Here is a 143303-nt window from a genome sequence, read left to right on the forward strand (position 1 = left end):
CTTCCTATTTAGTCATGTGACCTAAAAGTTTCCAGAACGTTCCTAAAATGGTCTTCTTAAAGACACAGGGGTAATATTAGAGACATTAAGTGGTACCTCTTAGAGATTATAGACTTGAAATCTCTGTTGCCTTCACTTATCTAAACTTCATGGTAAGGAATAAATATTGTTATAAGACTAATTGTTGTACAGTCATTTCTTCTGGATACGTGATATTTTTTTTTTCCCTTCAGTGGAGCTAAATTGCCAGAGCTTCAGACCGAGACAAAACCGTTTTTCGTCCCTTTGAGAATTCATCCACTGATCTTTACTTTAGCATAATGTGGTGAGGTATATTGAAGATTATAATACAAAATGGACCAATGAAACTCGTTTTTCATGTACTGTAGAAAATTCTTGATGGCATTTATATCAAAAATAATAATAACTCAAAGGAAAATTTCTATTCTCAGTAACTGAAATACCCGAGTAATTGTGTGTTTTGAATCATTGGACAATGTGAATTATGTAATTAACTTTCCTTTTGATGGCTGCTAGGAAGCTCAGAACCAATTTTGCAACCCACCTCTAACAACTGTGAACCTCACTGGCATATGTTGATCTCTTGTTTTGAATCATCACATTGTCTCCCAATCCCTAATTATTTTTATCTGGTGTGGTAAATAACCCTGAAAACTGCTTCAAAAGTTTTTGTGAAGAGAATCAGATATAAATAATAGATAAATAAAAATAGTGCTCTGACAGAAGTGTCACAGGGAGTATCCCTATGGGTGAAGGAGGGGAGCATAGTAAGTAACTGCTTACTTAAAAATTAAATCATCCAACAAATGTTAATTGATAATCTAATATGCCAGACTTGATTTGAAATATTTATTAAATGCTTAAAATATGGTAAGAATTTCATGAAAGGAGGCAAAAATTAAGGCACAAACATACATATATGTAATTTTTTCCTTTACTGCCAGATTTCCAGCCCCTTCTTGAGGAAGAATGGAATGAAAAGTGAAAAAAAGGAAAAGGCACGAATTATGGTTTCTCTTGGTAGGGGAGAGCAGATCCAAGAAGTAGCTCTGATGTACAGGTAAAAACCTGTCATATACATACTGTCATATTGTCAGAATATTTTTCTGGGTTTCGTCCTGTCATGTTGCTGTCTTTCTGATTTGTTCTTCTGAACCCCCATCCCCTCCAAAGCCTTCCTCCCTCTCCCTTAACTATGGCTTCAGTCAATTTCATCATTATAGCAAATATGCAGTTGCATGTATTCCTTCAAAAGAAGTTTGAGTTATGTGCCAGGAACTGTTCTAAGGTTAATAATCATTAAGCACTTATTAGGTGCTAAGCTCTATACTACGTGTTTTTCATGCATTATCTCATTTAATGCTCACAACTGCTTTGTGAGTTTGATGTTACTATGATCCTGCTCTTGTTTTTGTTTTTGCTTTTTTCAGATGAGTAAGCTGAGATTTTAAAAGGTTATCTTGACTCATGTCACACATCTAGTAAATGGCAGAGCCAATATTTAATTTAAGCTCAGTTCTATTTGACTCTGTGTCTATGTCTACATATTCAGACTTCCCCAAAACAGTTGTACAGTTATTCTCCATTCCCCCACGCCCCCCAGCTCCTGGTAACTTCAACTTTCTGTGTCTATGAATTTGCCTATTCCAGGTACCTCATATAAGTGAAATTGTGCAATATTTGTCTTTCTGTATCTGGCTTCTTTCACTTAGCATAATATTCTCAAGGTGCATCCCTGTTGTAGCATGCATCAGAGCTCATTCCTTTTAAAGGCTGAATAATATTTCATTGTACGGATATACCACATTTTCTTTATCCATTTATCTGCCAATGGACATTTCGGATGTTACTACCTTTGGCTACTGTGAATAATGCTGCTATGAACATTGGTGTACAAGTATCTGAGCCCCTGCTTGCAATTGTTCAGGTTGTATACCTAGAAGTTGAATTGCTGGATCATATGGTAAATCTATGTTTAAAATTTTGAGGAACCACCAAGCTGTTTTCCATAGTGGCTGCACCATTTCACAACCCACTAACAATGCACAAGGTTCCAATTTCTCCACATCCTCACCTACTCACCAACACTTATTATTTTCCATATTTTAAAAACAACAGCTATCCTAATGGGTATGTAGTGGTATCTCACTGTGGGTTTTTTTTTTTAGCACTCGTATTCATCTTTATTAGATGTATTGTTGAACAAATCCCTAGAACATTACAAAAGAGCAATCACATCCATTCCTTGAAGAAACACTCTTGTCAAAGTAGCTTGCACAGAACACATATAGCCATCATTTTCATTGTGTTTTTTTTTAATTTTTAAATTTTATTTTAATTACTTTTTTATACAGCAGGTTCTTATTAGTTATCAATTTTATACACATCAGTTTATACATGTCAATCCCAATCGCCCAATTCATCACACCACCACCACCACCCCCCCCACGGCTTTCCCCCCTTGGTGTCCATACGTTTGTTCTCTACATCTGTGTCTCAATTTCTGCCCTGCAAACCGGTTCATCTGTACCATTTTTCTAGGTTCCACATATATGCATTAATATACGATATTTGTTTTTCTTTTTCTGACTTACTTCACTCTGTATGACAGTCTCTAGATCCATCCACGTCTCAACAAATGACCCAATTTCATTCCTTTTTATGGCTGAGTAATATTCCATTGTATATATGTACCACATGTTCTTTATCCATTCGTCTGTCGATGGGCATTTAGGTTGCTTCCATGACCTGGCTATTGTAAATAGTGCTGCAATGAACATTGGGGTGCATGTGTCTTTTTTTTTTAATTAATTAATTTATTTATTTATCTATGGCTGTGTTGGGTCTTCGTTTCTGTGCGAGGGCCTTCTCCAGTTGTGGCGAGCGGGGGCCACTCTTCACCGCAGTGTGCGGGCCTCTCACTATCGCGGCCTCTCCCGCTGCGGAGCACAGGCTCCAGACACGCAGGCTCAGCAGTTGTGGCTCACGGGCCCAGCCGCCCCGCGGCATGTGGGATCCTCCCAGACCAGGGCTCGAACCCGTGTCCCCTGCATTGGCAGGCAGACTCTCAACCACTGCGTCACCAGGGAAGCCCGCATGTGTCTTTTTGAATTATGGTTTTCTCAGGGTATATGCCCAGTAGTGAGATTGCTGGATCATATGGTAATTCTAGTTCTAGTTTTTTAAGGAACCTCCATACTGTTCTCCATAGTGGCTGTATAAATTTACATTCCCACCAAAAGGGCAAGAGGGTTCCGTTTTCTCCACACCCTCTCCAGCATTTGCTGTTTGTAGATTTTCTAATGATGCCCATTCTAACTGGTGTGAGGTGATACCTCATTGTAGTTTTGATTTGCATTTCTCTAATAATTAGTGATGTTGAGCAGCTTTTCATGTGCTTCTTGGCCATCTGTATGTCTTCTTTGGAGAAATGTCTATTTAGGCCTTCTACCCAGTTTTGGATTGGGTTGTTTGTTTTTTTAATATTGAGCTGCATGAGCTGTTTATATATTTTAGAGATTAATCCTTTGTCCGTTGATTCGTTTGCAAATATTTTCTCCCATTCTGAGGGTTGTCTTTTCGTCTTGTTTATGGTTTCCTTTGCTGTGCAAAAGCTTTGAAGTTTCATTAGGTCCCATTTCTTTATTTTTGTTTTTATTTCCATTACTCTAGGAGGTGGATCAAAAAAGATCTTGCGAGAAAAACAGCGCACGGGGAGCAAAAGCGCAGCGCCTACGCCAGTCTCAATTAGGGTTAGACAAAAGACGGCAGCCACCACTCCCCTTGGCACTGGTGTGATTGTAATCTTCCTAAAACATGTGCTTGAAATACTTTAGAGGTTCACCATCACCTTCAAAATAAAATCTAAACTCCTTAACATGGCATAACTAAATAGTACATGCCTACCTTGTGATCCTTATTTCCAGAGATTCTCCAATATCCACCTTGCATTATTTATTTATTTATTTTTATAAATTTATTTTATTTATTTAAAAAAATTTTTTGGCTGCATTGGGTCTTCGTTGCTGCGTGCGGGTTTTCTCTAGTTGCGGCAAGCAGGGTCTACTCTTTGTTGCTGTGCGCGGGCTTCTCATTGAGGTGGCTTCTCTTGTTGCAGAGCACGGGCTCTAGGCACACGGGCTTCAGTAGCTGTGGCACACGGGCTCAGCAGTTGTGGCTCGCGGGCTCCAGAGCGCAGGCTCAGCAGCTGTGGCTCACGGGCCCAGTTGCTCCATGGCACGTGGGATCTTCCCCGACCAGGGCTCGAACCCGTGTCCCCTGAACTGGCAGGCGGATTCCCAACCACTGTGCCAGGGAAGCCCCTACATTGCATTTAAATCCCACTAGATTACTAGCACTTCCCCCAAATTCTATATATTCTTATTAGGCCTAAGAAAATATTTAATGAGACTATTATTGGTTTTAATGAAAATATTATTGATGAATTTGCTTCCATTAAAGGCAGGAAAGTAAAATTTAACTCTGCTTTTAGTGTTGATAAAATATTTATACTTAATGCTGTGACTTGTAATGTATCTACTTTTCAATTTTTCCAACATTTTTTCAACTGCTTTAATGTTCTGGAAAAAATTAACCATTCAAGAATACACAAAAACACGTATATGGAGCCCACATTTTTCCTTTTTCCTCACACTCCAGTATGGCTCAGTACGGCATTGTCTTTATTTAAAATTTTGATGTTTTGTTCATCATGAATTTTTGCACTAATTTTGATTTTTAAAATATTGCATTAAAGTATTTATCTTGATCACTGAGTTTTTTGGCATCCCGTTAAATTTTGCACACAAGGTGAATGCCTTACTCACCGCCCCCCCCTTATCCCATCCCTACTTGAGGTCCTTAGATATATAAATAATCTATTTGCAACTAGTGGGCATCTGAAATTACTGTAGCTGAGATATAGGATTTTTATTCCTGGAAGTGGTTTCCATCACCTCTCGGCTTCTTAGTACAGAGCTCAGAGTTCTGAAGTGGGGAGAAATTTTATTTTTAACATAACATTAATTTTTTAGAAGAGCAAATAGAAGAGTCAGGAAGATGACAGGATGCTAACCAGCACTGCTTCTACTCACTATTGTACTGGAAGCCCGTGAATAAAGCAAAACAAACCAAAAAGTGTAAGGCTTAGAAAGAAACAAAAGCAATGTTGTTACAGATGATATGTTTTTTTAATTTTCTACTAGAAAAATCCAAGAGGATCTACAAACTACTGGGTACAAGGATATATAAAAATGAGAGTTTGATTTTTCTTCCAAAAAAATAATATTAATTTTTGAATAAGTAATATAGTCACATGATTCAAAATTCAAAAGGCATAGAGAAAAGATATATAGTAAAAAGCCTCCCTCTCACTCCTACTCTCTAACCACCCAGTTCCTCTCCCTGCAAGCAATCAATGTTAACAATATCCTTCACGAGATAATTTATGCTTATTCAAGCAAATGTGTACATGTATTTTAATCCCCCCTTTTGTACAAATGGTAGCATATTGTGTCTTAAATACTGCTGTTTTAATTTAACAATATGTATTGGAGCTCATTCCATATCGGTATATAAAGAGGTTCCTCATTTTGTACATGTGAGTATATCTGCAGGATGAGTTCCTAGAAGTCAGATTTCTGGAATAGGTTTATACATCTATCAATTTGGTAGATATTGCTAAACTGCTGTCCATGGAGGTGGTACCAATTTACATTCTGACCAGTAAAGAGTACCTGCTTCCTTGCACCCACAAAGATGATATCTCAGTGCAGGTTTTAAAAATTTCTCTTAAATATAAACATCTTTTCACATGTTCAAGAGCCATTTGCATTTCTATTTCTTTGTGCTGTCTCTTTATATCCTTTGCCCATCTATCGAGTGATTGTTCTTTTATTATTGACTTGTAGGAGCCCTTTATATAAGAAGTAAATTAGGTCCTTTGTAGAAAAGTTTCAAATATTTGTTCCCCATTTGTTTTTCTTTTAACTTTGCTTATGGAAGTTTTTGCTGTTCGTAATTTTTTATGTAGACAAAATTAATAACCCTTTCTTTTTTCGCTTCTGAGTTTTGTGTGAAGTGGGGAAGCTGAAAGCCCACTAAAGAATAAAGACCGAAGGAGATCTTGGTAATCACTATATCAGTAAGGAAGGGAATATGAATCAGAGTTGACTGTTAGAAATTTGTAAAATTCTGTAACCTTTGTAACTTCCCTGTATTTATTCTGCATGTTGTCCCATGTCTATTCTCCCATGGTGATTCAAAGCAAAACCCTTACTATGCTAAGAGCCTATATGCTTGTTTTGTGGAGAATGGAGTGATTAGGAATTATAGTTAATCTGATGGGAAGAAACTCAAAGTGTTGGCAGCTTCAAGAAAAAAAGAAGAAAATGAAGCATCCCTGGGACCTGCCTAAGGGAAAGAAAAAAAAGAAAGTGCTTGAAAAATGGGGATCAGCTCTTTCAACCTGGTGGTGTATGCTGCCACATAATGATGGAGAGCTGTTGAGAAAAACAAAGCCGTGTTGATGTTTCCTTTGTAGTGACAAGGTACATCTAGCAATATCATGACCACCTGAGATTTTTAATTTGAACAATATTGGTTTAGTACACAGGTCAGTCATGTTATGTAGCAAATGGTTTAAGCTTTAAGGAAATAACTATAGGTCTGAAGGACAGTTTAACAAATACAGTAGGCCCTCTGTATCCACAGGTTCCACATCTGTGGATTTAACCAACCGCAGATTGAAAATATTCGGAAAAAAATCCAGAAAGTGCCAAAGAGCAAAACTTTTAATTTCCTGAACTTTGGCAACTATTTACATGGCACTTACATTGTATTTTATTGGGCATTATACGTAATCTAGAGGTGATTTAAAATATACATACAGCAGGATGTGTGTAAGTTATATGCAAATACTACATTTTATACAAGGGACTCGAGCACCTGCATATTTGGGTATCTGCAGAGGTGGGGGGGTGTCCTGGAACCAATCCCCCTGTAGGGATGACTGTACTGCTGATTCCCTGCCTCCCCACTTTTCCTTTTTCCTTTTTGTCTTTCTACTCATTCCTCCTTACCTTATCAGAATACAGTTTAAAACTCAAATGATATTTTATCTTTTTTTTCCTCTTGGCTTGTTTCTAACTTTTCCCGTGAAAAGTTTATAGAACATTGTGTGTAATCTTGTGACTTTGGCGATATGCTTATGTTCCTCAAATCGGAGGGCAGCAATAAATTCCAGGGGTTACCCATGGGGATGGCCATTTGTGTAACTTCCTCTCTGAAGCCTGTTCAACGTGATCAGTTGTGTTATCTCCCTCTCTTCCCGGTCACTTTTGCTGCCCTTTGAATCCCAAGGCATGGTCTCACTGGCACATTATTCTATCCCCTACCTCTTTCCCTATAATCTGTTTTACTCCCTCTCCACTTTACTCCAGATTTCTCTCACAGCTCCCTCATATTCCTAACGTGTCCCCTCCTGTCCATCCCCACTTCCACTATCTGAATTCAATCCTCCACAGTCTCTTGCCTGAACTAACGAAATACCCTTACTATTCTCCTAGTCTTAATCCAACTACCATATAGCTGTGAAAATGATCTTTCTAAATGCATATATGAGGGTAAGGGGAGGACTTTCATTTATCGTAAGCAATTCTATATTGTTTGAAAGTTTTAAAACATGCAGGTAGTACTTTTGTCATGAAACAAGTACAAATATTATATTATTCCACTTTAAAATTCTCCAACAGCTATCCATTGATTGCAACATAAAACTCAAACTTCTTAACATTACATGCTCCTTTAGCTCTGCCACTTTATCAACTAGTTAGCTTCATGAAGTGACTTCTTGCTTTTTTCTTGTTCTCCCAGACAACAACTCTGCCAGGATGATCAAAGTTGCTCAGTTCTGAATAATAATAATAAATAATAGCTACATTAAAGTACTTACAGTGTGCCAAGCACTTTACATGCAATCTCATTTTTCAACCCTGTGAGGTAGGCATTACCATCTATGTTTTTTATAAAGAAACTGAGGATCAGAGGTTAATTGACTTCCCTAATGTCACGCAGGTACTGGCCGAGTCAAGATTTGAACCCAGTTCTGCCTAACTCTAAAACTTCGGCTCTTTCCACTCTATGATGGCATCTCTAGGATGAAATGTTCCCGTCATTCTGGCCCCACCTTCTAGAGAAACATTACTTTCTATCTTTAAACACTTTAGGAGGAAGTTTAGTATAGTATTTCGGTCCATGAGCTCTGGAGTCAAACTGCCTGGGCTCAAATCCTATTCCTAACCTTGAATAATTTCTCCGAGCTTCAGCTTCTCCATCTGTAAAATGAATATGATAATAGCTCCTCTCACACAGAATTGTTAATTTTTAAAAAGATGATCCAATGTAAAATACTTAGTACATTGTGTGGCAAGCAGTATGCATACCCTCAATAAAGCATAGCTATTATTATTATATTGCAGATACATCTCAAAATTCTGTTGGCCCTTTTGCTCATCTGGAGTTCCTGGTCAGTGCCTCTGAATCCTGGTTTGCCATATCCTAATTATCCCTTCTATGTATTTCTGTGTAGCATAATTATATTGTATAGGCTTTGCCTTTTTGAGGGATTTTTCCAAGACAGCTTTAGATATACAACTTTTAATTCATAGATTAAACAGCTAATTGCTCAATTGCTGCTCACTTGTTCAGGTGTTAAGAATGTAATGATTTAATTGTCAAATAGCTTTAGCATTTCTTATATAAGTGCTAAAAATAGTAATTCAATTCTTTTATTGCAGGATTCATCTTTTTTGCCCTGTGTATTGTGATCAGTTCCACTTACTTGTCTTCATAGTGGGACCTCGGGATGACCAGAGTAACCTCGGGTGTATAGTCTCATCTGCTCTTCTGTTGGCTCACTTTCTGTGTCAGGTATCAAGTTTGGACGTTGCCTTGAGCAGCTGTTTTAGGGAAGCCAATCACAAAACCAGCCCTGGGCTGGATACTCTTGATTTGCCTTGTGATCTGTGTAAGCATTCAGATAAACTATCTGAACAGGGCCTTGGATATTTTCAGTACTTATGCAGTCATTCCCATGTAGTATTTCCTTTTCCCTACTGCTGTCATGACCTGCTCTGCCATTCTTTTCAAGAAATGGCAGCATATGGCCCTCAACAATTTTAGTGGCACCTCCTGTGGTTTCCTTTCCATAGCTCTCAGCCATTTTTCCTCTATAGCTTTTGAGATATCCCTTTTGGTCCATACCTACTGTCATTTAACTTAAGATCAATAAATGTAAACAATACCCTTACTCCTCCATGGAGTGAAAATGAAGGTTACCAGACTTTTCTCTATCAACCTCTTTTGAGTCCAGAAGATGCCAACAACAAAAAAATGAGGCTGAGAGGGAGCATGAGGAGTCTTACAAGAAGCCCTATTGGGAGGACTCTGGGCTAAAATCTCCCTAGGCCAAAATTTTGCACTAAGGTACTGATACAAGGAAAAATTGGTTTAAAAAGGACCATCAATTGTTTTCCATGTAAAGGCTATTTTACATGGGGTTTATTGACTTATGTTTTTAAATTCACACTCCTCTTGGAGATTTGTTAGCATAAATAAATATCAAGTTCTTGCTTGATTTCCTTGTATCCGTTATCCCTAATGTTCATTCATGGGCGGGGGCCTTAGGGGTAGTCTGGTTCCAGTTTTCACAGTATGCTTGCATAAACCCTAGAGGTCCTGAGACAGTGCCTTAGGAACCAGGGGGAGGTGGTGCATAGGGATGGGGAGGCGGTGCATAGGGATGGGCAGGAGAGAAGAGCAAGCAGGCCTCCAGACACCTCCACCACCACAGCAGCTTTGTATTTATATTTTATATCTTAGGCTTCTTTTCATTTCAGGAAGAGTCTGCTAATCCAATCCTTTTGTTTTATATTGAGTCTTGAATTTTCTACCCTGAATATTTGAAATGAGGACTTTGAATGTCATTAGGGCTGACAGTACCCTTTCTATCAAGGTTCTGAAAATAAATTTCTTAGGCTGACAAGACAAACAAGAGCTCAAATTGTTGCTCTGGTACGTAACCTCCATGAGGATGCAGGCAAATGGTCTACCTTTTCGTTCCCCTTGTCCTGTGTCTAGTAGCATCGAAAATATACTTGGTGCTCAAGCGTATTGCATGAATCTGACAGACCCTCTTTCTCATTATGTATGTTAGCTAAGCAAGCAATAATACTTTGTAAAACAGACATATCAGTTTGTGTCTAAAGGTAATGAGAATACTTTAACAGGTAATGAAGAGTAAGAAATAATGATACAGTAAAAAAATATAATAAGTAATATATAATAAAAAGGAAGAAGTAAGAATATGGAAAAGACTAAAGGATCCTTCCTTTATGACTTGAGGTGTTACATGAACACTTAAATTTTATAGGGGGGGGAAATCAACACGGGCATATAGATACAAGGTATACACCAGATACCCATCCTAAAAGCCTGATTTCTCCTGGACTTCAAATGCCATTATTCCTACTACTCTGCTGCTGCTACTACTACTTCTTTACCATGTACATGTTATCCAAACAGCAGCCAGGCACTGTTAAAACTTAAGTTATATCACGTCATATCACATCACTGTCTGCTAAAAACCCTCAAATGGCTCCCCATCTTGCTTGGTAAAAGCCAAGTCCTCACAATGGCCTATAACGCCCTACATGATCAGCACATCCCCACCCGCCGTCCCCCCATCTGTCTCTGACCATATTTCTTACTATTCTCCTACTCATTTTACTCCAGCCACACTGACCTTCGACTTCTCTTCTACACTGGTGTCACAGCATGCAGTTCCACCTTAGGGCCTTTGGACTTGGCGTCACCCCTAACTGAAACGTTCTTCTTTCAGATACCTACATGGCTTGGTCACTTAGTTCTTTCAGGTCTCTGCTGAAATGCCACCTCCCCAAAGAGACCTTCTCCAATCGTCTTTAGCTAAAATAACAATGCCCCACAAACATACCCTGACACCCTTACTCTGCTGCTTCTCCTCGGCACTCATTATATTGACATATGGATGTGTTTGTTGCCTGTCTCCCAGTACTAAAACAGAAGCTCCACACAGGCAGGGACTGTTTCTGTGTACTGCTGAAATCCTGGCATCAAAAACAGTGTCCAGGGGCTTCCCTGGTGGCGCAGTGGTTGAGAATCTGCCTGCCAATGCAGGGGACGCGGGTTCGAGCCCTGGTCTGGGAAGATCCCACATGCCGCGGAGCAACTAGGCCCGTGAGCCACAATTACTGAGCCTGCGCGTCTGGAGCCTGTGCTCCGCAACAAGAGAGGCCACGATGGTGAGAGGCCCGCGCACCGCGACGAAGAGTGGCCCCCGCTTGCCACAACTAGAGAAAGCCCTCGCGCAGAAACGAAGACCCAACACAGCCATAAATAAATAAATAAACAAATACTTAAAAAAAAAAAACAACAACAACAGTGTCCGGCATAGTAGGTACTTAAAATGCTTGGTGAATTGTGTTTTCATCAGGAGTTTTAAAAATTTCCTTGTAGTGCCTATATGGTGGGAAGTTAAACAGGGACTTGAGGCTTCTAGAAATGTGTATTTCTCAACTTTCATGGATTTGCACTAGAGGCTCCCAACAAGTAGTTCCACTTTAGGTCTATACTCCAGTCCACTAGGATTTGAAGTAAGAGGAGGGGAATCCAGTCACTATAATCTCTTCTACTACACTCAGGGAACTAACCATCAGCACTGAATTCCTTCCCTCTCCATCTCATCTCTAGGTTCTTTTTTCTAACAAAAAGGTCAGGGGTCCCTGGAATACTGTGCCATAATGTGCACAGGACAGGTGCCCAGGCTGACTACATTTCAGCCTTGGAACCAGCCCACACCAAATCTCTCCTGGGTGTAGGTGATAACCAGAATAGAAAGCCTTCTCAATCAGACTTGAATCTTGTAGAAGCTTTTATTTCAGTGATTAAAAGAATGCAGTAAATGGAAACTATGCTGGTTTACATTAGGCATGCACCTCTACCTGAAACTGCTGTTAGTTTTTGACTGGCCTAAATCTTTATAACTTATTTTTTCAATTAGGCACATCTTTAAATTTTTTTGGACCCTGAAATACAGGGTAAGTTAACTTCTTCCTTGTGGCAGTTTAGTATGAGAATTATGTTCGCTGCCTAGATTCCTTTAACTAAAGGCCTCTAGACTCTCAGGCTACCTGTACTAGCTCAAGACTGTACTTTATATATAGATATTTAATTGAATCACAGTATAAGGGAGGGAGACAATCTAGAAAGGTGAAATGTACTGTATGAATACTCCATACATTTTTTTTCCAGCACTGATAATCAAACACTAGATAAGGAGGCCTACAGTCAAGTACCAAATTACTCTTTCCCCCACTGCTGCCCTTTCTGAGAGACACAAAGATGTATATCGATCTCTCCAGAAATCTGAAAGGAATCCACACAAATAACAGATTATTACCTATGTGGTCCCACTGTCAAATTATAGAGCAGCTCCACTATTAAAATTATAGGAAGCAGTTAATGGGACTATGAGGAAAGCATCGTCCCACATACAGTAACATACATCTAGCAGAGTTTTCCATTCATCTGTCAATTGTTTCCCCAAGATTAGCATTAAAAAACACAACCCCAAACACATTTGACCCTCAAACCACCCCCCCACACAAAAATTGGTCTTTGTTCATTCTCAGATGACAGGATGTCCCAAGAGTGACAAAGGTGAGAGCCGATCCCCCCACAGCCTTTTCTTCAACCATCCCATCAACTGCTCTTCATTTCTTGAACTACCTTCCTTTTCCAGAGAGGTAATACTCAGGTCAGTCAGAAAGGCTTTCTGAGAAGACTGGCTTGGATTTCTGGGTCTGTTCCAGTCGATTCAAGATGAATTGGCTTGTATCAATGAAGCGCTCAACGCAGTTCACAAAACAGGCCTCAGCCCGACTGTCCAACTTTGGCCCAGGCTTGTCCATGCACTTTTCCTGCTCAGGACAAGATACAGAATCACAAAGGGAACTTGGAAAAAAAAGGAAGGGGAGCTTCTTGTTGCTTAGAGGAAAAACTTCACCTAAAAACTGTATCTGATATGTTAATGATAGTTCACATTTGGCAGCTTACTTTGTGGCAATTTTCTACAGGCTTACATTAAATTCTCACAACAACCCTATGGAATAGATACTATTATTAATCTTCATTTTACAAAGACAGAAGTTGTGGCACAGAGATACTTTGTCCTAAGTCATGGGGCCAGAAAATGGTGGAGCTGAGATATTACAAAGCAAGATAGGTAGCAAAATACAAGGGAAGTTAACCCTTCGCTGAATTTGGTTCGAACTCTACAATGCTGCTTGCATTAAATGCCTTTAAGACACACTAAAACCTACCAAAGGAAAAAAAGAATATCTATGACTGGAGATTCTGTAACGTCTACGTAAGCCAGAGGCTCTTGAATCCTCTCTCAAGACGAATGGAAAATTGTATGAATTTTCCTAAAGGGCCCACAGCTTTCAGATTCTTAAAGGAGTCCTTAACCACACCACCTGCTGGTCCAAATGTAATGAATCAGATTTTTAAAAAGAATCAAAGCACTCTGGTTCAAGGAAGACAGGAGTTGAGTAAGCATTTTTTAAGGGTCAGAGTCCAGCAATACCATAAGTTTATGGTTCAAATGAATTTCGTTCATTATTCTCTGTTGTGTACACAAGCATCAGACTCTCCACTTCCAAGGAAAATTATCCTTGGCCTCTGAATTCTGTGAATTTTGTATGTCAAGGCAGGGCAGTTATGCTTTCTTTGGCTGCCAGAGAACACTTTGATCCCAAGCTGCAAATAAATGCCTTCTACCCTTTTGCCAAAGTCCCCTCACAGGGCATACTCAATTCCTCAACCTTCAGACCTGAAACGGCTTAGTATTACACAACAATCCAACAAGAAGGCAAAAAAGTGTGTATGTTGGTAGAGATTACCCCACTTTTATAGTTAGTGGGCTAGAGCCACTCACTTCTCACGAGGGACGCTTAGAGCAACTGAGTAATCAAGGCAAACTCTGAAGAGTGCAGGGACAGGAGATTCACTGATTCTCTGGGACTCAGGGTGCCAAAAATGAAATCCCAGTACTGGGGGCTCTCCTCAGTCTTGGTGACCAGCACTGGCAGCTTCAACCTTAGGTGCCTAAAGTGCTGGTTGGGACAATGGCATAAGTCTTCTACGATCTCCAATCCTCTGCACTAACAAAGCCGAGGTCCGGCGTGACAGCCCTCTGAGAAGCGGAGTCACTCTTTTTCCCTTCCGGCTCGACCTGAGGAACCTAAGGAAACCAAGGGGTGCTGCTGGGTCCTCTCCCTTCCCCGAATCCCAGGCGTCGTGGCGAGTTGCGCGAGGCAAGGGCAGGAAAGTAGGTACAGTGGCCAGGTCCCAGCCCCAGGCTCCTCACCCAACAAAGTTCCGTCATCTGGTGCACCAGCTGCTGGAAGCGCTGCTTCTGAGTCTCTACCTCGATGAAATGCTGCAGCTGCGGGTCGACCGAGCCCAAACCCGCTGCGGAGGAAGACGAGGAGGACTCCATCCCAGCGCGGCCACGCGTGCCGAGACAAACTCCGAACCAACTCGCCGACCTTCACGTGTCTCCGCGGCGGAACCGGAACCACAATCCACTGCCTCCGGGACTGCCCGGGGAGCGCACTGCGCCGGCGCACGGCCCTACGCGCGGGCCCGCCCCCCGCTCTGGGCGCTCCTCCCAGCCGCCCGCGCGCCTGGCACTTGCCCGCGCGCGGCCCCGCGGCGGCGCCGCACCTGCGCCCTGAGGTTTCAGGACTCGTCGCCCAGCGCCGTGGCGCTGTTGAGACCTTACTTCAAAAAGACAAGAAAGAAGGTAAAAAAAGGAAGTTACTTCAGACCATGTGGCCCATTCCTGGCCGGCCCAATAGCCCCGCCCCTGCCGGCTTCCAAATTGACCCGCGCTTTCCCCACTGCCAAGCTAGTGCTCGGTCCGGACTGCTGGGCCCGTCACTTAGCTGTCCTGGGCCCCTAGCTCTAGTTCTTTAATGGAGTTTACCCCGCCTGAGGTAGGGAAAAGAGGATCTGGCAGTATTTGTCTCCAACTGTCAGATTCATTCCAATAGCATCTAATGCCTACTGCGTGTCAGGCAGTGTGCTTTGGTTTGTGATCACTGTGTCTGATTCAGAAGCAGAATTTTCCAAGAGCCAGAGGGGTTAAATGCGGAGAATCCTGTGGAGTTCTCCAAGTAGGAATATGACAAACCAGTGCCACACAGCAGTTTTATAGGGCGCTTCAGAGAGGCTGCATGATTAATCGAAATAGCAAGAAACTTTCATGCTTTCCAGTAATTTTATTTTATCAAAACACCCTCCCCTCCCGTTTTTATGACACCATTTTATTCCTGCCAAATTCTGCCTCCCTCCCCGCAAGCTCTATTGCCTACCCAAAGAGCAGTTGGACCCATTGTGAGGCTATTTACATTCCCTCCCTCCCCAAAAATGTTTCCATCCCAAATTCAGTCTGTTTTAATACTCTTGGGAAATTTCCTCTCTGGGGGAAAATACCAGGTACAATAATTCCTTGGCCTTTGCTCAGAAGGTACTATCCAAGGGAAGAGATAGAAAGGCATTCCTAGATGTGGAGAGGGGCCTTTGTGTATTCAGCAAGAGCACAAAGGCTCCAGGGCCAGTAAGCCTGGGATTTCCTCAAAGAAAGTGAAATTGGGGCTTGTGGAGTAGAGGAGTAGAACCAAGAAGCTTATTGGTGAGCTCAGGATTCTTCATCCATGACATCTAGAATGTTGCTCAGAAGAATTTTGAAGGTGGGACGTTCATCTGCTTTCTAAAACCAAAGAAAAAATAGTGTTATAGTGGACTAGAGTCCAAAATTCAAGGGAAACACAGTGAGTAAACAGCAAATGTTTACGAAGTTTATGCTGTGTGCCCAGTAGCATACCCTGTGGATTACCAAAAGAAAAAAAGGGGTGGGGGGAGAAATAGAAGTACTCCATAAAGTCCTTGTGCGCTTTAAATCTTTAGTAACTCGGCTTATTAATGTGGTGAGGACACTGTGAAAATTCCACTGACAAACACTGATTAAAACTAAGGGCAAAATTCATTACATAATTGTGCACCAATGCATTCTTATTTTGGAACCTCAAGTGGCTACCAAAGAAGTTTAAGTGGTTGACAGAGCTGAAATCCTATAAGCTGTGATAATTTTTAGTTTGGTTTCAAACACTTGTTTCTACCATCCTGTAGCCAAAGTTAACAAAGGAATTAACATTTCAAGACCATGGGCTGCATCACTGGGTAGGGATCCTAAGCATCTGGGACCTCTTATTACCACCGTCTGGCCTCCAGACTAAGGCCCTTTGTGATAGCCATTGGTCCATAAGCCCCTGAGGTATTTAGTGATTCAGGGCATATTCATGCAAGAAAGGTCTCAATCCATCAGAGCTAAAAAGTCATCAATTTCTTGTTCCTTTGAATCAGTGATTCTCAAACCTAGCTGAGTATCAGAATTTCCTGGGAAGTTTAAAAAGACATACCCGAGTCCCACTCTAGACATACCTAATCAGAATCTCTGGAGATAAGGCCCAGTCATTTGCAGTTTTAAGAGCTTCCCAGGGATTCTGATGTGAATCCAGTTTCATGACTACTGCTTTAAACAGGCTGTGGAGAAAGTGCCTGTCTGAAATACTTAACTAGCAGAGTGAGCATGTCCTAGTTGGGAGGGAGCATAGTCAATCACCCTTAATCCTGCTTGGCACGGGAGAGAGAAGGGAAATGGCTCCTAGGGGTTCTCCCTTTCTCCACACTTTCTTTGTGACCTCAGTGATTTGCTGAAGGGAAAGGAGCCGTGTTCTGATCCAAATGCCCACTTTTCACCCCACAGAGATGGCTCCAGGTTCACATATATGCTTGTTGGACACTGTCTCTTTCCCTGTTTCTAGTGGGGCAGAACTAAGAGCTGAGCACTCATTTCCTACTAGACATTTAGGTTGCCAAATTAAGGTTGCCAGGGATCTACTGAAAGTGGAGAAGGCACCCCTGGAAGAACCCAAGGTGAGAGCAGCAAAGCATTTTAATAGTGGGACAGGCTCTTTATTTTCAAAATACCATATCTACCCACATATCCCGTAATGCACTGTATTTAAAACAAAAAAAACATGAGCACTACCTATTTTAGTTTCCTTTCAGGCCTTAGGGTTTTAAAAGAAATCTCATTTAGGACCACAGCCAGAAAAGGTGTGCAGTTAGTAAAGTAGAAGAAAGGGCCAATGACTCCCAAAGGAATGAACACAGATTTTAATGACTTTTTTAATGTCCATACGCTTGTCTGAGTGCCTTTGGCTGCCCGCTTATGCTAGGTGACATGGCCCCACAACAACTCTCTCCCTAAAGCCGAGTTGGTATTGGGGTCTGCTAATGATACTCTAGTGAGAATTGGAACGGGCCTGGAAAAACTTCTGGCCGTGAAAGGATTGGGATGTAGGCCAGGATCCAAGAATGTGCACAGCTATCTGTCTGTGCCCAGCTGCTATGTGGCCCGGGAGAGTGGGGCCGGGGTGCTTGGCCAGCTAAATGGGAAAGCAGGTTCAAGGAAATAATTTGAGGTCCCAATAAAATACTTACCTCATGCCAGCAGCTATACATGATGGTATATACCCTCTCTGAAGCGAGATGAGGCCGGTAGAGACGTAGGCCTTGGGCAATGTGTTCAGCTGTTTCACTGTTAGTAAATCTTTCATATGGCATCTTCCCCAGAGAGTAAATTTCCCACATCAGCACCCCTAGAAAATGAAAAAAAATGTGTTGTTTCTGGGTAGTAGGGATCCTAGTCTCCCTAAATCAACCTCAAACATTACATTCATCTGGTTCTCCTCTCTGTGCTTTTTTTCATTTTGTTCAGACTTCTGCTATAGTACTGAGTACACTGGAGCGTAATCAGGGTTGCCCTTGACTATTAGTCCTTTAGGAGAGAGACAGCATCTTATTTGTCTTTATAGTTATAGGGTCTGGCAGAGTCCCTGGTACATAATCAGTATTCAGAAGCTGTGGCATACTGAATGAATTGTGTGTTTCCCTCAATATATTCTAAGTTCTAAGAAGGCACGGATCGTGTCTAGTTTACTGTTTTTAATCCCCAGAAACCTCTGTGGTGCCTGACTCCCTAAGAATTAGATGAATGAAAGCAAGAACAAATAACAGTGTCTCTGTGCAGGTTGCAGAGTGTGAATTTCCCCCACTGCGTTCCTTTTCCTTTGAGCTGTATAATCCATGTGATCTTATTCACTCACCAAAAGCCCAAATGTCAGATTTGCTGCTGAACTTGCTATACATAAGAACTTCTGGTGGAGACCACCGGACTGGAAATTTGGAGCCTACTGAGCTTGTGTATTCATCATCCAGAACATACCTGCAAAGGATTCAGGACTTGTTACTGTTAGAATTTGGAGAGCTTGATATTTGCTTAAATTTTCTTGGCACAGCCACAAGAGTTGCACAAATATACGCCTACAGGCCAACCAGTGTCTTTTACAAATGTTATTTCTAACAGATTCCTGTTTTCATATCCGATTTAGCTTTCCTGGTTGACAATATGGTTACAGCAAGGATGAAGTGAAATAAGATCTAATAGGGGGCTTCCCTGGTGGCGCAGTGGTTGAGAATCTGCCTGCTAATGCAGGGGACACGGGTTCGAGCCCTGGCCTGGGAAGATCCCACATGCCGCAGAGCGGCTGGGCCCGTGAGCCACAACTGCTGAGCCTGCGCGTCTGGAGCCTGTGCTCCGCAACGAGAGAGGCCCGCGCATCGCGATGAAGAGTGGCCCCCGCTTGCCACAACTGGAGAAAGCCCTCGCACAGAAACGAAGACCCAACACAGCCAAAATCAATCAATCAATCAATCAATCAAACATACGCATCTGATTCAAGATCCTCATTAAAAAAAAAAAAAAAAAAAAGATCTAATAGGTACTCCCTTCCTCTTCTCTAGCCTTCTTTCCTTTCTCTTTTCGCGTCCTTCCCTTCCTTCTATTCTGCAGTTGTCAGTGGGAGTTAGACTGCTTAGGAAAGAATGAGACATGGAGTAAAGTCAACAGGATTAACAGATCAACATAAAGTATTGGAGAAATTAGCTTTTAAAAAAAGAGCAAAGGAGAAAGGAGAAGAGAGGGATATAACAATAAAACAAGAGGTGAAAAGTGACTTAAACCATTCAGAGAAAGAAAAGGTATAGAAAGATGGTGGAAAAGACTAGAATTAGGGGGAAAAGGGAGAGGATTAAAAATTACAGTGTCGGGCTTCCCTGGTGGCGCAGTGGTTGAGAGTCTGCCTGCTAGTGCGGGGGACATGGGTTCGGGCCCTGGTCTGGGAGGATCCCACATGCCGCGGAGCACCTGGGTCCGTGAGCCACAACTGCTGAGCCTGCGCGTCTGGAGCCTCTGCTCCGCAACAAGAGAGGCCATGATAGTGAGAGGCCCGCACACCGCGATGAGGGGTGGCCCCCGCTTGCCGCAACTAGAGAAAGCCCTCACACAGAAACGAAGACCCAACACAGCCAAAAATAAATTAAAAAGAAAATTACAGTGTCACCTCATGTTTGTACCGTGCCATTTTTACTTTGAGAGGGAAAGATGAAAAAGGCACACTCACCTGGACAGGCCGAAGTCAGATACTTTAACAACTCCTTGATTGTTTACCAAACAGTTTCGAGCCGCCTGTAGTGCAACACATACCAGTGAGACTCTGTCCCTGGCACACAGGTTAAAGGCACAAAACTTCTGCCCACCAGGGGAATGAGGCCAGGGAAGCCTCATCTTCACATAGAGACACCTTCCCACCTAACAGGAGTCAGTTGATGCCACTGAGAAATTTTGATGCACTTCCACCACATATAGAGCAACCCCCGTAGTCGTAAGTAAAGCACTGAGGACTTGCAGAATGACTTCACTCATATTGGCAATTCCACGACAACCCTTCCTGCATTGAAATGCCGAGAGAATTAAGGGAGAGCAGAAGGCAAGTGTGTTTTGTTTTCTGCTTTTCTACCAGTGGGACTAGGGCGATTTGAGCCTTGGCCTGGCTGAAATAAACAGGGGCCCAAACTCGGATGCCTCCAGAGGCCAGGCAGGTGAAGTGACAGAGTGAAGTGGGTGGGTGGAGGTGTCAGGAAAGTGTGTGGTCTAAAGAAGGCCAGCCACTTTCCTGTAATCAGCTAGACCATATTGTAACACCAGGCCCACATTTTCCTAGGTGTCAGCTCCAGCCAACTGTTAGCATGGCCTATGAGAATGTGGGCCTGGTGTTACAAGATGGTCTAGATTTTCAAGAGAAGCTGGAAATTCAGTTCTTTAATGTGAAATGTTTTTAAGTGTTTGCTAACTAATATATAACATTTAAAAAAAAGAACCCAAATGCTCCAACAGACCCCCAGTTTGTGACTCTGATATAACCAAAATGATGGTTCTGTGCTAAGAGCAGTCCCATCAGGAAGCAGGGCTTCCCTTCTGCCACTGAAGGACCCCACCATTTCCTTGTCATGGTAGGGCGCTGGGAGTGAGTGCTCTAGCTCCCACCATGGCAGAACTTGTGGTGTTGAGGCTGGAGATCTTTGACTGGCTGACCACTGGGGCAGAGGCTCACCAAACTTATAGTGTTTTCTAGATAAAACTGAAATGATGGCTCCTGCCACCCTCCTCAGCCATGTATTATAGGTCTTCCTTTGCTACTTCCACCCCCTCAGCCCTCGGACCCAGGCCAATCCTGAGGTCCTACCAGGTCTCGGTGGAGGAACTGCTTTGACTCCAGGTATTCCATGGCTTCACAGACATCCTTGCACATCTCCAGCAGCTGCTGAGTCTGGAAGCGGTGGCGCATCTCCCTCAGGTAGTTCAGGAGGCAGCCATTGGCCATGTACTCAGTGATGATGAAGATAGGGCGCTGTTTAGTGCAGACGCCGTACAACTGCACCAGTTTCTCATGGGACAGATTCCTACAGGAAAGGCAGTGAACCAGTCCTCCCTTTCTGGCTCTGAATACTATTCAGAAAGGAGCTGAGGAGGAAAGGAGTTGGCCTGGGAGTAGAGTGTCAGATGAGGGACCAAATAACAAGTTGACGCTCCTCCTTCCTACCCTAAACTCCAAAGTGCCTAATATATGAGGGTGAGCCAGGATTTGGAGTCCATCAGTAGAACAGGAAACAAGCCCAGGGCTGAATGAACACTAAGGCTACATCAGAATGTCTTACTTTTGAAAGTCTCATTTTCTACATTTACCCCCAAATGCTACTGAGATGGTACACGCCCATGATCAATACTACTCTCCACCAATATCTAAGAGAAATGACTACCTTAGCAGTTACTCCCACTAATCAAAGTTTGAGCTCAGACCGTGGTCCCAAATCTCTCTTATTATAAATCACCTTAAACCCCAGTGGGAACCATCCTGGTAATTCCTAGACTGGATGGAGAGTTGAGTTTGGACTGTAACTCACATCATGACTTTGGCTTCTTCAATGAACTCATCCTCAGACATGGAGCCTTCTTTGATCATCTTGACGGCCACGTCATACTGGCCCCTCCATTTCCCATACTTCACTACTCCAAATTGTCCAGTCCCCAGCTCCTTCAAGAAGGTCAGGTCCTTTGGATCGATTTCCCATGATCCTATAACAACAAAGCCTTGATGTGATTATTTGGGAGTCATGTATGTATAATTTCTACAATAGATAAGAATCCCTACTAGGGGTAGAAATAGACAAGCAGTAAAAGGGAAATTCTCAGGGGTACTAATCCATCTTTGCTCAGGTAAATCTCAGGGACAGGGGATTACTGATTGGAGGAGTCTGGGAATTTAGGTACAAGTCAGGCATAAAGCAAGAAGATAAACTAGACATCCTCTTGAAATCCCTTTATGATTTTTTTCCCCACAATTAAAAAAAAATCCCTTTATGAATCTATGTTTTTGCAGTCCCAGTAGGAGCCACCAGAGGGAGAAAAATCATTAGATAACTTTGGTTTGGCTCCTTCTTAACCTTCCTTGGCAGCAGCTGGGATAGAACAGTGTGCTGCAAGGATGACTGAGAGGCAAGGTCTGGTTGGGTCTGCCAGACGTAGTCCTTCCAACTGGCCGGTCCACCCTACCCTAGAGAAATAATCAGTTACCATAGCCCAGGCCTGCAGTGGAAGGCGCATTCTTGTTTTGTTGAGACACTGGATATTTGAGCCTAGATATGAGTCCTGAAACATACAAAGAGAGTCATGCTGCTGGTGCGGAGCAGGGGTGAGATGCCTCACACACCCTCACTTAAAGCCTCACGCTTCCAGTGGTCATCTTTCTAGTACATTTTGAATCCCAGAAGATCTCCATGAACCCGAATTTTTCTGGAAGTTTCTCCTCTTACAGATGTTTTTCAGGGACAAGAAAGAGAGAATGCTAACTGAAATATACACCCCAGCTAAATATATCCCCACCTCCCAGCCTAGCCTTAACTCACATCCTACTTCTGCTTTTGATACTGAAAAGTGTAATTGGGACCACATAAAATGACAGCCTTGATACTGCCTTGCCTGGACATGGTGGATAGCAGCAAGCCTTCTTGATGAAGTTTTTCCCATGTATTCGTGCTCTCACCCATCTCCCAGTTTTTAGAATGTCTACACTGCTTAGAAACTCTCTTCTGATGTTTTTGAGCCTGTATGTCCTTTGGGGGCAAGGACTTCAACTAATAGTTTTCGTGTGTTCTCTAGTAACAAGAAAATTGCTGAGTATACACCAGGAACACAATGAATATTGCTGATTGATTAATTACCAGTCTCCTTTATGTCTTTCCTTAGCACTGAGCATCAATCACCAAATAAGAAGTCAGTCCCTACTGGGCATAAGGTCTGCCTTTGACCACCTCTTCACTTGACCTCGACCCAGCATCACAGGGGTTTATTTTCACAGCTAATTCCCACTACCCTGTGAGGCTTATTCTTCCCCTAACCACCTTGTCCCAAATTGCTTCTCCTGGTACTTGTCACACGCTTCTTCTCTGGTTCCCCTGGTACTTACCTGCAGAGTTATGCTGATGGTAGTTAATGAGCTCAGGGATGGTGCTGAAAAGGTGCTTCTCAGCCAGGTAATACTGGCTCTGAGGTGTGGAACACACAACATAATGGCGTATCACCCCTTGAGGTTCCCTGAAGAAGTGGACGCTGAGTCAGCAACTTGGGAACAAGGGTCCAAAGGACCCAAGAAGTGGAGTGAGATGAGTTTTGAGTTTAAGTGACAGAGGATGTGAGAGGAGCACTTCATTAAGGAACTGTTGGTTGGGCACCCCTGTCCTTTGTCCCCAGGGCCTTGAAACAGTAACACTTACCCTGTAGATTTGGCAAACACAGACACAGTATATTTTCCAGCTTTGCTGGAGTCTCTAACAATGAAGCCTCCTTCTTTCCCCTGAAACGATGAAAAAGCAGCTGACCGTCAGGAGGAAGTGGTGCTCACACCTGGATCCCACCTGCCCAAACCCGAGAGAAAATATTATAGAAGCCTTGATTTCACTGCCAAGTTCCATGTTTGAGCTGCAGCCTCATTGCTTTTGACAGTGAAAAGTATAATTGGGACCCCATAAAATGACAGCGTTGACACTGCTTTGCCTGGAGATGGCGGACAGCAGCAAGCCCGCAATTCAGGATCCTTGCTTGCTGTGCAAGGAGAATGCCATTTGCTTGTGGTCACATACTTACCTCTTGCTTTAGCAGTTGCTCAGCTTGACTCCGAGTCATGTGTTTGGAATACCACCTGTAAAGGGAGAGTGCTTGTGTGGCTCCCAGGCCACGGTGTAAGTGGCTCAGAGATTAGAGTGCTATCTGTGGCTCCTCCATGCCAGTGAGTCAGTCAATTCACTCAACCTCTATTTACTGAGTGTCTTACCACGTGCATAGCATACTACATCCCTTTCCCAAAGCTTGCTTGGCACTGAAGAATCATGGAAATGGAGAGTAGAGGGCAAAGGCAGGTGGCAGAAGGTTGCAGGGAAGGGATCAGGGACAGGGCCTTCAAGGACAACCCACTTCCATGATTAGGGAGAAAGCACATCCACAGAAGTTTGCCATTTTCACCTTTTCAAATGTTTCCTATCAGGTTGTCGTAGTGTGGTTCTTCTGGATTTGGGGGGAGGAGGGGGTGTGGTGACCTCTCCAGCTCTCATCAACAGGGTGTTTGGGATGAGGGTAAGACAGAGGCACTAACTTGAGTGGCATCATTTGACCCAGTTGACACTGATTTTAATAGGTATCTTGAAATCAAAATTTTGTTGAAAGTATAAAAAAAGTTTATACTATAGTTAGTTCCTCTGGGAAGATTGTGCGCTAGGAACATAAGCATACTCACTCATACATTTCTATGGAGTCCTCTGCTTCGGTTACATAGTTACTAGGGATGTAGCCTTCCTGCCTGTAGAGGAGACAACGTGATCGATCATCCAGCACTTCCCATCCTGGGTGACAGACAGATTTGGATGCCCTGTATCCTTGGGCTCATAACCAATCTCGAATGGAGGTATATAAAATGCCCCTCCTTCAAAGAGAATCATGTTGCCAATGCATGGCTAGGCCAGTGAAGTGTGTAGCTTCTGCACATGCGGCATTGATTACATGTGCTCGACAACATGTGGGCCAGACTGTACAGGCTCAGAGAGGTGGCGACGTGTAGAGCTGCCCTCTGAGAAGTACTTGGAGGGAGAGCATATTCCTTTTGGTGTGGGAAGAACAATTTCTGATCAGGATACTGAGTAGGGGAATTATGCTGCAGGACTTTGCGTGTGTATAGAGTAGGTGGGCACAAGGCTCAGGAAGGGCAGGCGTGGACTCACCCATTTTTATCCTGGGCTCGCCACCAGGGTAAGTTGCTCTCCTCCAGGATAAAATACTCGTTGCCCTTCCGCAGCTGTAGGTCATTTGCATTCATTGGCATGTAGTCATAAAGGGCTACAACTTTTTTCAGCTCACTTGTCGAGACAGGTGCTGCTGTTGGCTCAGGGGGCAGTGGCTTTTTTAAGATCTGTGTTGTTAAGAGGAAAAAGTAGGAGTGGGGTTGGCTAGATGTTGGCTAGATATGAAGCACTCTCCTGTTCTTCCCCAGCTCTCTGGCTTACTGGAGACACTGTTCTAACCCAAATCAGGCAAAATAAAAGGTTTATTCAGCATTCATTCAACAACCAGTTTTAAGCATCCATGCAGGGGCTCTCAGCCTGGAATGCACATCAGAACCATCTAGCAGGCGGTTAACAATCCTGATACCTAAGCAGTTTCAAAGACCAATTATGTCAAAATCTCTGAGGGCTGGACCCAGGTATCAGTATTTTTAAACTTCCTGGACAAAAACCATGTACAGCCGTAATCGGGAAAGCTTCTTGGCACTACTAAGGAGCCAAGAAGTACATGGACTTCTACTAAGTACATGGACCTACTAAGTGGCTCTGAATCTTCTTTTCTTAGTTTGTAAAATGAGTATAATAATTCCTGCCTTGCTTACTTACAATATATGAGAAAGGGCTTTCTAGACCTCAAAAAGTAACCCCCAAAATCAAGTTTTAAAGTAATATAATAGTGATAAAATCAAGATATTGGGTATATGGATATTCACTGTTAAAAATTTTCAACTTTATGTTTGAAAATATTTTTCATTTAAAAAAATCAGGCTTTGTTTTGTTTTAAACAGGTGATTGGATTAAATGGTTGCCAAGAGCTTCCTACTAGCCCTCTGTCTCTCCACTGAAGAGGAAGTCCTAATTAGAAGGACAAAGCCCCTGTCTCAGCAAGAATACCAATTTACACTGCCAAATCCCAGGGAGAATTCTAAGACTTTGGTCTGTTTTCAGGGTGTGATTGTAAGTTTCAATTTAAACAGTAGCAGCACCCAATTTCCCTGTATACCTGGTCCTCCTCAGGCGTGGGAGGAAGAGGCTTTTTCGTCTTTCGGTGCGAACTCCCAGGTTTTAAGCCTGCAAAGTGAGAAACCAGTGACGATAGATACAGAGTGCATCTTCAGAAAGGGCCCAGGGACAGGTTTGGTCAGGAAATTTACTCTTGTACTCATTGACTTTACATAAGTTAGGAAAAGTCTGGAATGATACAGCCCAATGCTAGGCCGCCCAGCTGGAAGAGCAGAGCACCAGCTGAATTTTGGCCCCCACTGATCCCCTCTCCCACCCTCCTTTGTGCACTGGCCAAAATGTACAAACCTGGGTTTGATAGAGCCCTGAGAAAGTGATGGATAGTCAAAGGAGGGAGAAATTATATTGATCACATCTCTTACTTCCATTCCTGTTCTCCAAAATTTGGCAGCCCATAGCATTTTTGGCTGTCTGAGAGCAGCAGAGATACTGCCCATCGATCCAGAAGCAAGGGTGGTATTTCTGTACCAGATCACTGTTGTACCGGATTACTGTAACAGGAGAGAAGAGAGAGAGAGAGAAAGAGGTCACATCTGACATGTGGGAGAAGCCACCATAGGCATGTTTTCCTCCTTGAGTTTAGTAGTGAGCTTCAAACAACTGCCCCTTCCTCAGCCACCCTGAAGGGAAGCAGACACAGGACCAGTTGGCTCACATGCTTGGCCCCAGAGAGTTCCTGTGCAGTTCTGTTCAGTGGTCTGTTATGATGACTATCTCCCAACTGGTGACCAAAGTGATAAGAATATCTGATTCTCCAGAGCCCCAGAACAAAAATATGTTATCTATGTTTTTCCGGTAGCCATTACAATCTTCCTGTAAGGCAGGTGTTGACTATGGTGGTCTTTTCCAGATAAGGGAAACAACGTGACAAGCCAGACTCTCACTCCGTCTCTCAATATACCAATGTCCCAGCTCCTGGAGTGATCTTTTAGAGATATTTGTCTTTGTGAGAACTTCTGCCTCACGCTTTCTGTGTTCATAAAACAGTCAACAGAGCAGAGCTCAGGATCAAATGAAGGTGATTCTGCCTCTAGAATAAACATAGTTCAGTCTTCCTAGGGCCACTGAGGTAGGTTGAGCTCATTTTGGGAGACAAACACAGCAGTTCCATTTCCCTCACAGGGTTGTGAGGCCCCAAAGATCTCTCAGGATGAGAGATTTGCAGATAAGAGGAATTAGTTTTACAGTTTTTAATACTGTGGCACTGCAAGAATCTTAACCGGAAGTCAATTAGACAAGTCATCCTGGGATCATGTTGCCAGATAACAGAAAAGCAAAGACAAATGAAATAATTGACAATAGCTAGCACTGGGGCAAAGACCTAGGCTGGTCTAAGAATATGCATATTTGAGGACATACACATTTCAGCATTGATGCTAAAAAGAAGCTCTGCATAACTTTTTTTTAAAGATTAAAAACAAGAACAAAATAAAACCTTCCTCTGTAGAGACCAACTTAAGTCCTTAAGAGCTTGCTAGTCACACTCCACTCACTTAAGACCTTGGGGGAGGCCTAGAAGCTACTGGTGGCCAGATGCATTTTATAGGCAAATGAACAAAAAGTGCCATCTTTTTTTTAAAGTGCTATCTTGATGCTTTTCTAAACATGGATTTGAAGGCTTCTAACCAGTCTACCCTGCCCACCCTCACCCCTCGCTTTTTCAGCATACCCCTTCACCATTGCACCAAATGCAGGGTGGTGGGAGCTGTTCAGATGGGGTGCAGGCTATAGGGGGCTACGTCGTCTGTAGAGAACTTTAAAATAATAAAACCAAGCAAAAGTCTGTCTGACTTTTATTATTACCAGGCACTGGCAGTTCTGAACAATGTTCCAGGTACTCCTCCCGGCCAGGACTGATTGCTCCCACCCTCTGCCCTTCCCCCGCATGCCACTACCATCACCCAGGGATTTGAAGATTCTTGGGTGCAGGCTTGGGCACCAGTAGACATTTCAAAAATTCTTAATCAACAACTAGCTGTTCTGATAAATTAAGCTATGCTAATATGCTAATGAGAGGCTATAGGGCTTCCTGCCCCCCTACCTCCAGCACACTCATTATGAACCCACCCTACATTCCCAAATAATTAAGAGGCCCCTCGAAGATGGCACCCCTTCTTTTGTTGGTTAACGCAGCGCTGGTATTTCCAGCTACTTAGGAGAGAATTGCAAAAGCAGAGTGTTACAAACTGAATGTTTGTGTCCCCCCAAATTCATATAATGAAGCCCCCCCAGTGCAATGATATTAGGAGGTGGGGCCTTAGGGAGGTAATTAGGTCATGAGAGTGGAGCCCTCATGATGGGATTAGTGCCCTTAGAAGAAGAGACTGGAGAGAAATTCTTTCTCTGCCATGTGAGAACACAGTGAGAAAGTGACCGGTCTGCAAGCCAGGTAGAGAGTTCTCACCAGGAACTAAATTGGCCAACACCTTGATCTTGGACTCCCCAGCTTCCAGAACTGTGAGAAATAAATGTTTGTTGTTTAAGTCACCTGGTCTATGATGTTTTGTTATGGTAGCCCAAGCTGACTATGACAGCGTCCTAGTGGGAGGACTAGGAGAAAACTGCTTACTTCACCAATGCATGGGGCCAGCCCTATCTGGGAAGCACTAATGGTTAATGCACATTCCAAGTACTTGATGGGTTGATCTCTCATATTCATTTTTTTCAGGATAATGGCTAAAATTCTGTTTGGGGAATGAATGAATGATTACTCCCCATATATGTCATTGGAGTTTCACTAATGCCACTCTTTCATTCATTTTGGTGAGGTCAGGTCATTTGCTTATTTTTGAAGCTGCAGTTAGGATAGGCTCTATTGAGCTTGACCAAATGAAGAGTCTAGGGTGAATGTAGACAAATATCTGTGGTGCTGTAACATTAAAGTGCCCACTGCCATGTTCAACGAAGTGGAAGGAGAGAGCCCAGGGCTAAGTCCTCAGGAATATAAACTTTGCATGGAAAGTACCACTGAAAAAAGATGGCAGCTCAATATGAGGTACCTGAGGCCCTACTTTTTAAATTGAAGTATAACTTACATATAATAAAATGTACATTCTAAGATATCCAGCTAACCACATTTGTGTACAACCATTTAACCACCTCAGATCCAGCACCTCAAAGGCTCCCTCATGCCTCTTCACAGCCAATACCACTACAGAGGTAGCCAGTATACCATGAGGTCCCCTTTTCATGTTAGTGATTACCAATTGGTTCATTTTACCTCAGAGTGGGATAACTTATCACTAGAGTGGGCACTCAATAAATATTTGTTGGGCTAACCTACAACTGGTTTCTCCCTCAGCTAGTATGTCCCACCTTCCCCTATTTCCAAACTAAATCCTAGCTGTCCATCAATGTGGATCCCAAGTTGGTGGTAGTTGTTTACTCTTGGAGAAAAACCAATTAACACACCTATTTGTTGGTCCCTTTCTCTGTGCAAGGCAATTTATGAGGCACTGTGGAGAGAACCAAAGAAGTACAAATATATATGCCCTCTGGAGCTCTGTGTGTACTTCTCTGCCTTGGAGGTAGCATCTTGGTTTAGAGCACAGACTCTAGAGCCTGAGTTCAAAGCCTGACCCTGCCAGTTACTAACTGAGTGCCTTTGGGCCAGTTATTTAACCTCTCTATACCTCTGTTTTCTCATCTCTAAAATGGGGATGGTGAAAATAACTGCCTCATATGGTTGATATGAAGAAGAAATGAGTTAATATATGTAAAGAATTTAGAGAAGATCCTGGATCATAATAAGCATTACTGAAGTGCTCATTTTGTACCCCCAGGGCTAAAGCCGACCTCTTACTTCAAAACATGTCAAGAACTGAACTGTGTGGTGCAAGATAGGACCTATTTGTAATCTTCACATGGCCTTACTCTAAAATATCTTGCAGCCAACTACAGGTGCAATTTCTGGGCTTGAGAACCAAGCAGCACAAAAATATGCAATGAGCTTAGGCTTTGGAGTCAAACAGACCTAGGGGTGTAGTAAGAACCCAGGCTCCACCACTCACTAGCTATGTGCCCTTGAGCAACTTACTTAACCTCTTTGAGCTTCAGTTCCCTCATCTGTAAATAGGGGAGTAATACATACTTAATAAGCTTATTGTAAGGATTAAATGTGCTAGTCCTGTTTGAAGCACTTGGCACAGAGCCTGGTACAGAGTTAGTGCTCATTAAGTGTTAGTTGCTGTTTTTAGCCCAAGGTTGCTGTGAGAATTAAATGAGATAATAAATACAAGGTGTCTAGCTTGGTGTCTGGCACATAGAAAGAACTAAGTAAATGACACTTCTCTTTCTTTCTCCTCTCCTCTTTCAGCTTGAAAGATTTGATGATTTTTATGTTAGCCAGACTTACATTCAAGGGAGTGAACAAAGCTGGTGTAGTCAGCCACTGCATATCAGAGTCTAAGTGTTTATTAAGACAAAGGGCTGTCACGCAATAACCCAACCATGCCGTTATCAGTCTGCCATCCTTCCTGTTTCTCTAGGCAGCCTTTCCTGATGTCAACTCAACCAGTTAATCTCTCAGTCACTTGACATGTGGCTATATATACACACAAATATGTGTGCATGCATCCTGTGCTGTAAGCATTTACAGTCAAGTTTATCTGAGCACACTGTATGGTCTATGTGAAATACTGAACTATATTCAAGTTGAGGTCCTCACAAAGCAAGGAACATGAAATAGTTCCTTGGAAAATATTTATCCACAATGAAAAGATGTACAGTGCTTTCTTGTACAGTGCTTTACAGTTTTCCATGTGCTTTCACATACATTACCTCATTTGATCCTTAGGACAACCCTGGAGGTAGGTACTGTAGGCATCATTATTATTCCTCTTTCAGAAGAAAAACCTGAGCCTCAAAGAAGCTTGTTGGCCTACTTGCCAGAGGTCACCCAGCTTATTAGTGGTAGAAGAGGACTTGGAACCAGGTTCTTTACTCTGACCCCAAGCACTCTCATAATCATGTATTTAATTTTTTTGGAACTAGATATTTCATACCTAGGATTCAAAATATTGAAATAACCATTGAATGCCACACCATACCACCCTTGTAATTGGTGTAAAGAACAAGACCTCTTTTATAAATAGGGAAATGGAAGGGCCTACAATTACAAAATTGCATTAGAGAGACAGTGGTAGAACAGAGTTGAAACTCTTAGTCTATCATGTGATCTTTTATTCATATGATGGAATATTAAACTCAATTGTATCACTAATATGGAAGAAAATGCAATATTTCTCCCCCCATTCTCTCTCTCTCCTCCCTTCTCTCTCTCCCTCCTTCCCTTCTCCCTCTCTTTCTTCTTTCTTTCACCTCCCTTCTTCCATCCATTCTTTTTTCCCCTCTCCCTTTCTTCTTCTCTCCTTCCCTCCCTGTTCCCTTTTTCTTTCCTTCTTTCTTTCCTTTTTCTTTCTTTCTTTCTTTCTCTTTTCTTTCTCTCTCCTTTCTCTTTTTCTCCCTCTCTCCCAACTTTTCTCTTTCCTTCCTCCCTTCCTTCCTTTCCTTCTTTCTTTGGAAACTAGTTTATTTTCCAAATAATTCTCACCATTTTTGAGCTGGTGAATCCATCGCTTCCTCAGTTCTTCAGTTGGGGAGAAGACATAGAGAGGCCCTTCATCATATACAACCTGGGGCAATGGACACACAGACTTCAGCAGTTAGGAGTCAGAAAAAAAAAAAGACCTTGAAGGAACTAATCTTAAGCTACAACTTTGTATAATGATACTGGAAAACAAAAAAAAGGCAGGATCTTCAGTGAGCCATGGAGCTGGGGTCATGTGAACCATCTGAAGAATTCCTGAACAATTCATATCCAGGGATGTAGGACTTAGAAACTCTTTGCTTTGTGAATACTCCTGGGTCCTCTTGACTTGTATTTCAATTTGTGTGTAAACTTAGTTCATAATCTTCAGCCCTTGGTGGAGTCAAGATTTTTGTTTATCCAATGAAGGATATTTTATGATCTTATTAAACCTTGAGTTTGTATAGAAGATAATTGAAGTAATGATTTATGTAACAAATCTTGATTAGTACAAGTGGATTATACACTTCATCAATATGGAGCAAATTTTTAACTCTTGGCTGATTTTCCCCCCACTGCCTAGTGGCCTCCCCTTGCCAATATTAGCCAAAATAAACCACGTTTGGAACTACATACCTACTTCAAAAAGAGTGAAGTATATATTAAGCATTGTCATCAAATCAGTCAGTAGTTTTTGAACACCACACATGTACAGGGCATTGTGCTAGGTGTTATGGAGATGTACAAAACATATAAGATGTGGTTCCAACCCTCACAGACTTGATAGACATCACAGTGGATTCTAAAGTCAAATGTAAATTAATTTTGAATTATCTGCTATTTACCAGTATCCACTAGCCCAGTCAAACATCAACTTATTGAAAGACAATGGTAGTAAAAACTGTGTCTAAAACACCCCTCCTTCACAGGTTTTGTAAACTTTGTTACAGTCAGGGACATGAGCAAGATCCTTTTACATTTTTCTTTTTGCTTGTTAGTCTTGCTGTGCTCATAAATCCATGACAGAAAGCCCCCTCCCCTGAGACTTTCCACTTCCTTTTCTGGCTTTCACTGTTGCAGAGGCTGCTATATTCATGACATGTGGCCTCAGGGTTCTCAGGACATCATAAGCAAACCAAATCAGAGATTGAATCTGAAGCTCTTGCTCTCTTTTATGGCTTACATTGCATCTGCCAAACAGATGTCTATGTGGCTCTTCAGTTATTCCAGACTAGAATTAAGTTTATACGTAAGTCTAATAAGCCTTCCCTACACCGAACTTCCTAATACTACTCCTTCCCTCCCCTCTTCTGTCTTTTCAACCCACATGACCACCATTAGACAGATAGGCAGAACCAGAAGGAAGTGAAATGCTCACTTAACAAACAGAGCATCTTTCTCAATGCCATTGCCATAGACAAGACACACCATAATAGAGTTAGTGCCATTATGGATTCTCTTTGAGGTGTAGAGACTAAAAGAAACTATGTTTGATTGGAAAAATAGAAAAGCAAACACTCACAGCCCATGCCATCCCTAACGATTATATTACAGGTCCCTTTGTGAGCTAGTGAGAGAAAATACCTTACCTGGAAGGGGTAAGGGAACCTTTCAATAATTGAAATCTGCTCCATTTCACTGCACTCTTCTCCCCTTCTCTGCAGTGACAGAAGAAATCATAGTTATTGGTTGATGCATTGCTCTTTTCTGGATTTCCCTAGGTACTGGGAGTCTTTTGCAGTGGTTCCAGAAGGCTCTCCTGCATGGACAATGCTAATCCTTAGTGATTGCTTCCTATATCCCAGTAGGGAAACATATCCATAGGATCCAGCACATACTCATTCAAAAAAAATCTCAGGTATCTCAAACTATTGAGGAAAGGGAGGTTAATCACTAAATGATGCTGGGACAAACATTTAACCACTAATATTGTCAGAGGTGGGGGGCGGGTGGTTAAGGTAGCTATTTCACACCATACACCAACGTAAATTCTGGATGGATTCAAGAGCTTTATATAAAAAAATGAAACTATGACTAACAGAAAAAAACATAACTGACTATTTACATAATTTTGTGAGAGGCAAGGCCTTTCTAATATAATGCTAAAAGTTAGAACCATTAAGAGAAAGATGAGCTAATTTGATGACATAGACTTTAAAACCCACTATGGTTAAAAAAAACAAGTATAAACAAAATACAAAGATAAATGAAAAACTGGAAAATATTTTCAACATATACTTAAAGTTAACATATCTAGATCTCTTAAAAAGTACTAGGAATAAGGTAAACATTTCAATAGAAAAACTGGCCAAAAAATTAACAGGAATTCACAAATGGAAAAATATAAATGAGCTGTAGATGTATAATTGTCCAACCTTATGAGTAACAAAAAAATTGCAAAATAAGTCAGCAATGAAGTATCATTTTTCTTGGCTTTCAAATTAACAAATATTTAAAATATCTGGCGTTGGAAAGAATGTAGAGGAATAGATACTGCCATACAGAGCTTGTAGGTGTATATGATATTCAAATTCTACTTCTACAAAATGAAATAGAATAAAACTATAAAAATAACCAAAGCATACAGATTTCATAAAGAACAAAATATTACTCCTAGGAAGTTATTATAAAGAAAAGAATAACAAAAGTACATAAAGATGTATGCAAGAATGTTCCTTTCAACATGATTTATGATATCAAATAAATTGGAAACAACTTAAATGTCTAGTAATAGGAGATTGGTTAAACAAATTACAATATATCCATGATAGGGTATACTATACAGTCATTAAAATCATTTTATTAAAGAGTATCTATTGTTATGGGGAAAAGTTTATATTGTTAAATTGAAAATGTAGGTGGCAAAGTAAGATGTGTAGTATAATATGATTCTATGTTTTAAATGTATAACATATATATTAGTGTGAGTGTATGTGTTGTTAATGGAGAAAAACATCTGTAAGTCCATACACGAACATGTTAGTAGTTGTTTTAGCTGAATAATGAGATTATGCATGATTTTATCTTCTTTTTTGTGCTTTTTTTGTATCTTGCAAAGTTTCTATAATAAATACGCATTACTCTTGACGTCAGGAAAAAAATGATATTTAAAACAATCAACTAGGAAATCAGTAGACGTTATGTCCTCGAGAGGCTCTGGGAAATGAGAGAAGAAACAGTGAGCTACTAAAGAATCTCATGACTCAGAGCCCTAGAGTTCTGGCTTTCAGACTAACTCAAGCTTGTAAATCTGATCCTGGTGACCGAGGGAGTAAAACCAATCATCTCTGATCAGTTTGAAAACTTGATGTGATATCATCTTAAGATTGGCGTTACAAGTTTTCCAGATTAAGTGAGTTGTTCTGCATCTGGGGAAAAGACGCTGAGACCCAGCATAACCAATATGTGGCAGAGTGAAGAACATATAAGGGAGCTTTATGTATCCCACACTGCACAGCATCACAGGTTTATTTACAGAGAATTGAAGTGTTCCAAGTTTCTTAACTGCAACCCTCCTGCCCACCCCCCCCCCACCCCATGCCCAGTTCTAACCATGGCCTCTTCTCACCGGAATCTGTCTTTCAGGGGGAGGATTTTTCTCAGGAACCACTGTTTCAACACAGGTGATCTTCTCAACATCTATTGAACCCTTCTTACTGCCTCTTCTCTGAGAAAGAGAATGAGGAAGAAAATGGAGAAAGATTAAGAGCAATTAAGCAACCAGATGATTAGATTTTGCTATCTCATCATTCAACACAGTGAGGTGACACCCACACTCTATATCAGGACCTGTCATTTTGAAAAAACGAACAAACAAACAAAACCCAAACAACTTCCAGATCCATTAACCTAACCTTTTTTGACTACCAGATGGAGGGCAAACACTATAGAAGAGTGGATGACTTTGTGTGCCTTTAACATAAAAAATAAGGAAGCAATTTCCAAGTCTTGGATTTCATTCTCAACAATCATTTAATGAGTGCTCACCAACTGCAAGAATCCATGGTGAGATTTTCCCCATAGCTTCTTAGCACCTTTGAATTTTTGCTCCAGTATGTCTGTAGCTAGTTCTGGGCTAGGAAACATTTTGCTGAGTTTGAAATGTACTTGGGTCCCTTCCACCTACCCCCTCCAACCAAAAAGGATCTACCTCCCCGCAAGGCAGATCTAAGGCCAAGTCCTTAAAACTCAGGTTTCACAGCAGAGAAACTCACCCCACGTTCAAAGTCATACTCATAGTAGGAAAGCTTTTGCACGGTCAAGAGAAAGAGGCGCTTCTTGAAGTTTAAAGGTGATGTTTTCTTTTTCTGCTGGGATCGCTTCAGAAAGATGCTCTCCAATATCACTGCAGCCATAGCTTCTTCTTTCTGGAGCTCACTGGGTGCTGTTGATAATGAAAGTTCTTGAGGACCCAGCACATTGAACCTCATCCCTCCTGGTTCCCCCTCAGCCTAGCCACCTAGTTTCAAATGGAACAGAAACATTCGAAGCTAACAAAGAACCTTCTTACTTTGACGTCCTCCTTCCATAGCCCCCATTTCTGCCAGTTTTCAGGTATAATGGATGCACATCGAAGTGGGGTGATTGATTCTACATCACGAGTTCATATAAACTGGGTTCTTGTATAAGGCAATGGAATGCTCTGGATATCAAGTGGCATGTACCCATGTGCTTGGTAATGTCTAGAGGCAGATCTACACTAACCACCCTTTTATGATACGTGCAGAATCTGTGAACAGTAAAAGTCTCTGTGCAGCTGTTGACCCTTATATCCCCAGAAGGGATAATGCAGGTGCCAGAACTCCACTGAGGCAGATATTGGACTTTCAGTTCCCAGTTTCCTAGACAGTGAGTGTAATTTTTCATACATTTTCCCACTGGGGTCTGTAACCAAGGGGTCTAATAAGGATACGGAGGCTGCACCTGCAGTTATGGACATATACTAACTGCCACCCAACTGATTTTGCCCATCACCCTCTGGCTGAGCTACAAAGGATAGAAGCTTTGTTCTAAAATTGAAAAACAATTTTTGAGAGGTAGTTGTTTTGTTTTGTTTTTGATTTTCCCTTCCTTTTTGCTTAGATTAGTTCTTTCAGACAGCTGATGCAACTGTCTTAATCTTATAGATGCTCTCTCTGATCATTTATGAAAAGTAACTTGTTTAGCCTCTCCAAACTTACAGTACTTCAGAAAGATTCAGTTTAGGTAACTGAAATACAGAAAGGCAAAGAAAGTTACAAAAAGTCACCGTTGGTTTTTTTATTCACACAAAACACGCAGTTATTCACTTAAATGCACTATCTTTTATTACCAACCCAAACCTTCGTTAGAAAGATAAAGTGAAAATATAAATACTGCCACAAAAATAGAGCACTAAAAAAAATACTGAAAAATATCACCAAATCACCAGCCCCTTCTCCCTCAAGTTTTGTTGGAGGTAAGTTTTTTCCTGAAGGGTGTAGGTTGTTTTTTTTTTTTCAAACTAAACTCCTTATGATTTTGGTGGCACCATGGAAGCAGAATAAAGTCAGTAGTTTTTTGTACTTGTCAAGCATAGGTTACTTCTCACACCAGGAAAGCAAGGGAATGGTTTCTTATCGAAGCCTGAGGCTATCCACACCATTATTTTGCTCTTTCCTGTGGTGTAAAATGTTCTATTATTGTACTGAGGAGACAAAAATAGGTTACAGGAACACCAGGGATATTCAGAATGATCACTTTGTTATTTATTCATCATGTGGATGCCACTGTTTTCTGGTGGTAGACTTGTTCAATTTTTTATAAATGATCTTTTGAGAAAATTGGGCAAAGGAGCAAACCTTTCCCTACATCCTCCACACAGCTCTCTTCCCTGACTCCTCGGTTTAAATCGTCTCTCCCAGGAGTGACAAACTGATAAGAGTTTGCAACCAACTAGAGTTCTATGTAGCATTCAGATTCAGCTCAAACCCCAAAAAGATTTCTTTTAACATTAAGGTTTTTCATTTACTCAGAAGTAGTGGTAACCAAGTAATAATAGTCTATTCTCAGGAACTGCCAACTCATCGAGATCCCTGTACTAATATCACATTTGTTCCCATGGTGAATTCCAATTAAGTACCTATTCACAACCAAAGACTCAACTTAGAGAAGACAAAATAATACCCTAAAGAAATTGAGTAGCATGACCAGTAAATTGGATCAGAAGCATCCGAACAAACCACGTCCAGTTGTTCCTCTTTTAGCTGAGTAAAGCACACCCATCATTTTACCTTTAGTTTTGTTGCAAGCTCTTGGTGGATACACTCCCTGTTCAGACCCAGCATCTGCTTCAGTCTTGGCCTCTGCTCTTGTTTCCTATAAGACAGGTCCTTCTGGAAGCTGCCTCTGTTCTTTTTCTTTTTTAGAACAAATCCAGTTTGTACAGGAGGAAGCCTTCCTCTCTTTTAAGTGTCTGTGTTGGGGTAGGGTTTAGTGCTGGTCTAAGTATGAGGAAGTAAGTAAGCCTCTCACTAGCCATCGCCCCTCTGAGCATGGGGTGAAATGGCCTCTACTTCTAGATCATTGAGCTGGAGGACTGCTGGGATTTCCATGGCCTGGTTGCTCCCTCTTTGATTGCTTTCCCCCACTCCTTGTGATCCACTCCAGGCACACACAGCCTGAAAATGTGGTAGTTCTTCCTGAGTCACCATTAGTCCATCCACCACTAATGTGAAAGGAGAGGCATCTGCTTTTATGTCTTCCTGAAGGTTGGTGTGTAATGGACACTCTGCTTTAGAGGATAGTTGCAGCTTCTTTGGGTACTTATTGTGAAAGGTCCTAATTTTTTTCTAACAATTTCAGCAGCCCACAGAGTCAATTTGACCACAAAAGATGCACAGTGAGGGCTGACCCTGCACCTCACTCAAGTGGTGGGGTTGGGGGTGGAAACGGAAGTGACATGAATATTACACACACACACACACACACACACTTCACATAGAGAAAGAAAGAGGAGGAGAAAAAAGAATAGAAAGACACACACAGAGCTCTTCATTTAAAATATAAAGTTCCAGTGTTATAATGTTCTCTTTATTAAACTACAAATGCAAAGATTTTCACACGGCCACCTTTTGCCTCGCAGCTCTTTATGGAGCAGTAGAATTCCAAAAGAGAATGCTTAGTAGTAAGAGTTCAGCCACTTTACAAACTGTGCTATGCCAAGGAATTAATGTAAATAGCACTTGTAGAATCGGTAAACTAAACCACCTTTGGTTCCTATCTTTGCTCATGCTAAGATAAAACACTATTAGGGGGACTTCCCTGGTGGTGCAGTGGTTAAGAATCTGCCTGCCAATGCAGGGGACACAGGTTCGAGCCCTGGTCTGGGAAGATCCCACATGCCGTGGAGCAACTAAGCCCGTGCGCCACAACTACAGAGCCTGCGAGCCACAACTACTGAGCCCGCATGCCACAACTACTGAAGCCTGTGCGCCTAGAGCCCATGCTTTACAACAAGGGAAGCCACCACAATGAGAAGCCCATGTACCGCAACAAAGAGTAGCCCCCGCTCACCACAACTAAAGAAAGCCCGCGTGCATCAACAAAGACCGAACACAGCCATAAATAAATAAATTTATTTTTTTTAAATTGGCTATTATTAAAAAAACAAAACTAAACTAAACACTATTAGGGACAACACCAGAGAAAAAGACACAGCCTGTCTATGACTGGGAAGGGTCCAGGAGAAGCTAGTTAGAAATAGTCAGTCATGGTTCAAATAACTATTAAGCCAAAATATCCAATAAGCTGCGTTTTGTGTTTATTTCTCCTTTAAAGCATTACTTAATTGTCCAGCAAGATTCTAGCCATTCCCTTTTCTCCCCAGGGGAATTGAAGGGAACTCATGCTTCTCCCAGTGCAGTCCATCCATCAGACATTTTACACACATTCTTTCATTTATTCCTCAAGGCAAACAGATGAGGAAAATGAGACTCATGTAGGTTATGTGACTGGCCCAACCTTATCCATTTGTGACTCCACACCCTTGTTGTTTCTGTTGTACCTCATTGCCTCCCAGAGGGATTTTTTTTTTTGCCTTCAAGGAAGTGTGATGCCATCCACCTCAGCACCCTGTTATTCCCCATGGCTATCAGCAAAGAGCACTGGGGACAGACCCCTCTCCATCTTCTAAGAACATTTGGCAAAGGAGGAAATGGTGGTTAAGTACAGGGGATAAGTAAGAGAGAATTCAGGATCCAGGGGCACTTTCCTCTGCAATATTCCTCTAGGCTAGAAAGGATGATATGTCCCTCTTAACTGACAACAGTACTTTTTCCCACAAAGGATTCTTCTCAGTTCCGCCAAGGTTTTCTTACATTTTCCTTTAAATCCTCTATAAGGAGATCTTGTTTAACTGGTCGATTTCTAGAGTTGCCAGCTGTTTTTTCCTTCAGGATTTTTCGTTGTTAATGGGATGAAAGCACAGGGTTTAGGCAGAACACCAACTCTTTATTCTAGGGTTGTTATTGCTTACTGTGAATATAAAAGTTTGCTTGAATGTACTGTCTTTTATATTGTGAAATATTGCAAATAGGCAGAAAGTAAAGAGAATAACATTACACTCATGTGCTCACCACTTAGCTCTATAGAATCCTAACATTGTGCCATTTTGTTTCTGGTGTTTTGTTAGAAATGAAATACTATCCATACAGTGAAAACACCCTTGTGTACTCTTCCACAATCTTAGTTCCCTGCCTCCATAGAGGTTACCAATATCTGGAATTTGGCATTTATCATTCCTAGGCATGTTTTTATATAATTACTGCATATGTAAGTATCCAAAAAAGACATTTAGTATTGGTTTACATGTTTCACATTTTAATATAAGTGTTACATAGTCTTCAGCAACTTACTTTTTTTCTCGATGTAATGTTTTATGATTTATATATCTTGGCACCTCTAGTTCATACATTTTAATTCATTTTGATATGTATCAGTATTCTATATGATGAATACATCACAATTTATTTATCCATTCTCCTACTGATGGTTATTTAGGTTGTTTGTTTTCAATTATAAATAATGCTACCATGAACAATCTTGTACATGTGGTCATAGTTTTCCACTCTCAGAATGAATTCTCAGTTACTTAGACAACGTGGCAAACCCAGGTCCTGCTTATGTGTTGGACTATGCACTTCATGTAATCCCTTGTTCCTTTTTTAGTCCCATCTTCCTGAGGCTTTACTATGAAATCTGGTAGACTTATCAATGGTCTCTCATTAGAGTAGAGTATAACTGATAGGCCTACTAAAAATCTCTTCTCAAGCCCAAGAAGCATCTCTCAGGTTTTGATTGAGATTTTGATTGAGAATTCCCCAGTCTTGGAACCAGAAGAGAAGTCGTCATTAAAATATCGTACCCATAGCAACAAAGAGCCATAATTACTCTTGCTAAGTTCCCAAGAAGCTCTGTTCAAGCCCTAGTGAAAGCTAATTATTTCATGATATGTTTCAGGGTCAGTGCTACAGGTGACCAAATTTGTGGTGAAGACTTCCAGCAAAATCAGTTTTCTGGCTGCTGGCTAACCAGGGAAATTCTCATCTACTGTAATCATTTCTAAGAGGTCTCGGTGCTCTGGTCTTCTTCGGCATTTCATGTTGTTAACATTTTACAGTTTTCTTCTGTGGCTTTGGAAACTTCTGGGTCTGTCATCTCTTCTGCCCTGCACTAGAGACAATAGATTCTGGCCAAGTAATGATGAAAGGAGAGCCAGATAGCGAATCTGCAAGTTTACACTGAGCATCAGGTTGGTGGTAATACTTTCAGCATTGCTCCTCTGCTCTGAGGGTGACTGCTGGGTTGTTCGTCTTTCACTCTGGACTTGTGTGACCCTTTGGCCTTCTTTTTCAATTTAGTTTTTGTTTTCCCTGGTTTAAACATTTTATTTTTTCTGTCAATATCACAATAACACATGTTCATTATAGAAAATGTTTTAAGTACAGGGATATTAAAAAGAAAACATCAATTATAAGCTCATTATCCAGAGACATTAATATTTAGGCATATTTCCTTCCATTCTTTTTCTCTGCATTTTTCTGACTATATTTGAGATCATATTGCACATACTATTTGTAGTTTGCTTATTTTTCTTAACATTATCTGTCTAAGTATCCATCTATCTATCCATCCATCCATCCACCCAACACATATTGTCCTCAAAATATCTAAAGTTCTTGTTTAACGTTACTCCTGATTATTTTCCCATGATATTAGGATCTCTATATAAGCATCATTTACCAAGTCAAAAAGTCTGTACATTTTGCATTTTGAAATATATTGACAAAATAGTTTCCAGAAACACTGTAACCAATTTCCATTCCAAATAGCAGTTTTGGAGAGCCTGCTTTTCCCACACTTTTGTCTCTTTTCTGCTCCACTTCTAATCAGTTTTTTTTTTTTTTACTGTTTCTATTACAGACAGATATGTAAGGATGAGTTAATAGACTATAGTTCATTTTCATGTCTGGGAGTCAAGGCAGTGAAGTAGAGCTTGTCCTTGAAGTTCAGCTAACTGATGCTAACCCTAAGGCATGTGGCGATGGCTCTCCGAGAGGGAGGTGGAAAGCCTGGGATCAAGGCTTTTGTGTTTCGAATGCTCTCCCAACACCCTCAGTCAGTGCACATGAACCTCCAGAGAAACTGAAAGTCACACGTGGCCCATTTGTTTCAGGGTCCTCAGAGGAGTTCTCTCTCCCCCTCCCCTGATGGCTTCATTTGCATAACCCAGCAGCTTTGGAGTGAATTAGGTCAAGGTCTGTCTCTAGCTTCTTGCTGAGCACTGCCTCACTGAAAATTCTAGCTCTCCCTTATTCCCAGGAGCTGGAAATCGGATATCGGCATGGCATCCATGGGCAAAAAGCAGCAGGCATCTGATGACTCTTTGGAGAACACCCAAACTGGTTTTCAAAAGCCATATCTTCCCCTTATACCTAAGTCACTTCCTGGTATGGGTCTAGTCCACTGAAAGGAAACTCTCTATAGGAAATTTGCTCGAATGGAAATAGTAAATCATACTGATGATAATTTTAAATTGCACCAAGACCCTAGAAGTGGATGGAAAGTTGCACTAGTTCTCAACATGAGGAGTTTACAAAAGATTCTAAACAAACACATCACTAGCCATAAGCCACAGGAATTTGGACTTTAATGAAAGCAGATAGTTTAAATATTCTGAATATAAAAGGGGTCAGAATAGACCAGATAGGGCTAACACTAAGGGATCCTGTTTCAGTAGAATGCATTAGATTATTTAGGGTATTTGCATTTTGTGGCTTATTTGGTAGGTGACATTGTTTTATCAAATAACTGAGGCTCCAAGCGGCTGTAGCACCCTTGGTCAGGGGCTTGGCATGCAAAATGAGGGAAGGAGCAGAACCAGCACACAGCTAACAGCACACAAGATAACCCCTGAGCTGTATAGACCCCTGCCTCTGGGCTTTGCTGCTGCCCTGCCTCTGGAAACAAGCAGCATGAGATAGAGACTTTGAGCTTGGAGAGCTGGGTGGCCAGGAAACTGGACAAGGATTCCATTTGTAGGTCCAGCAGCTCACCCAAGGATGTCTTGGTCAGGCCCAGCAATCCCTTTTATTTTAAATGCCACACTATTTGTTCTAGGCAGGTCCTCTGGGGACCTTGGCAGGTCTCAGGCAGAATAAAAATAATAGCAAACAGTGAGATAGGCGCACTGACTATTGCTGGACCCTATTTTAACTACTTTACAGAGATTAACACACTTACTGCTCACAACAATACTATGGGGAAGGCACTAGGCAAACAGGGGGAAAGGGAAAAGGGAAAACAGGAGGGGAAGAGAGGGGAAAGAATAATTCAATGCAATCCCACAATTATTTATTAAGCACTGACTCTGTTTCAGGGATGGTAATGAACAAAATAAAGGAGGGGATAAAGAAGAGGGGATACAGGTAGAGGAAGGAGAAGGAGGAAGAGGAGGAGAAGGAGGAGGACGATGGAGAGGAGGAGAGGAGAGCAAAGGAGAGAAGAAAATGATGAAGCCTAGAGAAAAGAGAGCTGTGCACATGGCAGGCAATGGTAATAGGAAAAAGCTTCCCCGCGACCTCAGGGGTTGGCCACACTGTCTGGGCTGAGGCTGAGGCTGCTTTTTTCTGGCCCAGCCTCTTACCCACTGTTACCACGAGGTTGGCGTACACAGTCCTTCCAACAAGCCAGCTCTGATCCCAGCAATGTTGGCTCGATGCAGCCTGAGGCTTCACACCCTGGTTTCGCCTTTCCTTAGCTTACAGAGCTCAAAAGCCTATTGTGGCATGTGAGCTTTGACCATTTTCTCAGACAATCTGCCTCTTAAAAATTCCTTCTTCTAAGGGTCTCATTGACACACATATCCATTTTGGGTCTTCCGGCAATATTTGACCAAAGGGCTTATTTTTATCCTGGCTTATTTTGCCACCGGCAATAAATCTTACTTTTCTGCCAAATTGTGCAGAGGTGCCTCTTTCCAACATCTGCTACCTGTTCAGATGGTCACCTCATATCGCTTTTTTCTCTTCTTGTTCCCCCCACAACCTCCTCAGAAAGGACCCTTCCAGCCCCTTCTGATCATCTGAAGAGACTGTCAGGGCCTTGTGCTGATGACACTCCCACCCTCTGTCAGCCAGCTTTCTATCTGGCCTTCAAGGGACCCGAGGTCCCATGAAAGGTACTTGCTGCTGCTGCCCAGCCCTTGCCATGCCCCAGACCCACCTCAGTCCTGACTTTAATGCAGGTAGCTTCCCGGATGCATTGAGATGCCAGGACTTTGAAGGTGGGACTCGATCTCAGAAGACACTGGCCCTGGAGACATATTCTTACAGTCCAGAGAGGAAGGACAGTCTGAGCAAACCCCACCCTTTCACAGCCACTCAGTTCCCTTTTTTTGTTTCCTGACTTAAACCAATGTCTTTTTTTTTCTTCTTCTCAGCAGCATGGTATCTGGTTCCCTGCTGCTGTCCCTATTCCACTCCCCACCCCAGCTGTCTCCGCCCTTCATTTGCTTGGGACCTCTTGAGTCTGCTCTGAAAGAACCCTTCTCAACATTACTGGGGCCACTGAGACTCTAGACTGGGCTGGGTTGAGCAGACACGTCCTCAGGCCAACCTCCCCGAGGTAAAGGACCATGGGGGTGGTCAGCACAGGGAGTGGAGACTTACAGAAAAGAGGAGAAATGCAGACATGTGGAGACAAAACAAAGGGACTGGCGAGGAAGGGCGTCTTTAGCTTCTCATATCCTCTAAGGCAGAGACTCAAGGCCACATGGTTAAACTCGCTAGTGAAGGATGGAGAGTGTTCACGAAGGGACCCCAAAGTACAGATCCTGACAGAGGTAGAGACAAGACTTCCCCCTGCTGAGTCATTTTCTAAGAAAGCATTTTTTTTCTACAGATAAAAATGTCCGAATGTAAGCCCACATACTGACTTGTGTCCTTCCCATTTTCTGTGGATGTTGATTTTCTCCATTTTAGATTCGGCCTCAAGGATTAACTCTTAATTTACAACTTTCTCTTTAATCTTGTAAAATAATAAACCAGACTAGTTGTGTTACCTGAAACCTGAATGTTTCATTAGCCACCTCCTAGCCTATGTTCTAGCAGCGATCTTCTCCTGGAGGACTCTCCTAGGAAATGCAGACAGTACTGGCTGTAGACCAGGATGGCCACAGAGCCCCTGGTGACTGATCTGCTTGCCCATCTTGACACATCAGCCACTGCCATATTTACTTGCTCCAGGCACTGTATGTAGGAACAGATCATAAATCCCACTAGAAGAAGTCCGTCAGAATTTTTAAGGGAACAGGATATATTTTTTTAAAGTATTTGTAGGATAGTAGACTAGTTAATCCTCACGTCCACACAAGATAAAGGGGCAGCAAGTGTTGTATGATCTCTCTATTTTATTGACGATTTATAGCCTTTCACTAGTCACCTCTGAATAGCTGCTCCAGTGGCCTGCCTGAGAGTTGGTCACAGACATTCGCCTTCCCTCCCCTTTTCTTCAGTCAGATGCTACTTGTTGTCACATGCCCTGTCCCTTCTCAAGGTCCTTCTGGGGGTGGAGACTGGGCGTTGATGGGGGATCTAGACAAGGGAGAGCAGGACAAGGGAGAGGGGAAAGTAAAACTAGGCGAGTCTTCACCCTCTGCCCATGTGCACTCTCCTCACAGACTTGTCTACGTGATGGAAGGACTGCACCCAAATAGTGCCAATATCTAGACATAGGAAAGTGAACAACCACCTACTCTGCGAGGCCAGGCCACATCTAGAGTCCTGTGTTCAATTCTGAGTTCCTCACCTTAGGGGAAATCAATAAGCAGGAGCATGTCCAAACCAGAGACCAGGATTGGTGAAGGAATCTAAACCAAAGCCATGCCACATAAAGGTGTGATAGAAAGAACTAAGGTTGATTAGACTAAGAGGGGCCATGTTCACTGTCTTCATATTTCCATGTTACTAACATCAAAAACCTCTAGAAACTCCTCAAAGCCCAGTAAGACGGTGTAACAGCCTGGAGAGAAGGAAATGCTTTGAGCCGACAGGCTGGCTGTTTGGCAAAGAAACTTTTAGGAAATGTAGCAGACAGTGGTAATGTTTTTATTATCTCATTCCCAGAGAACGTCCAACAAAATAGAGCTGATCAGAGAGCCAGTTCTGAACCTATGGGTGTTTCTGGAGGGTTATGCAAGCAGGAGAACCCAAGCTCTCATGGTTCCTTAGCCCTAATCCACTGACACCTCCTCCTGCGTCCCTGCCCAATTCGGACTCCTTATCATCCTCTACCCTGCAGATGCTCCTGCTTCCCCTGTGTGATTTGTGGTTAAGTGCAAGGCTGTGGTGTTAAACTACCTGGGATCAAATTCCAGCTCCATAAAATAACCACTGGTGTGACTTTGGGTAAGCAAATTTAAGGCCTCTCGTGCCTCAGTTTTCTTGCCTATTAAACACTAATAAATGTACATACCACCTGGGTTGTTAGGATTAAAAGAGGTAGCATGTAAGGTAGTTAGGAAAATGCCTGGCATATAATAACTGTTCAATAATTGTCAGCTATTATAATTACCAGGCCCCACAATCATATCATATAATGGTAAAGGAACCCAAGCTCTGGAGTCAGATCACCCGTGTTTGTATCCTGACTCCACTAAATACTATCAGCATTGGGCAAATCGTTTAACACCCTATGGCCTCAATTTCCTCATCTGTAAAATGGGAATAATAGTATCACCTTCCTCTTAGAATTACTGTGAGAATTTTATGGGACAATTCATTTTAAATGCTCAATACCCTGCAGTCTTTCTCTGCTGGACTCTCTTGAAACCTAGCACATGCCTTCTGCCAGGTATGCTGGGAAGTGAAGAAATGCTGGATACTTTCTATCTTTTGGCCTGGTTATTGCTATTGTTGGAGCTGAACAATTTCATCCTCACTTTTCAGAACCTAGGTCAGCCAACTTGCTCCCTCAACAAAAGGGGGCTGTTTAATGCCGAGCATTGTTCCATTCTTACAAAGTATTTAGTCTGTAATTATACATTTATGACATTGATTATTCGATTACTGTGTCCCTCCCCTAGAACAGTGCCCAACACAGAATAGGCATTCAGTAAACATCTGATGAACTAGAGCACTGGTTCCCTCCAAGCCTTCAGTGAACCAGCAGTTCACTGTGAAAGATGTTGTTCCCAGTGTCCTTGAAGTGGAACGAGAATGGAACATGGAGGTGGAGGGCTCCTCCACTTGACCGGCCCTAGTCCTGGCTTCCCTCGGGGATAGGCACACGGAGGCCAGATGGTCTGGGAAGAGCACTGCTTCCTTCACTTAACGGTGCTACGCAGCAGTATCCACCAAAAGTGATGAAGTGAGGAAAAGTTGCAAAGCTGGAGGGAGGCGGGTGGAAGTTGAAGAGAGTGGATCAGCCTCAGCCGGAGCCCTTCCTTAAGCTCGCGCCCGCGACGCTGAATCGAGTCCTCTTAGCCGCCAGAGGGCGCGACGCACAGAGCCTTAAACTCTATGGTCTTTCCCCACCGACTCCCATGAGGAAGCGCGACCAGAAACCTCCTATATACTTCCGTTTCCGGCCAGCCCTCTCTCTTTCCGTGCCGATAGCGCTCTCGCAAACATGGTAGGACCTTTGGGTGGGGGCCAGGCAACATCCAGTTTAATCTTTCCTTCCCGGTTGATGGTGCTTTCCCGGGATGCGTCCAGGCTCCTACGTGGACTCGTTGTACCAAAGAAACCCAATGTTGCCGCGATCGAGCCCAAAGGGACCGGGCTTCGGGGCCAGGAACTGAAGTGATGGGGTCAAAGCGGTAGACTTAGCCAGCGGTAGAGTGAATATGTTCTCGTTTTAGTTTGGGCTCGGCGGAGGCCGCTGTATTTGAAGCACATGGGGCCGGACCGCCTTCAACTCAGCGTTGTGTGTTAGCGAGTTTGAGAGTTTAGTCCTCGTGGGATGCCTTAGCTTTAGCTGGGTCGGGTCGGGCGTTTTGTGCGGCTGGTCTGATAACACTGCGCGTTCTGAACGGTTTGTTTACTAGGTGAACGTTCCTAAAACCCGCCGGACTTTCTGTAAGAAGTGTGGCAAGCACCAACCCCACAAAGTGACTCAGTACAAGAAGGGCAAGGATTCGCTGTATGCCCAGGGTAAGACGGGCATACGTGATTTGGTTTTAATGCGGCATTTGTTTTGTTATAGAATACACGAGCCCAGTCCCCCCTCCCTTCCCCACTTGGGCATTGATATTTCTGCTGGAAAGCCCAAGATAAAACCGCTGAGAGGACTTTTCCACTTGTCTGTTGTGATTTGTTATGTTTGATAAACCCTGACAAATAACTTTCATTCTCCCAGGAAAGCGGCGGTATGACAGGAAGCAGAGTGGCTATGGTGGGCAGACTAAGCCGATTTTCCGGAAAAAGGTTTGTAGTGGTCACTGTGTGATATGCTTCCCACTTACTGTGGCAGAGACTTTCCATTTGTTTTTAGCCCACCCATCTCTACAATATAGGTATGTGTTTTCATAGTTTCAGTGAAGTTATCTCAATTACCTGCAGAGACATACATCTAGTAGGCAGTGGAGCTGGAAGTGCAATCCAGGTCTCACTCCAGTCTACAAATACTGCACTGCCTCAGTGTTTTATATTTTTTGTCCTTTTTGAAGAGGCAAACATCAAGGAATGTGCCCTGCCTTCCTCAGGACTGAAGTTTGAGGACACCCGTAAATCCTTTTCTTCGCCCTCTTCCTTATCCGTTGCCATGTCCTAATGAATCCTTAGCTCATGCTTGCAGTAAGAATTGTTCTCTTATTTTGCTTCTCAGTTCAGAAGCCTGCAGTCAGTCCGCTACCTAACTCATGAAGTCTTGAAGCTCTTTAAAATAGCTATTTAGGGGGGCTTCCCTGGTGGTGCAGTGGTTGAGAATCCACCTGCCAATGCAGGGGACACGGGTTCGAGCCCTGGTCTGGAAAGATCCCACATGCCGCGGAGCAACTAAGTCTGTGAGCCATGGCTACTGAGCCTGTGTGCTGCAACTACTGAAGCCCACGTGCCTAGAGCCCGTGCTCCACAACAAGAGGAGCCACCACAGTGAGAAGCCCGCTTATCACAACAAAGAGTAGCCCCCGCTTGCCGCAATTAGAGAAAGTCCGTGCGCAGCAACAACGAAGACCCGACACAGCCAAAATTAAAATTAAAAAAAATAGCTATTTAGGTCTTCCACTGGCTTCCTGAATTCCCTGTTGGTCTCAGGCTGAATTTCGGAGTTTCTGTTCTACCTCAGGTGATTTGTCTACCCCCTAAAGTATACAGTGCTTGGAGCATAGCCTTCCCAGGAACATAGCATTTCTTTTGGCACTTAGGTCCTCATTCAGCCTGGTTCCAGAAAGTATTCAGGAATGATTTTAGTGTTCGTTTAGGTGCAATAAATGGTTTGATCTCTAGGTGGTGATATGCCTTTTCACATTTGGGTAACTTGTTTAGGAGATAGGGACATTGTACTCAGTTTTCTGCTCTTTTGAGAACTTTTAAGAATAGAATTCTAACTACAGGAGCAGGCTTTAGAAGTTGAGTATTTGTGGGGAGTTAAATAATACAGTTGAATGCACATAAAACCTAGATGTAATTGTTGGTAGTCTCCAGAGAATAGATATTAAGTAGTACTTACTCTTACTTAAATGGGTTGCGAAAGTTGTGTTTATTTCATGGTTGCATGGACTCAGTTGACCCATTTTTGGCTGTGTGGATACTTAACTACCTAGAGCTGAAAGGCCAGGGTGGTGTGATGAATGCCTATTTAAGAAGCCCTCTAGGATGTTTGGTATGAGTGGAGAACTTGATGTCAACTAGATAATCTGCCACCATTTTCTCTTAAATACACTGATTTTCACATTTCTGTTTTCTCCCTATAGCTGAAAACAAATTGTCACAACTCTTAAACTTTGCAAAGCTTTGCTTTAAGTAGTACTTGACCCAACAGAGTCATACTTTTGAAGAAAGATTTTCTGTAGTGATTTATGAAGGCTTTGACTTAATTTTATTTTCCAGGCTAAAACTACAAAGAAGATTGTGCTGAGGCTTGAATGTGTTGAGCCGAACTGCAGATCTAAGAGAATGCTGGCTATTAAGAGATGCAAGCATTTTGAGCTGGGAGGAGATAAGAAGAGAAAGGTAGATAATTATGGGGTAGAAGGTGCAATCTTTTCTCTATGGCTTTATTATATTGAGAGAGGTGAACATTTCTGCCTACTCATTTTTGTGGCATCAAGATCAGGGGCAATCCTCTCAAAATAACTAAACTAGATCCATAGCTCAAAGTATTTTGGTGTTGGTTTTGACATGAGTAGGAAGGGGAGAATGAGAAGACTGGCCTTAATAAAGGATGGTGATCCCTTTAGGAATAGACACTGTTCTTGATGGAGTAAAGGTTCTTTGCAAAATACAAAAACTCACCTTTTTTCTTCCTGTTCTTTTACAGGGCCAAGTGATCCAGTTCTGAGCTTCATATTTTGTTTTGTTATGAAGACAATAAACATTTGAGATTGTTTACTTCGTTTAGTTTCAATTGTTTATTTATTTTTTTGGAAGGGAAATAAACTAGTGCCATCAATAAAATTCTCCTTGGGAAATTTATACTTGATGGTTCTGGATACTTATTAGGGGTTGAATCTGACTGGTTGAACTCACATCAGATGCTATGATGGGACTTCATGGGATTCCTTTTGTTATAACCAAAAAAGCAAAGGCTGTTATTGGTTATAATGGGACATAAGTAGAGACCTGAACTCAGGGCAAACAGAATGAGATCAGTAACAATTACATCCATAGTGAATATGAGGTTCACCAGGAGTGAAATAATTTGTCTCAAATAATGTTTACTACTAAAGTCACTGAATGAGGAATTTCAACCCGGTTCTCTAGGCACAGCATACTATATTATATATGTCATTAGACTTATTTTCATGCCCCCTAAACATTTTTATATACTTCCTCACATTTTAAAGTAGATATAAATTATTTTCATCATGTTGAAATAATTGCAAAGGATAGAATTTCTGGTGAAACTCCCCAATGGAACCTATGGGGGATAACTGTCCATTTTGTGAAATGCCTAATAGTTGGAATCCTCTTTGTATGCTATTGTGTGCTTCATTCTTGTGCTGCAAAACTCTGGATGTGAAGCAAATAAGCTACACATTTTGGTGACTGGAAGCACATCTCAAAATGAGAGCAGTTTTCTTCCAAGTTAGTTTCTGTGATTGAATTGTCTGGATTTACCAATTCTATTCCAATTTTTATAACTGACAATGCTTAGTCCTCCAATTTTATTGAAAATAATTGGTAATCACCTGACAGGCAAAGGGATTGTTACAACAACATGCACTTTGTATTTTGAGTGGGCCTTTTGTGCCCTGTTAGCTTTTGTACTGTCCTGCATTCTGGATGGGTGAGATGAATACACCTTTGTTTGCTTATGTGGGAGAAGGGTGATAGTAAAAGGGGAGGTGGGGAAGGAGCAGGCCTGAAGCATTGACTGCAGGTTGGTCCTCAGGTAAACCAATTGGAGGAAAAGCAAGGAATTAGAGTATCTGGAAATTGCCTCAATGACTCATTCCTCCATATGCCAGTCTGAAGTTCACTGCCTCATCACGGAACCTCAAGAGATAAGGCAATTCATCTTAAAGTGGAAGGGGTCTCCTGGCCAGAGGTTTAGTATTTTAGGTCATAATGTATCAACTATTGTTGGTGAAAGTAAGCCAATTGCATTTGTTGGATCTAGACTGCAAACAACTTGGACTTGGAAACCTAGGTGGTGCCTTTCTTGGCAAGATTCTTCCATAAAAATTTAGTAATGTCGTCTGTTGGGTTGCCTCTAAATTGTCCATTTATGAAGGTTATTCCTGTTGGGGTATTTTTTTGCCCTTCAACTGAGGAAGTAGTTTTTAATCTTCCCTTTAGGCCAAGGTTATAATCAGTGCCATCCAAGTATTAGTACCTCAGTAGGTGGCAGTGTAAGGGTTAAAAGCCTGGGTTTAAATCCTGGCTGTAATTTACAGTGATTAAGTACCTACATCAAGGTTGTTGGGAGGATAAAAATGAGTCACTACACCTTATGCATCTAGAATAGTGCCTGGCACATAGTTCCAATACAGGCAACAGATATTGCGGGTCTGGTTCCAATAAAGGTAGTCACCAATTTTTTGGTTTTCCAGTACATATAAAACTTACGTTCAAACTATATTGTAATCTATTAAAGTTTGCAATAGCATTATGTCTTAAAAAAACAATGTATACACCTTAATTTAAAAATACTTTATTGCTAGCCATCATCTAAGCCTTCAGAGAAACAATTTTTTTTGCAGTAGTAACATCGCGATCACCATGATAAATATAATAATGAAAAATTTGAGATATTGCAGGAATTACCAAAATGTGACACAGAGACGAAATGAACAAATGCTGTTGGAAAAATAGGGCCAGTAGACTTGAGATACACGCAGGGTTGCCACAAACCTTCAATTTGTAAAAAAAACCCCAAAACCAAAAAAAACCCCACGGTATTTGTGAAGTGCAATGACATGAGGTATGTCTGTAAATTATTATTTTACTTATTATATTATTAAGCTATTATTTCTCAGCAGTTTACATTAGGTTCAGAGGCTTTTCCCCAAAATGTTCTCCAGATAGCTTTAGAAGTAGTAATCAAAAAGCTCAAGTGTAGAAACTTACTCAAGGAAATAAGAACAGCTGAAGGTGGACAAAAGTGGCTAGTCACTTTGGCAACAAAATAATACATTTTAAAGGAAGCTTTTTAATGCAGTCTAGCTTGCTCTTTCTAGCCTAAGCAAAACAGTGCCTGTGGGATTTATTTGAGTTTTTAAACTTGAAGTCCATTCATAAAACCCAAGCTTCCTCTTCACAGGGAGGAGCTGCGTGATCAGGCAGTCAGGATTACAGGCCAGTCCTTGACCCAGGGAAGTAAGAGAGATGGTGTAAGAACGAGGTCCACCAATCTCCTGCAGGTTTACCATAGCCACAGCCCAGGCTAAGTTAGAGAGAGGGCGTTCCCACACCTCAAAATTGTCCTCCTGAAAAGTAAGCCAAGAAAATAGGTGTGATAGCTTGATAAACTAGCAATAAGCTGCCTTGTTAGTTGTGGCATTAAGTCTTATAATCAGAACTATCGAGCACTTCTAGGAAAAATTAGCACAAGGGAGCCTCATTACTGATTATGATATCAAGATTAAAAAATACATTCTCAAAATATCAGTGCAGATCCTCCAATGTAACAGATTTAGGTGCAAGACAAACTTGGTACTTGGATGTTAAACCATCTTAAAATACACACCCCAAATAAACATTTGGATGAACTGTAAACTAGAAGGCAGGAGAAGATGTTCCTGGCCAATTCCTAGTTTTTCCCATAGAACATTATTTATTGTACCTTTCTAAGCCGGTACCCCTGCTTGCCCAAGGGGTCCTGGTTGATGGCAATTACATCCTTATCCTGAAGAAGGGCTTTGGCTTCAAGGCTGATGTGTCGGAGATCATTCGACATGAGTAATGGAGCTGCCATGATAGCCCAGAGGGCCATCTGAGTTATTTGCTGATCCCGGCTGAGGCCAAAGTTGCCAATCACCAACTGGGACAAAGAATGAAGAATTCAAGTGAGGGACTTCCCTGGTGGCGCAGTGGTTAAGACTCCACACTCCCAACGCAGGGGGCCTGGGTTCGATCCCTGGTCAGGGAACTAGATCCCACATGCATGCCACAACTAAGGAGCCATCCTGCCACAACTAAGGAGCCTGCAAGCTGCAACTAAGGAGCCCACCTGCTGCAACTAAGACCTGGCACAACCAAATAAATAATAAATAAATAAATAGATTTTTAAAAAAAGAATTCAAGTGAGATAAGACAAAACATTCTTAAAGTTGCCTAGACATACAGACAAGTCACCTTCCAGGGCACCCTGCTCTGAGTACTCTCACATAAAGCCTGCTCCCAGGAACTTCTCCCTTCTGATTTATCTTGAGTGTCAAGTAGGAAACAGGTCCACTGCAGGGGCTTGAACAGGAGGGCTCAGGTTCTTACCATATCTGGATCATTCCAACCTCCTGGTCCTGCGACAGGAACAATCCTCTCCTGGTTAGAAGTTGTCCAGTCCAAGATACTCCTTATACTTTGCCAAGAATCATAAACATCAGCAAAGTTTCTCCAGTGATTGCAGTACTCTCGGATTTCTGTGTAATTGGGCTGTGAAAACAGAGATAACTCTTCTGTTTACTTTCTACTAATATTCTTGTGATATGAAAACAATCATGTTTAAAAAAGGCTCTCGTAGCCTCTTTAGTTTACAGATTAAAGGTCTCCATGAGGAGAGCTAAATCCTTATTATAATGGAATTTCGTTGTAAGAAGTTTGCTTCAGAAGTAGGCTATATAACTTAAAATCTTACTTAAAATGGCTTTAACATTGTTCTTGCTGGAAATTTACCAAACGGTAACTAGGTACAGTAGTCCCCCCTTATCTGCAGGAGATACATTCCAAGACCCCCAGTGGATGCCTGGAACCACAGATAGTACCAAACTGTATATATACTACGTTTTTTCCTATACAGGTACTAACGGGTGGGTAGTGTACACAGCATGCATACGCTGGACAAAAGGATGATTCATGTCCCAGGCGGGATGGAGTGGGATGGTGCGAGATTTTATCACGCTACTCAGAATGGTGTGCAATTTAAAACTTATGGATTGTTTATTTATGGAATTTTCCATTTAATATTTTCATATTGCACTTGACAGTGGGTAACTGAAACTGCAGAAAGCAAAACCATGGATGGGGGGACCACTGTACTGGGATTATGGAAGATTTTAATTTTTTCACACTTCACTGTATTTTCAAACTTTTCCAAAATGAACATGTATTACTTTTATAATCAGAAATAAATACAACGATCTCCTAATATAATATTGTAAATCAACTATACTTCAATAAAAAATAACTAAAATGATTTTAATAAGTAAAAGCTGCAAATTACACAGGACTCGGCAAGCATATGATAAGGCAATTTGAATCCTAGGCATATAATTTGTTGAAGGAATGAATAAAAGTTTGTAGATAGGCAGGTGGGATATCTGAGGTTTAAGATGTTGAGAAAGAGGTGAGAGAATTTTGCAGAGATTAGAAGGAGACAACAGGGATTCATTCCATAAATAATTATTCAACACTTACCATATGGTAGGGATACAGTGATAAAGTCAGACAAGGTCCCTGCCCTCCTGGAGCTTACATTCTAATGGAGGAGACAGACAATAGGCAAATCAACAAATAATTCCATATAGTGCTAAGCCCTTAGAAGGAAACTGAATAGGTTAACATGATAAAGAATGAAGTGGGCTGATTCAGGATATAGTTTGTAGATAGTACTAAGAGGATTGCTGGTGGATAGGTTGGGAACCGTGAGACAAAAGGAAGAATCAAAGATGACTGGCTTCCCAATTGATGGTAGCTTAGTCTCCAATTATAGCAGTGGGGATGGTGAGAAGTGGGTGGATCCTGGGAGAGATGGTAGGATGAGAGTGTTAAGTAAGGTTGGACTTTGACAGGGACCTTCATCTCATTTGTTCTTGAGTTCTGAATATCTATCAGCAAGGCTCTGTTGGATTCTGCGCTCACTAGCTCACCTTAAAAATGGGCCACATATAAAGGGGCCACTCACAGGAGTACACAATGCTTCTGCCAGTCCTGTTCAGGGCCAAGGACATGTGCTTATAACCTGTATGAGAAAACAATGTGTAAAATAAGGGAAAGAAGGGAATTTCCAGCTGGGGCTGTATATTTTTAAAAGAGGCTGCCTGGAAGGGCCATGTTCATATTTTAAACCAGCAGCAGAGACAGGTGACTGCTCTGTGCTTACACTGTGTGTAGTACTGCACAGACTGCTGGGATTGTTCCAAGGAGACAGTGTGGGATGGTGCATATATTGAGGAGAGGCAGGAATGAAGATGCTCCTCTCTCTGTGACTGTTTGACATTCTGGATGCTCTTCCAAGTGATGGATGGAGAGTTACAATTACTATTTGTAATTAACTCAGAGCCCTCTTGAATTAAAAGTGCACGGTATTAGCTGTGGTTAGGCACACATGGATTTTACATGCGTGAATGAACAAATGCATGGACAAACTGCAAGAAGAGAAGAGGCAGGAGCTCTGGCACATTGAGAATAATTATTTCCAGTATTGTGACTGGGATTTCCAACGCGAGGATTAGTTCTTTGGATGCTCAGCTACCTTGGCCTCAAAGTTCTGCCCTTTGCTCATGGCTAAATCTTTTGAATGAAACATACCATCTGCCAAATGTTTTATACTGTCACAGTAACAACCGTCAAATTTTAGCAGATCTACTCCCCAGTCAGCAAAGGTCTCGGCATCAATGTCATAGTATCCAAAACTCCCAGGGAAGCCTGCGCAGGTTTTATTTCCAACATCTGCATAAATCCCTAGCTTCAGTCCTTTGCTATGGACCTGAAATGAGAGAAAAGAGTCACCTCAGTAGAAGGGCAATCATGAAGTAGAGAGAACCACTCCAGGCTGGAGGCAGAGACCAGTACACTTCACCAGGTACTGGGGGGCTTTGCCCCCATCGCAAAACCCCCAAAATTATCCAGATGAGTTTGTTGGAAGATAAAGAGCAAAGTCTCCAATTCTGCTGAGTTCAAACTATACATGTAACTATAGCATAGAACTGAAGGGAAAGTTGTCAGTTGCTCTAATCTTCCTCTGATGGGATCTTTTTTTTTTATAAATTTATTTATTTATTTTTGGCTGTGTTGGGTCTTTGTTGCTGCGCATGGGCTTTCCCTAGTTGTGGCGAGCAGGGGCTACTCTTTGTTGCGCTGCGTGGGCTCTGATGGGATCTTAAAAGTTACCTTTTCAGGTCAATGATAGATTTATCTGGACAAAGACTCTCTCCTTGACCAAACCTTAGGCCCCTCTGAAACCTCTTCTCACGTAGGCCTCTACCTTGGTCTTCCGTGTCCAGTTTTAGCAAGAATCCTGCGAAGTCATCTCCCCACCTTTTGATATCTGATCAAATTCCTTATGCCCCACCCTTGATGTCTAAGTCCTCAGCCTGCCTTTAGCAAGAATTCCCCTCCTCCTGATGTCTCATCTTAGTAATTTTCCATCCACTGACCCCCACAATCTGCTCGTTGGCTATAAAACCCCACTCCTCTTTGGTGGATTTGGGACTGAGCTTGGCTCTTCCCCCCATTGCAGTAGTACTGAATTGTACTCAGTATCTCTCTTCACTGCCTTTAACTAGTGTCCAGCTCTATTACTCTTTAACAATCTCCAGAATATATCCCTTCTATCTTCTAAAACTCTAGTTTATAGTACAACTGTGATAGCTGCTCAAAGCTTATATGGAAATACATGCACACACGTCAAGAACCAAGTTCCTTTTTCCTCCTAGAGAATTCACCGGTTTCTGCAAAAGGAGAACTTCTTCAAGATGGGCCTCAAGAACTATTGCAAAACACAGATCTGCTGATGGGATGAAAGTTCCACCTGATAAGCCTTAGAATTCATTGTTTGGATAACAGCAGCTATTTTACTTTCTAAGTGTTTCTGAGCAAGCTTAGGTACAGAAGTGCTTATAGTCTCCTGAATGAAAAAGAGAAATATCTATAAACTCACATAATTAGCGAGGCGGCGGATCCCACCAGGAAAGCGTTTAGAGTCTGCCTGAAGTCTGCCTTCTGAATCTCTTTCGGGAGCCATCCAACAGTCATCAATGCAGAGGTACTCATAGCCTACGTCCTTCCAGCCATCTGAGGCCATGATCTCAGCTATCTGCAGAAAGAGCTTCTCACTGAAAGAGAAATTCCAAGAATCATTACAATTCATTAAACAAATGCTTGGGTACTCCTATTTGTTAAGCATCTTGGGGTTTTGCAATTTATTTTTCAACCCAGTAATAATTTGGTAGTAATCACAACCAATGCAAGGTAAAATGGACTAGGCCCTTTTTCTTCTCACTCCTTTCCCCTCTACCCTAAGAACGCCAAACAATTAAAAGAGGAATGAGAAATACATGAAATTGAAAAGGCTATTAGAATTAAGAAGACAGTTCACTAAAGTAAAACTACAAAGTTAACATAATCAACAGCTTCTTTAGATATCAGCAATGACCTATTCAGAGAAAAAGACACCATTCACAAGAGAAACCAAAAAAGCAACAGATAAAACCTAAAATACCTAGAGGTAATTTTAAAATTATGTGCAGGGCTCATCTGAATAAAACTGTGATGTTCCCAAATTATTTGAATAAATGGAGAGACATTATTTTGCTCTTGAATAGGAAAACTCAATACTAAAAAAAAGGTAATTCTCCCTATACACTTCTAGACATTTAATAAAACCCTGGACAAATCCCCAAAGGACTTTTTAAGGAACTTCGCAACATGACTCAAAAAGTTCACCTCAAAGATTAAACAGGTGAACAGTCTACAAAAGATAAATGAAGCTAGTGTAGTACCATTAGCATTAGAATACACAGATCAATGTAATCAAAGAGAAAGTTCAGAAAGAGATCCTTCCAGCCATTTGATACCATGAAATTTAGTATATATTAAATGTAGTATTGCTTACAGGAGAATAAAGTCCAGATGGATTAAAGATTTAGATACTTTAAAAACACATAAAAATACTAGTACAAAATATACATGACTATGTTATCTTCAGGTAGGAAAGAACTTTCTCTGCATGATGCCGGAGCCAGAAATAATAAAGGGAAAACCTGATGTTTGATACATAAATATCAAAACCAAAATACAGCAAGAACCACTGTATTGGGAATTCCCTGGTGGTCCAGTGGTTAGGACTCCGCGCTTTCACTGTTGAGGGCCCAGGTTCGATCCCTGGTCAGGGAACTAAGATCCCACAAGCCGTGCAGCGTGGCTTTAAAAAAAAAAAAAAAGAAAAGAAAAAAAGAACCACTGTATTCACAACATATGATAGACCAAAAACAAAGAAAAACCAAAACGTAAACAAACAAAAAGAACCCCAAACATACCAGATGGAAAATAGGGAACTAACAAAGTGCAGAAAAGAAACCACGCAAAGAGCCAATTTAACTTTTAAAGCTCTTATTCTGTGCCAGGCACTCACTCTTTAATTTAGAAAGGGTAATTAGTTTGCCCAAGATCACCTGGCTAAGTAATAATAAGCTAGAATTTGAACCCAGGCAGGCAGACTTCAGAGTCTTGCGGTTAACTGCTCACAACATAAACGTGATCTCGTTTTTATTGAAAATCACTTTAAAAAGAAATCTGTTTTTATTTACATAGAAAAAAATTGAAAGGTCGTATATTAACATTTTAACCATGATTATTTCTGGGTGGTGGAATGAGGGGAATCTTTATTTTTATTATACTCTTCTTTACCATCTACAATTTTTGCCATGATCATGCATTAATTTTACAATCAAATACAAAAATAAGACAACCACCACTTAGGAAACAAGGAAGAGACAAAGAAAGAAATATGTGATGGCCATAATTTACCCCAGGGTCACGATGGATGGATTTAGTCTGAAACTTAGCAAGCCAATTAATTCTGTCATGTTTGACCAACATCCTGACTTCATCTGTAAAGACATTCATAGGAATAACTTATGGCCACTGGGATGTTACCATGACCGCTGCTTACAGAGGGGTCTTTGCACCAAGGGTGTCTTTATTATGTTTTAAACAATATCTATCAGTGATTCTTAACTGTTTCTAGGTCACGGATCCCTTTGAGAATGTGAACAAAGCTCAAGGTCCTCTCTTCAGAAAAACATACATACTCATATTTGCAGATTTGCATTAATTTTCCCATGGATTCCAGGTTAAGAACATTTCTTCTATATGCCTAATTGAGGAGTCTGGTACTGCATTGTACTTTCTCCTTTAAATGGGTTATCTAATTGAAAGTCAACCTGTGTGAGATAAGAACTATTTTACCTATCCTCAGAGTCGTTCCCTGAGATGAGCTGTTTTCCCAATTTACAGACGAGGGATGTGTGGGTCAGAAAGGATCAATACCTGTCTTATCCACCTTCCACAGATAAAGATCCTCCACTTCAACCTTCCAAGCACACGCCATACCCAAGGGCTACGGGGTGGGGAGATCTCAGAGACTCCATGGTCACTCTAAATTCCCTCCAGTTACAGCCAAGGAACCCGTGACCCCAAAAGGAGAAGAAACGGCACGCGTCTTAGTCCTCTGTCTCTCCTATTCACCACAGCTGTCCTCACTGCTAGTACCCAGCAGAGACTGAGCAGCAGCTCTCAATAAGGGTCTGAACGGAACTGGATGGTAAATGGAGAAAGTCCTTAGTTGGATGATCAATCAGAGAGAGGCGGAGAAGCAGAGGTCGCTGGCCGGACTCTCACGCCAAGAGGGGTCACATGGAGAGAATTTAGGACTAGTCCCCATCCAGGGCAGTCTGCTGGGGATAAAAAAGCAGCAGCAACAGGGGAGCTCTCCCTCGGGCTCAAATTTTCTCGCTGAGACCCCCCACCCCTCCAAACACAGCCAGACAAATACACGTTAAGGCGAAGGGAAGCGGGTATCCAATATCCCTGATACCTGACACAGGAATCCGGCTCTTCTTGGCAGTTCACGTTGCACATGAAGCGCTCCCAGTGCAGCCAGCCCATGGTAGGGGTCATCGCCAAGCCATTGTCGAGGGCCCGGGCCACACGGAGCCCCCAGAGAAACAAGGCCAGGAAGCAAAAGGCCAGCACGCAGCCCAGCCGCCGGACTCTGCTCACCAGCTTCATTGTCGCTGTCATCACGCAGCACAGATTTCCACGAGTCACCTGGGCTTTTAAATTTAACCTTAAGAGCTAAAAAGGCAGAGGCGGCCCGGGGAACCCGCTTTCGTCCTCATCACCAATCACCGGTGAGTTATTAAGCCCTGACCCGATTGTTTCTCCGGCAACTGGGACGGTTATTCCCAGAGGCGGACCAATGACCAATCATAGAAGACGCGCCGCCACCAACCACTCTCTCTCTTTCTGGATATCGACCCGCCCTATTTTCGTACCAGAAGGAAGTGCGGCACTTTAATAATCCCGAGTTAGAGCAGAGCGGTGCTCACGTGACCCAGATCTCACATGACGTAGCTCCTCACGTGACCAAACGCTTACGTGAGCAGAAGTAGTTCTGGTCGTCGTCTACCGTCTCGCTATAAGCCGTTTGAGGGAAGAAAGAGGAAAATTATCCGGTATCGTTAGAGGTTGGTGTGTGGGTGGGAAACGGGGACCCGGGGGTGGTGATGATGCAGACCAAAGCGGGGTCCGCGGGCCGCCTCCGCCTTTTTCGTTCCCTGCTTTCCCCTCCCCCGCACCCCCCTCCCCCCATCTCAGTGCCGGGAAGCCGCCTTTGCTGCGCCTGGTGGGGAAATGGTGGACGCTCGTGACTGTGTCTGTGTTTTTTGTATATCTATCTGTCTGGGCGGGTCTCAAAGGACCCTTAAGAGAAACCGTAAGCTGGAAAGCATTTGAAAACCACGTCCCTGGATTAGGAAAAACAGATCTTGAGTCCAGTGGCCTGAATGCTGGTCCGTCCATTCAGGCACCCAGTCTCCAGTGCCTGATTGTCTGTCTGTCTGTCTGTCTGTAGGGGGAGGCACATCTAGGCAAATGCTGCGTGCCTGACCGAGGCGCCCAATGAATTTTTTTACTGAATTAAATATTTAAATAACGTTTATTTTTCGGCTTATAACAATCTACGTGTTCAGTTTTTGACTTTGGAAAAATAATAGTATGCTATAAATTTTAAAAAAGACACGTAATTCATCACTCGGAGATAACTACTCAGCATTTTGGTCTGTAAAACGTCTGTGTATAACACACACATAAATGCACAAATTCTTAACTCACAAGTGGAATCCTGGTTCCTACTTCAGGCAACAGAGTCCTCGTGGCCTTCCCAGGAGACACAGTGATGAAGCAGAACCTCCCTGCCACCACAGAGGGGATGTTAAGGCCTAGAGGGCTGCAGGGACATTAAATGGGATGGGTCGTCCAAGAGATAAGGCAAGCAAAAACCAGGGCGTTAATCTGTCACTCAGACCTAGAGATGGTCTACAGGAAGACTGTTATCACTGCACGTGCAGTGTTCCAGGCACATAATAGGCAATTCGTGAATGTTGACTTGAATCCTCAGTGTAGTTTTAGGGCAGTTAGTACACTTTGTACTTACTTTCCAAGAGGCCCAGTGTTCCCAGACCATGTCAGATAAGCCATGCACATACAAAATTAGAAAATTTTATCAAATTTGCTATACTAAATCCCAGAAAAGTAAACATTTAAACTTGTTTTCTGTTATTTTTTTGCTGAAATAAAAGTGATTGCTCTCTATAGAAAATTAAGAATGCACAAAAAATTGAAAGAGAAAGTTGAGAAAGCTATAAACCTACCACCTAGAGTAGCCACTATTAACATGTGACATATTCCCCATGCATGTACTTTTGTAACATTGTTTTTTAAATTCCAATTACAGTGATTTTTAAAAATTAAAACTATTTAGAAGTATATAGGGTAAAAAGTGAAATTCCACTACACTCTTCCTACCCGCCAGTGCTCATTTTCTCAGAAAACAACTTAAATGCTTCCAGAACTTCTGTGAATTTGCATATATATGTGCCTGCTTATATTTTAAAATAAGCAGGATCATACTCTACATGTTCCTTCATTTAATATATTTTGGAAATCTTCCTAGGTCAGGGCAGATTTTTTTTTAAACAGCTGCACAGCATTCTGTTTTAAGGATAAAATATAATTCACTCAGCCACCCCCCTATTAATGGATAATTAGGTTTCTAATTTTCTGCCATTACTAACAGTGTGGCAGTGAACATTTGTGAGTATTTCTGTTGACCAGATTCCTGGAAGGAATTCTAGCATGATCGAAGGATATGTGAACATATATCTTTTTCATAGTTGAGATTATAAAACAGTTATGATCTTGGGTCACTTAAGATTATAGCATAAGTAATTTCTCATGTTATTAGATATTTTTTATAATTTTTAAAGTGTGTAATATCTTATCTTTCTTAGTAAAATACCTTTCAGAGAATATATAGCTCCATAAATCTTTGTCTGAATTTCAGATCCTCTCCTTAGGGCACATAACTGGAAGTGGGTTTACTGTATCAAAAGGCGTGATACATATTTCCAAATTGCTTTCCAGAGATACTGTATGAACTTTCACTCCTCTGGGAGTATATTAGTTTGTGAACCCTGAATATCAGTATTGACTTATCCTCCCTGCTTAACTTCACTATGTTGATGGGTGAAAAATGGCAGTTAATTCTGGTTTTAACTTGTATTTCTGATGACTGATGAGGTTTGAACATTTCCCAGACTCTTCTCCTGTATCTTCACATCTGTATTGCCGGTATATTTAATCTGTTACCAAGTCCCACAGAGTCCACTGCTTTGAATGTGTAGATCATATCTTTCCTCCCCCCTTTTTTTAAACTGCTGTTGCCTTAGGTGGATCCCTTAACATATCTCTAAGAGACAGAGTTCTAACTGCTCTTGCTAGTGTCACCCCAGTCCCCTCTGTGACTGCCGCACTGTTGCCATGGTGACCTTTCTGAAAGGTTCTGATTACTTCACTCTCCTCCCCTCACTTTCCTTCTTCTCTTTCCTCCCCTCTCTCCCCTCCCCTCAGTCCGCTGTTTAAAACCCTTAAAACGTCCTTAGCCTTTGTCTGTCTCAAAAGACCTCCTGGATCGATCTCTACCTAGCTAGCCTTATCTCTTGCCTTGCCTCCTTCTATTTTATGCTCCATCATAATTTTAAGAATTTGTGGATCCCTGAGCCGGTTAGTCCTTTCATTTAACTATTCTACACTGATAGAATTGACCAACCAGTCCCTGCTTTATAACACCCTTTCACCCTGCACAGAATTATGTCATAGCAGGGATAATGTTTATTTGCCCTTTTTGTCTTTAGTAAAGATGTACAGTGCCTCTGTAGGACCATAAGCCCTTTCTGGGCTTATTGAGCCTTGTATGCCAGAGCCAAGTACTGGACCTGGCAACTGAAAAATGTAAAGTGAAGGTGTGAATGCTCTATAATGTCTTTTTTCCACTTATCTCTTTGGCCTTAATATTTCCGTGATTTTATTAATTTGTATGAGTTTTTTTATATAATAAGGATAGTATTTGTTGTAGGTATCTTCTGAAGTGTATTGTTTGTCTTTTATGTTTAATCTTACTTTTGATGTAACGAAGTTTTTCATTTTTATGTAATCAGATATAACCATATTTTATTTGTTGACCTCTTCCACTGTTTTTGTTGCCATTCACTTTGTATATCTTTTCATCTTTTGTATATCTTTTCTGACTATGTGTTTATATATGATCAATGTGGAAAACTTAGAACATACAGAAATGGCCAAAGAAAACATTCTCTGAAACAGAAAGCTCCCATAATCTTACCACCCAGAAATAGCCACCATTAATGGTATCCAGCACATAATAGGTATCAAATAAATAGTTGTTGAATGAATGACTTAGAAATTTGGTGAAGTCTTTTTGTTTATACAAATGCCTTTACAAAAAAGCTATCAGCGTAAATGAGTTTTCTATTAATAGTTTGCTTTTTTCCCTTACTGTATTGTGAACGTTTTTCCATGACAATTAGTCTTAATTTTTTTCAGCTACACCGAAATTACACTGAACCGAGCCTGCCAGCGAGAGCCCAACAGTCACCATGATGCTGAGCACAGAAGGCAGGGAGGGGTTCGTGGTGAAGGTCAGGGGCCTGCCCTGGTCCTGCTCAGCTGATGAAGTGATGCGCTTCTTCTCCGATTGCAAAATCCAAAATGGCACATCAGGTATTCGTTTCATCTACACCAGAGAAGGCAGACCAAGTGGTGAAGCGTTTGTCGAACTTGAGTCCGAAGATGAAGTGAAATTGGCTCTGAAGAAGGACAGAGAAACCATGGGACACAGATACGTTGAAGTGTTCAAGTCCAACAGTGTTGAAATGGATTGGGTGTTGAAGCATACAGGTCCAAATAGTCCTGATACTGCCAATGATGGCTTCGTCCGGCTTAGAGGACTCCCATTTGGCTGTAGCAAGGAAGAGATTGTTCAGTTCTTTTCTGGGTTGGAAATTGTGCCAAATGGGATGACACTGCCGGTGGACTTTCAGGGGCGGAGCACAGGGGAGGCCTTTGTGCAATTTGCTTCACAGGAGATAGCTGAAAAGGCCTTAAAGAAACACAAGGAAAGAATAGGGCACAGGTACATTGAAATCTTCAAGAGTAGCCGAGCTGAAGTGCGAACCCACTACGATCCCCCTCGAAAGCTCATGGCTATGCAGCGGCCGGGTCCCTATGATAGGCCAGGGGCTGGCAGGGGGTATAATAGCATTGGCAGAGGGGCTGGGTTTGAAAGGATGAGGCGGGGTGCCTATGGTGGAGGGTATGGAGGTTATGATGACTATGGTGGCTATAATGATGGGTATGGCTTTGGGTCTGATAGATTTGGAAGAGACCTCAATTACTGTTTTTCAGGAATGTCTGATCATAGATATGGAGATGGTGGGTCCAGTTTTCAGAGCACCACAGGGCACTGTGTACACATGAGGGGATTACCTTACAGAGCCACTGAGAATGATATTTACAATTTTTTCTCACCTCTTAACCCCATGAGAGTACACATTGAAATTGGACCCGATGGCAGAGTTACTGGTGAGGCAGATGTTGAATTTGCTACTCATGAAGATGCTGTGGCAGCTATGGCAAAAGACAAAGCTAACATGCAACACAGATACGTGGAGCTCTTCTTGAATTCTACCGCAGGCACAAGTGGGGGTGCTTATGATCACAGCTACGTAGAGCTCTTTTTGAATTCTACAGCAGGGGCAAGTGGTGGTGCTTATGGTAGCCAAATGATGGGAGGGATGGGCATATCCAACCAGTCTAGTTACGGAGGTCCTGCTAGCCAGCAGCTGAGTGGTGGTTACGGAGGTGGTTATGGTGGTCAGAGCAGTATGAGTGGATATGACCAAGTTCTGCAGGAAAACTCCAGTGACTATCAATCAAACCTCGCTTAGAGAAGGAGTACTAAACAACAGCAACAAATAACAGCCGTGCATTTATGGGAGTTGACTAGAATGGGAATGATGTTAGGCATATCCAGTATGATTGGTAAATGGGAAATACTGATTCTGATCACTCTTGGTCAGCTAGCTTCCTTTTCTTTTTCCTCCCTCCCTCCCTCTCTCCCTCTCTCTCCCTCCCTCCCTTTCTTTTTCTTTTTCTTTCTTTCTTTCTTTCTTTCTCTTTCTTTCTTTCTTCCTTTTGCTTTCTCCTTTTTTTTTAAGAAAACAAAAATTAAGTTTAACGGTTTCGCATTACAGGCTTGTGATTCATGCTTACTGTAAAGTGGAAGTCAAGATTGTTTTAAAACTTCAAGCTCAGTAATTTTGAACACTGAAACATTCACCTAGGATGTAATAACAAAGTTCAGTATTGACCATAACTGTTAAAACAACTTTCAGCTTTCCTCAAGTTAGTTATGTTGTAGGAGTGTACCTAAGCAGTAAGCGTATTTAGGTTAAAGCAATTTCACTTATGTTAAATGTTGCTCTTATACCACAGTACATTGAAAACTTTGGATGCATGTTGAGAAACATGCTTTTCTGTAAAACTCAAATATAGGAGCTGTGTCTACGATTTAAAGTGAAAACATTTGGCATGTTTGTTAATTCTAGCTTTTCGGTTTAATATCCTATAAGGCACGTGAGTGTACACTTTTACTTTTTTTTTAAAAAAACGCTCTGGGACAATTTTGAGATGTAATACCAATACTTTAGGAGTTTGGTCATGTCGTTTGTATGAAGTTCTGAGGCTTTGGTTTAAATCTTTCCTTGTATTGTGATTTCCATTAGATGTATTGTACTAAGTGAAACTTGTTAAATAAATCTTCCTTTTGAAAACTGGAAAAATCTTGTATAGCTTGATTTTTATTATGTTCTATCATATGAGCCACTTCTTTTATACACTCCTGTGCTAATGAAATTTAAATTGTTTTTAATTTTTTAATTATTATAAATGTACCTTAGCATCTTTATAATACATTATTGCACATATCATTAATTATTTCTAAGATATATTCCTAGAGGTGGAATTGCTTAGTCAAAGGTCCACACATTTTTAAGGCTTCTGATTTGTATTGCCAGAAAGATTATGGTACTTTGTGTTTCCACTAGGAGTGTATTTTTTTTTTTTCTTTTTACCTTTTTTAATGAGACTACTAGGAGATTAAAAATTGCATCTGTGTATAAATGAACTTATTTATAAAACAGAAATAGACCCACAGACAGAGAAAACAAACTTACGGTTACCAAAGGGGACAGGGGTGGGGGAGGGATAAATTAGGAGGTTGGGATTAACATATACACACTACTATATATAAAATGGATAACCAACAAGGAACTACTGTATAGCACAGGGAACTATACTCAGTATTTTGTAATAACCTATAAGAGAAAAGAATCTGAAAAAGAAGAACTGAATCACTGTGCTGTGCACGTGAAACTAACACAGCATTGTAAATCAACTATGCGTCAATAAAAATATGTAAAATAAAAAAATAAATAAAAAGAAGTAGATCCAAATATTTTTTTTAAAAATGCATCTGTGGCTTGTGTTATGTTTCTGGTGGACAGCACTGGTGTAGATGAATTAGCCAGTGCTTTGGACTCAGACTGATGGGGGTTTGAGTATTTAAGGATTTTGTTGTAGTTTCTGTGTTTGTTTTACTATGGACAATTTATTTGATTCTAGGAGTGTATTTTTAAAAAAAATTTTCCCCCATAGCCTGCTCAATGAAACACATTATTCTGCTTGATCTTGGCCAGTTTGTTAGTTGAAAAGTGGTATCCCGTTATTATTTTAATTTGTGTTCCTTAGCTTAATATTAAGATGGAGCATTTTTCTGTTTTTTTCTACGTTTATCCTCACCACATCCACAGGACTATTGAGCTACTCTGGAGACATTGTACTTTATCAAGACAGCACGCTCCAAAATTCAAAGAACTAAAGGCAAATAAATAATCCTCTTCCTTTCATTTAACCATAAATTAGAAGATCTAAGACACCTTTATATGTTTAAAAGAAGTAGGCCTATGTTATCATAGAAATAATTCAGTTCCCTTCATGAATTCGTTAATAGTCTCAACACTATTCAAGGTTTTTCAGGGGGCATTTAAAGCTTGTTTTAAACCAATGGTTCTCAGACTTTAGTGTGCACCAGAATCATCTATGGGGCTTGTTAAAACATTGATTACTGGGGCCCACTCCTAGAGTTTCTGAAATTCAGTAGTTTGGGGGTGGTGCTTGAGAATCTGATGATCCTGCAGGTCTCAAGACCATGTTTTTTGATCCATCATAGTTCTCTAATGGCTACAGGCCTATAAACCCTGAAATGGCAACTCTAAGAAACCGCTTCCTTCATGATTCCCGATTGCCTCTTACTTTCCTGTAACAAGTAGTTTAAGCTTTCTATGAAAGTATAAATTGCATTTGACTATTTATAATACCTTGCACCTCCCATGAGAACTTAGAAAACATGTGACATCTGAGATTATCTTACACTTCTGCCCATATCATAGTGGCCATTAACAACACCTCTCAATGACCTTCAGGTCTGGACGCCCTCAGGTCAGTACCAGATGCACCTGAACTTCAATAGATCTTTTTGTAGATCTCGTGACTAGCCTGGAAATCCTTGGTCTGTTCAGAGCTTGAGGCCCAGAGAAACGCTCTGAGAAGGGAAGCAAATACCAAATTGGTAGTACCTGACTCCATTTTATTCAAGGACACTTTTTATTGAAAACCATTCATGCTGAGGATACAGTGGGTGGTGATTTGAGATTCTTTGATGACTTCTAATTTCTGTCACAGCTGCCAATAGAGCAAGATACCCATTTCAACTCATGTCATACTGAGCCAGTCATTTACCTTGCCCTCCTAAGGCCTTCAGGAGGGCTTTTGCAGAGGGTTCACAAGTAGGTGATTTTGCTTTCCAGGCTGCTCAGTTAATTTTCCAGAACATTCTCTTACTGTAAGCAAAGATTCTCCAGTTAGCCACTAGATGTCACCAAACCCCGGGAAAGGATTGGCTGAGCCTGGCCATCAATGGTGTTTGCTTCCTCTGTGCTGGAGAACAAAACTCAGAAAGGCTCAGGGAAGCAGTTAAAAGAGAGAGACCCTGGGGAAGGCCAGCAGGCAGCACTAGAGGTGTGAAAAGGGATAGCAGTACCTGTGGGGACAGCAGCACAGATGCTCGTGTACACACACACACATACACACACACACATGCACAAAACACCTCTAACTCTCTTAAATCTAACACTAACACTACCCGGGAGAGTTTGCTGGGAGGTAAAGTGGGCAACCCACCCATACCCTGCAACCAAGTCAGGATTCATTTTAGACTGCCCCCTTGGGCTACTTGGCAGAATCAGGCCGAAAGTTTGCAGTGACAACAATCATGGCCTAAGGGAGTCTCCACTGATAGCTTATGCCAGTGGTTCTCCGAGTGCCGCTCCTGGACCAGCAATCAGCAGACCTGGGAACGTGTTAGAAATGCAAGTTCTCTGGCCCCATCCCAGACGGAATCAGAAACTCCGGGGGTGGGTCCCAAAATCTGTGTTTTAACAAGCCCTACGGGTGATTCTGATGCTCAGAACCACTGGTTTATGTATGGATTTCCTTATTCACCCATTCATTTATTTCTACATTTATTCATCCAACCATAAAGGAGGTCAGTAAGCCAGAGACAATCCTATCTGTAAACACAGCACATCTTTTGTACCTTGACAGCCCTGTACCCTCCACCCCGCGAATTGATATGAAAATGCATTGCAAGTTCACTTACAAATCAAGGTCCTTTTCCTTCAGTGAAAATGCCTAATCTGTCAGCAAAAATGAAGATTTCTCCAAGCTGGGCCTTGAGCACTGTTGCAAAACAGCTGCTGATGGAATGAAATTCCACTTGCTGTGCCTGATACAGGCTGGGACTGTCACAAGGGCCATTTCACAACCTGCTCCCACACTGACCAAAATTCAGTCTTGTGAATACAAAACACGCACGTCTATGGGGTCACCAGCTTAGCGTGGTGCAAGACCCCATTTGGGAGGTGAGGGGGTTAGGTTGTGCCTGGAGCCTGTCTGTGGAAGGACTTTTTCCAAGAGTCCTTTTTCTCCCTCCCTCTCTGCCTCCCTCCCTCCTTCGCACAGGGCTCGTTTCTCATGCACGCATGTCATTACTTCAGAGATGAGGAAACTGAGTCTCAGGAAGGGTAGGAATCAACCTTGCCTTTGGGAAAGAAGCAGGATGCTGGAGAGTGGAGGAAATGACGTCTGGCCAGGGAAAGAGAAGGAAATGTCTCAGATCCTCAGGGGATAGTGGAAGGGTACCCGTGCCCTGATACATGAGGGAGGAGGGTGGCGCAGACCAGCGCTGGGTCGAGCTCTTCTATCGCTCCCCAGACCGAAGTTCCCTTTCCCCACTGCTAGCCCGCGAGTGGCGGGGAGAGGGTCAGGTAGGGGCGCCTCAGGAGGACGGAGAAAGAATTTGATAAGAATTCATTATTCCCTCTCCCCTCCCGCTTTCCAGCGACCCTCGATCCCCCCAATCTCCGCCCCCAGTATATTTCCTTTCCCAGGCAGGATGGGGAAGAAGCCTGGCAATGGCCAACCTGGGACAGGCCGCGGCTGAGGGGGCGTGGTTAGCGTGGTGACTGATGCCCGTGGCTTCCGGGAGGAAGGGGCTTCCGGAGTCCCTGCCCAGCTCGGAGAGGGGAGATACCTACTTTGGTAACCACCCAGGGCGTGCTAAGTCTGGCCCCTGTAGGTGAAAAAAAATTAATCAATAGTCAGTAAGAAAGAAATGGAAATTTTTATTCAAGCCAACCTGAGGATTATAACCTGGGCGACCCGCCTCTCAGAGTTTTGAGCACTGTTCCAAAGAGGTGAAGGGGGAGATTTTAGAGAAATGAAAAGTGAGAGCTGTGAGTTTCAGGTTTATTTGGGGACTAACTGAGGACTATAGCTCTGGAAACAGCTTCTCAGAGAGCTCTGAAGAACTGCTCCCAAGAGGTCAGGGGAGAGGTCAGCACGTACGATTTTGGCAGAGGGGGTACCTGCAACCAAGCACACATCTTGGTAGAAGGTTGCAGCTAGTCCCAAGGAATGGACATCTTGGTTAATGGTTACAGCGCTTTTCTAAGTAGGGCAAGATGAAAGAATTCAGGTTCATAAAACATTTCTCCTGAAAATATCTAACTATGTGAAGCTCTGTTCTGCTAGTTTTCCCAGAGCACAGAGTTCCTCATTCCTGATCTCTACCCTGACCTCCTTTTAGAGTGTGTTAAAGGTCGGTGACTTCAGTGGCTAATGACTCAATCCTTGTAGAAGTGGATGGTGAGTGACCTTCTTCAGTTGGCAGTGCCCCCTTTTTGTCATAAATGTGACCAAAGTTTGGGAGGCGTTTTATGACCATTTTGTCCCACAGTGTTAGGAATGCTAATTCCCAGGTCAGGCCAGGATTTCATTGATAGGCCATTCAATGTGCTATTACTAGACTAGGCCCTTTTAACAGTAGCCAAAAGTCTCTGGACCACCTGTATTACTAGTCTGTTATGGTCCAGGAAATGATTCCCTCTTGTTGCTTCTTCCCATATCTAGAGTTACACTATTATAATCATTGATCTTATAGAACTATATTTGGTCAGATGTTTCAAGTCGCCTAGTCGTCATCATTTTATCAGAGGCTCAGCCATACTTTGGTAATGCAAAAAACAATTATCTTGTAAAATAGGCAGAATACAAGTAATATAGCTAATAACTTTTTTTTTTTGGCCACGCCGTGCAGCCTGTGGGATCTTAGTTCCCTGACCAGGGATTGAACCTGCAACCTCGGCAGTGAAAGCATGGAGTCCTAACCACTGGACCACCAGGGAATTCCCAGCTAGTAACATAAATAGGGTTATAAGTAAATACTTATGCTAAGAACTTCCATTAGGTTCGGCCCAGTATATCCCCAGGGCATCTGACCTGGTCTGTTCCATACCAATCTCTATCTTTAAGGTAATGATATATTGTCATTATTCATAAGGCACCCAGCTTAATTACCTACTGTTGTTAGGCTGATTATCCTTAGTATGTTATTAGGCTGATTATCCTTAGTTATTAGGCTGATTTTTAGGCTGATTATCCTTAGTATGATTCAATTGTTCCCAACATTAGGGGGCTTTAAACTTAGATGACTGTAGCCTGATGTTAGTCATATTAATCTATCCCATAACTGAGGAAGGTTATATTCTTTGACTGAAATTTAGCTCATTGCTCTGACTGAGCTTGTGTAACTTTAAAAGAAAAGTCATATTTATGGTCATGGTCAGAGCAAGTATGACTGATTGGCCAAGTGAGGGGGTCCCAGCTAGTACTATCAATAGTGGCCCAAACAGAGCTATAACTTCTTTCTTCTAGAATAAATTTCCTAAGGGCCATCCAATTAGAGCCTTGGAGAGGAGAAATCCACCAAGGTAACCCAGAAGTACTGGATGTAGGTAACTGACCATAAACCCAAAAATTGGATTAATTTTTAAACTCTGCATAGGATTTGTGCCCATGATAGGAAAACATTGATTTATGCAAAAGTCCAAGAAATTAAGAAAGCACTGTAAATAATAATACGGCTCAGGTCCAGTACCTTGGGATAGCTTTCTGCTTCTGATGTCATCTTCTTCTCATCCTGGTATGGGTGTAGTTTCTCCTCGGTTTGAGCATTGTTTTAAGGTGATTTTGAGGTCAGCAGTCCTCTCTATAGACCAGTCCAATGCAGGAGCACTTTCTAAGTGAGAAATATGAATCCAAGAGTCAATTCCCTTCAGTTTTTCTGTGTATGAGCTAGTTAAGAGAACCTGATAAGGGTTCTTCCATCTAGGTTGGAGATAGCCCTTTAAATGATGTCTTTTCCAGTATGCATAATCTCCTAGTTGCAGGTCATGGGACATCTGATCTTCATCCAAAGATAGATTACTGTGATAAGCTTCAGAAACAAGCTTAGAATGTCCTTTTAATAATTTGTAGTGAGGTGGATGGGCCTAGAGACTGTCATACAGAGTGAAGTAAGTCAGAAAGAGAAACACAAATACCGTACGCTAACACATATATATGGAATCTAAAAAAAAAAAATGGTCAGAAGAACCTAGGGGCAAGACGGGAATTAAGATGCAGACCTACTAGAGAATGGACTTGAGGATACGGGGAGGGGGAAGGGTAAGCTGGGACAAAGTGAGAGAGTGGCACGGACATATATACACTACCAAATGTAAAATAATTTTGACCAAGGTTTGGGAAGCATTTCATGACCATTTTGTCCAACGGTGCTAGGAATGCTCATTCCTAGGTCAGCAAGATTTCATTGATAGGCCACTCAATGTGCTACTATTGAACTAGGCCCTGTTAACAGTAGCCAAAAGTCTCTGGACCACCTGTCTTACTAGACAGCTATGGTCCAGGAAAAGATTCCTTCTTGTTGCTTCTTCACATATCTAGAGTTACATATTACAATCATTGATCTTACAGGACTATATTTGGTCAATTGTTTCAAGTAGCCTAGTCATCATTATTTTTTATCGGAGGCTCAGTCATACATTTGGTAACGCAAGAAACATTAGTTTTGTAAAATAGGCAGAATACAAGTAATATAGCTAGTAACATTAATAAGGTAATAAGTAAGCATTTAAGTTAATTTCCACTGGGTGTGGCCCAGTAGCGCTCCAGCTCATATGACCAGTCTGTTCTGTACTATCTTTCAGGGAAATGATATACTGGCATATATGTTGTACATAAAGTTCAGCAAAGATGTCTACACATACAAGGTGAGTGGTGGATCATTGTGACCCCTTACAGGATTGATAAAGGAATGTTACCTTCTAAGGAGCTACGTGGCTGGCGCCAGAAGTAGAAAAATTGATCTTTATGATTGAGCAGGTATTTCTGCCATTGGGGAGGTCTGGTTAATGCATAAAGCAGATACACACTAGAGGGGAGGAAGGAGGCCAAAGGGCAGAGAAAAGGTTTTATGTGTAAATTTTTCTTGTCTTAACTTAAAATGTGAATTTTTATTTTGTTACCTGGGAACCTCGCTTGCCCTCCCAAGCCCCTCTGGCTCCCTTCAGTCCAGCTGGGCACTAGGAGTAGGAGGCCCAAGGCCAAACCAGGCTACAGGCCAGGGAAGGAATGGCCCTATAACCTCCCTGGGTGCCCCCTCTGTGGGTCATCTTGGGCTGGCCCCCCAGGGAGTTGTGCTTCTCGTGCCCAGCGCTCCCCCACCCCAGGGAAGCCCAGAGAGCAGGTGGGATGGGGCCTCTTGTGAGCTGTGGTGATCAGTTTTTCTCTATGCAGAGCCCCTTGCCTGGGACACAGTGAGTGCTCAATATATGTTTATTTTCAGTTGAGTGTTGATTCAACTTTTATGGCTTGTGATTAATCCTTTTTCTTCTGTTATAGAAGCTCCCATTGTTGACTAGCCAACTGTCACAACACCATATTGGAACTTAAAAAGTTCTGAAAACATCTTGGATCTTTTGTTTGCTTGAGTATTTATAAACTCATATTATTATCCTTTTTTTTTGCATTTTTTTCCTTGTAGCAAAGCCTTAAAATATTCTACATCTTCCTTGAAACTTTCTCTCGTTCCTCAGTTCACACTGATTTGTCCTCTCCTAAATCTTTTTAAGCAAATAATCAGACTGTACAGTTCTTACTTGGTGGTTCTCAAATTATTCACATGTGGTAGTTTTGATTTTTGTTTGATGGTTAGGCTGTATCTTTTATCCTTAAGCAAATATAAGGGTCTTCAAAAGTGCCTATGGGGTGGGGATGGGGGAGTGACTGCAAATGGGCATGAAAGATCTTTTAGAGGTAAATGTCCTAAACTTAGATTATGGTGATGGTTTGTACAACTCTGTAAATTTACTAAAAACCATTGAATTGTAGACTTAAAATGGGTGAACTTTATGAATATAAATTATACCTCAAAGAAATACTTTAAATGCCTATGGAGTAATAAGTAAAGAATAGTGGAGATATGATATATTTTGTGGGAAGACTAAAAGGAAAGGTAGGTCATAATGATAAAAATACAACAGCCTGAGGAATTGACAAAGACTCTCTCCTTGACCAAACTTTAGACAGGCTCTTCTAAGCCCCCTTTACAATTAGGCCTTGTTCTGGGACCCTGTCCTGTGATCGTGTCCTTGGCATGCCTAGCCAAGTTTTAGCAAGGCTCCTGCGAAGTCATCCCCCACCCTTGATATCTGATCACCTTGGCCTGCCTCTAGCAAAAATTCTGTTGTCAGTTTAGCAAGAATCTCCCTCCCCTTGATGTCTCCTCTTAGTAATTTTTCCATCTGCTGACTCTCTCACTCTGTTCTTTGGCTATAAATCCCCACTTGTCCTTGTTGTATTCATAATTGAGCCCAGTTCTGTACTGAAGTCTCTCTTCCCGTATTGCAAAAAATCTGTCTTTACTGCTTTTATCTGGTGTCTGGCTCTGTTTCTCTTTGACAGAAGGCATTCTCAGACAGTGCTTCTAGTAGTATATATCAGTCTGGCCTGCTGGGGGGAGGGCAATTTTTTTAAAGACCACCTAAAAATGCCTACTCATTCATTCACGAAATACATATTGAGGGCCTACTTTTTGCCAGGCACTGTGCTAGATGCTGAGGAAACAGATGTGAGCAAAAATCATCTACAAGGTCTCTGTCTTCATGGAGCTCACAATCTAGTAGGGGAGCCAAATAGCATGCAGATATCTATACAAGAGTGCACTTGCCAGTGAGGACAAGTACCAGGAAGAAGGGGTCCATTATGCTATGAGGGCCTATAAAATAGGGAGATTTGACTAGTCAAGGTGGTCAGGAATGTTGCTCTGAGAACGGATTATTGAGCTGAGAGGTAACAGAAGAAGAGACTAATTAGGTTGGAGCTGGGGGTTGGGGAGAAGGCTTAAGGCTATGTGTTCAGAGAGAGCATGGTGAGTAAAAGGGACTGAAAGAATGCCAGTATGGCTGGAGGTAAGAGGCAGCGGGAGAGCAGTGTGGCCAAATTTCCATTTACCTATCCATCCATTGTTCATTCATTCAAAAAATATCTATTGAGCACTGATCATGTGCTAAGTCTCATGTGAGGTGTGACTGTTAACCCCCAAATGGAACCATTTATTTTCCACAAATAAAGCATGACCCCCCATAGGGGCCTGTGTCAGGAGTGAACAGCTTTAGGGTTAGGGTAACGAGTGGGGATAGAGTCTCAGAAGGAAAGAAAGTCATATTTACTGAGCACAGGTGGTGTCAGTTCCGTGGGACCCTGGGAAGCTCATTAAACCCCAAGAGGATTCCTGAAGCTGGTTGTGATCTCATTACCCAGACACTCTCAGAGGCGTCCCACTGCCTATCAATAGAAGGACATACTGCTTACCCTGGCTGTCACTTCCCTCCATCTCCCAAGGTCTTGGAATAACATTGTTGTCAGAAAGTTGTGAGTAAAATACAAATGTTATATATGTATACAGCTTCATTTGAGATGAAATTTAGGAGTTAAGATTCTAGAAAATAAGACATGTTGCATATTAACCACAATAAATAAGATCTTGAAATACGTGGAAAGAGATAAAAGATAACATTCGTATGCCATTATCACTTGAAATAATATTATTATTCTTATGCCAAAGTATTCTCACCCCTGCCCCAACCAACACATTATCCAGGCTGGATTTTCTGACATTATTTGTAGAGTCCTGAGCTGGCGTTCAATGCTCCCCACTCCATGGATCCAAACTACATTTCTAGTCCTCTCTTCCAACCCATCTGTGCTCTTGGCAAACTACACCATTGTTTGTTCCCTCAAGAGACTCCTGCATTCTCCACACCCCTTTAACATGCTAGAGTTCAATTTTCACAGGGTTTGGCTCTCACACACACATGATGTCATTACATCCTCAGATCAACCCCATGAGGGAGCATAGTTACTCTCATTTCAGAGGAGAATAAACCAAGTCTCAAGGAGCGGGGAGGACCAGCCTTATTTTGGTAAAAAAGCAGATTGCTGGAAATTAGAGAGGAGTGGAGAAAATGCAGTAGTTTTTAGATTAAATGGCAAAATGAATATAATCTTTAGTTTATACTCATGTTACATGTTTATTATGAAGTCTCATTAGTGGCAGTGACAGGAATTTGCCCCTCCCCTTCTAGCTCTATTGCTAGATTCCTTGCCCCTACTCTTATCTATTTTGTGGAGGAAGAGTATCAAGGAGGGCGAAAAGGAGGGGTGCCAACCCTGGGGAGAAGAGTCTGTACTTGGGCTGCAGCTACCAAGTAGGGGTGGTTAAGGCGAGCCACCTTTCCCCACGCAGAGTCCCTTGCCTGGCACACAGTAGGTGCTCAATATATGTTTATTTCCAGTTGACAGTTGGCTTTATTGTTTATGGACTGTGATGACGCACTTTCCTTCTGTTCTAGAAGGTCTCACTTCTGACTAGATCAAGGACAAATAGTTCCCAAACTGTTACAGCATTATCTTCAAATTTACAGAAGTGTATGTGAGCTGGATAGGAAAATTTGCTATACATAATGTTGGTTCTTCGACTTGTTCCCAATTCAGTATTTCTCAATTGATATTAGTTTACTTTTTTGGTTAGAAAAACAATTTTATTCTCTGCAGAATATACTGAAAATGTTTTACCTCTTCTTTGAAACCACTTTTTACTTCTCCAGCCACCCCGATTTCTTATCTCTTGGTTCTTTTTGAGCAGATTTTAAATCCCCCTTGGTTGGTCTCTTATAGTTTCAGGTGTACTCACCTTGTTCATTCAGTGTTACCCCTAAACAAATACTATGGCTTCCACAAAAGCTGATTGAGTAATACAAGAAGAAGAGCAGACATGTGATGTCTCTTATGGGGAGAATTGTTAAACAAAACCAGGGGACAGAGAATGGCAACTTTATACATTGTTTCCAGTAGTATATATAAGTCTGCCTTTTGAGGGGAGCAAATTATTTGAAGTCTCTTATTAGCTATCTATGGCTGCATAACTACTTACCCCCAAATGTAGCAGCTTAAAACAACAAACATTTATTATCTCACATATTTCTGAGGGTCAGGAATCCGGGAGTGGCTAAGTTGGCTCCGGTCTCTCATGAGGTTGCAGTCAAGATGTCAGCCAGGGGGGGCTTCCCTGGTGGTGCAGTGGTTAAGAATCCGCCTGCCAATGCAGGGGACACGGGTTCGAGCCCTGGTCTGGGAAGATCCCACATGCCGCGGAGCAACTAAGCCCATACTCCACAACTACTGAGCCTGCACTCTAGAGCCCATGAGCCACAACCACTGAGCACGCGTGCCACAACTGCTGAAGCCCGTGCACCTAGAGCCCATGCTCTGCAACAGGAGAAACCACCGTAATGAGAAGCCCATGCACCGCAAGGAAGAGTAGCCCCCACTCGCTGCAACTAGAGAAAGCCCACACGCAGCAATGAAGAACCAATGCAGCCAAAAATAAATAAATAAAATAGATAAATTTATATTAAAAAAAGAATATACCTATGAAAAAAAAGATGTCAGCCAGGACTGCAGCCATTTGAAGGTTTGACTGGAGTTGAAGTAGCCACTTTCAAGATGGGCTCATGGGGCTCACAAGATGTCTCAGTTCCTCACCATGTAGATCTCTTCATAGGGTTGGTTGAGAGTCCTTATGACACAATTACTGACCTCCTCCAGAGTGAATGACCTGAGAGAGATCGAGCAGGAAGCTGTGAGACCTGTGACCTAGACACACACCCTTGCTTATGCCATATTCTTTCGGTTGGAAGTGAGTCCAGCCCACACTTAAGGGGAGGGGAAGCTGCTGCTGTCACCATCGTGTTGTTTACTTACAGCAGAAGCAACAACAAAACCCTGAAAAGCTTGCTTCTGGTATTCATAGAGCATGATGGGAGGGGGGAACAGGGATATCAGAGAACAATCAGATGACGAAACAGATGTAAAGAGAAGAAGCTTTAATGGTGGTGGCCCTGGATTGGGAAAGACTGTGTGGGACCTGGGCTGCCCACCCAGTACTCAGTATTTACTCTCTCCTGTCTGTCTAGGCTTGTGTCTCTGTTTTGATAGGTAAAGACACCAGGCCAAAATATGCTTCCCAGAGAGCATGGAAGAATACAACATGCATCTCTGATAGTAACCTAGGAAATCCAAAAGCTAAAAGGAAATCCCACCAATTGATTTGAAAAGAATGTAACGGTCTTTCTTTCAACCCAGGTTCTATCAAACCAATTCATTGCACCACACAGAAATGGTATTGAATTTACCACATCATGTACAAAATAGAACTTATTTTCCTTTTGGCTGTTAAATTTCCAAAGGCTCTCCATGGCATGATTGGGCTGTTTGTTTTATTCTAAATTTAATTTCTTTTCAGAAAGGAGGTTGCAGGGAGGGAGGGAACTTACATTTAATGAGTAACTACCATATGCCAGACATTTTATATATATTTTTGCATTTAATTCTCACCACCACTCTGAAAATAAAATACTATTACTATCTCCATTTTACAGATGAAGAAATGGATATTTAGAAAAGTTAAGTAGTTCTTTCAAGATCATTCTACAAGTGAATGAAATAAGCAGGACTCAAATCCAGGCTTTGTTTAACTCCGAAGCCTGTGGTGTTTATTAGGGTGCTTCTTTTTCAGATGGTGAGCTTTCAAGCTTCAGCGTCATGTTGATTTTAATTGACTAAGTAGTAGAGTTATTTTTTCATTCAATGACAGACGAATGTAAATACCTTCATGGTACATAAATAGTATTTATTGTTATGAAGTGTCATTAGCATTAACACCCTAAACTCCATGGCTCTAACTGCTTGGTTACAGAAAATTCGATGTTCTATAGATCAGTGCCTTTCAAACTTAAATATGCATTCAGATCATCTGGAGGAATCTGCTGAAAATGCAGACTCTAATCCAATAGGTCCAGAGTGGAGCCTAAGATTCTACTTTTCTTTCTTTTATAAATTTATTTATTTATTTATTTAATTTATTGGCTGTGTTGGGTCCTTGTTGCTGCGCACGGGCTTTCTCTAGTTGCGGCGAGCGGGAGCTACTCCTCCTTGCGGTGCACGGGCTTCTCATTGCAGTGGCTTCTCTTGCTGCAGAGCACGGGCTCTAGGCACGCGGGCTTCAGTAGTTGCAGCACGCGCACTCAGTAGTTGTGGCCCACGGGCTTAGCGGCACGTGATATCTTCCCGGACCAGGGATTGAACCTGTGTCCCCTGCATTGGCAGGCGGATTCTTAACCACTGCGCCACCAAGGAAGTCCCAGATTCTGCTTTTCTAACAATCTCTCAGGTGGTGCTGATGCTGTTTGATCTCAGATCATACTTTGAGTAGCAGGACTATGGAGTATTCCGCCATAACTATTTTTGGAATCCCCAGGGGTGCTTCTAGCTATCCAGGAATTTGTAGTCACAGATCAAGGATGTCTAGCTGAGTTACAACTCTCAAGCTTCTGGCCGTAGCTATTTTAGAGAGGTTCTCCTCTACACCAGAGCTCTGCTTATGGTACCATTTCTATCTCCTTATATGAGTGGATTTGGAAATCTGCTATGCCAGATATTACTGGATCTGCATGCTATTGTAGTCCCTTGATGTTAACCGTAAATGCTGGCTGATGAACAATAGCAGCCAAAAAGAGGGTGAATCAGACAGGCAAACACTAGTCTTTTCTGCTGCTTGAGAGGGAAGAGAGAGAGGGAGCCCTGGACCATGGTTAGCATGGTTCATTCTGTAGGACAAACATATACCTCTGGTGTAATGAAATATCTGCATCAAATCACAGCTTGATGGCACAGGCCATGGAAAGTATCCAGCTCAGTCCCCTTGCTCTGATGCCATGCTTTTCAGGCAAGTAAGTGATCACTGAAGATGGTAGTCAAGAACCATCATCTCTGCTAATGGTTCTCCCAGGGTTGGCAAGTGTTTAACAAGCATGCATTCTAGTCATTCATTCAGATAAACAATCTGTCAAAGACTACTAACACTAATTAGTAACTTACGTGAACCAAGTACCAGCTAAGATTCTAGAAATATAGTATCTCTACTCTCAAGAAAATTTCAGTATGGAGGGAGACACAGACAAGTAACCTACAGTACATAGTGATGGGTGTTAGGGTTATTATCAGAGCCCATAGCAGAGCCATCTAACCCAAATTTGGGATGGGTGGGGAGGAGGCAGGGCAGTGGTGTGTTGGTTAATGTTTAGCAATCAGTTCTCTGAGAAAAATAAAAGCCCTGATTTGTTAGCGTTTGCTGATTTTCATGGTGGAAATGCTCCCATCATGGCCAGTTTCAAGCCACCAAATTGATGTCACTGAACATGGAATTGTGCATAATAGGCTCTTGAAAGTCAGGATAAGTTAATTCTAGCACACCACTGGGGTAGAGAAGACTTCCCAAAGTGAATTATGTCTAAGAAGAGATTTGAAGTAAAGCTAAAGTTAGTCCGTCAAATGTGGAGGACAGACAAAGTGATTCCAGTTAGAAGAAACAGCAAATACAAATAACTCAGCATGGTCATAGGAAACATGTTGCTTTGGCAGTAAGTGTTGACAGTCTGAATTAAATTGTAGGAGGGAATAGTGTTAAATTTCCCAGTAGGCAGACTAAGCATATATTGATATTTAGGGCACCAGAAGTGTGGAGGAACCAAGGAAAAGAAAAAATTAGTTCTGATGAAATTATTAAGTGTATAATCAATAAATTTGGAAGAAATGTCAAAGAAAAATTATTATAACACTTGTTAAAATGGTAAGGAAGACTCCATTCAAGATTATTGCAACAGGGGAGAGACTATTGCAGCAAGGGAGAGAGACTGAACTCAACTCCAAATACCACAATGACGGCTGGGGATTTATAGTCTATGAGAAGAGGGGCTTCCCTGGTGGCGCAGTGGTTGAGAATCTGCCTGCTAATGCAGGGGACACGGGTTCGAGCCCTGGTCTGGGAAGATCCCACATGCCACGGAGCAGCTGGGCCCGTGAGCCACAACTACTGAGCCTGCGCGTCTGGAGCCTGTGCCCCGCAACGGGAGGGGCCGCAATAGTGAAAGGCCCGCGCACCGCGATGAAGAGCGGTCCCCGCACCGCGATGAAGAGTGGCCCCCACTTGCCGCAACTAGAGAAAGCCCTCGCACGAACCGAAGACCCAACACAGCCAAAAATAAATAAATAAAATAAATAAAGTAGCTATAAAAAAAAATTAAAAAAAAAATAAAAATAAAAATATAGTCTATGAGAAGAGTGAGGGGGTCAGTGTATAGAAAATTACTAAGAGGAGACATCAAGGGTAGGGATATTCTTGCCAAACTGTCTTAAAACAGGATTCTTTGCTAAAGGTAGGCCAAGGTTGAGTCTTAGTCAAGAAGAGGGCTCAGAGAAGCCTAATTAAAGTTTGGTCAAGGAGGGAGTCTTTGTCAGAAGCTATTTTAATTTTAACATACATGTGAGTTTAGTACTATTGAATTAGAGCAGAAATGAGAGTACCACAATATTTTTAATTCATAGGGCTTCTGGTTCTGGGGATGGGGAAAAGATACTTGGAAAGAGTCAAAAGATATTAATGCTGTAGAAATAGTAGAATTTCATGGCTGATTAGGGATAGAGGGGAAGAATAAATCAAGAATTACTCTGGTTTTCTAGCTTCTGCAAGTGATTGGATGGTAGTGCCCATGAGATAGGTAACATTGGAAGAGGAGCACATTTAAAATGAAGATGATGACTCTGCTATCAGACATGTTCAAATTTGAAGTACTCGAAGAACATCAAGTAGAGATGTCCAGTAGGCAGTCAGGTATATGAATTTGAAGCTCAGCAGAGAGGATTGGGCTGGAGTTATAGTTTTGGGAGTCACCAGTACATAGGCTGTAATTGTAATCATGAGAATGCCTCTTAAGGAAAGGTTATAGAGTGGGAAATGAGAAGAGGGTCAAGAAAAGATCCCTGAGGAACCCCAGCATATGGAAAACTCCAGCAAAGGAAACTGAGAAGGAGTGATTAGTGGAGTAAGAAGAAAATTAGTAGACAGTGGTACCCCAGGATTCAAGAGAGGAAACTGTTTCAAAAAAGGAATTCAACTGTTAAGGCATCAAACAAGAAGACAACAGAGATGTGTCCACTGAATTTGGCACATGGAGGTCTTCAGTGCCCTTGACAAGAGTAGTTTCAGTGGTGTGATAGAGATTCCATTTCAGATAGAGAAGCCATTTCAGAGTACACTGAAGAGTGAATGGGAGATTAAGAAGAGGAGTCGGGCTTCCCTGGTGGCGCAGTGGTTGAGAATCTGCCTGCTAATGCAGGGGACACGGGTTCGAGCCCTGGTCTGGGAAGATCCCACATGCCACGGAGCAGCTGGGCCCGTGAGCCACAATTGCTGAGCCTGCGCGTCTGGAGCCTGTGCCCCGCAACGGGAGGGGCCGCGATGGAGAAAGGCCCGCGCACCGCGATGAAGAGCGGTCCCCGCACCGCGATGAAGAGTGGCCCCCGCTTGCCGCAACTGGAGAAAGCCCTCGCACGAACCGAAGACCCAATACAGACAAAAATAAATAAATTAATTAATTAAAAAGAAAATCCTTAAAAAAAAAAAAAAAAAAAAAAAAAAAAAAAAAAAAAAGAAGAGGAGTCAATGAGAATAGATAATTCTTTAGAAAAATTTTACTCTCAAGAGCTGTTGAGAACTTGAGTGGTAGGTGGAGAGGAATATGGATCAAGTGAGGGCTTTTCAAAGATGAGTGATACTAGAGCAGGCTTAGATGCTACTATGATCTATTAGAATGATCTATAAAGAGAGATAAGGATGTAAGCAAAGTATCTGAAGATACTGGACAGGAATGGATGCAGAGTACAGGTGGAGAATTGACCTTAAACAGCAGGCACTCATAATGTATAAACTCATTCTTAGGCACAGGCCTTATTGATAGAATGTTTCACCGTCTGTGGATAGGCAAGACATCAGGACATGAAAATATTGTAACATTTAGACTCTTCTGATGTTTTTTAAACCAGTATTCATTAATAAACATTAATAAAACAGTTGTGTCACCTTCAGAACAGGGAAATCCTCAAAACAACAAGGGACTTATTTGTCTTTCATTTAACAACGATTTTTTGAGTAAATTGTGCCATGCAATGATCTAAATGCTGGAAATAAAATAGTGAACAAGTCATACCTGATTATTTCTCTTATAGAGCTTAGAGTCTACTGGGAGAGAAGTATATTAAACAAATAATTGTAATACAGTGTGATAAGGGCTATGATGGGAGAAGTACTCTGTCAACACTTTACCTTATCTGGGAGTGGAGGAGTTAGGGTCAGAGGACTTCTAGAAAGAGATATTAAGTTGGTATCTGAAAGATAAATAGGAGTTATCCAGAAGAATGGGGTCAAGAAGTAGGGTGTGAGGAAGAGTTCCAGGCAGAGGTAACCATATACATGAAGACCTTGACACCGAGGGAGTGTGATGCAGTTGAAGAACATAAGGTCAGTGTGACTGGACTGCAGAGAGTGGGAGGCAAAATGGTGGAAGATGAAGCTGGAGAGGTAGCAGGGACCAGATTATGCAGGGCCTTATATACTATGTTTAGGATTCTGATATTTATCTCAAGACCCAGGGGAAGACACAGCAGGGATTTAGGCAGGGAAATGAGCCTGACAGGATTTACATTTTGAAAACATTCTAGCTGCACTTCTGAGAATTGATTGGAGGGGGCAAGAGTGGAGGGATGACTGAAAGAGTTGAGAGGCTATTGCAGTTGTTTGGGTGAGAAATTATGGTGACATTTGCTAGGATGGTAGAGGTAGAGATGGAGAGAAGTAGAAGTATTTTAGAATTATTTGCAAATTAACAGCTCTTGGTAAAGAATTGGATGTGGAGAATGAGGGAGAGGAACGTGTCAATGATTCCTAGGTTTTTGGCTTGAACAACTGGTTGGATGAGGCGATGGCAGCTTTTACTGAGACAGAGAAGAAAGGCAGAAGAGGAGGCTGCAGATGATCAAAGTTTGGTTTTTTAGAAGAACTAACTCACTATCATCATTCTCTTACCAGATGCATCTGGTAAGACTCCAATCAAATACAATTCCAAGAATATCTGAAAAGCTCTAGTATTACTTTTATCTTCTTAATATCTTGAGTACCTATGGATGGCTAAAGGGTTTAGCTTATGTTTTTTTGACTTACTGTGTTTGACCTTCATAATTCATTTAATTATACTTCTTTTTCTGACCTCATTATTGCTTTTTCTGAACCATTTCTACCAAACTAGACCAATGGTGCATTTATGTTCATGATGAGTTCAACTCTTAGTAGGGACATGAATTTATAGTAGGGACACTGTAGATGTATGCTTCTTATATTTTTAATATGGATTTTTTCAAACATATATACCTAAAAGTGGATAGTAATAGATTAACATATTCTCACCAACTAACTTCAATAATTATCAATTTATAGTCAATTGCATTTAATCCATCCAAACAGGATGGACTTTAAAGAAATCACTATTATTCATAAAACAATTAACAATATTTCTTAACATTATATTTCCATTTAGTGTTCTAATTTTCCTGAATACCTAATTTTCCTTTTACAGTTTCTTTGAAACGGGATTCAAATAAGTCCATACATTGTATTTTGTGGATGTCTCTTAAGTCTCTCAATTCATTGGTTCCCTGTCTCTGTTTTTATTTTAAAATTATTATTTCAATTTATTTGTTGAAGAAAACAGGTTGTTTATCCTGTAAAGTTTCTCACATTTTGGATTTTGCTGATCACATCTCTGAAGTGTTGATTAACATATTCTTTTGTTCCTTATACTTCCTGTAAACTGGTAGATCTAGAGCCTTGATCTGATTCAAGATTGATTTTTTTGGGCAGGAATATTTCATAAAAGTTGTGTGTATTTCCATCAAGAGGTACAGAATATCTGGCTGAATCTCTTCTTTGTGATATTAGTGGTCATTGATAATCATTACCTAGATTCATTATTTCATTGGGGGTTTATAAGATGGTGATATTCCAATTCTATAATTCTTCCTTCATTTACTAGTTGCAATATGTCTATAAAGGAAAAATTCCTCTCAAAAGCTATTTCATCACTCTGAGGGGCAGCTTGGATTCCCTTAGCACTATCCTCCAAAGGTGACCAATATATTGGTCTGAATATAATAATGAATATATTTTTCAGAATCATTATTACTCATGGGTTTTTAACATTTTTGATGTGTTTCAATTCATGAGTTCATTGCAGTTATTATTCTTAATGATATTCAAATTGGCATTGTAGCTCTTTTCAAGTTGGTTCCTGAGTGCTTTTGACACTACCCCAATCGTCTTTGCAAGAAAGATAGCTTTCTTGCTTTCTGATATGATAATTAATAAAACAATATGAATAAATAATTTTAAATACTTATGATATGTTAAGTGCATGATTGTGGCTCTAAATTACCATTTAGTTATGCTTTGTATAACAGGATATAAACACTACCCTCGTCTGCAGTCTACGGAATGCTAAGTTGACACACAAGGCAGTCAAAGCTTCCTTTCATTCAATATCTGACTGATTTATGGCTTTACAGAAAAATAAACAGCCAGCACATGATTTCACCTCCTAAAGAAAGCATTTACACTTATCTAAATATGTTTTTTAAATGAGGTGGAATTTCTTCCTTCTTAAAAATATGTTTCTGGAACTACTAAAAAATTTGCATTTTCTAAATAGCTGATAAAAAACATTCCTCCATATTGTTGAAGAAGGGAGGCGCTGGGACCACCAGTAAGACTTGGTTTAAGTATGCCAGTCAGACTTGACTTCTTTCCGTCCTGCTGTATCAGAGGCCATGCTCTCCTTTTTTGTTTCTTCTTTTTTGCAGCCTTTAGTGCCTTGGTTAGTCACCCCAGTCCCAGTGGATTTCCCTTTTGCTCCTCCTTTCCCTCTTGTTTGCACATTTTTCCTGAAGGTTTATTCTTTCTTGTTGCCTTTTATTTTTGGCTTAGTCTCAACTTTGGAAGGAACAGGTTTGGCTACAACCTGTGAATCTCCTCTTGGGGTCTTTCTTTACTGCCTCTTTAGCTGAATTGACCTTCTTCTTAGAAATCTTGGTGGTGGCTTCAGTGAGGAAGATGCGTGCCTGGGTGCCTAGGAGTCTTCACAAAGCTGGGCTACTTTGCTGCTGCCAATCCCATAGCCTGAACTCCTGGGGCCCAAGATGGGAGTGGATCAGATGTCTGCCCATTATTTTGATTTAATATCAGGAATCTATCTCTCTCTCTATCTATCTATCATCATCCTCTATCACTATCATCTATGTACTCATCCCTCTCTCTCCCTTTTTAGGTAAATGGTAGCATACTATACATGCTTTTCTCCATCTTGTCTTTTTCACCTTAACAATATACCAGGAGATCATTCCAAAGTAGTATACAGAGTATATATTCCTCATTCTTTTTACAGCTACATAATACTCCTTCATGTGGATGTATTGCAATTGATTCAAACAGTCCTTTATTGATGGACATTTGTTTTTTTTAACCTTCTGCTATTACATATAAAACTGCAGTGAATAATCTACTGCATATGCTTTACTGTATTTTTGCCAGTGTATCCTTGGGATACATTCCTAGAAGTGGGATTACAGGGTCAAAGGGAAAAAGCTTTATGTAATTTTGCAAGATTCGACAACTTCCCCTCCATTGGGGTGGTACTATTTTACATTCCCACCATCAAAGCATGAGAATGTCTGTTCAGAGCCTCACCAAAGACTATGTGGTCAAACCTTTTACTTTTTGCCAATCTGATAAGTGAGAAATTATATCTTATTTTAGTTTTAATTTATACTTCTCTTATGAGTAAGGTTGAATATTATTTCATATATTTAAGAGTCATTTATATATCTTTTTCTGAGAACTGTCTTGACAGTTTAAAAAACATGTTCAATGTGTTTCAATCTGTTATAGTCTTTTTTTTTGTTATAGCCTTTTTTTATGCTCAAGTTCTATCTTAGGCCAGTGGAAGACTCTTCAGGTTATCTCCTGTGTCCTTTGGACATGACCTCAGCATTCCTTTATTTTTTTACCCTAGTAATCTTTGACCGCTTCTTTGCTAAATGATATGACAAGATATTCTAGACTTATCTTGTACATTATATGCCTCAGAATTGGCATCAGCCATTTCTCTAAGCTGCTGGCAGAATAATAATTCTATTGCTAAGCCTCACATTCACATGCACATTCATAGCACTTATCATTACCTGACATTACAGTGTATATTGTCTGATTCTTCCTCTATAGTCTAAGAATTTAGAATGTAAGCTGCATGGAGGGCGAACACTTTGTTTTGTTCACTAATGTATCTCGAACACCTAGAACAAAACCCGATACACAGAGGTTCTCAAAACCTGCTTCTTTCCATTTATCAGAGGTCATGATTGCAGCCCTCTACATGAGGAGATGGGTGATCATCTGGAGACTGAGCCCAGGAGTCACTATCATTCATTCATTCATTCCCATGCACTGAGTGGCTGGTATGTTACAGACAGTGTTCTAGGCAAGTTGGTAATGTTTGCATTAGGCCTGAGGCTCAGGCAAAACCTCTAGCCACACTGATCAGGCAGAAATGATTCCTCTCCAATGTCAAACTTAAGCTAAACTAATAGGGTCCAGTAACCACCTGGAATAAAAGGAAATGGTGGATGGGACTTCCCTGATGGTGCAGTGGTTAAGAATCTGCCTGCTAATGCAGGGGACATGGGTTCGATCCCTGGTCCGGGAAGATCCCACATGCCGTGGAGCAACTAAGCCCATGTGCCACAATTACTGAGCCTGTGCTCTAGAGCCCACGAGCCACAACTACTGAGCCCACATGCCACAACTACAGAAGCCTGCAACAAGAGAAGCCACCGCAATGAAGAGTAGCCCCTGCTCACCGCTACTAAAGAAAGCCCACGTACAGCAACGGAGACCCAACGCAGCCAAAAATTAAATAAATAAATAAATAAATCTTAAAAAAAGGACATGGTGGGAGTATTTTCTTCCGTCAGGACTCCTCCTTCATGCAATGAAGACATGGCACCAAAGCTTCATACATTACGCAAATATATGTGTATTTTACTTATTGCTTACATTTCCAGATGCTGTCTATGATAGCTGTATTCTATGTAGTTTACATCAAACTCATCTCTTTTATGTGAGAGGGAAATCAGGGTAGGCCAGGACTAACATTTGTTGAAGTCTTATTGTGTGCCAGACATTTAAAAATAGATTTTCTCACTATATTTTGTATTATAGTCTCCTGGAAGGTAAAGTAAGGAGGAAAAGAAAGTACATTTTTAAAAGACTTTATTTTTTTTTTAGATCAGTTATAGCACTTTTTTTTTAAAAAAGGAAATAGTATAGGGATTTTCCATTCTTTTCCTAGCTCCAGGAGGTAATTCATCTGACAACACAGAAGTGTCAACAGATACCATTTGCAAAGGATTTCCCATTTATTCCTCACACCACTGTGGTAAAGTGAGGGATTTTGTCACATCCACTGAGAAGACTGAGGCTCGGAAAGGTGATAACATATAAAACTCTATCAGTCATTTCTAGATTAGAGCAGTGGTTCTCAAACTACCTTGTGTCATCTGTATGACGTGTAAACACTAATTGCTGGGCCCCATCTGGGGGAGGCCCAAGAATGTGCACTTCTAACAGCTTCCCAGGTGATGCTGATGATGCTGGTTCAGGGACCACAGCTGGAGAACTACTGATGTGAATAACATACAAAAATGACATTTACCTTTTATGAGCACCTAGAGAATCACTCTGAGCTGAGAGGGCTGGTGGAGGTACATGGCCTGGGGTCAAAGCAAAGGGGATACAGAGTGCAGTGTGCCCAGGCCCATGCTTTGCGCCATTGACTCAGACAGTGGCTGACACTATGTCACTCTCCTAAAGTGTGAGGGGACCAGCCACTGGTCCACAGAACTGTTCATGTGACATTGTGATTTCATCGTGTCTCCCGCCCTGGGGAGCCCTGTGGGTGAGGGATTAAGCACCAGGCTCCCCAAATCTCCCTTGATCTTAAGAGTTATTCAGGTTACTTCTTATTAAATCCCTAATTCAGACCAGGCTATGGGAAGTTAGGAGAGGTGAAGTAAATCAGGGACACTGTCTTGTAAATGCCTGCTCAGTAGTGAAATCTGGAATTACCATAAAGCTTTCTCACTGTGTCCCGAAACTACCAGAGCTCTGAACGCTCTAATCTCCCTGTGCAGTCGATGGTGGCCAGGATATTACTTTTCGATCATTTTTTATAGTGAGCTGTATTACTTGTAAATGATTCTATTACTGAAAAATTTAAAACGCCCTATGGCAAATAACAAAAACAATAACATCCCAGCAAAGCTTGTCTGAAATGGTTACAGTAAATATTTGCAAATTAGGGCTAATTCTCATGATATATGAAAGCATTCTCAGCAACCAGTATAGAGAGATGGACAAATGATGCTGTGGTAAGCAGCCTCTAAGGCGGCTCCAATGAGCCGGAGCCTCCCTTCCTGAGCGGCGCCGGGAAGCCGGGGACCCCTTCCTGGAGCCCGGAGCCTGCGGCCCGAGCGCCCCCGGGGCCTTATTTGTACGCAGCGCGCCTTTGTACGGAGAGACTCTGGCGGAGGTGCTGAGCGGTTCAGCGAAGCCAGACCCTGTTCCACTCCCAGGAAGAGGAAATTTCCACCCCTGCAGCTGTCTTGTGACTCACACTGCCACCCCAACCAGTCGGAAAGAGTGGGAGTATTGAGTGTGTACTGTACACTGAATGTACAGCAGTGGGTTAATCACACAAGCACATCATACACGAAAACGAACTTGTATTTGAACAGTGAAAAGACCCTTAAACAAAGGTTTGATCTTGCTCTTTTACCCAGGCTTTTATGGGTTCCTGGCTGCACTCTTCTCATTCACAATGTGGGCTATGTTTCAGAATCTGAACCATGAGGTTCCAAAATATCGTGACCAGATAGTCCAGGACTTATGGTTTTTCCAAAATCAGTGACTGCGGTGGAATATTCATTCAATCTGTCTGATCCAGATTCCTATAAAGGGTACATTGAAGACCTAAAGCCATATGACTTAGAAGAACAGAAGAATCTCACAGTCTGTCCTGATGAAGTGCCTTTTGAACAGAGAAGTCCAATTTATGTTGCATGTCAGTTTTTTACTGTCTTACTTCAAGCATGTGGTGGTGTGGATGATCCTGAGTTTGGTTATATCAGAGGAAAGCCTTGTATTCATGTGAAAACAAACAGAGTAATTGAATTAAAGCCTTAAGAAGAACCAACTATAGAATGTATTTCGAAGGATGAAAACACAGCTACTCTATCAACTTATCCTCCCAATGGAATTATAGGAATAAAACATTTTCCATATTCTGAGAAAAAACTGCATGTGAGGTATCTACAGCCATTAGTTGCCATCTAGGTCACCTATGACCCTGCAGTACCATAAAAGAAGTAACAGTCAAGTGAAAGGTAGATGGATTACCCAACCGAAAACACCAGGATGTTCTTGACAAGTTTTTAGGACGAGTTGTGTTCAAAATCACAGTGTGTGCATAGTGATGAGTTAGGATATCTCCACAGACTAAATGTTATGTAGTCTGTCTTTATTTTGTATCAGCTGGACCTGCCATTCTAGAATTATGAGACCACTCTGGACAAAGGTAGGGTGGTACATGACACTGGGGTAACATCATAATGTGCTTCTAGATCATAGTGTTCAATGTCCTTTGAAGTAACTGCCTGTTGCCTCCGCTGCCTTTTGGATCAGTGGACAGTCACCAGATAGGGACTGTGAACACTTGATTCGAAACATGTGGAATGGGGGTCTTGTCGTATTTTTATGTGGTTTAATTGCCAAGTGTATAAACCTTAGTGTGCTGCCCTATATAAATATTTTATAGATTTAACACTGGTTAAGTGTCATATTTTCATGCCAGCAAAGTTTAGGCATAAAATGGTACCTGACCAACATCAAGTGACTTTATAGCTGCAAGACATGTGATGTATGGAGAAGTTCTGTGAGGAAGAAAAAGGAAAATAAAAGTGAGTTTGAAAGGTTTTCTTGGTGTTTTTGTAAAATTATTTTTTACATGCTGAATTAGTCTGCCCTATATAAATATTTTATAGATTTAACACTGGTTAAGTGTCATATTTTCATGCCAGCAAAGTTTAGGCATAAAATGGTACCTGACCAACATCAAGTGACTTTATAGCTGCAAGACATGTGATGTATGGAGAAGTTCTGTGAGGAAGAAAAAGGAAAATAAAAGTGAGTTTGAAAGGTTTTCTTGGTGTTTTTGTAAAATTATTTTTTACATGCTGAATTAGTCTGTGGATCTTTTTGATTAAGAGCACAAACATTTTGTTGTAAAACATGTAAAAAATCTAGTGACGGGATTGTTTTTAGTGGTGGAACTAAATCTCTTATACATTATTTTAGACCATAGATGAAACATAGCATTTTTAAGGTAGCCAGTATGAATATGCACCTAATTTTTTTATGAAATTAAGTTCATAAGATTTAAATTGTATGATACTTTATGAAATATTTTATTACTGCTTTTATTTAGCAGACTGTGGACTCTAATAAAAAATATAAATTGTTAAGAACCTATTCAAAAATGAGCCCTGAGATGAGAGCAACTATAAAAAGATCATCATTTTGATTCTGTGTTTCATCTCTTTCTACGGACTTGATATGATTGTTTCTTTCAGTCTAGGTTATTTTTCAAAAAGCAAACCTGTGGGTTTTTTTTAATTGAGTTATAATTAACATATAATGTTATATTAGTTTCAGGTGTACAACATAGTGATTCAATAGTTTATACATTATGAAGTGGTCACCATAATAAGTCCAGTTACCATCAGTCACCATACAAACTTATAACAATATTATTGACTATATTCCCTATGTGTACATTACATCCAGGTGGCTTATTTATTTTATAGCTACAAGTTTGTACCTCTTAATCCCCTTCACCTATTTCGTCCAGTCCCCCACCCTCTTCTCCTCTGGCTTATGATGTCTGTAGTGGTGAAGCAATATATATCCACTAGTCCAGCACGCAGAACCTAGGAAGAAGACATATTAAAGGGCCATGAATGTGAGAAAGAACCACTTACTTAGGTCATCCATTTTCAAAATAAAGTGAGATTTGACAGTGACTCTTGATAGAGACCCATTCCTTAAGTCTGTAATTGAGATAACTAAGTTAGAACATATGGGTAGATTAAGTATCCAAGTGAATGAAAAGAAGTAAAGGGAAAATATGTATATAAATTGTGGAAAAAAAGATGGCTCCAATGAGCCACGCTTCCTAGTATTCATGCACGTGCATGCGTAATCCTTATACTTGAGTGTGGGCTGGGTTAACAGAGATAAATAGTGAAGCCTTGAATTACTCTAAAGCTTTGTCCTTTGTGTCCTGAAGCCGCCTGGGCTCTGAGTGCTCTAATCTCTCTAGGGGCTGGCACTTGATGCCCCCCAGGGTATTGCTCAATTTCTATTACAATGGGCTGTATTATTTATTTATTTATAAAATATACATAATATTTACCATTATAATCTTTTTAAAGTGCACAGTTCAGTAGTATCCAGTGCATTCAAATTGTTGTACAACCATCACCACCGTCCATCTCCAGAACTCTTTTCATCTTGTTCCATGCTCATTAAACATTAATTTCCTGTTTCCATCAGCCCCTGGTAACCACTATTCTACTTTCTGTCTCTATGAATTTGACTACTCCAGGTGCCTCATGTAAGTGGAATCATACAGTATTTGGGGGGTGTGTATGTGTGTGTCTTCTTTCATTTGGCATGTATCAGAATTTCATTTCTTTTTAAGGCTGAATGATATTCCACTGTATGGTAGTCATCCATTGGTGGACATTTGGGTTGTTTCCATCTTTTGGCTTCTGCTGTTAAAGAAAACCAGAGCTGTATAGTAGTTAAAGTATTAAGGACAGATTTTATTCAGGAACTATTGTAATAAGAGTAAAGAAACCTCAGATTATAACTGAGCTCAGTTCTGAGTACATCATGGGCAAATACAGGTTCATAGCCCAGGAGCAGAGTGGGGAGTCAGTGGATGGAAAATTGAAGCAGAGGGGGGGATTCTGGTTAAACCAACCTGACCAGGGTTCTTGCTGAAGGCAGGCCATGGTGATCAGATATTGAGAGTGGGGATTCTTGCTAAGTTGACTTAGCAGGATTTTTGTTAAAATTGGGCTATGCAAGGATGAACACAAGAGTCCAAAGGTTGAGACCTAGTTGAGAAAAAGGTTCAGAGGAACCTGACTAAAATTTGGTGAAGGAGAAAGTCTTATCAGTGTGAATAATACTGCTATGAATATTGGTGCACAAATATTTGTTCGAATCCCTGCTTTCACTTCTTTTGGGTATATACCTATAAGTGGGATTGCTAGATCATATTGTAATTCTATTTTTAATTTTTTGAGGAACCTCCATACTGTTTGTCACAGCAGCTGTACCATTTTACACTCCCACCAGCAATGCACAAAATTCTAATTTCTCCACATTCTCACCAACACTTGTTATTTTCTGCTTTAAAAAATATAATAGCCATCCTAATGGGTATGACTTCTATTTATTTTAAAAATAATCTTTATTTTGAATAATTTTATATATAACTGTATAACTTTAGTCAATAATATTGAAAAATGTAAAACTTTGTATGGCAGGAAAAAAGTAAAAGTTATGTGAAAAGTAGAGAGAAAATATTTGCAAACTCCATGGGGTTTATGTTTCTGCTATGTTAGGCAGATTTACTAACCAACAGGTCAATGATGTCAACAGAAAATTCACTAGAGGACCAATATTTGTGGCTAATAAACATTAGCAAATAATAGAAATCATATTAGTGATATAAGCAAGTTGCAGAAGAATATGTATAACATGATTATAATTTTGAAGAATATGTGCATTTTAGTATATTTTATGTAAATATCTGATTATATGTAATTATACATTAATAAATTACATACAGAGAAACACACCTGAAGAATAGACATCTGTCTATTTTCAGTGAATATCTTTGGGTCAAGGACTGAAGGTCAGGACTTCCCTGGTGGTCCAGTGGCTAAGAATCCACGCTCCCAATGCAGGGGGACTGGGTTCGATCTCTGGTCAGGGAACTAGATCCCACATGCCACCACAACTAAGACCCGACACAGCCAAATAAATAAATAAATAAATATTTAAAAAAAAAGGGCTGAGGGTCAGGCAGATGGGATTACAGGATAATTTCAATTTACACATATACATATTTGTCTTGTTTGAAATTTATACTCAGGAAAATTTATTAAGATAAAAATTACTAAAGAGCAAAAATATGTGACCCAACTGACAAAAATTATGTACTCATATGTTATGTTTCGGAAATGTGTTCACAATATACTTGTTTGTTGAGAAAAGAGTAGGTTAAAGCAACTGATTTGACAGTGTATCTGTGTATGTGTTTGTTTCTATGTCTCAAACGTCTTCACGCATGCAGCTTTCTCTTCAACTCAGGCAGGAGGTTGATGTCTAGTTTTAGGGCTTAGAGACCACTGAATGTCTTATATTCAGAGAGATTGCTGCCAGCGGGTGGCAAATTCTGCAAAGACCTGGCTGTGAGGCCAAGGCCAAGTCCCTTCTCCATTCTCTCCTCCACTTGCAAAGCCTCTGGTACTGAGACCTTCAGAATTGCAACTCTGATTCTGATCACTAGGCAGAATCTGTCTTCATATTTTTCTCTTTTCTAATGAAAAGCCTTTTTTTTTAGAGTAAACAAAATGTTATTTTTAAAGTTGCTTGTTAAGCAGTACATATACTTATTGTATATGTGCTTGAAATTGTGCTTGAAAGAGTTTTTTTATATAAAAAGATTAAAAGGATATCTAGTTTCATATATGCGTTATTCATAGATCTATCAACCTCTCTCTTGCCCCACCCCTCCCCCCACCCCCAGTTTTCATCAAGGTCTGCTGACCTGTCCACACTGTAGAGAAGGTCCCCTGGAGAAAGCAGGTGGTTTAAGCCCCCAACTATCATACCACTGTAATGGCTTCCCAAACCTTCCACCTGCCTCTCTCCAGGCCACTTTACACACAGCTGCCCATAGTAGTTTCCCTGAAGTGGACCCTGATATAATTACACAAACACTCTCAGAAGCAATCCACTACCTACCAAGAGAACTTCAAACTCCTTTCCCCAGCTTGCATTCTCTACCCCATGGATCCAGACTACGTTTCCAGTTTTGTCTCCCAAGTGCTCTGTGTTCTGGGCAACCTGCACTGTGGGCTACTCCCTACAGTACTCCTGTGTTTGCTGCGTATCTCTTGAACTGGGTGGGGATCGATTTGCACAGACCTTGGCTCTCACACCTACATGGTGGCATTACATACTTTGATCAACACTTTGGGGGAGAATTGTTATCCTCATTTTAAAGTTGTGGAAACTGAGTCTTGGGGAGAGTGAGAACCAGCCTTGTCTTTGGGAAAGATACTGGATTTACAGAAGTAAGATACCCACTGATAGCTTGTGATAAGGAACTGTATTATTTTGCTCTATAACAAAGAGGAATGGATATGGTGCTAGTAAGTGCCTGATATGGGTAATATTAATTATATTTTTTCCTAGAATTTAAGTGATACCTTTTTTTTTTGTAGAACATTTGGAAAATACATTAAAACAGAAAGAGAATAGGAATAAACACCCCGAATCCTACACCCTGAACAACCCATCCCTGTCTAGGATTTGCTGACATCTAGTGGTAGAGCCAAGAATATCAAGTGACCTATAAATGAAGATAGGTCAAGATGGGGTAAAAACGTTTCCAGGTTTCCTGAATCCAGTCTGGGTTCTTACCCTGACTTGACATGCACAACTTCCCAATTTTACCACATTTACCCTTTTAGATGATGGAATTCCAGGGATCAAGATCTGACTATGTTATAGCTGCTTGGAAGTGACACATGCATATGGGTGCCAGTTCATCAACTTCTTTTGATGAGATGAGGAAAGGGAGATAAAAACCCCTACCTTGTGTTAAAGGGCTGAAGTGTAGGACTGACATCATTAGGTTTCCAAGGCAGTGATATATAGGCAGAAAAGCACAGGCTTCAAAATCACAGATGGAAGTGGGGAATGCAGGCAAGGGATCAAATATTTTAGGAGCACTTTATGTCAGACAGTGTGGTAAAATTATTTGTATTAGAACTTAATAATGTCTAGGACACATTTCGTAATCTCTAGGGTGACCACTGCAATAATCGTAAAAAATGTATAATTAACAAGGTAATAGAGAGGGAAAATAGAATTTAAAAATATTAAGCAATCCAAAAAAGGGCAAGAGAAAAGAGAAAGAACGATATAGAACAGGCAGAACAAATACAGTAGAAATCAAATAGTAAGATGGTAGATTTAAGCCCAAATATTCCACAAATTTACAGGTAAACAGCCTAAACGTTCCAATCAAAAGACAAAACTTGTCAGACTGGATTAAAAAAATAACTATTTGCTGCTTAGAAAAGATTCATCTTCAATACGAGGCCACAGAAGGTTGAAAGTAAAAGGATGGAAAAAGATATACCATGCAAATATTAACAAAAGAAATCTGATGTAGCCATGGCAACATCAGATAAAGTAGATTTTAAAGCAAGGAGTATCAGTAAAGACAAAAAGGGACATTTCACGGTTGTTAACATTTTATTTTATATGATATATATCTATCTAGAGTTTTCCCTGTATATTTGTATATATGTGTATATACATACGTATTTGAATAAAAAACCCATAATATACATATCATCTTGTTACCTATTTTTACTTAAAAATAATGTATATCATAAATATATTTCCATTGAAAAATTTTAGTTCCGTTATAGTTTTTAAAGACTACACTGTACTCTATTATATGAAAGTATCATGATTTCTTTAATCTATCCCCTACTGGACATTCAAGTTGTTTAGCATTATAGAATTATAAATAACACTGCAATGCGCATCTTTATGAATACATGTTTGTGCATTTGTTTTCCCATTTCTTTGGGATGCTTTCCCAGAAGTTAAATTCTTGGGTTCAAAGGTATACACATTTTAAAAACTTTCTAATACACATATTCATTGAAAAAATTGTACTAGTTTATACTCCTGACAATTATGCAAAGGAGTATTCATTTGTCTACCTCTATACAAATACAGAGAATTATAATTCTGGTGAGAAAACATAATATTTCACTGTTGTTTGAATTTGCAGAATTTGATCACCGGTGAGGTTGACTATTTTTTTTTAAAGTAAGCTTTAGGAGCTATAACAGACAGAAAAGTGCACAAACCATAAATGTACACCTTGATAAATTTTCACAAAATGAACATATTTGTGTGGCCAGATCAGGAAAGAGAACATTACCAGCACCCCAGAAGCCCCAATGTTATCCCCCTCTAGTCACTAAGCCCTCTCTCCCTACCAAGAGTAACCATTATTCAGACTTCTACAAACATAGATTAGTTTTGCCTGTTTTTGAATTTTATCTAAATAGAATCATCCACTCCATGCTATGCTGTGTCTGCCTTCTTTCACTCAACTTTATATTTGTGAGATTCATCCATGTGGTTGCATGCAGTTTCAATTTGTTCATTATCATTATTGTATAGTTCCATGGCAGAAGTGTCATGGGAGATTTTGAACAGACCTATCTCAGTATAAAATCAGACAAAAATCAATAAGAATACAAAATATTTGAATAGCACAATTAATGATCTTAACATAATCAACAAATATAGAACCCCATACTCTAAAACAGCAGAATACACTTTCTTTCTAGGTACAGATGGAACATCTACAAAATTTGACTATGTGAAGGACATAAAAAAAGTCCTGACAAACTCTAAAGATTGAAATAACACAAAGTATGTTCTCTGACCATTGTGAAATTAAGCTAGAAATTAATTAAAAATAAATTGGGAATTGTTACATGTTTTGAAATTAAGTAATACATTTCTAAATAACCTATGTGTGTGTCAAAGAAGAAATAAAAATGGAAACTAGAAAGTATTTTGAACTGAGCATTAATGAAATTGTGACATATTAGAATTTGTGGGGTGCAAAATCTCAGGAGGCCTTTTCTTGGATTAGAAATTGACAAGCTGATTTAAAAATTTATACAGAAAAAACAAAGGACCGAGGATAACCAAAACAACTTAGAAAAAGAACAAAATTGGAGGTCTCACACTACCTGATTTTGAGACTTAAGTATAGTCATCAAAAGAATGTGGTTTTGGTGAAAGGATAGGTTTATAGATCAACAAAACCGAATAAAGAGTCCAGAAACAGACCCACACATGTGATCAGTTGATTTTTAGCAAAGGTGCCAAGGTAATTTAGTGGAAAAAGAGTAGTCTTTTTAACAAATGATGCTGGAACAATTGGCCACCCATATGGAAAAAAAAATAAACCTCACACTTTACACAAAAATTAACTCAAAATGTATCATCTACCTAAATGTAAGTACTAAAACTATAACATGTCTAGAAGAAAACATGATAGAAAACCTTTGTAATCTTGGGTCAGGTAAAAATTTTCTCTAGGGCACAAAGAGTACAAACCATAATGAAAAAATAAATTGGATTTATCAAAATTTAAAACTACTGCTGTTTGTAAGATGCTGTTAAGAAAATGAGAAGCCAAATCATAGACTGGGATAAAATATTTGCAAGTCAGCATAGCTGATATAATTCTGGCTTGTATCCAGAATATATAAAGAACTCTTACATGTCAATAATAAGAAAAAAACAACCCAATTTAAAATTATGGGCAAAAGATTAGAATAGCCATACCTATTACAATGACTTTAAAAAATTGTAATGGAGCAGGACCCTATGGGGCCTCCCCGGGACAGGCCCCAAACCTCCATATCTTGTCTGTAGAAAAACATTAGCCTCCTAGGCCTTCCCCAAGTTCCAAAGAATAAATGTAATCAGAAAAGTGAGAAAATTCAGAAACAAAGTAAAACAGTCAAACACGACAAAATAATAATAGTTTAGCCATTACACAAAGTCAAGGACCTTTAGTTCCTCCTCAAGGGATGTAGATAATATTCTGAGCCACATCCTTTGAGCTGTTTTGCAGATATCAAAACCCCTACCAGGTGGAAGAAAACTGCATGCTGCCCACAAGCATGTAGACCCCAGACTGGTGGGAACCAGAAGGCTGATGATGTTGACTCCTGATTACCTCACCACCAACCAATAAGAAGAATGTCCACGAGCTGATCATGCATCCTGCAACCCTCTTCCTCACCCTGTCTTTAAAAATCTTTCCCTGAAATACATCGGGGAGTTCGGGTCTTTTGAGCATTAGCTACCTGGATTCCTTGCTTCGCACCCTGCAATAAACGCTGCACTTCCCTTCACCACAATTGGGAGTGAGTAGATTGACTTTACTGCATGCAGGTGAGTGGACCCAAATTTTGTTCTGTTACAAAATGACAAAACCAAGTACAGGTGAGGATTTGAGCAACTGGAACTGTCACATAATTCTGGTGGGAATGTAAAATAGCACAGCCACTTTGGTAAAACAGTTTTTTAATAGAAAATCAGCGATCCCACTCCTAAGTATATACCCAGGGAGGAGTAAACAAAGATTTGTATGAAAACATTTATAGCAGCTTCATTGGTAATGGACTCAACTTGGAAGCAACTCAAATGTTCATCAACTGGTGAATGGAAAACAGATTGTGCTGCATATATACAGTGCAATGCTAAGCCATAGAAAAGACTGAACTATTAATACAAGTAACAATGTATATAAAGCTCAAAAGCACTATCTTAGAAACTCAGACACAAAAGGCTTATTTCATTTATATGTCATTCTGAAGAAAGCAAAACTGCAAGAACAGAAATCAGATCAGTGGTTTCCAGAGGCTGAGGTTGGGGACAGAGGATTGGCTATAAAGGGCACAAAGGAACTTTTTAGGGTGATGAAAATATTCTATATCTTGATTGTGATGGTAGTTACATGACTGCATACATTTGTCAAAATTCATAAAACTTTACATCTAAAAAAACTGAATTTTACTGTGTGTAAATTTTACTTTGATAAACCTGAGCAAACAAACCTGTGAAATTAATAAAGGCTGGAAACAAACCATCAAAACATCTATCTCAAGTAGCTAGGGGAAAAAACTCAATTAAATTAAACTGGGTTAAGCTGGTGATGATATAATTCCTCTTTTCTAAAGTTATGTTTTTCCCCTTACGACTGGCATCTGATGATATAGGCACGTATTGATAATCCTTGCCTAAATCAATTATTTCATTGGGGATCACAAAATGATAATTTTTGAATCCTATCATTCTTATATGCTTATTAGTTAATGTTCTTCTAATCTGAAAGACAGTGTTTTCCTTCATTAACAGGGCTATTTGGTTAATTGAAATATAGATCTTACTGGAAAGATAGGCAAATGCTTAATTCCCTTCCTCTAGTGCAACTGATTTCTCCCAAGAATGCTCTGCCTTGGTTTTGCTCAGTCTTAGTTTTGTTCAGTCCAGCAGTTTTAGAAATTCTGTTTCAGTTCAAACTGTTGCTTCAGGTGTTACTTAAAAAAGAACTGGTTTGACTGGATAGTGCTTAATTTATAAATTAATTTGAGGAAAAACATAGTACAGAATAGTATGTACAATAAGATTCTTGTATTTAACCAATATATTCTCCTAGAGGTCCAAGTACATATGGGCATTAAATATATGGTGAAGGTTCTACTTCAATACAGTGGGAGGAAGGATAGATTCTTCAATAGATGCTTTTGGGAAGTTGGATATCCATTTGGAAAAAAAATAATATCAGAGAATTATCTCATGCCAATTATTAAGTTCCAAATGGATTTTTAAAACTTATAATAGTATTATACTATTTTTCATAAACTTTAGTTGGGGAGGAAAAAAATCCATAAATGGCTCTCTCACACCACACACAAAAATAAATTCAAAATGGATTAAAAGACTTAAATATAAGATCTGAAACCATAAAACTTCTAGAAGAAAACATAGGCAGTAAGCTCTTTGACATCCATATTAGTAATATTTTTATGGATATGTCTCCTCAGGCAAGGGAAACAAAAGCAAAAATAAACAAATGGGACCAAATCAAATGAAAAAGCTTTGGCAGAGCAAAGGAAACAATCAACAATACGAAAAGGCCCCCTACTGAATGGGAGAAGATATTTGCAAATGGTATGTATGATAAGGTGTTCATATCTAAATATACAAAGAACTCCTACAACTCAACATCAAACATACAACCCGATTAAAAAATGGGCAGAGGATCTGAATATGCATTTTTTTCCCAAAGAAGACATACAGATGACCAACGGGCACATTAAATTACGCTCACCATCACTAATCATCAGGGAAATGCAATCAAAACCACAATGAGATATCACCTTACACCCATTAGGATGGTTATTATCAAAAAGACAGGAAATAACAAGTGTTGATGAGGATGTGGAGAAAAGGTAACCCTCATGCACTGTTGGTGGGATTGTAAATTGGTGCAGCCACTATGGAAAATACTATGGAGGTTCCTCAAAAAATTAAAAGTAGAACTATCATATGATCCAGCAATTCCATTCCTGGGTATTTATCCAAAGAAAACAAAAACAGTAATTCCAAAAAGATATATGCACCCCTATGTTCATTGCAGCATTATTTACAGTAGCCAAGATATGGAAGCAACCTAAGTGCCCATCAATAGATGAATGGAAAAAAGATGTGGCATATATATATATATATATATATATATATATATATATATATATGATGGAATATTACTCAGTCATTAAAAAGAATGAAATCTTGCCATTTGTGACAACATGGATGGACTTAGAGGGTATTATGCTAAGTGAAATAAGTCAGAGAAAAACAAGTACTGTATGATTTCATTTACATGTAGAATCTGAAAAACAAAACAAATGAACAAACATAACAAAACAGAAACAGAGTTATAGATACAGAGGTTGTTACCAGAAGAAAGGAGGGTGGGTGGAGGAAAGTAGGTCAGGGAGATTAAGAGGTAAAAACTTCCAGTTGCAAAATAAATGAGTCACAGTTATGAAATGTACAGTGTGGGGAATATAGTCAATAACTATGTAATTTTTCATTTTTAAAATTAAAAATTCCATAAATGAAAAAAACAATTCATTTGATCACATCAAAATTGAAAAACTTCAGTACGTGGAAAGACAACATAAACAATATCAAAACAAGCTACAAAGTGGGAGAAAATATTTGTAACATAATAAACAGAGAAACAAGTTCTATCCACACTAAATACAGCTCTTCTGCAAAGACAATAAGATAAAGATAATACAACAGAAAAATAGAAAAAGGATGTGAGCAGGCAATTCATAGAGCTACATATGTCCAACACACATGTGAACAAATGCACAACCTCACTACTTAAAAGCAAAATGTAATCTACAACATTGCTATACCACTTCTCAGTTTTCCAATTGGCAAAATTTTCAAAGATAATTTTTGTAGTATTGTTTGATATTATTCAAAATTAAAGAAAACATAAATGTCCATCAGTAGAGGAATAGGTAAATAAACCATGCTATAGCCACACTATGGAATACAATACAACAGTTAAAAAGATCCACATTTACTGGCATGAAAAGAGCTCCAAGATATGTTGATGAGTAAAAACCATCAAGTTGTGAAACATATGTACAATATGATGCCCCCCAACAGTATTTCTGTAGGTACACATATGTGTACTTAATTCAAAGAAAAAGGTCTGTTGTGCTATACCCAAACTAATAAGGCAACTCTCTCTGGGGAAGAAATTGGTGTGTACTGAGGTATAATTTATATGCAATATATCACACGTATCTTAAATGTTCAGTTTTTAGAGTTTTAACAATTGTGTATAACCATGTAACTACCACACAAACCAAGATACAGAATATTTCCATCACGCCAGAAAGATCCCTTGTACTTCTTTCCAGTTAATTCCCCTCTATCTCCCAGACAACCACTTTCTCATTTTTATCATCACAGATCAGTTTTATTTGTTCTCTGTTTCATATAAATGGAATCCTACAGTACTCCTTTGTGTTTGGCTCCTTTCATTCAGCATACTGCTTTTCAGATTTATCCATGTTGTTGCATGTATCGGTATTTCATTACTTTTTATTACTGAGTGGTATTATATTGTATATACATACAACAGTTTGTTTATCCTTTCTCCTGTTGTTTTCTGTTTTAGCCTATTATGAATTAAGCTGATCTAAACATTCATGTGCAAGTCTTTGCGTGGACATATGTTTTCATTTTTCTTGACTAAATACTCAGAAGTGAAACTGCTGGTTCATAGGGTAAGTGAACATTAAACTTTGTAAGAAACTGCAGAAAAGTTCTCCAAAGTGCTTGTACCATTTTACACCCCTAATGGCAATATATTAGAGTTCTGGTTTCTCCATTCTCACCAACATTTGGTGTTGTTAGTCTTTGGCTTTAGCTGTTCTAGTGGGTGTGTGGTGATATCTCATTGTGGTTTCAATTTGCACTTCCCTGATTACTAAAGATGTTGAGGATTGGGTATCTTCTTTTGTGAAGTGTCCATTTAAGTTTGTGCCCAATTTTACATTGGGTTCTTCTTTTGATTGTTCATTTGTATGTCTTTACATATGCTGCATAAAAGTCCTTTGTCAGATACATGAACTGCATATATAATTTTTTCCAAGTCTGTGGCTTGCCTATTCATTTTGTTAATAATGTGTACAGATGAACAGAAAATTTATATTTTGATAGTCTACCTTTCTCTTTTATTATTAATGCTTCTTGTATCCTGTCCAAGACATCTTTGCCTACTCCAAGGTAATGAATATGTTCCTCTATGTTTTCTGCTAGAAATCTTACAACTTTGGCTTTTATTTTTAGTGGAAAAGTTTAAAAAGTAAAGCTTTTACTTTTAGCTAGGAACGTGGAAAGAGGCAGTGGTCCCTCTGAAGGAGGCGATGTGGAACAGGCTATCACCTTCATTGGTTATTGGTCTATTCAGGTTTTCTACTTCTTCTTGAGCTAGTTTTGATAACTTATATGATCCATTTTGTCTGAAATTCAAATTTAGTGGTAAAAAATTATGACTTGCATTTTAGAGGGGATGAATAGTGGAAATCAAGACTTACTTTAGGAGACGGATCCAAAAAAAATATTGCTGTGATTTATGTCAAAGAGTGTTCTGCTTATGTTTTCCTCTAGGAGTTTTATAGTATCCAGTCTTACATTTAGGTCTTTAATCCATTTTGAGTTTATTTTTGTATATGGTGTTAGAGAATGTTCTAATTTCATTCTTTTACATGTAGCTGTCCAGTTTTTCCAGCACCACTTAAAAAAAATTAATTAGTTAATTAATTTATTTTTGGCTGTGTTGGGTCTTCGTTGCTGCACGTGGGCTTTCTCTAATTGTGGTGAGCGGGGGCTACTCTTCCTTGCGGTGTGTGGGCTTCTCATTGCAGTGGCTTCTCTTGTTGAGGAGCACAGGCTCTATGTGCACAGGCTTCAGTAGTTGTGGCTCGAGAGCTCTAGAGCGCAGGCTCAGTAGTTGTGGCACACAGGCTTAGTTGCTCCGCGTAGTTGTGGCACACGGGCTTAGTTGCTCCGCAGCATGTGGGATCTTCCCGGACCAGGGCTCGAACCCGTGTCCCCTGCATTGGCAGGCGGGTTCTTAACCACTGCACCACCAGGCAAGCTCCAGCACCACTTATTGAAGAGACCCATTTATATATTTTAATAAGACATGTATGTGTAATGTATAGAAAAGCATTTAACACAGAAAATTTATAAAAAGGGGAGGTAAATGTGCTTTGATAAGGACAGTGGTGTTAAAGCTGTACTAGTGCTTTTTCTGGGTTTGAATCTTATACTAGAATGTATTCTTGCGGAATTTGCATGCAATTACAAATAAACAAAGAGTTTAATAGAAAATAAGCAAACAGTAAAATACCTTAAGTATCTTTCCATCAGGATACGTAGATCTAAATATTTTTATCAGCCATATTGCATAAATTTAACCTAATTTATTTAATGTTTTCCCTATTGATGGACTTTTTATGTTGCTTCTGTTGTTTTAAGCTTTGCAAGCACTGCAATAGATATCCTAGTATATGAATCTTTGTGAAACTGTGTAGGTATCAGGCTGGCTAAACTCCTAGGAATAGAATTGCTCAGTCAAAGAATTTGTGGGATATTATATTTATCATATAATAGATTTTGCCAAATAGCTCTCTGTAAAACTGTTGCATCACAGTATCTGCCTCCAACAGAGTGTGGGAGTGCCCATTTCCCCATAAACCAGTCAACAACATTATCAAATTTCTAAATTTTGGCACTCCTAGATGAAACATGGCAACACATAGTTGTTTCGATTTGCATTTCTTTGAAGTTGAGCTTTTCTACATATGTTTATCCGTCATTGGTATTTCTTTTCTGCAAACAAATCCATTTGCATCTTTGGCATGCTTTCTATTGGCTTACCATTTTATTAATGATTTGTAAGAGTTTTTAGATTATTACAGATAAGCTGTTTGACATCCTATGCTCATGAGTTTTTTATTTTTTTTTTAAGTTTACTAAAATTTTAAATGTCTTCATAATCAATTTCTAAATGCTTCCCTCTGATGGGGAACATAAATTGGTCACAGTCGATTGAGTTCTGAAAAGCCATTAGTAAGGGTCTAAGGCACTCTGGGCTTCCTGTTTCACCTCCTAGAGGGGCCTCCCACACACAGGGGCCCCTCAGGCAGGGAGCTTCCTGCTGTGGTGTCAGATTTCAACCTAAGAAAGAGGCTGCCTGAAGGGTCTATATTTAGAGTATGACTCCCCAGCAGGGGCAGCTGGATGTCTGGGGACTAAGTTCTGCATACTTTGTCCCTGAGTTCTGGGATTATTCTGAGGGGCTTGTATGGGTGGTGCAGTGAAACCGTAACAGAAGGCAGGGACTTCCCCCTGGCGACTGCTTGGGATCCTGTAAACTGCTTTTTGTGAGAGAAAGATGACATGGATTTCAGGAGTATTGCCCACAGACCCATAGTCAGCCACAGACCTTACCCCCTATCTCTACTGAAAGATGCTGAACACTGTATGCCCCCGCTGCTAGGGTTAGGGTTGGGTCCCAGCTGCTATGGGGACACACAGTGCATGAATGGCAGATAGTGGAGATATCTCACCAGTGTCATGATCTAATGAAAATCCACCTGTTAAGCTTCATTTCCATTAGTGGGATAGCACAGTTGGTCCTTTCCTGGGTGTGATGAGACTGATTTGATCGCACGCTTATGTAAAATCCCAATAAAACTCCTTGAGTGGAAAACAGGTTAATCTGGGAAGTCACTAGTTTTCAGGCGCTGGGTTCATCAGGAGTGGGGTCTCCATTCCATCACCCAGGAGTCATCTATGAAGAAGTTCTCAGACACCTGACACAAGATCATCAATAAATTCAGCCAGAACTTCGAAAGGTTGTAAATCGCTTGTGTAAAACTGCCAAGATTGGTCTTTCCAAAGATGAATTTATAGGTCACATTGAAAACCTATTGGTTTTGTTCAGGAAAATTTTATATTTAAAATGTTAATAATTACCAGTCTGTTTTGAAAGCTGTGAAATAATTTATAGCAATTCGAAAACATTCTTAATGTGGCACAAAATAACGTCAACAAATGGATGAGGCTTTTGTTATTTTTACAACCTAATTTGTAAATGTCAAACGAAAATGGCTTGACGCCATTTCCCCATTACAAAAACAATGAATGTGACGTTAAAAGGGGAAAAAAAGGAACATAAAAAAGAAAGTTAAACCTCTCCTTGCACTCTCTGCTCCCCTTCCTGACACCTCTTCCCTAGCCCATTTTGGTGCAGCAACGTACCCAATGGGGATGCTAGTCTTATAGCGTAAGAGAGAAAGAGTCCTCAAAGAAGCAGCTGAAAAGGCCGGAGCCAAGGTCTGAGGGTGGATGGGGGACGCAGACCCTCCCTGGTAACAAGAGAAGGGCAAACTCCAACCGCAGGGAGGTGATGCCACTTGTGGGCTCTCAGATTGGAGGGAAAGGAGCTGAGTGACCGGGCCTCGCGCACAGCTGGGTGGAGGGGGAGATCTTGCGCGCGGAGGTGGAGGGGAGGGTCCTGTTGAACTCCCCGCCGGCCCTGGTTGGGGGGGGGGGATCCGAGGGCGAGCTAGGCGGTGACGCGGGGTCCTCACGTGACCGGGAGCTGCAGAGCGACGCAGCCTTCGGTGCAGTCGTCACTCGTGTCTGGGTACCAGCTCCCCGCTGCCCTGCGAACGGCGGGCTGGCATCGGGCCCTGGGGAAGCGGAGCAGGTAAGGGCCCCGTGCGCCGAAGCCAGGGCGGCAGCGGACTGCGGATCCCCGGAGCTGGTCCGGGGGTGGCGGACAAAGCGGGCTCAAGTTCCCAGAGCCTTCGCTCAGATTCTCCCGAGCCCTCCTCCTCCTCCCTACGTCTGTGCTGGGGAACCGTGAGCTTTGACAGGACGAATGGTGGAGGGAGTGTCTCAAGAGGGAAATGCAGAGATTGAGATGCCCCATTCTCTCTGAATCTAATCACAGACCACACACACCCGCTCCGCTTCCTGCTCATTTCAGTGGAAGGGACACGCCACGGTGGCGTTTGCAGAGAAAATGGTGGGCCTTAGTGACTGGACGGCGGGGTTGGTGAGGGTGGCGTCTCGCAACGTGGGGAGGGACGTTTGATAACTGGGTTCCTGAATCCAGCGTTGGGATCTGTGTCCTGGGAACTGGTCCAAGCACTCAGTGCCTTTACTATCTCCTGTCTGAAGACAGTAATTCGGGGTGGCACTGTTCGCGGCAAGGCGAGGGAAGGAGAGGAGACAACTGCACAGGATCTGCGGAGGTTAGTGTGGGCACGGGCACCCGCTGTGAACAGTTGAAGCGCTCTATGAATATTCTCTGTGACAGGAACTTAGGCGCCTCTATCTGGTTGGGATATAGGGTGGGGCTATAGTGGACTTTCCCTAAATTGCGTTTACTTACCAAGCTTGGGCTTTTTAACGTAAAGTGTATGTTGAAGACCAATAAAGACAGCAACTTTTCTAGGGATGCTTTTATTTGCGCCTCAGAAAATACAAATTGTTGTCACAAAGAATTACTTTTTTTTGTTTTGTTTTGGAGATAGCCTTTGCGGGGCAGGGATGGTGATTCTGCAGAAGCAAAAGCCTCCCTCCACCACACACACACCGTGTCTCATATGCTGGAGATTCCTAGAGATGGGTTTAAAGAGAAGTAGATGGCAGTAGGCTGTGATTCTAGAATATGGGATATGGGGGCCTCTCTGTGTCTCCTGGTTTTCCAGTTTTTCAGATTCTCCCACCTGTCTGCACAGGTGAAGGAAAAGATGGACTTTTGGGAGAAGCCCTAGAATCCTACAGGTGGTTTTAGAATAATTCGCCTCTGTCTCTCCCCCCTTTTTCCTGCCTCCCCTTTCCACCCTGCCCATTTCAGTGCTGGAGAAGCCCTAGGTTTTGCTTGCCAGAGAACAGATCTCTAAATCCAGTAAGGCAGGTACTGGGACCCATGTTTCAGATGCTGGGATGTCACAAGCACTCAACTTTCACCTTCCCTTTTTTCTCTGTTTTTTCCTAGGTCTACCCATAGGGCGACAGTAGGGCTGTTTACCACTGAAAGCAAGGGAAATTGGGAGACTGGCCTGGGACCGTGGAGGTTGGTGTGAAGATGGGCAGTGCCTGGGGGTAACAAGAGAGGGTGGGCATATAAGGTGGCTGAGACTTGAGATGGTCTCAGTGGAGGGTTCTTCTGCCCCTCCTACACTCTGCCAGATTTCCACAGTGTTGCTATGCCTCCTACTGATTTCAGTGCAGGAAATAGTAGGAATATTGGGGTAAGGGTGGGCTGGAGTGTGACGGAGAGAAGACTTGAAAGGATGGATCATATTAGCAAACTGGACATGGGCTCTCACAAGGCAGGGACTGGAGTCAGGGATCAAGGTGCTTGTTTGTTCTGTGAAGGACCCGGTCTCTACTATCTGTTTACTTGTCCACAGGTTGGTCTACAGGTCTGAAAGGCTTGAGATCACCGGAAGCAAAGAAACAAGGAGGAAATTATCCCTGATAGGTATAGACTGGTAAGAGGATGGGGACTGGCTGGGTAGACATCTAAGATGGGTTGCTGGAGACCAGTGTCCATCCAGTAGGGCCAGTGTCCAGTCTGGAGGATCCTCAGTCTCTCCTTTTTCCAGTCACTTTTCCCACCATCTCTTCACTTACCCCACACCTTCACCTTTATTTTGGCACAGGGAGTGGGGCGAATTGAAGGGGATAGAGAGGTAGTTTGCTAATAATATATCTGTCACAACAAGAGCAAAATCTTCACTTCCGCCTGTCCATCTGTCTGTCTCTAGGTCCACAGATCTCATGAGTTTATAGATCTACTTTACGGTATATCTCCAATCAAGAGAAGGAAAGAGGAGGGAACTGCCTTGATCATTACAGGTTGGTATGAGGGTGGGGACCTGTGGGAGTGGTGACCAGAGTAGGTCCAGTAAAAATCGAAGTCTGAGGGCTTCCCAGTGTCTACCATTCATAGTCAGCCTTGCCACCATCCTTTCCACTGTTCATTTGGTATAAGGAAATGTGTACAGAAGTACCTTGGGGGAAATTGTTGGGCACTGGGGAAGATGGAGAGGAGATAAAATAAAAGGGATGGAGAGAGAATTTGCTAATCGTCCTCTTCTTCCACCAAGCACATCATTTTTACACTTTCCTGTCCTTCTGTATCTATCTGTGCGATGCACAGAATTAGAAGAGAAATTTTAGTGCATTTCCTTCCTCCACTTCTAGGTCCACCTCCAGTGGCAACTGTAGTGGCCTTTGAGTGGCTGAAGACCAACACCCTCACAGGCCTACGTGCAGACCTACTACCCACTTTTCCCAGCCTGATTGAGCCCCTCTGTACCTTGTTCGTGTCTTCAGCAGGGGTGATTACATGGGTCGTGTTCAGGAAGTGGGCTGGGTGACCGCAGGACTGATGATCTGGGCTGGTGCTTGCTACTGCATTTACAGATTAACCAAGGGAAGAGCCCAGAGTGTGAGGAGACTTGCCAGAAATGGGTCCAGAGTCAAGATGGAGACTGTGGTTGGGATACAGAACCAGACCTTGGCGATGTGTGAAGCCATGGTTGGGACAGAGATTGAGACTAGACCCAAGCCCAAGACTGGAGCAGAAACTGGAGCAGGAGGTGGGGCTGGGGCGGAAGTAGAGACTAAGACCACTGCTACAGCCAGAATCAAAACCAACTCTCAAGCCAAGGCAATGGCTGAGGCAGAGACAGAGACCCAATCTGAGGCCAAAACAGTGGCTGGAACAGTGGTCATAACAGAGGCTGTGATTCTGACTGAGGCCAAAGCCAGTGAAGTGGCCATGAAAGAAGCAGTGACCCAAACTAACTCTGAGTCTGGGAGACTAGTCAAGAAAGAGGCAGTGACCCAGACCAAGGCTAAAGCTTGGGCACTTGGTGCTAGGGCAGAGACCAAGAAAGAAGCAATGACCCAGACCAAAGCAGAAACTCGTATATTGGCTGAAAAAGAGACAGACATGAACAGAGTGATGGTGACACAGAATGAGGCCTTGGCAGTAATCAGGGAAGTGGCCAAGATGGGTGCCATAAGCAAGACTGGAAATGTGGCTGAGACCAAGTTGAGAGCCCTGGAAGAGACTGTGAGTGTGGCCAAGACTCAGTCTGAGGCCAGGTCTGGTACCTCAGTTGAGGCTAAGGGAAATCATAACACCAAGTCCAAGGCAGAAGCTGGAGCAGACATGAAGTCCTGTGCACTGTCTCAGGCTGTGGCCAAGATCCAGGTTGACGACATGCTTGGTACTGGGGTTGAGGCCAAGGGGAATTGCAAAACCGCGTCTCAGGCTGGGTCTGTGGCAGATATGAGGGCTTCTGCTCAGCCTCAGATTGTAGCCAAGGCCCAGACTGAGGCCGTGCCTGGGGCAATGGTTGATGCTGGGGTTAATACCAATGCCATGTGTGAGGCAGGGGTGGGGGCAGGTACAAGTGCTTCTACACAATCTCAGACTGTGACCAAGAAACAGGATGAGACAGTGTCTGCTGCCAGGGTTGATGATAGGGGAAATAACAATGTCACATCTAGGGCAATGACTGGAGCTGACACGAGGGCTGCCGCTCAGCCTCAAGCTGTAGCCGGTGCTCAGACTGAGGCTATGCCTGATGCCAGGGGTAAGGGTAGAGGCAATTCCAATGCCGTATCTAAGGTGGGGGTTGGGACAGACACTGAGTCCTATACACAGCCTCAGCCTAAGGCCAATGTCCAGGCTGATGCCTTGCCTGATGACAGGATTAAGGCTCAGGGCAATGCCAACACCAAGCCTAAAGAAGAGGCTGGGACAGACACAAAGGCACAGTCTCAGACTTCCACTAAGAGCCAGGTTGAGGCTCTACCTAGTACCAGAGGTAAAGCTAGGGGCAAAGCCAAAGGCAAGTGTAAGGCAGGGGTCGGAGCAGACATGAAAACCTGTGCACAGCCTCAAGCTGGGGTCAAGGCCCAAGCTGATGTTTTCCCTGATTCCAGGATTGATGGCAGGGGTGATCCTGATACCATTTCTGGGGCAGGGGCTAAGGCAGAACTGAGGGCCTGTGCTCAGCCTCAGGAAATGGCCAGTTCCCAGGGCGAGGCCTTGCCTGGTGCCAAGAAGAAGGTCCAGGACAATCCCAATGCTGTGTCTAAGTCAGGGGCTGGGCCACAGGCAAAGAGCTCTGCACAGCCCCAGGCTATGGCCAATACCCAGGGGGAAGCCTTGCCTGGTGTCAAGAATAAAGTCCGGGGCAATCCCAATGCTGTGTCTAAGGCAGGTACTGGGCCAGATACAAAGGGCTCTGCCCAGCCTGAAACAGATACAACAAGCCCTGCTCAGCCCCAGGCTGTGGCCAATTCTCAGGGTGAGGCCTTGTGTGGTACTAAGAATAAGGTCCGGGGCAATCCCAATGCTGTGTGTAAAGCAGGGACTGGACCAGATACAAAGAACTCTGCCCAGCCCCAAGCTGTGGCCAATTCCCAAGGTGAGACTTTGCCTGGTGTCAAGATTAAAGTCAGGGGCAATCCCAATGCTGTGTCTAAGGCGGGGGCTGGGCCAGATACAAAGGGCTCTGCCCAGCCTCAAACAGATACAACAGGCTCTGCTCAGCCCCAGGCTGCGGTCAGTTCTCAGGGTGAAGACTCACCTGGTACTAAGAATAAGGTCCGGGGCAATCCCAATGCTGTGTCTAAAGCAGGGTCTGGGCCAGATACAACGTGTTCTGCCCAGCCTCAAACAGATACAACAAACACTGTCCAGCCCCAAGCGGTGGCCAATTCTCAGGGTGAGGTCTTGCCTGCTGCCAAGAATAAGGTCAGGGGTAATCCCAATGCTGTGTCTAAGGGAGGGTCTGGGCCAGATACAAAGGGCTCTGCCCAGCCCCAGGCTGCAGCCAATTCCCAAGGTGAGACCTTATATGGTACTAAGAATAAGGTCCGGGGCAATCCCAATGCTGTGTCTAAGGGAGGGTCTAAGACAGATACGAAGGGCTCTGCTCAGCCCCAGGCTGCAGCCACTTCCCTGGGTGAGGCCTTGTGTGGTACTAAGAATAAGGTCCGGGGCAATCCCAGTGCTGTGTCTAAGGCAGGGGCTGGGCCAGATACAGCAGACTCTGCCCAGCCTCAGACAGATACAACAGGCTCTACTCAGCCCCAGGCTGTGGCCAGTTCCCAGGGTGACGCCTTGCTTGGTGCCAGGAGTAAGGTCAAGGGCAATCCCAATGCTGTGTCTAAAGCAGGGACTGGACCAGGTACAACAGGCTCTGCCCCACCCCAGGCTGTGGCCAATTCCCAGGGTGAGGGCTTGCTTGGTGCCAGGAGTAAGGTTAGGGGCAATCGTGTTGCTGAGTCTAAGGTAGAGGCTGGAGCAGGTACGATGGGCTCTGGCCAGCGTCAGTCTGTAGCCCATTCCCAGAGTAAGACCTCGTCTGGGGCAAAGGACAAGGCTATGCGTAAGTCTGAGGCAGAAGCCACAGGAGATGTCTCTGTAAAGCCCAAGGCTAAGGCCACGCCCACTTCTGAGAGTGAGGGTGGGGCAGGCACTCAGGCCTGCAAAAAGTCTCAGCCTAATGTCCATGACTACTACTGGAATGGGATTGGTGTTGAGGACTGGATTGCTTCTGAGCGATGGATCAAATTTAGGTTTCAGGCTAGGGATGGATACTGGGAGAATAGCATGTCCTGGGCTGATGATGAGAATGAAGCCAATGTTGAATCCTGGAGTGCGACTAGGGGTGAGAATGAGGTTGGTATTCAGTCCTGGGCTGGAGCTGGGGACCAGGCCAGTGGAGGGCTCTGGGCTGGGAGTCACGCCAGTGAACAGTCCTGGGCTGCGGGCCAGGCCAGTGGGGGTTACTGGGTAGAGGCTGGGGACAAGGCTGTTGGAGGGTCCTGGACTGTGGCTGAGAACCAGGCTAGTGGGGCTTCTTGGGCTGGCACTGGGAACCAGGCTGTTGTGGTGCCCTGGACTGGAGCTCAGGCCAGTGAGAGTTCCTGGGCTGGGGGCCAGGCCAGTGGGGTATCCTGGACTGGGGGAGAGGCCATTGGAGTGTCCTGGACTGTGGTTGAGAACCAGGCCAATGGAGCATCCTGGGCTGGGGCTGAGGCACAGGCCAGTGGAAGGTCCCAGGATGGGGCTGGGATTCAGGCTAATGGAGGGTCCTGGGCTCAGGCTACGGCTGGGAATGTGGTTAACATTGGGTACTGGGCTGTGGCTGTGGACCAGGCTACTGGAGGGTCCTGGATTCTGACTAGTGATCTGTCTGGCGGTGCGTCCTGGGTTGGGACTAGTGATTTGTCTGGTGGTGGATCCAAGCCTAGACTTGAGGATCAGACCAATAAAAATGTGTCCTGGGCTGGAGCTGGGCTGGGGCCTGAAAACCAGTCCAGGGGAAGGGCCTGGGCTGACACTGCGGACCAAGCCAGTGGAGGGTCTGGGCTAGGGCTTGTGGATCAGTCCAGTGGTGGGTCCTGGGTTACGGCTGGAGAACAGCCCAATAGAGGGTCTAGGCCAGGGTTTGCAGACCAGTCCAGTGTTGGGTCCTGGGCTGGCACTGGGAACCAGGCCAGTGAAGGATTCTTGGTGGGGGTCGTGGATCAGGCCAGTGGGGGTCCTTGGACTGGGACTGGTGATCAGTCTGGTGGTGGGTCCAAGCCTGGATTTAAGGATCAGGTCAGTGAAGAAGGGTCTTTGGCTGGGGCTGGTAGCCAGGCTGGTGGAGGGACTAGGTCGGGGCCTGAGGACCAGTCCAGTGGAGGGTCTTGGGCTGACTCTGGGGACCAAGCCAGTGGAGGTTTCTTGGTTGGGGCTGTGGACCAGGCCAATGAAGGGTCCTGGATTGGACCTGGGCATCAGGCTGGTGGTGAGGCAAAGCCTAGATATGAGGATCAGGCCAAATCTGGAAGAGTGTCTTGGGCTGACAGTGGGGGCCAGGCGAGTGGAGGGTCTACACTGGGGCCCAGGGACCAGTCCGTTGGAGATTCCTGGGCTGGCATTGGGGACCAGGCCAGTGGAGGATCCAGGCCGGTGCTCAAGGATCAGTCCACTGGATGGTTCTATGCTTGCAGTGGGAGTCAGGCCAATACAGGAGGGTCCTGGGGTGGGGCTAGTGGCCAGGCCATTGGAGGGCCCATGAACCAGTCCAGTGGTGGGTCCTGGGCTGATACTGGGAGTCAGGTCAGTGGAGGGTCTTGGGCTGGGGCTGGGGATCAGGCTGGTAGCTGTTCCAAACCTGGATTTGAGGATCAGGCCAGTGGAGGAGCGTTCTGGTCTGGTGCTCAGGACCAGGCCATTGGAGGGTCTAGTCCAGGGCTTGCAGACCAGCCCAGTGGTGGGTCCTGGGTTGGCACTGGGAGTCAGGCCAGTGGAAGGTCCTGGATTGTGGCTGGGGATCAAGCTGGTAGCTGTTCCAAAGCTGGGTTTGAGGATCAGGCCAGTGGAGGAGGCTCCTGGGCTGGCACTGGGGATCAGGCTTGTGGAAAATCCTGGGCTGGGTCTAAGCCTGGGAATGAGGCCAGTAGAGGGTCTAGCCTGGGGCCTGAAGAGCAGGCAAGTGGAGGGTCCTGGGCTAGGCCTGGAGACCAGACCAGTAGAAGGTCTCAGGTGAGTGCTGGGACAGAGGCCAGTGAAGGATCCTGGTTTGGGGCTGGGAGTGAGGCTAGTACAGGGTCTTGGTTCTGGAGAGGAGAAGAAGCTGGTATTGTGTCTAGTCCTGGAGATAAAAATGAGGCCAGTATTGAATCCAGCTCAGTGGTTAGGGAAGAGGCTGTCATTAGTTCTAGATTTGGGGCTGAGAACAAAAACGGTATTGGGTCCTGGATCAGATCTGATGAGGCTGCCTGTATGGGTTCCTGTGTGGGGTCTGAGGCTGGGGCTGGGGTTGGGGCTGAGGTCAGGCAGGAGTCTTGGCTCTGGGATGGAGATGCAGCTACTACAGGGTCTAGGCTTGGGGTTGAGGAAGAGGCTGGCATGGGGTCCTGGACTTTGGCTGGGGATGTAGATGAGGATGAGCTAAGTAGTGCATCCAGCCCTGATATTGAGGAGATAAGTTTAAGGTCCTTGTTTTGGGCTGAGAGTGAGAACAATAATGCATTCAGATCTAAGCGTGAGAAGGATGTCAATTTTGAGCGTAGGGCTGGAGATAAGGCCAGCACCAAAGACAAGCTTGAAGCTGCTGGTGGAGTCGATGTAAAGTCTTGTTTCTGGGATGGTAATGAAAACAGAAGTGAGGATAAATCTGCACCTAAGACTAAAGCCAAAAAGTCAGCTGAATCAAGAGTCACATATCCATCCATGGTCCCTGGGGCAGGAATGGGGTCATGGGCCGGAGCCATGATCTGGACAGAAATGAAATTTCCATACCAAAATGAGTCCTGCTTCCCACCTGAAGATGAGCTCAGAAAGCAGATCAGGTCTGGGGAGAAAACTCAGCCTTGGGCCTGCCGCTGTAGACGTGAAACTAATATGGATCCACGAGAGCTTGAAAAACTCATTTGCATGATTGAGATGACTGAAGATCCTTCTATTCATGAAATAGCCAATAATGCTCTGTATAACAGTCGTGATTACCCATTTTCCCATGAAGTCATTCGTAATGCAGGTAGAATCTCAATTATTGAAGGCTTGCTCAATAATCCCTACCCCAGTGTTAGGCAGAAGGCTTTAAATGCACTGAATAACATCTCGGTGGCTGCTGAAAATCATAGGAAGGTTAAAACATACTTAAACCAAGTATGTGAAGACACCATCACCTATCCCTTGAATTCAAATGTGCAGCTGGCTGGATTGAGATTGATAAAGCACCTGACTATTATTAGTGAATATCAGCATATGGTTACAAATTACATTTCAGAATTTCTTCGTTTGTTAACTGTGGGAAGTGGAGAAACTAAAGACCATATTTTGGGAATGCTTTTAAATTTCTCTAAAAATCCATCTATGACAAAAGACTTGCTCATTGCCAATGCACCGGCATCACTGATTAATATCTTTAGCAAGAAAGAGACAAAGGAAAATATTCTTAATGCTCTTTCACTATTTGAAAATATAAATTACCATTTTAAAAGAAGAGCAAAAGTATTTACCCAGGACAAGTTCAGTAAAAATTCCCTTTATTTCATATTCCAACGACCTAAAGCATGTGCCAAGAAACTTCGAGTCTTAGCAGCAGAATACAATGACCCTGAGGTGAAAGAAAGAGTTGAGCTATTATTAAGTAAACTCTGATTAGTTGTAATTTTCCAAACAAATTTGAGTAATATTTTGGTTTTGCAGCCTGGAAGTAATGCACATTGTAAATTGCATTATAATTTCTAAAGTGATGTTGCTTATGATGGTCGTTAGCTGGACCATTTTATGAACACCAAATGAATTCAATCTTGTACTGAAAATACATGTGTTGATTTTTACCTTGTCTGGATTGAGATATTTTTGGTATGCTTCATGAGCAGAAACTGAACTGATTCTTCATAAGTAAGGTAATCTTTGGTCCTTTGTGTGGACTTATGTTTATACATTTGAGACTTTATTTTTATGTCATCAATAAAGTTGTGTGTTTTAAGCAGAAAAAAAGACACGTCTTTGTCCTTGAATCTGTGATCTATTTGGAAAGGCAAGATGTATGGAAACAAAAAGATACTAACAAAACCGGAGAACCTCTGATCATAGCCAGCTGTTTCCTATTAATGCTTAAAGGCAGAAGAAACTTCTGCATGCAACAGTGTTCAGGAAAAGTTTTGCAGAGGAGGAGGCACTTAAGTAAGCTGGGCATGAAAGACAGGATAAAAACAGGGCAGAAGGGCATTGGAGGAAGGAGGAGTGATGGGAAGAAAGGCATGGAGGTGGGAATTTTGCTCCACAGAGGAGGCTGGCCTGCCTGGAGTACAAAGTGTGGGGAGGGGAGTGATGGGAAATACAGTCCAGCAGTTGGGTGAGTCCCATTCATGGAGGATCCCTGATTTCTAAACTGAGGTGTCTGTATATTCTACCCACCTCTGGGAGACACGAAAGCCTTTTGTGACCAGAAGAGTGACAAGATGAAAGGAACATTATGTGGCTGACTTGTGTGCAGAATGGGTCAGAGTTGGGGTGGGGACAGGAGTGGCCACTGAAGATTGGAACACCACTTAGGAAGTTACCACCATAGTTCAGGCACAGATGCTAAAGGCGTGAAATTTCACTGGTGGCAATGGGAGTGGCAAGGGGAGGAAGTAAATGAGAGACGCTTTGAATGAAGTGCTGGAACCTATCCTGGGGACATACAGAGAGGGACAATTTTATTGTAGGGTCCTGAGGGCATCTGATAGGAAAACATCCTCTGTCTTGTCCAACTCTGGTGTCTATGGGAGTGAATATGTTAGTGATTATTTTGGAATTATGAAAAAATATAATAGAAGAAAGAATAATTTTTAGAGCTTCTATCAGATTTCTTTTACAAGATTGGTTGGGGCAGGGTCTTTATGGAACCATCGAGAGGGCTGTTGGCATCCATACTGGAGAAGATCCACCTCTCTTCCAACCTAGAGTATGGTGAGGGTGTGGGTGGAGGGACACCTTCAAACTGTGCTGGTGGGAGCATACTTGGTACAAGATCCATTTGGATACATGTTTTAGAAGCTTTCAAGATGTGCATGCTCTTTGACCCAGAAATTCCTCTTGTAGAAATTTATCATTAGGAGATAATCAAATAATTGGCTTGTACAAGGCTGTGCATCTGCACCTTTTTGAAGAGTGAAAAATTGTGAATGACCCAAGTGTCTTGAAATAGGCACCTGGCTAAGAAATTAAGGTATGTCTACACATTGAGACATTATGCAGCTCTTGAAACTGTTGATGGGCAACTATACTTATTTACATGGGAAAAACTCAGCATATAATCTTTTTTTTTTTTTTTTCCACACACACACACTGTATTTTATTTTTACAAGAGATAAATAGACTGACACCAAGCATTGTACATGGATGACCACAACAAAAGCAACAATGATTGCAATTACCAAACATGAAACACACTCATACTATGTCATAATATTGACATTCAGTCCAGTAATCCTCCACTGTAACAGCTCCTTTACTTTGCAGTGAAAATTGATTTGTATATTCTTTTCCTCTGAGTCCTTGTGGGATTTTTTTTTTAATTCAGACAGAAAGTCACAAAAATTATACTCATCCTCATCAGTTCACTCAGTCCCATGTAATTAATTTCTTTTTTTTTTCATCTTGATCTTTTGTTAGCACTTTTATGAGTTCATCAGTTTTTCATTAGAGTTCTGAAAATGCTTATTCATTCAGTTCAGCAGTACAGTCAGTTACCAGAAACCTGTACTTGTCAGAGTCTTTTCCATGAATTTCTTGAAGATGAAACCCTTTTATAGGAACATATTTGCAAAATCATCAGAGTACACCCAGAACTGTCTGTAAATGACAAAAGACTTAAAAATGACCATGGTTAAAGATTTGATGAAAGTTCATAATAATGCAGTTGACAAGAAAATTAGTTATTTCTGAGATATACATTTTAAAGTAATAACTAGGATTATTACTTATAACATTATACCAGAACATATAAGATTTTTAGACGTTTCCTGTAATGTCTGAAACATTTATATTAACATATTTCCATACATATTTCCATACAAATACAAATATAAGATTTTTAGAAATTTCATGTAATGTCTGAAACATTTATATTAACATATTTCCATACATATTTCCATACAAATACAAATATAAGATTTTTAGAAATTTCATGTAATGTCTGAAATATTTATATTAACATATTTCCATACATATTTCCATACAAATACAAATATAAGATTTTTAGAAATTTCATGTAATGTCTGAAACATTTATATTAACATATTTCCATACATATTTCCATACAAATACAAATATAAGATTTTTAGAAATTTCATGTAATGTCTGAAACATTTATATTAACATATTTCCATACAAATAACCCAATGATAGTTTAGTATTAGTTGTTTTGTTTGTTTTTTTATACTGCAGGTTCTTATTAGGCATCAGTTTTATACACATCAGTGTATACATGTCAATCCCAATCGCCCAATTCAGCACACCACCATCCCCACCTCATCGCAGTTTTCCCCCCTTGGTGTCCATATGTCCATTCTCTACATCTGTGTCTCAACTTCTGCCCTGCAATCTGGCTCATCTGTACCATTTTTCTAGGTTCCACATACATGCATTAATATACGATATTTGTTTTTCTCTTTCTGACTTACTTCACTCTGTATGACAGTCTCTAGATCCATCCACTTCTCAACAAATGGCTCAATTTCGTTCCTTTTTATGGCTGAGTAATATTCCATTGTATATATGTACCACAACTTCTTTATCCATTCGTCTGTCGATGGGCATTTAGGTTGCTTCCATGACCTGGCTATTGTAAATAGTGCTGCAATGAACATTCGGGTGCACGTGTCTTTTTGAATTACGGTTTTCTCTGGGTATATGCCCAGTAGTGGGATTGCTGGGTCATATGGTAATTCTATTTTTAGTTTTTTAAGGAACCTCCATATTGTTCTCCATAGTGGCTGTATCAATTTACATTCCCACCAACAGTGCAAGAGGGTTCCCTTTTCTCCACACCCTCTCCAGCATTTGTTGTTTGTAGATTTTCTGATGATGCCCATTCTAACAGGAGTGAGGTGATACCTCATTGTAGTTTTGATTTGCATTTCTCTAATAATTAGTGATGTTGAGCATCTTTTCATGTGCTTCGTGGCCGTCTGTATGTCTTCTTTGGAGAAATGTCTATTTAGGTCTTCTGCCCATTTTTGGATTGGGGTGTTTGTTTCTTTGATATTGAGCTGAATGAGCTGTTTATATATTTTGGAGATTAATCCTTTGTCCGTTGATTCATTTGCAAATATTTTCTCCCATTCTGAGGGTTGTCTTTTCGTCTTGTTTATGGTTTCCTTTGCTGTGCAAAAGCTTTGAAGTTTCATTAGGTCCCACTTGTTTATTTCTGTTTTTATTTCCATTACTCTAGGAGGTGGATCGAAAAAGATCTTGCTGTGATTTATGTCAAAGAGTGTTCTTCCTATGTTTTCCTCTAAGAGTTTTATAGTGTCCAGTCTTACATTTAGGTCTCTAATCCATTTTGAGTTTATTTTTGTGTATGGTGTTAGGGAGTATTCTAATTTCATTCTTTTACATGTGGCTGTCCAGTTTTCCCAGCACCACTTATTGAAGAGACTGTCTTTTCTCCATTGTATATCTTTGCCTCCTTTGTCATAGATTAGTTGACCATAGGTGCGTGGGTTAATCTCTGGGCTTTCTATCTTGTTCCATTGATCTATGTTTCTGTTTTTGTGCCAGTACCATATTGTCTTGATTACTGTAGCTTTGTAGTATAGTCTGAAGTCAGGGAGTCTGATTCCTCCAGCTCCATTTTTTTGCCTCAAGACTGCTTTGGCTATTCGGGGTCTTTTGTGTCTCTATACAAATTTTAAGATGATTTGTTCTAGCTCCGTAAAAAATGCCATTGGTAATTTGATAGGGATTGCATTGAATCTGTAGATTGCTTTGGGTAGTATACTCATTTTCACAATGTTGATTCTTCCAATCCAAGAACATGGTATATCTCTCCATCTGTTGGTATCATCTTTAATTTCTTTCATCAGTGTCTTATAGTTTTCTGCATACAGGTCTTTTGTCTCCCTAGGTAGGTTTATTCCTAGATATTTTATTCTTTTTGTTGCAATGGTAAATGGGAGTGTTTCCATAATTTCTCTTTCAGATTTTTCATCATTAGTGTATAGGAATGCAAGAGATTTCTGTGCATTAATTTTGTAACCTGCAACTTTACCATATTCATTAATTAGCTCTAGCAGTTTTCTGGTGGCAGTTTTAGGATTCTCTATGTATAGTATCATGTCATCCGCAAACAGTGACAGTTTTACTTCTTCTTTTCCAATTTGTATTCCTTTTATTTCTTTTTCTTCTCTGATTGCCGTGGCTAGGACTTCCAGAACTATGTTGAATAATAGTGGTGAGAGTGGACATCCTTGTCTCGTTCCTGATCTTAGAGGAAATGCTTTCAGTTTTTCACCATTGAGAATGATGTTTGCTGTGGGTTTGTCATATATGGCCTTTATTATGTTGAGGTAGGTTCCCTCTATGCCCACTTTCTGGAGAGTTTTTATCAGAAATGGGTGTTGAATTTTGTCAAAAGCTTTTTCTGCATCTATTGAGATGATCATATGGTTTTTCTTCTTCAATTTGTTAATATGGTGTATCACATTGATTGATTTGCGTATATTGAAGAATCCTTGCATCCCTGGGATAAATCCCACTTGATCGTGGTGTATGATCCTTTTAATGTGTTGTTGGATTCTGTTTGCTAGTATTTTGTTGAGGATATTTGCATCTATATTCATCAGTGATATTGGTCTGTAATTTTCTTTTTTTGTAGTGTCTTTGTCTGGTTTTGGTATCAGGGTGATGGTGGCCTCATAGAATGAGTTTGGGAGAGTTCCTTCCTCTGCAATTTTTTGGAAGAGTTTGAGAAGGATGGGTGTTAGCTCTTCTCTAAATGTTTGATAGAATTCACCTGTGAAGCCATCTGGTCCTGGACTTTTGTTTGTTGGAAGATTTTTAATCACAGTTTCAATTTCATTACTTGTGATTGGTCTGTTGATATTTTCTGTTTCTTCCTGATTCAGTCTTGGAAGGTTATACCTTTCTAAGAATTTGTCCATTTCTTCCAGGTTGTCCATTTTATTGGCATAAAGTTGCTTGTAGTAGTCTCTTAGGATGTTTTGTATTTCTGCGGTGTCTGTTGTAACTTCTCCTTTTTCATTTCTGATTTTATTGATTTGAGTCCTCTCCCTCTTTTTCTTGATGAGTCTGGCTAATGGCTTATCAATTTTGTTTATCTTCTCAAAGAACCAACTTTTAGTTTTATTGATCTTTGCTATTGTTTTCTTTGTTTCTATTTCATTTATTTCTGCTCTGATCTTTATGATTTCTTTCCTTCTGCTAACTTTGGGTTTTGTTTGTTCTTCTTTCTCTAGTTTCTTTAGGTGTAAGGTTAGATTGTTTACTTGAGATTTTTCTTGTTTCTTTAGGTAGGCTTGTATAGCTATAAACTTCCCTCTTAGAACTGCTTTTGCTGCATCCCATAGGTTTTGGGTCGTCGTATTTTCATTGTCATTTGTCTCTAGGTATTTTTTTATTTCCTGTTTGATTTCTTCAGTGATCTCTTGGTTATTTAGTAACGTATTGTTTAGCCTCCATGTGTTTGTCTTTTTTACGTTTTTTTCCCTGTAATTCATTTCTAATCTCATAGCACTGTGGTCAGAAAAGATGCTTGATATGATTTCAATTTTCTTAAATTTACTGAGGCTTGATTTGTGACCCAAGATGTGATCTATCCTGGAGAATGTTCCGTGTGCACTTGAGAAGAACGTGTAATCTGCCGTTTTTGGATGGAATGTCCTATATATATCAATTAAATCTATCTGGTCTATTGTGTCATTTAAAGCTTCTATTTCCTTATTTATTTTCATTTTGGATGATCTGTCCATTGGCGTAAGTGAGGTGTTAAAGTCCCCCACTATTATTGTGTTACTGTCGATTTCCTCTTTTATAGCTGTTAGCAGTTGCCTTATGTATTGAGGTGCTCCTATGTTGGGTGCATATATATTTATAATTGTTATATCTTCTTCTTGGATTGATCCCTGGATCATTATGTAGTGTCCTTCCTTGTCTCTTGTAACATTCTTTATTTTAAAGTCTATTTTATCTGATATGAGTATAGCTACTCCAGCTTTCTTTTGGTTTCCATTTGCATGGAATATCTTTTTCCATCCCCTCACTTTCAGTCTGTATGTGTCCCTAGGTCTGAAGTGGGTCTCTTGTAGACAGCATATATATGGGTCTTGTTTTTGTATCCATTCAGCCAGTCTATGTCTTTTGGTTGGGGCATTTAATCCATTCACGTTTAAGGTAATTATCGATATGTATGTTCCTATGACCATTTTCTTAATTGTTTTGGGTTTGTTTTTGTAGGTCCTTTTCTTCTCTTGTGTTTCCCACTTAGAGAAGTTCCTTTAGCATTTGTTGTAGAGCTGGTTTGGTGGTGCTGAATTCTCTTAGCTTTTGCTTGTCTGTAAAGCTTTTGATTTCTCCATCAAATCTAAATGAGATCCTTGCTGGGTAGAGTAATCTTGGTTGTAGGTTCTTCCCTTTCATCACTTTAAGTATATCATGCCACTCCCTTCTGGCTTGCAGAGTTTCTGCTGAGAAATCAGCTGTTAACCTTATGGGGGTTCCCTTGTATGTTATTTGTCGTTTTTCCCTTGCTGCTTTCAGTAATTTTTCTTTGTCTTTAATTTTTGCCACTTTGATTACTATGTGTCTCGGCGTGTTTCTCCTTGGGTTTATTCTGTATGGGACTCTCTGCGCTTCCTGGACTTGGGTGGCTATTTCCTTTCCCATGTTAGGGAAGTTTTCGACTATAATCTCTTCAAATATTTTCTCTGGTCCTTTCTCTCTCTCTTCTCCTTCTGGGACCCCTATAATGCGAATGTTGTTGCGTTTAATGTTGTCCCAGAGGTCTCTTAGGCTGTCTTCATTTCTTTTCATTCTTTTTTCTTTAGTCTGTTCCGCAGCAGTGAATTCCACCATTCTGTCTTCCAGGTCACTTATCCGTTCTTCTGCCTCAGTTATTCTGCTATTGATTCCTTCTAGTGTAGTTTTCATTTCAGTTATTGTATTGGTCATCTCTGTTTGTTTGTTCTTTAATTCTTCTAGGTCTTTGTTAATCATTTCTTGCATCTTCTCAATCTTTGCCTCCATTCTTATTCCGAGGTCCTGGATCATCTTCACTATCATTATTCTGAATTCTTTTTCTGGAAGGTTGCCTATCTCCACTTCATTTAGTTGTTTTTCTGGGGTTTTTTCTTGTTCCTTCATCTGGTACATAGCCCTCTGCCTTTTCATCTTCTCTGTCTTTCTGTAACTGTGGTTTTTGGTCCACAGGCTGCAGGATTGTAGTTTTTCTTACTTCTGTTGTCTGCCCTCTGGTGGTTGAGGCTAAGAGGGTTGATGGGAGGCTCTGGTGGTGGATAGAGCTGACTGTTGCTGTGGCGGTCAGAGCTCAGTAAAACCTTAATCCACTTGACTGTTGATGGGTGGGGCTGGGTTCCCTCCCTGTTGGTTGTTTTGCCTGAGGCAACCCAACACTGGAGCCTACCCGTGCTCTTTGGTGGGATTAATGGCAGACTCTGGGAGGGCTCACACCAAGGAGAACTTCCCAGGACCTCTGCTGCCAGTGTCCTTATCCCCACGGTGAAACAGAGCCACCACTTGTCTCTGCAGGAGACCCCCCAACACCAGCAGGTACGTCTGGTTCAGTCTCCCCCAGGGTCACTGCTCCTTCCCCTGGGTCCCGATGCACACATTACTTTGTGTGTGCCCTCCAAGAGTGGGGTCTCTGTTTCCCCCAGTCCTGTCACAGTCCTGCAATCAATTCCCACTAGACTTCAAAGTCTGATTCTCTAGGAATTCCTCCTCCCGTTGCCAGACCCCCAGGTTGGGAAGCCTGACATGGGGCTCAGAACCTTCACTCCAGTGGGTGGACTTCTGTGGTATAAGTGTTCGCCAGTCTGTGAGTCACCCACCCAGCAGTTATGGGATTTGATTTTACTCTGATTGCGCCCCTCCTACCGTCTCACTGTGGCTTCTCCTCTGTCCTTGGACGTGGGGTATCCTCCTTGGTGAAGTCCAGGGTCTTCCTGTCAATGATTGTCCAGCAGCCAGTTGTGATTCTGGTGCTCTCGCAAGAGGGAGTGAGAGCACGTCCTCCTACTCCGCCATCTTGGTTAATCTCTCGCATATAATCTTAAATGGGGAAAATAGGCTGCAAAAGCACATGCTCTACTTTTTATGAAGAAAGAACATATATTTAAATTATGTCTATGTATAAACTTTGGTGTGTATACTCTTGAGAATGTGGATAGTTCCCAGTGAGTGTAAGATTAATGGGTAATTTTACCTGTTTTTTACTCATCTGTATTTTCTGATATTTATATAATAAACCAGGACTTTTTGCATAATTTACTAAAAGGAAACGGATGAATTCAGGCTAAGCAGGCCTGTTAATAGCATTTCAGGGCACTAGAGCAAAAGTATAAATGGAGGTTCACATATTTATGTCTGAACATTTGGAAGGTATAAATAAAATTTTAAAATAAATATTACTTAAATAAAGCCAGAAATATAAGTATAAATGTTTGAAATTTTAAATTTCATTAATCGTTTTGAAAGTAAAGCTGTTCTCAATTCTACCATTTGATGGTCACCAACTTTCCAGTGGAAAAAATGATGTCATACTTGTGGTGAATTCTGCAATCTGCTGCCCTAATCCTCCTTCAGGAATAAAGAGTTTATTATTTCAGTTGCTAGGAGTGCTGCCAGCAGACAGCCCTCAGCTGTCAGCCCTCTTCAGGAATTGCCTCAGCTAGAAAGCCACCTCCCCCAAGGTCATACCTCCTTTCTGGGGTACTTCACATTCAATGACTGATCTACATGGCCTTCTTGCCCCAAATGGGACAGCTTAACTTCTCCCTCTGTCCAATCCTGCTTCCTTCTTTTCCTTTCCACAGGTTTTAATCCTAAGAGCATTCCCTCATAAAAGCCCTTCATGCTGAACCCTGTCTCTGAGTCTGCCCTCCAGGAAGCCAACCTACAAAAGTTGGTACAAGAAGAGGTTCAGAAAAGCATACACTGTGATGAAATTTAGGAGATGGATCATCTGCTGCCCAGCTGGCAATGAGGACCCCATCATTTGTGGTAGGTGGAGTAGATAGACACGTGGAACAGGTAGCAGAGGAGTTAGAGCTTTCACTGGAGGTGAACTAGAATGGCATTCATGGAAGGGTGCCATGTGGTAGACATTTGAGAGATATGTGAGGTATAGTAAATATAAGGAAGTCCAGAAAATTGGGTGGCTATTGCTCAGCTTGATGGACCTCTAGGAAAAGATAATGAAAAGCTGAATTAAATTAGTCAACAATTTAAGCTATGTGTGAAAGCCAGAGGGTTTCATTCACAGCATATAAAGAGGCCCTCATCTTTTTCAGGTAGAGAGTAGAGAAATCTGAGGACCAAGCCCAGGACTTATTGAAACAAGCTTCAAAGAAAGTTAAAATCTAAACCAAGATAAGTCTGCTATGCCAAGACCAGGGCCCTGGTTAGGAAGGAATGTGACCCTGACACATGGAATGGGGACATCTGGATTGATGTCCCTAAATGTCTTATATCCTCAGATTTCCCTGAGTTCCTTGAGCGTTCAGAAGTGTCCCACTCCTTCCTATTAAGGGTTAGTGCTTCACCTTGCTTGAACATGCAGAGCCCTTTCCCTTGTAAGATAATGTGTGTTTCCCACAGAATCTGCCCCCACCTCCCATCCTAGCCACTGGGCCTATGTCTAGGGTTAAGTTACATAACTTCGTTGGTGTTGTGCTGGGCCTAATAAGGAAGGAAAGGGAATATCTCAAGAAGGAGCTGCAGGACCTAGCCAGCACGTTCTAGCAGGTGCTGAGGGAGTAAGCATGGGACTGAATTCTGAGGGCCTTGATCAGGGGAGCTAGAATATAAAATTGAGTAAGGGAGAATTAATTGATTAGAGAGTCCTCTACCAAGATACAGGATTTAACATCCTGGAAAAGATCCCAGGAGATCAATGTGAACTCACTAATAGAATGGCTCCTCAAAGGATGGCAAAAAACCAATGGCCCACATTGAGGTATAAAGGCCAGGGTTGCCATTGCAGATGGTGGGAGAAGGGATTAAAGGCTCAGGGAAGTGGGAATAGAATAAATATATTATAAAGCCAGAAAGCCCTCCAGAGGACTATGTTCTGGAGGAGGACCCAAAGGACACACCATTTGCTAAAGCTATAAGGAATGCACTGGTTAAAGGGTTACCAGCATCACTGAGAAGTTCAGTGGTGGCTTGCCTCTGCAGAGCAGGGCTCAGAGTAGGGGAGGGTATTATAAGATGAAGATCACTGATAGAAATGGTGATGCCACTGAAACAATCGCGACAGGATAACTGTACTCAATTGTCAGAAGTCAGGTAGATGCAAATACCATAATGCACCACAGGGTCAGAGTCATAGGCCGGGAGGCCTGATCTGCAGAGAGCTTTGGAGAGGGTTAATAGAACACAGTGCTCCTCCTGGTAGATAGATGGTTAAGAGGTAGTTAATAGAATGTGGGTGGTCGATATAACACATTGCCCTAGGGAAAACAGGCGTCCAACAATTTGTATTCAATCTGTACAATCAAAAAAAAAAATCAAAGATACTCAGAAGTCTGAGGGAAGGTGCCTCAATAAGAAGTCACACTCTCCTGCTCAGCTTTCGCCTTAAGTCAGTTTTTGATCCAGAGAGCACTGTTTGAAGGAGTGGGGTACCCAGGACTGATTCCTCCAGTCCTTCCATTTACGAAGGTAACTGTGTGCTGGGGAAAGAGGAATACCCAAACATTTTGAGGGCTGATGGACCCTGGTTGTGAGTTGCTATTGATACCCAGAGACCTAACGTGTCATCATGCCTCACCCTTGTTAGAATAGGGGCAGATGGAAGCCAGAAGGTATATAGGCTCCTAGTCTATGTTGGGTTTATAGTGGCTCCACTGGGTCCACAGACTCACTCAATGGTTATTTTTCTGGTTTTTGAATATATAATTGGAATAGACATTATGATAGTTGGTACAAGCCCCATATTGGTTCCTCGGCATGTGGAGTCAGAGCTATTTGTAGATGAGGCCAAGTGGAAGCTTTGAAATTGCTGTCCTCTTCCTTGGCAAAGATAGTAAATGAAAACATATAGATAACATCTTGGAGAGGATGGCTGAAGTTAGTGCCACCTAAAGACCTAAAGAATGCTGGGATGTGGTCCCCATCATATCTCCATTTAATGCATCAGTTTGGGCCCCTGAAAAATGTGGACAGAGTCTGGTAGATGACAGTAGACTACTGTAAACTCAACCAACTAGTGGCACAAGGGCAGTTGCCATGTCAGATACGATATCTTTGCTAGAACAGGATGACATGGCCTTAGGTACCTAGTACAGTAATCAGCTACTGATTTGGAAGATATTTTTTTCCTATCCCTATCAGAATGGAACATCATAAAAGTTCACATTCACATAGAATGACAACAGTATACATTTATAGTTTTTCCTCAAGACTCTACTCACTCTCCTGTCCTCTGTCATGGTATAGTCTGAAGAGATCTGGACCATCTGAATATGATACTAGTCCACTGTGTTGATGACATCATGCTAGTTGGACCAAATGGCTAAGAAGTGGGTAGCACGTTGGAGGCCTTGGTAAGACATGTGTACTCCTGAGGATGGGAGATAAACCCTACAAAGATCCAGGGGCTGGCTACATTAAGTACAGTTTTTAGGGGTTGAATGGTCTGGGGCATGCCAGGAGATTCCCTCTAAAAGTACAGTACAAATTACTGCATTTTCCACCTTCCTCATGAAGAAGGAAGCTCAGTGTCTTGTAGGCTTTATTGGGTTCTGGAAGCAGCACATTTAACATCTGGAATTACTGTTTTGACCCACATACTGGGTAACATGAAAAGCTGCCAACTTTGAGTGGGGCCTAGAACAAAAGAAGGCCTTATAGCAGGTCCAGGCTGTGGTTTCAAGCAGTCCTGCCACTTGGACCATGCAGTCAATAGACTCTAAGGTATTAGAGATATCTGTGTTGGTGGAAGATGCCATGTGGAGTTTTTGGTAAGCCCCAATGGGAAGGTCACAACTTAGACCAGAACTTAGATTCTGGAACAAAGTCGTGCCACATGCAGTGGAGAATTACATATATTTTAAAAACAGCTCCTGATATGCTACTGTGTCCTGGTAGAGATGGAATACATGGTCATAGGACATCAAATGACCATGCAAGTGACCATACAACCAGAACTGCCCATTATGAACTGAGTTCTGTCAGATCCTCCAAGGTATAAGGGAGGGCAGGCCCAGCAACAAGATGGAAGTTTTACACACAGGATCAAGCACAAGCAGGACTGGAGGGTATAAGCACCTGCACAATCAGCTAGAGCAGATCCTCCATGATATCCACCACTGTTGCGCTAGCACCTTTCACACTCCTTACACCTGTGGCCTCATGGGAGATCTTTTTTGACAAGCTGACTGAGAAGGAAAAACCCCAGCCTTATTTATAGATTGGTGGGCTTGGTATGTGGGTATCAACCAGGACAGCAACTCCAGCCTGAGAAACCCATGATGATCAGGAATGAGGGTCTGGATCATACCACCAGGCAAACCACCAAGACCCTAAGAGTGATTGGGATCTGTAATTGATAGTGGAAGAGAGGGGTGGTCATTTTCAGCTTTGAGACCAGCTGCAGTGTTGGGGGCTATAGTTTAAGTTTCCCCTAGGAAGAGAGGCCTACCAGACCCCTGGAAGAGCTGATCCTGGAACTTACATAAAGCGGATCAGGGAGGCACAAGGGGTGGACTGTGGTGGATACTGCAATGCCCTGCCCAGAGTTCCCTTTAGCAATAAAGGCCTTATTACTTCAGTTGTTAAGAACGTTGCCATCAGAGAGCCCTTGGCTGCCAGCCCCATTCAGGCATCTCCTCATCTGAGAATTGTCTTGTTCAAGATCACACCCTATTCTCAGAGTGTCCCACATCCAATGGCTCACTGATGCTGTGTATAAAGGCCTGGTCCTCTTGCCCCTACTTGAGATAGCTTTGAAGTTTCATCCTAACTTCAGAATTCCCTACAGTGTATGCTGAGGCATTCTACTGATAGTGCACTGACATTTGATTTTTTCCTCTTTTCATTCCTGCTTATTTTCTCCCTTTTCTTCCATAAATGTTTATCCCAGGAGCTCTCCCCAATAAACCTCCTATACTAATCTTTGTCTCATAATCTATTTCCTGGGGATCCAATCTGTGATAACGATTCATGTGTGTTTCTCTCTCTCCATACATCCCCAAATCAAGAGTCATATCTGTTGTTTAATGTTGTGAAATATTCTTTAGCCTCTATATGCAACTGTTGCAAATATTGCATTAATTTTTTATTACTTTGGAACCACAAACCAGAAAATAAATACAGACAGGAAAATGGACACTACTGGGAAATTAAAGTTTGTTAAGCAAAAATCTATGGCATTCATGTATCTGAGAAGAAGGCTCTGACAAGGTAGCTTGTTTTTTTCTCTTCCCTAAGTGGTTCACTGCTAGAATCTTCCCTGTAGTCTGAAATAATGTCTATTTCTTATGTCAGCAGTGGCACAAGCCACAAATCTTCATGGCATTTGGACACAGTTGCCTTTTGTTTAAAGGAGACAGGGAAACAGATGTGGAGAAGCATTTTCCTGGAGCCTGAACAGTGTTAGTCAAAGTACAGATGTTTAGGCCTATAAGTTGCATTGTACCAACAATGAGCACCAGATCCCATGTAACACAGGCACCCATGTGTTCTTTAATAAGTGTGTGTGTGTGTGTGTGTGTGTGTTTGTGTGTGATATGCAGGACCCTTCAAAGCATGGGGTTTAGGGTGGCCCTCGTCCCCAGTTCTAGGGGCAGCAATGAGGCTAAGATAGCAGTGGATAACATTCCTAGATGTTTTGGAAAATTAAGTGGTCTTATAGCCAGTTCTGGGTCTGACTGTGGTCCTGGGTCCCCAGATTCTTACTCTAGTGTTGTTGTTACAGCATACTCAGGGATCAGGGGTTGGTTTAAGGTTTTGGGTACAGTGGCCTTGCTGGGTCATGCACATATGAAGTATAATTTAACATCACTTTTTGAAGATGAAAATTCAGTCCTTCTTCTAGGGGAAAAAGGCCTATTTCTGGGAAACACATGAACTAATTGGCCCTGAAGGCAGTGTGGTGTAGGAGAAAGAGTACAGTCTGGAGTACGGAATGAAGGAGGAAGGGTATTAACATTTCTTTTCTCTTTCTATTTTTCAAACATGAAGGAGTAGAATTGGGAGAGGAAGGGAATGAATCTTGTTTGAATTCTTTGAATTTGAGGTCCTTTTGGGACTTTCAAGTGGAGATGCTCAGTGTTCATTTGAAAAATATGGATATAGAGCACAGAAGAAAGGTCTGACTAAAGATATGTATTGTAGATGATAACTGAAGCCAGGGAGTGAGTCAGGTAGCCCCAGCAAGGGGTACAGACTGAAAAACTGAGAGCAGAATGCTGAGGAAGCTCTATATGTGTGAGACTTTGGCAAGCAGGAATGCAGAACTGAAACCAAGCGTACAGCCTCCCATCTATATTGCAATGCATACCTCTATACATTCTTTGCTCCGTTTTAAGAAAATTGTGGTAAAATACAGAAAACGTTTACCATCTTCACCATTTTTAAGTGTACAGGTCATTGACATTTAGTACATTCACATTGTTGCATAACCATCACCACCATCCATCTCTAAAACTCTTTCCATCTTCCCAAACTGAAATTCTATACCCGTTAAACAATAACTCCTCATTAAGGTGGATGGACCTAGAGTCTGTCATATGGAATGAAGTAAGTCAGAAGGAGAAGAACAAATACCGTATGCTAACACATATATATGGAATCTAAAAAACAAAAAACAAAAAACAAAAAAACAAATGGTTCTGAAGAACCTAGGGGCAGGACAGGAATAAAGACGCAGACGTAGAGAATGGACTTGAGGACACGGGGAGGGGGAAGGGTAAGGTGGGACGGAGTGAGAGAGTAGCACTGACATATATACACTACCAAATGTAAAATAGATAGCTACTGGGAAGCAGCTGCATTGCAAGGGGAGATCAGCTCAGTGCTTTGTGACCACCTAGGGGGTGGGATAGGGAGGGTGGGAGGGAGACGCAAGAGGGAGGGGATATGGGGATATATGTATACATATAGTTGATTCACTTTGTTATACAGAAGAAACTAACACAACATTGTAAAGCAATTATACTCCAATAAAGATGTTAAAAAAAAATAACTCCCCATTATCCCATCCCCATGGCAACCACCATTCTACTGTCTGTCTATGAATTTGACTACTTGAGGTACCTCATTTAAGTGGAGTCGTTCAGTATTTGTCCTTTTATGACTGGCTTCTTTCTTTCTTTCTTCTTCTTTTTTTTTTTTTTTGGCTGCGCCAGGCAGCATGTGGGATCTTAGTTCCCTAACCAGGGGTCAAACCCATGCCCCTTGCAGTGGAAGCGCAGAGTCTTAACCACTCGCCTGCCAGGAATGTCCCTATGACTGGCTTATTTCATTGAGGATAATGTCCCTGTATTAATCTGCTTGGGCTGCTGAAACAAAATACCACAGACTGGGTGGCTTGAAAAACAGAAATTTATTTTCTCACAGTTCTGGAGCCTGGGCAGTCCAAGATTAGGTGCTGGTAAACTTAGTTTCCGTGAGAGCTTTCCTCTTGGCTTGTAGACAGCCGCCTTCTCACTATGACCTCACATGGCCTTTTCTTGGTGCATGTGTGTGGAGAGAGAGCGAGTGAGCTTTCTGATATCTCTTCTTATAAGGACACTAATCCTATAGGATCAGGGATCCACCCTTATGGACTCATTTAACCTTAATTACTTCCTTAGAGGACCTATCTCCAAATACAGCCATACTGGGGGTAAGGCCTTCAACGTATGAATTTGCGGGGGACACACATTCAGCCCATAACAGTCCTTAAGTTTTCTGTACACGTTTGGAGTCCTGGTTTTTTAAAATGTAATTTTTATAGTTATAGAGTACCATAAGGCTTATAACAGCAACAATAAAAATCTACCAGAACTTTGCTTCATCCTTCCCCATCCCACATTTCTCCTCCTCAGAGAGAATCACTTTCAAATCTTTTAACTATTTCTTCTGGTATCACTCCATATTTCTAAATAATCTGTTTATACTTTTATTTCTTGACTTTTAATTTTTACACATCAGCTATGATTTTCTGCAATGAAAAGATTCAGTTATCTTTTTTTTTAAATCCCTTGCAGCTCTGACAATCTTATTCCTTTTTTTAAAATTAATTAATCAATTAATTTATGGCTGAGTTGGGTCTTCGTTGCTGCACGTGGGCTTCCTCTAGTTGCGGCGCTCGGGCTCTAGGCACACGGGTTTCAGTAGTTGCAGCACGCGGGTACAATAGTTGTGGCACACGGGCTTAGTTGCTCTGCGGCATGTGGGATCTTCCCAGATCAGGGCTCGAACCTGTGTCCCCTGCATTGGCAAGCGGATTCTTAACCACTGCGCCACCAGGGAAGCCCAGTTATATTTTTTAACGTATAAATTCTGCTGGAAAAATAAATGAAGACAAATAACTAGAGAAACTGGGTTCTTGGGTAGAAAAATATTCTTTTCTCCCCAGCTTTACTGAGATATAATTGACATATAATATTGCATAAGTTTAAGGTGTACAATGTGCTGATTTGATACATGTATATATAGCAAAATGATTATCACAATAAGGTTAGTTAACACATCTACCATAATTACCATTGTTTTGTAATTGTTATGGTGAGAACATTTAAGATCTACTCTCTTAGCAACTTTCAAGTATACACTACAGTACTGTTAACTATAGTCACCATGCTCTTCATTAGATCCCCAGAACTATTCATCTTATAACTGGAAGTTTGTACCCTTTGACCAACAGTTTCCCATTTCCCCTTCCCTGCAGCCCTTGGCAACCACCATTCTACTCTATGTTTTCATGGCTTTTTTAGATTCCACATATAGTTCCATCCATGTTGTTGCAAATGGCAGAATTCCCTTCTTTTCTATGGCTGAATAATATTCCACTATATATATAAAAAGTAAGCTTAAGAATTAACAAAAAAATTGCAAGATATACTCATTCATTCAACAACTATTTATTGATAACCTACAGGGTACCATATGTACATGATGCTTGTTTTTAATCCATTCATTCATTGATGGACACATTGGTTGTTCACATGTCTTGGCTTTTGTGATCAATGCTGCAATGAACATTGGGGTTCAGCTATCTCTTCAAGAGTGATTTCATTTTCTTTGGATATGTACACAGAGTGAGATTGCTGGATCATACAGTAGTTCTATTTTTATTTTTTTGTGGAAACTCCATACTGTTTTCTGTAGTGGCTGCGCCAATTTACATTCCCACCAACAGCGTTTCCTTTTCTCCACATCTGCACCAGCACTTGTTATCTCTTATCTTTTTGATAATAACCATTCTAACTGGTGTGAAGTGGTAACATATTCTTATAAAAATGCCAATTATCCCTCAGTTAACCTTAGAATTAACTTCATCCAAATTGAAATTAAAAACAGGATTTTAAAGGGAATTTAACAAAATAATTCATTTTATCTGTAAATAAACAAATGTGAGTGGACAGGCAAATTATGAAAAAGAAGAATAATTAGAGAGGCCTTACCCTTCCAGATATTAAAACATATTATAAAGATACTATAATTAAAACAGTTAGGGACATAAAAAGAAAAAAATAACAGATTAAAGGAACATAGAGAATCAAAATATAGATCCAAATATATGTGGATATTTAGCTCATGATAAAGGTGGCATTTAAAATCAGGAGCTAGAGAGGTATTATTTGATAATGGCTATTAGGAAAATTTGCTAACTATTTGGAAAATATTAATTCCATATGTTTAATAAAGCTGGAAAAAATATATTCATAATAACACTGAGATGTCATTTGCTTTTTTCACTGTGTTGACATTTATACAAATGGAGCAAAAGCAAGGGTGGATAAAATTTCTGGCTTACTGATAATAGAAGCAATGCAACAAAAAAAAATCTATATGGATCAAAATTTAAATATTAAAAAACACACATAAAATTAGAAAAACATACGGGCCATCCTAAGCAGGACACAAACCCCCAAAAATGTAAAGGAAGAATTGATACAGTTTGTATCATAAAGATTTTAAAAATTCTATATAGCAGAAGTCCAAAGAAAATTATAAACTGGGAAAATATTTATAATACTTATGACAATCGAAGAGCTCATTTCCTTAATTTACAGAAAGTTCTCATGTATTAATAAGAAAAAGATGAAAAACCTAGTGGAAAAACTGGGAAAGGCAGTTCATAGAAAGAGGAATACAAATGGTTAAACCTATGAGAAGATGCTTAATCTCACTTATAATTTAAAAAATCAAAAAATTTTGGAGCACAACATGGAAAATATATATCAAAATTTAAGAGGTGAGAGTTGGCAGCATGGATAAAATTTAAAATGAACTTCCACTTTGACCCAGTGATTTCACTTCTAGGACTTTATCCTAAGGAAATAATGCCACAATTGTCAAATATATATGTAAACAAAGGTCTCCACTGTAATATTTTGGTAATAGACAAAGTTTGGGAAGAGGCTAAATATCAACCAGTAATAGATTGGTTGAATTTTGATAAATCCACACTAGAGAATATTATTGTAGCTGATAAAATGATGTACATGTTATATTAGGTGAAAAAGTAGTTTGCAGAATAGTTTGCATAGTACGATCCCAAGTTATTTTTAAAAGATATGCATGTACACACATTCACATATATCTACATAATTTTTTTGTTGATATATAGGAAACAACAAAAAAACCTGAAAGAGTCCATTGAAAAGTTAGCAGCGGTTTTCACAGGATTTATCCTAGGATTGAGGTAGATGGTTTATCATGGTGGTTATAAGAAAGGTGGAGAATTTGAGACATTTTTATTTTCTTCTTCTCTTTTCCTAGTTAACACCTGCTTCCCTTAATCTCAGTTCAAAGTTTCACTCCTCTCCCCATCAAGGAAGCCTTCCCTGATCCCCAGACTCTGCCACTTCTTTTACTGTATTAACAGTTTTCCTTTCCTTCAAAGTATTTTTCTCACTTTGTATGTATATGTGATTATTTCATTAAGGTCTTGTTTTCACTATGAGAGCACAATTAGTGTCTGTTTTTGCTCATCAACATATTCACAATAAGCACAGCACTTGTGGCAATGCTCCCTCTTTCTCTCCCCCTCCCAATATTTTGATGTAGACAGTTACATTTTCTCAGTCTTACATAAAGGGTTATGAGAGTGCAGGTTTTAAACATCTTCCCCCATCACAGAAACACAGATGAAGAAAAGCACAGCAGAAACAAATAGCTAACATTACACTAAATGGTGAAATATTAGGGGCATTCTCATTTACTTCAAGAACAAGATAAGGAGGCTCTCAAATCACCATTATTATTCAACATAGTTCTGGAGGTTCTGGTTGATGAAGTATATCCAGAAAATGAAAGAATAAGAGATAATAATGATTGGAAAAGACAAAATTAAAAAAATCATCATTTTCAAATGATTATGTATGCATACCTAGGAAAACCAGTTATCAACTGAAAAACTACAGGCATACCTCGGAGATATTGTGGGTTCAATTCCAGACTACCACAATAAAGCCAGTATCGCAATAAAGTGAGTCACACATCTTTTTGGCTTCCCAGTGCATATGAAAGTTTTGTTTACACTATACAGTGGTCTATTAAGTGCGCAAAACATTATGTCTTTAAAAATGTGTATATGTTAATTTAAAAATATGTTACTGCTAAAAAATGCTAACCATCATTTGAGCCTTCAACAAGTTGTAATGTTTTTGCAATAGTAATATCAAAGATCACTGATCACAGATCACTGTAACAAATATAATAATAATGAAAAGGTTTGAAATATTGCGAGAATTACCAAACTTGACATAGAGACATGAAGTGAGCACATGCTGTTGGAAAAATGGCACTGATAGACTTGCTTGACACAAGGTTGCCACAAACCTTCAATTAGTAAAAAACTCAATGTCTGTGAATCACAATAAAGCAAAGTGCAATAAAATGAGTTATGCCTCTATTAGAAATATTAAGAAAGGTCACTAAAAGTAAATATGTCAGAATTATTTCCTTCGGCAATAACCTGGTAGAAAATATAATCATAAAAGGAATGTCATCCCCCAAAGCAACAAAACCATAAAACACCTAGGAATAAACTTAACAAATAATGAGTATGACCTATCTGAAGAAACATAAAATTTATTGAAGATCATAAAAGTTGACATGGATAGAAAGACACAATTTTTAAAGATACCAGTTCTCAAATTAAAGTGCAGATTCTTTGCACTTTATGTCACTCAGTGTGAGACTTTTTGTTCTGTATATAGTTGTTCTGTACATTGTTGTTCAACACATATGCATACATAGACTCTTTGTATTTGCATGAAGAAAGGTGGAAATTGTTATAAGTGGTTGGTGGTGGAACAGGCATTGCAGGGAACTTTCACATTCTACTTTATACATTTCTGTGTTGTTTGCACATTTTTTTAAAAATAAAGAGTGTGTATAATGTGTGTGAGAGAGAGACAGAGATTGATTTCTACTAAGGGGATGTATAGTTTTTTTTTTTAAGTCTTAGTTGCCTGTGAGAATCTGATGAGAGCTATGACCCCTCTTCCCACTAAGATGGACATATGCGTGCACATGACTTTGATACAATTTTAGGTAGAACACAGAGGTGGCCAGTTGAGAATACCTACTCTAGGTTAATCAGTATGGTCAGTGGGGAGAGTCCTTCAGGCCCAGGCATACATTTGGCTGAGGGAGCACCAAGGTGGGTGTGGGCTGTGGGCAGTGACCCTGCAGCAAGGCTGGGTTCTCCCTGGGTGCCCTGAGGTAAGGAGGCCAGGGGTGGGAGGCCAGCAGGCTGCCCCTCTCAGGCCAGGGGGTAGCAGCAGATGGCATCAGGAACAAGGTTAACTGGGCCACCATTAATCAGGGCAGAGCAGGACAGGCAGGCTTGGGTGCTTCCCCCAGCAACTGCTTCTCTAGGCTTCATGGAAACCTGCAGCTGCAGGAGTAGGTGGGAACAGCAGTCCCTTCTCTGCATCCCTGAGTTACCTCTGTGGGAATTTGAGGGAGGGAGGGAGGAAAGAAGTCAAAGGTGTTTACTCAGTTTTGTCACCTGAGTAAAGGTGGCATTTACCACTCTGGTCACCTGTCCATGTATATTTTTAGAGTGTGCAAAAAGAGTCAGGTTCTATAATGCAGGGGATGAGAAGCTCTGGAATATAGGAGAGATGGGAGGGCATCACCTTCCACCCTTCCTTCTTGACAAGGCCGGGAAGATCGGATGATTTCTGCATCCCTCACACCCTCAGCTTCCTCAGCTATAGTAGCCTAAAAGCTAATCTGGGGCAGGTGTTCAGAACAGCCATCAAATCACAAGAGGTTCACACAGCAGTCAGCCAAGACTTTGGGACATTGAATGCATGTCTTTCTTTAATCAAACAATATAAGATTTTATTGTTTTTGTTTTATCAAATTGTAAGTTGATCCAAAATTAGAAAAAGTAATAGATCATTTATGTAAAATGGCAAAGATTAGACAACTAGTCATCTTTGTGGACTAATTCATAGACTGTGTGAAAAGTAACAGTTTTCCATTTTAAAACAGGTTACTACGTTTTGAAAGCTTCTTCTTGACTGTAACCAGTGGAAACATTTTCCTTGTGTTATAAATAAATATAGTAAAATTAGCGAGGCCTTTTGGGTTTTCCCCTCCGACTTAAATTCTTCTCCAGTCAAACGAAGATAGCATCATTTTATTTTCTCAATATAAGAGTAATGCATTACTGATTTTTAAAAAATGAACAGAAAAGTTTAAGAAAGTAAGACATTCCCACTACCCATATCCTTTTCTGAGATCTTGAATCCCATTTCGTATAGGGGTGCAGGGGAAACGCTGAGCAGTGAGGCTGCGTTGTGGGGGGGTGGGGGGTGAAGGGAGAGGTGGGTGGACAGGGAGTAGAGGAGAGAAAAATTATTCCTCAAAGAGGAAGACAAGACCAATGGACATGGGAGCAGATACAGTTTCTCTCTGCTAACCAAAGAAAGGCAAATGCCAACCACAAGATAAGCTACTTCTGGTTTCTGGGATTGGCAGTGGAAAATGAGTGGCAGGACCTGCTGTGAAGGGAAAGGAAAGGGGTGGGCCGGCTTCTGCCGCACTGCTGGTAGGAGTGGTAATTGGGGTTCTGAGCTCACGAGTGACGTGGCTCTCACGTGAGCGGGAGCCGACGTGTGCAGACGTCCTTCTAATCCCGGTCTTTCGTTTGGTCCGGTTGCCATCTCCTTATTACCTCGAGGGCTGGCGGGCCTGTGGCCAGGAGAGGAGGAGGAGGAGGTAACCGCCCTGATCCCAGCCAGTCTATGTGCGGATGGGTGCTTGCCCGAGGGATTCCCGCGGTGCGGGTAGCGGAGGGTGGAGACTAAAGAAGGACAAGGCTCCTTTCTCCACACCCTTGCACTATCCCTGGCCCTTTCGAGAACAAGAATGGTGGACCTTGGGGGCCAGATTCCAGGGGAGACCCCAGACCAGGAGGGGGGAAACCTGAAAACCTTTGGCATCCAGGGCCTTGAATCGGGAAGGGCCGATGTTAAGATTCTTGTCCTGTGTGCCGGTCCATCTAGCAAGCCAGTGTCTTGGGGCTGGGCGTCTGTCTTGTCATTCCCCGTGTCTTTCAGTAGGGCGCTGTACCACTCGGAGCAAAGGAATAAAGAATCTGCCCCGAACCCCTGCAGGTCAGTGTAAAGGTGGGATTGCCCCGCGGCCCCCAGAAGGGCGGGGATGGCTGGGGTTCTCCTCCTAACTCGGGCGCATTACTGACTCCCCAGTTACCTCCCTGCTCTTTTATATAGGAAATAGGAGATGACAGCGCGTACAGGAAACATAGTTGTCGTTGGGGCTGAGACTGCGTCGGGCAGGGGAATCAAAGAGATCTTTGGGTTTTCTTTTGCTCCTCCGGTTTTTCTCACTCCTTCGCCCCGCCTCCCCTCTTTCCAGTTGTTCGAAAGGGGTGTGGTTTTTCCTGGGAAAATGGCCGACCGCTGGGGCTGGGACTGGGGGCTGGGACTGGGGGCTGGGGGAGGGGGTGGATGGACGCCCTTGCTGGAAGAGGGCTGCTGTTAGCGGAGTCCTGAGAAGTGGGGGTAGGGTGAGAGACCAAAAGGTGAAATCCGTTTGACAACCAGGACCTTGGATTCGGAAAGGCTGGTATTGGGACTGTCTGAAGTGCTGTTCTGTCTGCCTAGCAATCTGTCTCTGCCCTGTCGCCTGTCTGTGTCTTTGGATCTTGCGGCTGAAGGCCAATCCAACTCTAGGAGCAGGAAGAAGAGGAAAATTGTCCAGAAACAAGTATGTCAGAGTGAGAGTGGTGGCACTATTTAGGGATCCCTGGGCTGGAGAATGGTGAAGACTGCAAACTCCAGTGGGCCCGTGGACCTCCCCCACATACCCCTCCTCCTCTCCTCTCTGGACCATTGCGGAGCTTGCAAAAGAAAGTGCCCTGCACGGAAAGAAGTGGCTGGGAGGACGAAGGTGTCACGAGAGTCCTGGGGTGGGGGTGGGGAGGACCTTTCTCCAAATTACTCTTTGGTCCCAGAGTTGTCAGTCTTTAGGTTAGGTGGAGGCGGAAACCGAGATGAGGGAGGAAGGAAATTGCTCCGGAGCAGTGGATATAATGGGTGGGAGTAGGAGTATCCTGGTACCTCTGAGTTGATGGGGGTGGCGGAGGCAAGGGCGGAGTTCGAGACTTCTGTGCATTTTACGCCTGTCTGGCTTCTAGACACTCTCCCTCCACCACCATCCATTTTGTTACAGGGAAGGAGTTGTGGCAGTCACCTTCGAAGGCAGTGACTTTCGGGGGTGGGGGCTGGGTGGAGGATTGGAGGAGATCGAAGGAACGGGGCGAGGGTGGGGCGGGTCATAATGAACTTCAAAGCCGCAGCTCAGTGAGGAGAGGAGGGGAACCGAACGTGGGAAATATTGGGCTCCGCAGGACTAGGGCCAGTGATTCCGCAGAGGAACGTGTGTCCCGTCCCGGGTGAGGTTCATCTGTCTGTCCCATGAGCTCTCAGCACCACTCCCCCCACCGCTTCGTATGCAGGTTTGCAGGACTCAGTGTACTTCCAGGCAAGAAATAGAAGGAAGAAACTGCCTGGACCCCTGCGGGTGTATGTGGGGCTGCCACTGCCCCCAGGACATCTGGAGGGGCAGGGGAGGTAGGGAACTGATTAGCTGTCTTAAATTTAACATACTGGGGTGGGGTGGTTGAACATGAGGTTGGAGAATCTGGAGGTGGGGAAAATTTTCAAAATTACCTTCCTGATTAAAAAAAGGAATCAGTGATCTACCCTTGAGTCCCTGCCATGTCCCCATTTGTTTTGTCTGTTTGTAGGTCTGTAGTTCAGTCTGTCTGCATGCGAAGGCACAGAAGGAGGAGACTGAAGCCTCAAATCTTTCTTTCATTCTTAGGTCCCCCAGTATCTGTAGCTGCAGCAGAGCCTGCTGGCT

At 41.7% G+C, this 143303-nt stretch overlaps 7 protein-coding genes and 1 pseudogene across 18 annotated transcripts in view; 5 read left to right on the forward strand and 3 right to left on the reverse strand.

Moving 5' to 3' along the window:
* Nucleotides 1-11976: 11976 nt before the first annotated feature.
* On the reverse strand, nt 11977-14722 carry TIMM8A (translocase of inner mitochondrial membrane 8A). Its single transcript, XM_007181440.3, has 2 exons — nt 14489-14722; nt 11977-13037 (listed from the first exon to the last, which is right to left on the reverse strand). Exons 1-2 carry the CDS (start codon nt 14618-14620, stop codon nt 12876-12878), a joined length of 294 nt encoding a protein of 97 aa, XP_007181502.1. The 5' UTR covers nt 14621-14722; the 3' UTR covers nt 11977-12875.
* Nucleotides 14723-15484: 762 nt separating this feature from the next.
* Nucleotides 15485-44357, reverse strand: BTK (Bruton tyrosine kinase). Its single transcript, XM_007181439.3, has 19 exons — nt 44270-44357; nt 35743-35912; nt 35097-35195; nt 33118-33186; nt 31553-31634; nt 26364-26492; nt 25982-26049; nt 24919-25106; nt 24438-24500; nt 23792-23846; nt 23422-23501; nt 23115-23242; nt 22223-22297; nt 21553-21724; nt 20835-21051; nt 19713-19777; nt 18357-18475; nt 17692-17849; nt 15485-15895 (listed from the first exon to the last, which is right to left on the reverse strand). The coding sequence occupies exons 2-19, from the start codon at nt 35881-35883 to the stop codon at nt 15824-15826; spliced, it is 1980 nt and encodes a 659-aa protein (XP_007181501.2). The 5' UTR covers nt 35884-35912; nt 44270-44357; the 3' UTR covers nt 15485-15823.
* Nucleotides 44358-47575: 3218 nt separating this feature from the next.
* On the forward strand, nt 47576-50595 carry RPL36A (ribosomal protein L36a; the record flags this gene model as incomplete). The annotated part of the gene is made up of 5 exons (XM_007181464.2): nt 47576-47677; nt 48093-48198; nt 48404-48471; nt 50095-50217; nt 50525-50595. Coding segments are annotated over 5 exons (420 nt in total), but the record flags the coding sequence as incomplete, so codon positions are not given.
* A 1749-nt stretch (nt 50596-52344) lies between these two features.
* GLA (galactosidase alpha) lies at nt 52345-61056 on the reverse strand. Its single transcript, XM_007181438.3, has 7 exons — nt 60683-61056; nt 57746-57920; nt 56395-56572; nt 55734-55825; nt 54139-54300; nt 53492-53689; nt 52345-53135 (listed from the first exon to the last, which is right to left on the reverse strand). The coding sequence occupies exons 1-7, from the start codon at nt 60886-60888 to the stop codon at nt 52869-52871; spliced, it is 1278 nt and encodes a 425-aa protein (XP_007181500.3). The 5' UTR covers nt 60889-61056; the 3' UTR covers nt 52345-52868.
* Nucleotides 61057-61202: 146 nt separating this feature from the next.
* On the forward strand, nt 61203-67067 carry HNRNPH2 (heterogeneous nuclear ribonucleoprotein H2). Of its 2 annotated transcripts, none has more exons than XM_007181436.2 (2): nt 61203-61334; nt 64771-67067. In XM_007181436.2, exon 2 carries the CDS (start codon nt 64824-64826, stop codon nt 66171-66173), a length of 1350 nt encoding a protein of 449 aa, XP_007181498.1. In that variant the 5' UTR covers nt 61203-61334; nt 64771-64823; the 3' UTR covers nt 66174-67067. The 2 variants fall into 2 exon arrangements, with proteins under 2 accessions (XP_007181498.1, XP_007181499.1); XM_007181437.2 differs by having other exon boundaries at nt 61203-61322.
* A 9137-nt stretch (nt 67068-76204) lies between these two features.
* Nucleotides 76205-91833, forward strand: LOC103014008 (sodium/potassium-transporting ATPase subunit beta-3-like; annotated as a pseudogene).
* Nucleotides 91834-108520: 16687 nt separating this feature from the next.
* Nucleotides 108521-127877, forward strand: ARMCX4 (armadillo repeat containing X-linked 4). Of its 3 annotated transcripts, XM_057538933.1 has the most exons (6): nt 108597-108653; nt 109130-109203; nt 109953-110030; nt 110371-110451; nt 110728-110818; nt 111167-118487. In XM_057538933.1, exon 6 carries the CDS (start codon nt 111312-111314, stop codon nt 118146-118148), a length of 6837 nt encoding a protein of 2278 aa, XP_057394916.1. In that variant the 5' UTR covers nt 108597-108653; nt 109130-109203; nt 109953-110030; nt 110371-110451; nt 110728-110818; nt 111167-111311; the 3' UTR covers nt 118149-118487. The 3 variants fall into 3 exon arrangements, 2 of the variants coding, with proteins under 2 accessions (XP_028022091.2, XP_057394916.1); XR_009006740.1 differs by lacking the exons at nt 109130-109203; nt 111167-118487 and adding an exon at nt 127556-127877 and having other exon boundaries at nt 108521-108653; XM_028166290.2 differs by lacking the exon at nt 109130-109203 and having other exon boundaries at nt 108521-108653.
* Nucleotides 127878-141002: 13125 nt separating this feature from the next.
* Nucleotides 141003-143303, forward strand: part of ARMCX1 (armadillo repeat containing X-linked 1) — a 4140-nt gene continuing 1839 nt past the window's right edge. Inside the window, exons 1-5 of one of the 9 annotated variants that reach the window (XM_028166294.2) lie at nt 141003-141134; nt 141479-141532; nt 141983-142145; nt 142897-143011; nt 143265-143303. The exon at nt 143265-143303 is cut by the window's right edge and continues 1839 nt beyond it. The gene's annotated coding sequence lies outside the window, so the exon portion shown is untranslated. Of the gene's footprint in view, nt 141135-141475; nt 141533-141982; nt 142146-142896; nt 143012-143264 lie in introns of all 9 variants that reach the window. The other 8 variants (XM_028166293.2, XM_028166292.2, XM_028166291.2 and 5 more) reach the window with 8 other exon arrangements.

The sequence above is a fragment of the Balaenoptera acutorostrata genome, chromosome X, assembly GCF_949987535.1.
Source record: "Balaenoptera acutorostrata chromosome X, mBalAcu1.1, whole genome shotgun sequence".
Lineage (NCBI taxonomy): Eukaryota > Metazoa > Chordata > Mammalia > Artiodactyla > Balaenopteridae > Balaenoptera > Balaenoptera acutorostrata.

Excerpts from the sequence above, each read along its gene's own strand:
- TIMM8A (XM_007181440.3), bottom strand. The coding sequence starts at position 14,620 with ATGGAGTCCTCCTCGTCTTCCTCCGCAGCGGGTTTGGGCTCGGTCGAC. Across the intron at positions 13,038-14,488 it reads AGATGACGGAACTTTGTTGG|GAAAAGTGCATGGACAAGCC; the intron begins GTGAGGAGCCTG and ends TGTCCTGAGCAG.
- BTK (XM_007181439.3), bottom strand. The coding sequence starts at position 35,883 with ATGGCTGCAGTGATATTGGAGAGCATCTTTCTGAAGCGATCCCAGCAG. Across the intron at positions 23,243-23,421 it reads GTGTTTGCCAAATCTACAGG|GGAACCTCAAGGGGTGATAC; the intron begins GTAAGTGTTACT and ends CCACTTCTTCAG. Across the intron at positions 17,850-18,356 it reads ATCTGACATTTGGGCTTTTG|GGGTGCTGATGTGGGAAATT; the intron begins GTGAGTGAATAA and ends TTCATTTTCTAG.
- GLA (XM_007181438.3), bottom strand. The coding sequence starts at position 60,888 with ATGACAGCGACAATGAAGCTGGTGAGCAGAGTCCGGCGGCTGGGCTGC. Across the intron at positions 55,826-56,394 it reads TATAAAACATTTGGCAGATG|GTTATAAGCACATGTCCTTG; the intron begins GTATGTTTCATT and ends TTTCTCATACAG. Across the intron at positions 54,301-55,733 it reads ATATGTGGCCCATTTTTAAG|CCCAATTACACAGAAATCCG; the intron begins GTGAGCTAGTGA and ends CTGTTTTCACAG.
- HNRNPH2 (XM_007181436.2), top strand. The coding sequence starts at position 64,824 with ATGATGCTGAGCACAGAAGGCAGGGAGGGGTTCGTGGTGAAGGTCAGG.
- ARMCX4 (XM_028166290.2), top strand. The coding sequence starts at position 111,312 with ATGGGTCGTGTTCAGGAAGTGGGCTGGGTGACCGCAGGACTGATGATC.